The sequence below is a fragment of the Saccopteryx leptura genome, chromosome 1 (genome assembly GCF_036850995.1).
Source record: "Saccopteryx leptura isolate mSacLep1 chromosome 1, mSacLep1_pri_phased_curated, whole genome shotgun sequence".
Taxonomy (NCBI): Eukaryota; Metazoa; Chordata; class Mammalia; order Chiroptera; family Emballonuridae; genus Saccopteryx; species Saccopteryx leptura.
Window position 1 is genome coordinate 9,688,910 of NC_089503.1, and position 140,370 is coordinate 9,829,279.

The window sequence follows — 140,370 nt, forward strand, 5'->3', positions numbered from 1 at the left end:
AGCTATTTTTAAAAAAGTTTATTTATAGATTTTATAAAGAGAGGAAGGGAGAGACACAGAAAGACAGAAACATCCATCTGTTCTTATGTGTGCCCTGACTGGGGATCAAACCCACAACCTTTGCAGATTGGGACCGTGCACCAACCAACTAAACTATTTGGCCAGGGCTAACTTCACCTTTTTTAGAGCAGTTTTAGGTTCGTGAAAGTTATGGAGATTTGCCATATGCCTGCTGCTCCCAACCATGTACAGTCCCCTATTATCAACAGCTCCCCAGAGGGACCTGTTACAATTGAGGAGCCTACATTGAGGCATCATGATCACCTGAAGTCTGTACTAGGGTTTACTCTTCCAAAGGACTTTTGTACACAATTTTGGGTGCTTCTATCTCTATAGCTCTCTGTTCTCTGGTACCCAGCTCCCTAAATTCCAGATGTCTAAGAGCAGCCTTGCACTGTGATCTGCTTCCCCCTCTCAATGAGACTGTCCATCTATGTTTGACTATGTTTTCCTGCACCTTGGCTTGGGAAATATCCTCAGATAGAAGTCTGGGTGCATGTGGGACTCCACTGTGTCCCTTCAAAGTATTAGGGTCCTTGCTGCTGTCCAATGTCTACACACCCTTTTCAAAACAATTCATAGATTTCTTGGATATTGCAAAGAATATACAGAGAAATCTGTGGGCCTTCACCCAGTTTCCCCCAATAGCTGCGTCTAACAAAACTATCGTATAGTTTCAAACCCAGGAAGCTGTCATTGGTACAAGTGTATACGTGCAGTTCTTTGTATTGTTGTCGTGTGGTAGAGACATGCGACCACCACCACCATCGGGCAACAGACGATTCCATTACCTCAAAGGTCTCCCACATGCGACCCCTATGCAGTCACAGCTCCTCCTTGCCTTCCCACCAAAGCTCACCCGTGGAAAATGCTAATCTGTCCCTCATCTCCATACGTTCGTCTTTCAAGGTGTTGTATAAATGGAGTCATACGTGGGAAGTTCTGAGAATGGCTTATTAGCTCCACATGCTCCCTTGATACTCGCTGACATTGCTGCATGCATTGTTCCTCTATTCCTTTTTATCACTGAGTCATATTCTTCCAGTGGGTGGCCCACTGCTGTACCACTCACTTACTGTATGTAGGACGCTGTAGCTGTGTTTAGTTTTTGGCTATTAAAAATAAGTCTGCCCCGAAGCATTGTATACCATGCTATAAAGATTTTTGTATGAACATAAATTTAATTTGTCTGGATTAAATGCCCGGAATGGCATGGCTTAGTGGTATGGTCCTACGTCCCGGCCCCCAGGAACCAGCCCATTCCCTCAGTTCACTGGGCTGGGCTTCAGTGTGGGCGGGGCAGCGGTGGAGACAGAAATGTAAATGAGACAAAATAGCAGAGACAGAACCCCTGCCCTCAAGGATGTGACAGTTGGGGAACAGACCACAGTGGGGAGACCTGCCAGTCAGCAGTGCCGACCAGTGTGGTTAGGGCTGATGTCACAGCCAGGATGCCACCCCGTTGTGACCCCCTCTTTGGCTGCCCGGCCAAGAAAGGGAACCTTCCCAAAGCCACAGAAGTGAGTCTTATTACCCCCACTTTACACACGGAGAAACTGAGGCTCACAGCAGCACCCAAGCCGCTTGTCAATGACCCCTGATATTAGCACACAAATCTGTGTTGAGTCTCCAAGCTGGTCCTGGTCTTGCCCTGGGAGTGCCACTGTGCTGGTAAGTAGCAGGGGTGGGATTGGAAGCCCAGGTGTGTTTGACACAGCTCGTTATGCTTATGAAAAGCGCTGTCCTCTGTCCTCTGGAACCCGAGGGTCAACCCAGGGGGCCCCAGGAGATGCAGTTTTGTTCCCTTACTAAGCTTGGTTTCGGCCACGACCCCTCATTTTGAATCTTTTTCTCCTGGATAACTAACCTCTTTCTTGTTCTCTCTCACTCCCTCCTCTCTCCGTCTGCACCTTGGTATTTTGTTTGTTTGTTTCTTTGTTTGTTTTTGTTGGGAACATTGTAAAAATTATTAAGATGCTTGTTGAAAAAGAAGTGTATTGTTTGTTGGAAAATGTGAAGGCATTGTGTCATTGTCACCTGCCTAGTGGTATTGTTGTCAAGAATCTGAAGTGGTCCAGCTTTTGAATCCTTTGTATGTGATCTAGTTTTTATTTCCAGAAGCTTATAATCTTTTCTCTTTTTTTAATCTTTGGTGCTCAGAAATTTCACTATGATATTTCGGTGTGGATCTATGGTCATGTATTGTGCTGGGCACTAGATTTCTCGTTTCAGTCTGGAAACCCCATTCCTTCAGTTCTGGGAATTTTCCATTTTCTCGTCTCTCTTCTGGAGCCCCAGTTATTTGGATGTTGGACTTCTAGATTGGTCCTCTGATTTTCTTCTCGGTCCTTTTTTTCCATTTATTTTTTCAATTAAAGAACTAATGTTTTATTATATATTTGGGCATAGAAGCTTTTTATAGTAGCAGAGACAATATCAACATAAAAAAGAGAAACTTATGCAAAATGAATCTGTTTTCATTATGGATGATAGTGTACAAACATGGAGGGCCTCATTCACAAGGCTTCTACTGTGGATCCATTTCCATTCTGCTATGCAGCAATTACCCTCAGGTAAAATGTATCATGGAAACCTGGGAAGCAAAAAGATAGTCCATGAAAGTCAAGGTGCTACATTAGGAAGATTTGGTACATTCATAAAATATCTCCAAGTCATCTCATTTCTGGTTATACTTGATTGAATATTCATAAGTAAAGAACAGAGTCACAGGTTGATATGAATAAAGAATAATGTGTTAATACAAAGTTGTTACATAATTTAGTAAAATATTTGTGTCACAAGACATGAATAATATTTAGCGCAATTAAATACAATTTCAAATTTGAGAGGGTAAAATAACTAAAAAAAAATTTCTCTCATTTACTCTTTCCATAAACAATAATTCAACTCTTGCAGTGAGACAGTGCAAATGGGACACATCACAGTATTCTTCCTATGGCTTCAGCCCTATGCACTTCCCATCCACCTTGAAAGGGAAAAACAGTGACAACACAACAATAAGACAGCGGAAAGAATTCTACCGGGCCCCATCGCAGATTATGAAACCGGAACAGGTTTCAAAACAAAAAGAGGTGTCATGTACACTATTTCCAAAGTTTCCCTCTTTCACTTCATGGCTGAGGATGAGGGTTTTTCAACCTGAGCACGGCTGGCATTGTGCTCATTGGCAATGAGGGTAATCCTTCATCATCGTGACTTGCCCTGTGCTTGGCAAGACGGTTAGTGGCATCTGTAACCTCTGCTCACGAGATGCCAGTAGCACTCCCCGACTCCAGGTATAAGAACCAAAATGTCTGTAGATATTGCCAAATTTCCCCCAGAGGAAAGAACTGTCCCCACTTGAGCACTGCTGGCCTGGGTGAGTGATGATCACAACACGCGGCATGGCCAAACTAGAATGTGACTTGCATGTGGCTCCCACCTGGTTGGAGATGGTGGATTGAGCAGATGGCGGACATGTGAGCAGCGTGTCTCTCTGTGAGTGCTGTCACAGTGGGACGCCCCTCTCACTGAACTCATGAGGACATTGTGTTTGTCTTTAATACTTGGGTCAGTCATTCAGTTTCTTTGTGCTGTGCTCTTTGAAGCAGATTAGATTTTTCTTCATCAGAGTATTTACGATTCATTTAACCGACCAGTTAGAGAAGGAAACAGTGCGTTTAGACTGAAATGTCGTTTGTGCTTTACATGCTTAAGGATATTCTCAGAAAAGATTCCGTGACTTTCCACCTATCTACAAATACTCAGACTTCAAAGAGGGTATAACTACCCTCTGAATTTGAGTACAGCACATCTGTGAAATCTGCTATTTGGTCTCTGTTTTGGGTATTTTTTTCTTCCTGCTGGGGAGGGCTTACATGTGCTGGCTAGGATGTCAGGCCTTCCCGGGCCCTGTCACTTGCCAGTGGTGTGGATTTGACTAAGTTTGTTAAATTGTCCATCCTCAGGCTTCTATAGATAAGCCTTAATATGAAAGAGTAACATTTTGCTTTAGATTTCTTTATTTTTTACTGATTGATTTGAGAACTAGAGAGAGGAAGTGGTCACTGGCTCCGCTTAGTTCTGTATTCACTGGTCACTGCCCGTAAGTGCCCTGGCCAGTGACAAGTACTTTGTAAAGAAGCAACTAGGAGCTAAGCTCCTAGTGAAGTCTACCCTGGGTCAGATACAATACTAAGATAAGTAGAAATGAAGATGTGGCCAGTGATGATGCATATATTACATAAATCTGGATGAATTGCAGAGGACCATTTTTAAATTACTGTATGTCTTTTTATACAAAATTTTTGTACGAATACTCTGTACCATGTGTATTTTATAACCTCTCAGAATCAGAACTGATTGCCTTCCGAATGGCACTGTTCCTTTATGCACTTGGAACATTGCTGAATTTGAGGAAAGCACGTCTGTGAAATCTGCTATTTGGTCTCTGTTTTGGGTATTTTTTCTTCCTGCCGGGGAGGGCTTACATGTGCTGGCTAGGATGTCAGGCAGTCCTGGGCCCTGTCACTTGCCAGTGGTGTGAATTTAAGTAAGTTCGTTAAATTGTCCATCCTCAATCTTGTCCTCTGTAGAGTGGGCATATAAACCCAAGGGTTATAAATAGCGATTTGGGGTGGATTAAGACAAGTACAGTGATGGTGAAGGCCCCGCCCAATGTTGACCCCTGGAGAGCAGGCATTCTCATAGTCTTCAGGCCGCTGGGCCAACACCGCGATGTGCGCAGGGGCGGCTGCCGCCTGCTTGCTGAGGACCAGGCGCTTAGGGTCATCCTCATGTCTGCACGGCACCTTCTATGTTTCAGAGCACCTGCTTCCTTGTCCAGACCCTCCCCTACGAGCACAGAAGCGAGGTGATCTTATCCCATAAAGTGCCACTCACAGTCAGGACATTTTCTCAGCAGATTGGTCATGAGTGCCTACGCTGTGCCTGGAGGTGGGCTGATCCCACTGCGCCAATCAGCTCTGCCCGATGGGGCCAGTCACGTGGCATAAACCTGAGTACAGGGGCCCTTTCACTTGGAGGAGATTATGGGAGAGCCAGACTCCACGGTTTGCACCCCTGCTGCAGGGACACCCGGGGGGGGGGGGCAGAGCTTGTACTGACAGGTTCCTCTGAGGCTGCTGGGAGCCTGGGTCGTGTCCCAGGCGAGATTGGTTGCCCAGAGTTAGATGCTGGAGCTCACATCTCTCCTAAATTCTGAGTCCCCAATCAGACACCTCTGTTTGTGCAACTTCAGATTGGGAGAAGTGTGAAAGCGTCCCCCTGCCCAGAGGCTGCCTGGGAGCAAGGCAAGCATGGCCCCTTCTGGGACCCACATGGAGCTGACATTTCAGCCCGGGCGTCTGAGCAGGGCCCTCCTTGGTAGTAACGAGTACAAGTTACAGTCTTTGTTCTTCAACCTTCTGGGAGCCCTGAGCTTCCCGGGGTCCTGTGATGTCCCTGCCTGGGCCCTGCTGCACTGAGGGGATCCAGGGACCCACCTGCTTTCTCATCACTCTTGGGAAGTCACAGCCCCGGGGAGAGTGACGTCCCTCTCTCGTCAGAGTTGTCGTGACTGTGGGACGATCATAGAGAACAGACAGAGGAAGTGGCAATTCAGTAGGGACATTGGTGGCAGAGGCCACGTGAGGAACTGACACTTCTGACACCACACCTGTGGCGCCCTGGGAAGTAGAAGACAGATATTCGGAGATGGTTACTATTTTTAAAGATGTAATTTATTTAGAGAAGTTTAAGTTCACTGAAGAATTGCGGGAAAGTTACAGAGATTTCCCATATACTGTACACCTTGATGCCCACTCACACATAGCCTTTTCCATATCAACGTCCCACACGGAGGTATATTTTTGTCATATTTCATGGACTTACAGTGACACATCATGATAACTCATATTTGTCAGGGTCCACTTGGTGTTGTACATTCTGTGAGTTTGGACAATTCGTAATGACGTGGACCCATCATTACTATGTTATACAGAGAAGTTTCACTGCCCTAAAAGAGGAGGAGGCTAATTTTCCACATTCAACCCCTGGGCATTTGAGCCATGGCAAGTGGGCACGGAAAGATAGTATGATTCCGTCTGGTAGTCACAGAGGGTGAGGACTAGACTTTGGAGTTTAAAAAGAAAAAGGAGTCTTTCTACAGAAGAGGGCTGACTGAAGGAGGTCATTGGAAGATGCTGGGAGGTGTTTAGACTCATCAGGGGATTCGAGTGGCAGCCGATGGGACTGCCCGGGGTGACGGTGAAGTGTTTGGGGGCTTTGCAGCCTGAGAGTAAAATGAACAATGTCTGATGACAATGGTCAGTCTACACAGCACAATGTAGACAAACCACTGAGCACCGCTACGGACCAGGCAGGTGCGGGGACTTCCAGCCATCAGTGTATCTGGTCCTCACGATGTCCCCGTGAAGTGGATCACAGCCCCATCTCAGAGAAGATGAACTGAGACTCTGAGAGGCCGGAGCTTCTCCCACCAGCTCGAAATTGCTGGGTGTCCCTGACAGGCGCTGACTTTTTCCTTTCTGGTTTAGAGGTACAGAGACAGTGGACTTCCTTCCTGAAGGGACAGATACAGTTATTGCTTCCTCAGTCTTGGTCCCCTGAGTCCATCCTTCAGCCGTGGTGAGGGGAGAGTGAGAGACAGAGCTGCAGGGAGCCCGGGACGAGGTCAGGGAGGCGGAGGGGCTGTGGGAGTCGTCTCCAAGCTGCTGCTGCGGAGGGTTCTGTGGCTCCCCCAGGCTGTCACTGGGTTTGGGATCGGTTCTTCATGACCGGTATTCCTAAAACCTCCAGAGCTTTTTTTCCAATACACTCCCTGCTCCCATCATGAAATTTTCTACCTGAAAGTGAGCAGCGTGTGTCAGAGTTGACAGTAAGTCCAGGCGGGTCCTTGCTCCCTCCCGAGGGGCTAGGCATTGCAAATACTTTTGCCCCCTGCCCCAGGACCTGTCCTCTTCCTCCCTCCTGCTGCCCTCCCAGAGTCCTCCCCCACAGAGGGGCTGGCCATGTCCCCACAGCCCCTTCCCTGGGAAACACAGGTGCGACCACTTCTCAGTGGTGGGCTTGTCTGAGGCTGTCCTGACAACGGGCAGGTGGGCTGCTGGAATGCTTCGGGGAGAGCTTCCTGGGGGAGGCCATTGTCCTGACTTGGGGGGACAAGGAACAGGGTTCAAGCCTGGGTCCCTGGGGCCAGAGCTCTGGGGTTAAAACTGGGACTGGGTCTGTGGTCTGGATGGCAGTAGCCTCTACCCCCCTGCCCAGGGCGGGTGTAGAAGAAGCTGAGGGGAGACTGTGGGCAACCATGGTCACAGCTTCCCTGGGCAGAGTGCTGGTCACAGGTGCAGCCTGGAAGCTTCTGTCTCCAGCCCCAGCTCCGCCCAGAGCCCCGGACTCATACGTGCAGCTGCTCCTCAGCCTGTCCCCCTGGGTGTCTGACGGGCCACCTGGAACATCCCACCTCAGCGTCACATCCTTCACGTCCCTCCCCACACGGCTCTGCTGTCCTCCCCTCCTCTCCCTGCCCGACCACCCACGCCCTCGGCCCGAGCCCTGGAGGGTCAGTAGCACAGCAGAGAGAGTGGGCACTGGGGTTCAAATCCCGCTTCTGCCTCTTCCTAGCTGTGTGGGGACGACACACTCGGGAGCGGTGCCGGGGGAGGGTGGAAGCTGGGCCGAGGTCCTACAGGACAGTGTCCTGAGCTCTTACACAGGCCCGCAGACCCGGAGCGGGTCCTGCCTGAGTGCTCACTGGTTCTTAGCAGACCTGTCGTGGTCCCGGGTTGGCCAGTCTGTCCCTGAGCACCCACAGGGCCCTCGGGAGCTGCCTTTAGGGGTCTTCCTGGAGGCTCTAAATCCTCAAGTTACAGATCTGGAGAGTCCCAGAGGTCCTCCAATCATCCCCTCCTTCTGCACATGGGGAAACTGAGGCCCAGAGAGGGAATGATCTTCTTAAAGACCCTCAGTGGATTTGAAGGAGATCCAAGATTTGCTCTCTGACATCGTGGCTCCCAGCCAGTGGGACCCCGAGAGCCTACTTTTGTGTCATTCAGGACAGTTTCTCCCTCATGTGTGCATATATCACAGTCACCCCCACCCCAAGCACACCTCCAGGACGGAGAGGGAGCTCCCCAGAGAGGACCTTACCTGTAAGCTGTGGGGCTTGTGGTATCTCAAATCGGTGACAAAGTGCTCACAGTTCCCGGAGGTTAAACTGTACTTTATCTCCTTACCAATCATTGCCTTCGCTGAACTGATAATCCTGTTCAGGGACCGTGGTTTGTACTTGCCGTCCAAGTAGTTGTTGACCCTGTATTCGCAGCCCTCCAGCACATCTGTCAGGAGCTCCCTTTTCACCACCCCTGTGTGGCTCAGAACGGAGAAGAGGCTGGAGGAGCCGGCTCCAGGTTTCTGACCTGCAATCAGAGACAGGAGCATCAGGAACTGCAGGGCAGGGCGAGGGAGGGAGAGGAGGAGCCAGACAAGACAATTATTATAACATATTTATATTTCTCAGAAATTTGTATATAGTGCACCTACAATTATTTGTAGCATTTTAAATGCCCCCTGACTTCAAAAAGTTTGAGAACCACTGATTTAGATTGTGGGGAACCTTACACTTCGTAAACACTGATTGTCAATCATATGTGTTATCTGTTCATCTTCGTGCATTTTTGTGTGTCAGAAAGAGATCAAGGTTGTCGTAGTACCCACTGTGTTAAAGACACTCTCTGAGCAACCTCTTATATATTCCCTAAGTCATTCTCCTTTTCAGTTGCATGATATATATTATCGTCTCCACTTGTCAACCGATATTGGACCCCAAGGGAAACCATCAGAACTTCTGGCCCAGCTCGAGGCGCACACAAGAGCGCCCAGCAGATGAGGCCCACATTCCATTCTATATTGAGTCCAGGTTTTAATTTCTAAGAGGCAGTATTTATTTTCTAAAGGGCAGATAATTATGAGCACGCTAATTAAGCATGCTCATTTCGTGTTTTGAGTCTTAAGGCTGACGTTGGCACTGAGTGTGAGGAAAACCACCCGCACACTCAGACACAAAAGGCCCTCAGGCCCTCACAGTCATGCTTCCTGTTCCAACCCTCCCTGTCATCTGGATGATGAAGGTATGATCTATTGTCATTTCAGACATATTTACAACTCTGTCGAGGTAGATGACAGCTCATAGAAAACTGATAAGATACACATAGACTGTGATGATGGTTTCTGCCCAGCGACAATGCAAACGCTTGGTGACAAAGGTTATGGTGCCATTGCTCTGCAGGACAGGGACCACCGTGCATCTCGGTTAGCAGATGCGTTCCAGCACTTGTCTGTCATTGACGATGCAGACATCTGTGTCCTGCACTGTCCTTTAAGTGGTTTTGTCATCCTGCTTCTCCTGTTATCAATGAGTAAACAAGCTGTCCATAGGTCCTCACGTGCATTTGCATGAGAATTTCCTTTGTGACGTGCAAGCCTGTGAGAGCTGCTTCTGTCAAGGAGTATTAAGTACATGCTCTCAGGACACTGTGCTCTGTGCAATCATATGCGTGCACAGGACAGAGCGCTGAGAAACACTCTCGTGAGGAGACCGCGGACATCAGAGACCGAGCTGGTTAAGTGAGATGGGACTCTGCGTGCCCGACAGCTGGCACTGAGCTGGAGAGCACTGAAGGGTGAGGCAGCCAGGCTGCCCTGGGGCGCCCACATCAATCCCCCTGCCCTGTCCGGACTGCGGGACCCACTGAGGGTACTCAGAGGGGCCTGGAGGTAGGGTGAGCACAGGCACGGCCCAGGGAGAAAGAAACTCGGGTTTCTCACGGTGGCATCTGGATTTTAATTGTTCTCGTTATGTTAACAAATCTGTGACAATTACACTGTCAACAGTCCTTACCTGGAGGAGCCAGATGGACCACGTATCCATCATCCACGTAGATGGCCCAGTGCGAGTAGCCTTTGCGGAAAATCTCAATCAAGTCTCCAAGCTCAGGTTCTGCAGGATCCTGCAAGAGAAAAGCCAGGGAGGTGTAGACCGATACTTGGGTAACAGCAGAGGCCCCGGCTGGGTTGCGGCAGGTCGGCCTGGGGACCCCCTTGTTCTCTTCATCACCTGGTGACAGTGTGTGTGAGGGAAAAGCTCTGTGCCCCTGTGAGGTGCTCAGCCTGCTGTAGCTTTTATATTTTTATTAAACAGTTTTTAATCTGTAAGAGAAAATTTAGAAAGTCAGGGGGTCAAGGATACGGGTTCAGGAATTAAATTTCAGAGACAAAGGAAGGGCCGATGGAGCTGAGAGACAGAAAGGCCAAGGCACCAGCCTGGGAATGGGGGGCAGAGGGGAGGGAAGGCAGGGATGCCCCCGGGGGAGACCCCGCCCTCTGCCACTGGTGGAGGTTGCCCTCGGGGAACTGGAAGCCTGCACTCTGTTTGTTCTGAGGGCTGGAAGCCTAGAGCATGAGCTAGTGCACTGGGAGGGTGAGGTTTGTCCAGTGTGCGCCTGTCGTGCATGTGTGTCTGTGTGTGCTATGCATACGTCTGTCGCAATGTGTTGTGTGTATGGGCACACACTCTAGGATGCCAGCAGGTGTAGCATGTGCGTGTCCAGAGGTTTTTGACACAACAACTCGCATGTAAAACCTGTTCTGTGAGGCGGGGGCCCCAGGTGCGTCCCCAGCCACAAGGGTCACAGTAGTCCTAGGCCTCTCTGCCCTTCACACACTGACCCTCATGTCACAGTCAAGTCTCCCCCCCACCACCACCACCTCCTTCCACCACACCACCGTCCATGGTCACACCAGGCACCTTCTCACACTCGAGCTCATTCCTTCATCCCTGGGACATGCACCATTGGAGATGACCACCAGTGACACAGGAGCTGACAGCTTCTTAAAAGGCCCTGAGGCTTCAAGGGGGCCCATTGATGGATACATGAATCTACCAAAACTTCCAAACTGCCCTTTTGCTGTTCTGCTTGGCTATCTGACCCCACCTTTACTGGACTATTGCACCTGAAACAGAAAAGTTCTAGGAAGCTGGTCAGCCACCCGAGGAGAAGCGTTCCAGGAAGCCGATATCATAGGACTGCAGAAGGGAGCGCACCAGGACTGCTGACGCAACACACACTTGCTCAAAGCTCTCCCTTAACCCTTTAAAAAGTTGGCCTCAGAATCCGTTTGGGTGCACTTCTCCCGGAGGAGTGCCCCAGCAGGTCTTTCTCCTCTAGTAAAGCCTGCACACCTGGCGTGCGAGTGCGTCTCATTCTTACACCCATGTGTGGCTGCCCAGCTTCCGGCACTGAGTGGGTGAAGGCGGGTTGAGGGGGGCTGACACATTCACAGCAGAGGATGCTGCTGGCACTATTCACAGCCCAGGGGGAGCAGCACCATTTACTCAGGTGGGGGACTGACCTCAGAGAGGGAGAGGGACTTGCCTGCCCCTCACCACACAGCTCACTGTCACTCTGCCCCTCTGCACAACCGCTTCTCTGCCCCCAGCACCTTCCTCACACCCGCTCCCTCTCCTCCTCTTCAGACAGACATCCCCCTCTGAGGAGCTGCCCTGATCCCCAGACAGGCTCAGCTGCCACTCTCTGGTCCCCAGCCCCCAGGACCTCCCCCTCTCCCCTCACGGGTCCTGTCTCGCTGCAGTTCCCTGTGTCTGTTCCAGGCAGGGGGATCCTGTGTGCTCGGCCCTCCCTCCCTGCATCTGCACGATGGGGACAGGGGCCTGGCTTGGAGAGGAGGACAGGGACTGAGTAAGGAGGGGGCTGGAGGGTCAGCAGGACCAGGACCCACCACTTCTCTCAGTCAGCCAGGGCGGGGCAGGCCCAGAGCCAGTCCCAGTCTGGGGGAGACCAAAGGGATTTTACACTCTGAAACTGTCTAATTGAGGCAAGGTCAGGGTCACTGGCACAGTTCCCTGAGGCAGATGAAATGTGAGCTTGGGCCTTGTCTGGGTAAAATGGTTCCCTAGGCAACAGAGCCTGATTTAGATTGGCAGCAATACAGCCTTCCCCAGGAGCAGGGATGCAGATGGACCCGCTCCAGAAAGGGCGGTGCCCTTCCCAGAATTGCGCCATTTGCAGTAAGAGCCCATGTCCAGCTGCCTCCAGTCGGCTGCACACCAGGATGCCACCCCTCCGGGGACTCATGTGAGTCCGACAGCAGGGCCGAGGGGAGGGGACCCGTCCGAGTCAGAGCGCTGGAATTAGAATGCAGGTTATCAGGCAGAACAAATGTTTGGAAGAAGGGGGAGCAAGAACAGACCGGGCTGAGGACTCACGGAACCCCTGCAGCAGCTGAGGCCCACAGCCGGACTCCCTCATATCCGAAGTCCCAGTCAGGCACAGCCCCTGACACCCACATACCCTCACCTGGGGCTCCCCCCACTGTCCCAGACAGAGAGGAGGCTCACTCTCCCTGAAGACCTCCCAGCCCTGCAGCAAAAAAGACTTTTAAATAACTCACAGTTCCCCTGAGCCTTCCACAGACGAGCTCTGGAAGTAACAGGCCAGGAACACAGACTGAGGCCTTTACAGGAGGAAACTGCCTCCCCTTCCTTCCCAGAAAGACGCAGGGGACTTACCGAGGAGGCCATCGCGATGTGTGCTGTGTGGTGTTGGGATTTCACTTTCAGTTTCCTTTTAATAGTAACATCATAGGGGGAGTGAGCAGACCTGGACTCTTGTCTCCTTTGGAGATAAGGGCAACCAAGTGATAAAATGCATCAAGTAAAGGAAGACTTTCCTGGTTATGCAGGAAGCAAGCTGGAGAAAAGGGGACCTTGGAGACCGGTTCAGAGGTCACCCCGGTACAGACGGTGGCTGCCCACTGCTCCCCTGGTTGCAAGTCTCGTAGGGTCCCTTAGGAACAGAGGGCAAGGCAAAGGGACCTGGGGGAAGAAGAGGAGAAGGAAGAGGGGAAGGGAAAGGCGTGAACAAGGAGCGCCATGGACCCTCAGTGGGAGGGGCACTGAGGCTGAGGAAAGTAGGGGAGGTCCCAGGGGAGGGTTTCAACTGAATATTAATCAGCTCTCTAGGTGTGTCCTTCAGGGACCTGGTCTTCATTGATTAGCTGTCACCAGGGCAGGGGGTCATGAGCAGTGGCAGCTGGTCCTGAGCTCAGCCCTGGCTTCCCTTTGTCTGTGTTGCTGCTCCTGGTCCTGGAGCGGAAACACCACTGAGGCCTACACGTCATCTGTAGGGGTTAATGCTTAAGCGCTATTGTCTGGCTTTCCTGTTTGTCCCTCCTCTACGGGAGTCTAAACCACGTAACCTGTGATATGCCAGGGACGGAAGCTCAGGGGAATGTCCGGTTTCCATGACCAGTGATATGAATTCAGGAATCTAAACCGCATGACCAGCCTGGGGAGGAAAGGTCACCCTGGGTGAGGAGGGTGGTGAGGGGGTGTGTCCTTGTTTTCCCAGTTTTGCCCGTTGCTAGGCACCTGGGTGTTCCACCCGGTGGCCTTCTGTGTCTGGCTGTCGTCCTTGCTTGGCTCATGTCTGTCTAACTGCCTAGCACACTAAGAATGACTGAATACTAAACATGCTTTAAAGGGAGGCTTACCATTTCTCTAAGGAGATAGGCCAATGTTTCTCTACCTCAAACATGGAATCCCTGGGGAGAAAGCCACCTGGAAGCAGTCGGAGTAAGAGGGAAGCCACAGAGTGTGTCCGACCCCGGAAGGGGACACATTAGAGGCAGAGAGCTGTCAACCCCCAGGGCCCACACAGGACCTTGTCCTGTACCAGCTCCAGAGAGCCCTGGAGCCATGGGGCCGGGAGGGATCATGCTGGACTCCACGGGGAGAGCCTTCAGATGGGGGGTCATGGCTGTGAGGGCCCAGGGGCTCAGGCCCTCAGGATGCTCACGGCTGTGAGACACAGAACTTAGTGGAAAGGGTCTTCGGTAGCTGGATGTTAACTGTCCCTGGAGCAGGAGGCCGGGAAGCAGGTGACTCAGGTCAGGGCCACTGCTCACCAAGGCCACCCAGGACCCAGGCTCTTCACTCATGTTGGCCTGGTGTCTGCTATGGTTACCGCAGTCTCAAGTGGCAGTCTTCGTCAAGCAATGTTCAAAAACAGTAAGGAAAGGGCCTCTCAGTGTTTCTGTCTCTCTCTCTTCCTGACTCTCTAAAAATTAAAATAACAATAAAATAAAATTTTATATATATATATATGTATATATATATATATATATATATATATACATATATATATATATGATGTTTTTCATTGCTTGTGTCCTTTTTGTGAGGAGAAAACCTTTCCCATGGTTCCTGGCGGTCCTGCACCCATCCTTCCCTGGTCAGAGCCGGTCACATTTCCATTGCAAACCCATGGTGCACAACCGGGAAGGGGCTCCCTCCACGGGCTCGTGGTGCCCACTGAGGAGAGGGCTCTGTGAGCCTGGAGGACAGTGAGTGATGGGGCGGGTGGCTGGGTGGGGGCAGAGGGCGATGATATTGTCTAATCAGCCAACACATAAGGTGCACTCACTTCCGTCCCGTGTCACACGGCTTCACTGGAAGGCTGCAGAGAGGCCGGGACCAGGTCTCAGACACTCAGACTGGTTCCTTATAGGACCTGCAGGGGAAAGGGGGTGGAGGCCTCACTGGAGTGCAGGAAACTGGAGGATGTAGGCATAGTCTCCACCCCCATCAGAAAGCTCTTATGCGCATGGGGGACTCAGCAAGGGCACCTTCTCCCCCAACATTGCCCCCTGGCTCCAATGCCCTAGAGCAGACAGGGCTGCAGACACAGTGCTCCAATGCCCATTGGCTCCTCTGGCCCCGGGGGCAGGATGGCATTCTGAGCATGGCCCAGTCTGTTTCCAAGTGAGCATCTCTGTGAAAGGGGTAGAGGGGTCTCTCACTGCTCACCGCCCTGTGTTAGGTCAGGTTCAGGATAGACAGAGAACATAGTGAGCAGCAAGGTCTGTCTTTTTCAAGGAGTGTCACTTTGCTTCTCTCTCTCTCTCTCTCTCTTTTTCTCTTTTTCTTCCCCTTCTGCAGCCATGACTTGATTGGAGCAAGTTGGCCCTGGGAGCTGAGGATGGCTCCATGGCCCCTTCCTCAGGTGCTAAGAATAGTTTGGTTGCTGAGCAATGAAGAAATACCCCAGATGGATAGAGCATCGCCCCAAAGGGGACTTGCTGGGTGAATCCCGGTTGGGGCGTTAGTTGGAGTCTGTCTCTGCTTCCCCTCCTCTCACTTAATACAAAAGAAAAAAAAAAGAAGCAATATGGAAATATCTTAAATAACAGTTACAGGGTTTTTTTTGTCAAGTATTATCTAATATTTTTTCATTAATATTTTAAAACTCTTTCTTATAACATAATCCAGTTTTGTGTACCTTTTATTGTACTTATATAAATGTTCAATTCATGACACCATAAACTATATTTTGGTATATTGTTTTTTTATACTTAAAATGGTCATTAGAGGAGAGAACTAGTTGTTAAATTATTTGAATCTCACCACTGTTTATAACCCATATAAATATGACATTTTTTATGCTAAATACAAAAGACTATAGCATGAGTTTGTGTTCCTGAATTGCCTCTCAGAGATTTGGGGTGAAGCTGCCGTATTCCTTACTTGCAATAAATTGTGTTGTTTCATTGTTAAAGATATTGATAGTCTCAGTAACACTAACCTAACAAAGGTTAAAAAAGAAAAAAGGCATAACCTACAGCTCACTCAATAAGAAACAGAAAACTCACCTCTCTTCAAGCTGTAAAAAAAAAAAAGCACCGCTCAGGTGTGGATCCAACCCAGCAGCAGAGGCCTTGAGACAGAAATAAGTCAGGAAGGTGAGCTGAGAGCCACGCCCCCCCATGCCAAGCCACAGGGGGAGCAGCTGAGGGGAGAGGCACCGCCCTCAGCTGCAGAATGCAGGTGACAACTTTAACCTGAAGACAGGCCTCAGGAGCCACAGTTCAGTGACCCAGCAGCTCCAGGGGGCCGGCGATGCCCAGAGTGACAGGCCCTCCTGGAGCTCCGGGTCCACAGACCCACTGGCTCTCTCTATTGCAATAGGGGGATGTGTGGAGAAGCAGATGGTCACTTCTTCCATGTACCCTGGTCCAGAATCGAACCTGGAGCCCTGGCCGGTTGGCTCAGCGGTAGAGCGTCGGCCTAGCGTGCGGAGGACCCGAGTTCGATTCCCGGCCAGGGCACACAGGAGAAGCGCCCATTTGCTTCTCCACCCCTCCGCCGCACTTTCCTCTCTGTCTCTCTCTTCCCCTCCCACAGCCAAGGCTCCATTGGAGCAAAGATGGCCCGGGCGCGCTGGGGATGGCTCTGTGGCCTCTGCCCCAGGCGCTAGAGTGGCTCTGGTCGCAATATGGCGACGCCCAGGATGGGCAGAGCATCGCTCCCTGGTGGGCAGAGCGTTGCCCCATGGTGGGCGTGCCGGGTGGATCCCGGTCGGGCGCATGCGGGAGTCTGTCTGACTGTCTCTCCCCGTTTCCAGCTTCAGAAAAATGAAAAAAAAAAAAAAAAAAAAAAAAAAAAAAAAAAAGAATCGAACCTGGGACATCCACACATCGGGCTGATGCTGTACCACCGAACCAACGGGCTGAGGTCCATATTTCTTCTTGATTGGCGTCCTCACTTACAATGTTTTTCACCTATGGATGGAATGAACATCACTATGGATGCTTAGAATACACTGTTGCAAAGATGAATGTTAAAAAAGAGAAAAGGAGTAAGGAATGTAAACTTGTGATTTCCACATTGGGCGGCTGCTCAGGTGCCCACCTTAGAGAGAACCCTGATTATAAAAGTGCCATTTTAACAAATGGTTTGCTGAACTCAACAAAAAATTAGGTATCAGTTCTGCCAAACTGATACAAACTGGCAAAATCCCAGCACTGCCGTGACCCGTGACCCGCTGAGCCCCATTCTCAGAACCCCTGCCCTTGCTTCAGAAGCCTCATAGCTGACACAGTGAGAGATGCAGATTGAAAGGCTCTGGATGTGAACCAACAGGCAGCTCCACCGGGGTCCAGGGTCTTGTGGGGGTCACACAGCTGTCAGCTGTGGGGTGGACACGCCGGCATCCCATCAGTGTATACAACAACCTGAGGAGGAGGGATGACTGCCTCCTGTGCAGGTGCAGGAGCCAGCGTTCCCAGAGGGTGACGATCTGCATAAGTTGTCACGTGTGTGAAAAGTCCGAGCGGGGCCTTTTTTCTGCCTGAATCTCTCAGTAGTTGCCTCATGCTGCAAACCAGCATGGCTAGTAATTCCAGGTCCTGAGGGAGAACGGTGCAGAATGAAGAAAATAGACTCACAGAGAAAAGAGGACGGGATAAGGAAGCCTCTGCAATGCTGATGGCAAGATCCGAGAGAGCGAGCCCCCAGTCTTTGCTTTATTATATAGCATAGACAATTAAAGCCTTTAAGCCAGTATACAAATAAGGAAGTCTCTGATACAAAGCCACTCATCTGAGGCATAAATTGGATTCCTCATAAGAGTGCACCACCCTACATCATGCAACAATCAAGGGTGTGAGGAAAAGCTTAGTGTTGAAAAGATCTTAGTATTAAAAGAGTGGGAAAGGCTTAGTCTTAAACTAAGCCTTAGGCTCTAACGACCTTGCCAGCTTACAGCCTCTTTCCCACAGCCCCGTGGCCCTGCCTTCTCCTACTTCCACACACCGTTCCTTGTGCGTGTTTCACCCCAGGGCACTCTGGTGTTAGAATTAATACTTTATCTGTTCCTCTTCTTTCTACGTTCCTGATCTGAGGCATGACATCCCCCATTCCAACTCCCATTGCAGGTTTCCCAGTCCCCAAAGAGGGCCACCATAAGTCCCCCGTTTCCATCACACACCCCTGCTTTCCTCCTCACCTTCACCCCTTCCCTTCCCACCCACATCCAATCATGAAGTCCACTCCGAACTAACTTTAGAAGTTTCTTCTGAATTTACTTCCTCATCCGTCTCCCTGCCACGTGACCCCCCACGGTTTTCTGATTAACCCTCGGCCTCCGGTACCTACCACTCCCTGTGTCTCCCACTCGGATTCATTTTCAACATTACATCAACTTGACATTCCTGGGATAAACCATACTTGGTCGTGATACAATGTTGTCCTTTTGTATATATTTTAAATTGATTTTGCCATAATTTTGGTAAGAATTTTTGCATCTATCATTTTGAAGCATATTGGTCCATAGTTTTCTTAATATCATTTCTGATTCTCATATAAGAGTAATACAGGACTTAAAAAAATGAGTCGAGAGTGTTCCATCGTCTATAATTTTGCCAGAGTTTGTGTAGAATGGTTATTATTTCCCAGAATTCACCAATGAAACCATCCAGGCCTAGAGTTGTTAACTACAAATTTAACGTTTATGACAGATATCAGGCCCTTTACATAATCTAGTCCTTTTATGAGCTTTGGTAGTGCGTCTCTTCCAAGGTATCTGTCCACTTTCTCTAATTGGCCTAATTTCTTATCTTTGAGTTATTCAAAATTCCATTTTTATTATTTTAATAATGTAGAACAGGGGTCCCCAAACTACGGCCCGCGGGCCACATGCGGCCCCCTGAGGCCATTTATCCAGCCCCCGCTGCACTTCCGGAAGGGGCACCTCTTTCATTGGTGGCCAGTGAGAGGAGCACATATCACTTGTTACAGCTAGCAGTGACAAATATGGAACTGGATATTGACCATCTCATTAGCCAAAAGCAGGCCCATGGTTCCCATTGAAATACTGGTCAGCTTGTTGATTTAAATTTACTTGTTCTTTATTTTAAATATTGTATTTGTTCCTGGTTTGTTTGTTTTTTTACTTTAAAATAAGATATGTGCAGTGTGCATAGGGATTTGTTCATAGTTTTTTTTTATAGTCCGGCCCTCCAACGGTCTGAGGGACAGTGAACTGGCCCCCTGTGTAAAAAGTTTGGGGACCCCTGATGTAGAATCTGTAATGATGTCTCTGAGAGTGGAGAGAAGGTGATCTCTCATACCTGTTATTGGTGATTTGTGTTCAGTTAAAGAATTATCAATATTGGCCCTGGCCAGTTGGCTCAATGGTAGAGCATCAGCCCGGTATGTGGATGTCCCAGGTACAATTCCCAGTCAGGGAACAGAGGAGAAACACCCATCTGCCTCTCCAACCCTCCCTCTCTTGCTTCTCTCTCTCTTCTCCTCCTGCAGCCATGGCTTAATTGGAGCGAGTCGGCCCAGAGCACTGAGGATGGATCCATGGCCTCCGCTTCAGTGTTAAAGAGCTCGGTTGCTGAGCAATGGAGCAATGCCTCAGATGGGCAGAGCCTCGCCCCCTAGTGGGCTTGCCAGGTGGATCCCACTCGGACACATGTGGGAGTCTGTCTCTCTGCCTCCCCTCTTCTCACTGATTTTAAAATTTTAAAAAAAATCAGTATTATTTATCTCAAAATGCCATTCACTTTTTTCCTCCTGTTTCATATTAAATTAATTTCCATTCTGGTTTTTATTATATTCTTTCTTAATCTTACTTTGTGTATTTTTATACTTTCTTAAAGAGAAAGGTGAAGGCTTCTTTTCACAAGTTCTTTATTGCTAGTCTATGCATTTAGTACCTTACATTTCCCTGTGAGTACAGTTATAGTTTCACCCCACACATTCTGTTATGTTGTGTTTTTATTTCCATTCAGTTCAAAACACTTTCAAGTTTTCCTTTTAATTTATTTCTTAAATCAATTGGTCATTTAGTTTACAAAAGTATTTGAGAAAATTCCAGCATTTTTTCTGTAATTCTTATTTAATTTCTTCATAGTTAGAGAATTTTCTATTATTTGGTGCACTTAAAATGTATTAAAACTTGCATTCGGGGTGACCCTAGAATCTATGTAAACACAATTAATTAAATAAAAAACATTAAAAAATTTATTAAAACTTGTTTTATTGTCTAGAATATGGTCTGCCTTGGTACACGTTCCTTTTGTGTCTGAAAAAACATGTGTATTCTGCTGTTGACGAGGTATTCTGCAGCGTCACTTATGTTAAGCCAGAGGTTCATGTTGGTCAAGTCTTTAGTAATTATCCTTACAAATTTTTATTGTCATTGTTCTAGATAATACTTAGTAATTCCTTTTTTGTTGTTGTTGTTAACTTAAATGAGAGGAGGAGAGATAGAGAGGCAGACCCCTGCATGCGCCCTGACCAGGATCCACTCGGCAACCCATCTGGGACCCATGCTCTGTTCATCTGGGGCCATGTTTGCAACCCAGCTATTTTTAGCTCCTGACAAAGAAGCTCCATGGAGCCTTAGAGAAAGGGAGAGGGAGAGGAGTAGAAGCAGATGGTTGCCTCTCCTATGTGCCCTGATTGGGACTCGAACCTGAGACTTCCATAAGCCGGGTTGATGCTCTACCACTGAGCAACCAGCCAGGGCCAATACTTACTCATTTAAACCTATATTTTTTATCAGTTATTGAGAGAGCAATGTGTAGAATTCTGACTTTGATTACATATTTTTCTATTTCTTCACTCAGTTCTATCAGTTTTACCCTCATTTATTTTCAAATTTTATTATTAGATTCCCAAATATTTAGATTTGTGGGCTTAAATGAGTTGAGCCCTTTATCTCTTATAAATGACTGTTTTTTCCCTGCTAATATTCTTCCTTCTGAAGTCTAATAATTTTGTCTGTTATCAATACAACCACTCCATCTTCTTTTGATTAGTGTTGGCATCATTCATCTGCTGGCTCACCAGCTGGCTGACGACAAGCCCGGGAACAGGAAACTGCTTCCTACTCCTGGCACCCAGATCGGGATGCTTTATATAAATTGCCTTTTTATACTTTTAATTTTTTTCTCATTTGGTGATTCTCTTTTTTATTAGTTTGTAAGAATTCAATGAATATCCCAGCTCTCAAATTACTTTTCCATTGTGTCCTTTGGCAAACAAAAACCATACAACCAGAAAATGTCTGGATCTGGACAATGCAGCATAGATACATTTCTACCTACTCCTCCCACTAAATACAGCTAAAGACCTTGGCGATTACATATAAAACAACCATCAACTAGACTTTTAAAGACTATCAAGTTGGGCCCTGGCCAGTTGGCTCAGTGGTAGAGTGTCAGCCTGGCATGTGGATGTCCTGGGTTCGATTCCCCAGTCAGCACACAAAGGAGAAGTATCCATCTGCTTCTCCATACCCCCCTCGCTTCTTTCTCCTTCCTTCCCGCAGCCATGACTCAATTAGAGCAGTTGACCCTGGGTGCTGAGGATGGCTCCATGCCTTCCTCCTCAGATGCTAAGGATAGCTTAGTTGCTGAACAACAGAGCAGCACCCCAGATGGGCAGAGCATTGCCCCCTAATGGGCTTGCTGAGTGAATACCAGTCAGGGCACATGTGGGAGTCTGTCTCTCTGCCACCCCTCCTCTCATTGAATTGAAAGAAAGAAAGAAAGAAAGAAAGAAAGAAAGAAAGAAAGAAAGAAAGAAAGAAAGAAAGAAAGAAAGAAAAAGATACTATAAAGTTGGAGAGAGAACGGAACACAAGTAGGGGCCCAAAGATTTGAGGAATAACATGGTGGTCGGTTCCTTTACTATCTGTTTGCTCATAGATTCCAGACTGGGTTCTGGAGAACATGCAACTTAAAAACACAAACAGATACAAAGAGAGCCCCAAGAGTTGCCTCATCTCTCTTTGCAGAGGGTCAGGAAAGGGATAACATATAATATAGAAATCTTAGGTGATCAACTTATTTTCCTACACTAGTGAAACAACCCCAAAAGAACTGTATCGCCACATCAATCTTCGTCAACAACCCAAGCTCCACCCGAATCCAGTGGTGGGATTCAGCTGGTTCGCACCAGTTCGGCAAAACCAATACCTAATTTTTTGTTGAATTCGGCCAACCGGTTGTTAAAATGGCACTTGTAATCAGGATTCTCTCTAAGGTGGGCTAGCCACCCAGTGTGGAAATCACAAATTTACATTCCTTACTCTTTTTTAACGTTCATCTGTGCAACAGCGTATTCTAAGCGCCTGTAGTCATGTTCCTTCTGTAGGAACATAGGTGAAAAAAAGTTTTCAGGTGAGGATGCCAATCAAGAAACAATATAAAACCATCTTAAATAACAGTTTTATTGTTTTTTTTGGTCAGGTATTATTGAATATCTTTTCATTAATATTATGAAACTCTTATAACATAATCTAGTTTTGTGTACCTCTTATATAATTCTTATTTAAGTATTAAATGCATGAGATAATAAGCTACCTTTCTGTATATCTTTTTTTTTTTTTTTTTCATTTTTCTGAAGCTGGAAACAGGGAGAGACAGTCAGACAGACTCCCGCATGCGCCCGACCGGGATCCACCCGGCACGCCCACCATGGGGCGACGCTCTGCCCACCAGGGGGCGATGCTCTGCCCATCCTGGGCGTCGCCATATTGCGACCAGAGCCACTCTAGCGCCTGAGGCAGAGGCCACAGAGCCATCCCCAGCGCCCGGGCCATCTTTGCTCCAATGGAGCCTCGGCTGCGGGAGGGGAAGAGAGAGACAGAGAGGAAGGCGCGGCGGAGGGGTGGAGAAGCAAATGGGCGCTTCTCCTATGTGCCCTGGCCGGGAATCGAACCCGGGTCCTCTGCACGCTAGGCCAACGCTCTACCGCTGTCTGTATATCTTTTTTAATACATGAACTGGTTGTTAAATTATTTGAATCCTGCCACTGGACCACGGGCACCCCAGTCAGGGGGTGCTGAGCTTGAGGGTCAGTCTGCAACCAGGGAAGGGGTGCACGACTGATTTTCCAGTGTTGCCTTGGATGGGCCTGGTGCTCGGGCGTTGGAAAGATGCTGGTACATGTGGTCTTGTGAGAACAGGCCTGCAGTAACGCGTGCACACAGGCACGAGAACAGGCCTGCAGTAACGCGTGCACACAGGCACATGCTTGAATGAATGTGTACTCAGCAGACACATTCCCTGGACTCTCCCCACTTCCCATGTCTTGGGGGGGGGGGATAGAGCGTTTTTTCCTGGTCTTGTCTCCCAGGCCCACACAAAGGCGATACAGTAAGAGTGACACCGGCATCCTCATGTGACAAGTGCTCGCATCTCTGGTTTCCATGAGGTCATGAAGCTGCAGCATTGCCCATTCCCCCAAAGAAACCACTCTCTCGGGGTTGGAGGGGCTCAAGTTCACGTACATCTGGCTGTTCTAATGCAAGCAGGCCAAACACCCTACCTGGAGACCTGTATTCTTGGGTCTACATCTTCATTAAACTAATCAAATGTGCACCCTACCTGGCTCACCAGCTTGAGCGTGAGATCACAGACATGACCCCATGGTTGCTGGCTTGAGCCCAAGGATCACTGGGCTGCAATTCTTTGTTGCAGCACCTTAGCTGTTCATTGATTGCTTTCTCATATGTGGCTATGAGCCATGAGCCATCTACATGGGAGACGGAACATGGGAACATGTTCCATCTGGGCCATGCTAGCAAGAAAGGGTTTTCTATTTAAATATCAGCCTTTGAGTTTATAATCATGACTGTGTGCACACTGAATTGTAGTGTGTTCTTTCCTACAGGGGACCTTAACTTCTTTGGGAATAAAAGACGCTGGATCTTGCCTGACCAGGCAGTGGCACACTGGGTGAAGCATTGGACTGGGACGCAGAGCACCAAGGTTCGAAATCCCAAGGTCGCCAGCTTGAGCGTAGGCTCACCAGTTTGAGCGTGAGATCACAGACATGACCCCATGGTTGCTGGCTTGAGCCCAAGGATCACTGGCTTGAAGCCCAAGGTCACTGGCTTGAGCCCAAGGTCTCTGGCTTGAGTAAGGGGTCACTCACTCTGCTGTAGCCCCCCAGTCAAGGCACATATGAGAAAGCAATCAATGAACAACTAAGGTGCTGCAACAAAGAATTGATGCTTCTCATCTCTTTCCCTTCCTGTCTATCCCTCTCTCTGTCTCTGTCACAAAAAAAAAAAAAAAAAGAAAAGAAAGAAAGAAAGAAAAAGAAAGACTCTGGACCTTTATTCTCTATTGAATTGAATTTGTTGTACATCAATTGAGTTCCTTTTTTTTTTTTTTGTAAACCCACTCATGTGTCCCAAAGGGAACTTATTTGCGAAAGGTCCACACAATGTCAGCCTGGCTCCATGGAGCAGGGCCCTCAGAGTGTGAGTCCTGGTTTTGAATTTTGGCTCAACCACGTCTCAGCCAATCTTAGATGCGCTGCTTAATCTCCCTGGGGCTCAGGAGACAGTCTCATAAAGGGGGGAGGAAAGGAGATAACATGTCAATCACCAGCGTGGAGCCCGGCTCGAAGGAGCGAGCTAAGAACAGTCCCTGTCTCCTGAATGATCAAATGGGTGGGGCAGGAGACACTGAGTCATTGACTCGTACACATAGCGAGAGAGACAGAGAACGCGTGGTGGGGACCAGAGAAAGGTTTTCTGTGCAGAGACTGTTCCTCTTCCCTCCTCTTTCTGAACTGCACCCGAACCTTCTGGAGTGAGAGTCTGTCTGTCTGGGATTCCCAGGGAAGTTCTTCAGCAACCTGGTCAACGGTCCCCTGGACTGGGAAACAGACCCCGGCCTGAAGTTCTGTGATAAAGATTGTTGAATGGATGGAGCAGACCCGTGAGCAATAGTGAGCACTTTGTCACTAACCTGTGACATTTTCCCGAGTTCTGTGATGCCTTGCCTTAGAGGCGGGGATGTTAGCCACATTAGTGGGACCAACAGATTGTTTCTCTCAATATCAGTTCAAGAGCCACCTTTTATTGAGCTCCGACTCAGTACCGGGCATTTTAAGCCATCTCGACTCATAAATTCTCACAACCACCCTGCTAGTTGACGTCATGTCCCACCCCTTTCCGTGTGAGCGTACTGAATTGGCCCAAACCGGTGAAATCTCCGCCCATACAGGTGTCAGGGTTTGAACCCAGGCTGGTCTCTCTCCTCCTGGGCTGGCGCTGTGAGTTCTGGGGACTGTGCACACAGGGCCCATGGCCGGGGAACCCTGAGGCATGTGCTGACCCTGGCACAGAAGAGCAGGTTGATTCTGGCGCCCCCCAGACTAGCGCCAGGCACCTGACAAGGACTTTGATAGTCGGCCATGTCTCATCCTCCATCCCATCAACGTCACCGGGTTCTCACAGAAATGAAGTGTGCGGGGGAGTGCTGGGAAGCAAAGCCACACAGACGATGCTGGTGTCCTGGCAGTGGTGTTGTGACAAGGGACGGCCCTGACGGTCCATGGGGCACAGAGCTGCCCTCTGATCTGGCCCCTTTTCTCCAGTACCATTTGATGAGAATGACAAACACTACATTCTCTAGGCCACTGTATTTTGAGTGTCTTTGTTAGGCTACAAAACCTGCCTCCTTGTCTAGGCCCTGAGGGAAAACAAAGGCAAATTCGGGCTCCCGGTGGAGGGCGGTGGAGAGCTGGGGGAGCCTTCCCGTCCCTGTGCCTTTCCTCTGCGGCGGGGCCCAGAGCTCCTGCAGACTCAGGCCTGACACGTGCTGACGGGGCCCTTTAAGGAGGGGAGGAAGGGGGCTGGGTCGTGGGGCCCCGGGTCTGGGCCGGCCTCCTCTCCCCCGGACCCGTCCTCAGTAGTGCACACTGTACAGCTGGATGGTGCCACTGATCCGAAGCTCTCGCAGCCGCTCCAGGGCCTGCTGGTCCAGGCTGGTGGCCCCCAGGCCCTGCCCATTGAGTGCCAGCTTCAGCCCTCCCTCCTGGCACAGGAGCAGCACCTGGGAAAGGAGGGTGTGAGCCCTGCAGGCTTCCTGATGGACCCTTCGCTGCCCACCCGGCGGCCCACCCAGCGAGTGCCTCCTCCCTTCACACTGGGCCCCCCCGGCACACATGCTACAACAGAACAGGACTAGGGTCCCGCTTGTCACCGGTCCTTCCACGAGGACCTTTGCCACCCTGGGCCTCAGTTCCACCATCTGCAACAGGGGCTGGGGTGGCTTCCCTTGGAGGAGACGGTCTCAACCCTGACCACACACCAGAGTCATTAGGGGGGCTTTTTGGTCAGGCTGCCGCCAGGGTTCACCCTGATTGCTTAAGCCTGGGTTTCCAAGATCCCGGCTGCCAGGGTAAAGGGTTGGGAGCCCCAGCATGGAGTTCCCCTCCGAGACACCGCCCCCTTCGGTGTCCCAGATGGGAATGCATGGCTCTGACCCACCTCGAAGAACCGCTGGGGGTAGAATAGGAAGGGAGCCAAGATCAGCTGCTTCCGTCCCCAGGGTGAGACCCAAGCCAGCGTCCTGTCTGCGAAGGAAGCCCTGAGTGTCACAGCAACACGAGCGGCCTCGTCCAGCAGGCTCAGCGTGAAACTGCGGGAAGGGGCCGGAGAAGGCGCTCAGCTTCCAGAGCCCCCAGGCCGTGGCTCCCTGAATCCTCTGGGCTGTGGCTGCTGGGCCCTGGGCGTGGCTCCCTGAATCCTCCGGGCTGTGGCTGCTGGGCCCTGGGGGTGGCTCCCTGAGTCGTCCGGGCTGTGGCTGCTGGGCCCTGGGGGTGGCTCCCTGAATCCTCCGGGCTGTGGCTGCTGGGCCCTGGGGGTGGCTCCCTGAGTCCTCCGGGCTGTGGCTGTGGGGCCCTGGGGGTGGCTCCCTGAATCCTCTGGGCTGTGGCTGCTGGGCCCTGGGGGTGGCTCCCTGAATCCTCTGGGCTGTGGCTGCTGGGCCCTGGGGGTGGCTCCCTGAGTCGTCCGGGCTGTGGCTGCTGGGCCCTGGGGGTGGCTCCCTGAATCCTCCGGGCTGTGGCTGCTGGGCCCTGGGGGTGGCTCCCTGAGTCCTCCGGGCTGTGGCTGCCGGGGCCCTGGGCGTGGCTCCCTGAATCCTCTGGGCCGTGGCTGCTGGGCCCTGTGGGTGGCTCCCTGAATCCTCCGGGCCGTGGCTGCTGGGCCCTGGGGGTGGCTCCCTGAATCCTCCGGGCTGTGGCTGCTGGGCCCTGTGGGTGGCTCCCTGAATCCTCCGGGCTGTGGCTGCTGGGCCCTGGGGTGGCTCCCTGAATCCTCCAGGCTGTGGCTGCTGGGCCCTGGGGGGGGGGGGGTGCAGGTGGGAGAGCGGCTGGAAGGTTGGGCAGGTCCCATCTCCATCTCCAGAAACTGGTTCTCGGCCCCCTGACCGCTCCGAGCAGAATTACCTGATTGAGCCTCACACCTGAGATTGAGACCCCTCGTTGCCACTCACTGACTGACTGCAGGACGTGGGGTCTCAGACAAATGACCTTGCCTGAGCCTCCGTGTCCCCTCCTCAAAATGGGGACAACAATGAGAGCATATGTTTACCGAGTACTACGTGCCAGGTGCTGCTTTCAGCGTTTTGTAGGCAGTGTCGGGGCAGAGCGAGGCTGCCTGGGTTCAACCCTGGATCTGCTCGTTTTTACTCTTGTGACCTTGGGCAAATCAATAGCTCTGTGCCTCAATTTCCTCATCTGTAATATGGGAATAACAACAGTACTGTATCTGCCTCTGGGGTGATGAGAATTAAATGAATTAACACATTTAACTCAAAGTGCTTAGAACAGCAGCTGGTGTAGAATAAGCACTCAAATCCTATCTATTGTTTAAAAACTAATCCTAGGAAATACGGTGTACCTCTGGGGCCACGGACAGGAACAAAGGAGATAATGTATGTGAAAGTTAGCAAATACCCAGCACGCAGTAGATATCTTCTAGATGCAATGGTTTGCTTTCCTGGGCTCTCATGGAGACCTGTGCCTGAGGTTTATCAGCCCACTTCACTGAGGGGAGGTTAAAGGGCTTGCTCCGTCCCTAGCAACAGTGGGGGCGGGGGGGGGGGGCTTCAGCCGGGATATCAACCAGGATCCAGGACTCGGGTTTGGGGGCTCTTCCTGCCGCCTGGCTCCTGCCTCTCAAACCGGACAACCAGATTCTGTTTCGTGTCTGGGGAGCTTTCCAGGCTCACTTTGTTCGAAACCACAGCCCCGAAGCTGTTGCTGAGCCTTCGGCAGGAAGTAGCTGATTGGAGAGCCGACCAGATTTAGGGGATTGGGCGAAGCCCGGGAAAGGTGGGCCTTTGAGAACCCTCTTCTGATCGATTTGTTCCAGGAGGACGCTCCATATGTTCCCAGCTTTGGAAGGGAACGGCAAGGTTTCAAAACCGGGCAGAAGCTTGGCAGGAAGGGACCCTGGAGAGCGGCCTGCATGGAGCCTCCAGCCCCACTGTGCCCGTAGCTGGCAGGCCCAGCCCCACCCTGCTCCCCCAGGCCCCTCCCCAGAACGGGCTTTGTCTTCCCATTGGCCTGAGAACCCCTGGAGACCTCAGCGCCTCCCCCGCTCAGCTGGCCAGCACAGCCCCTAGTGCCCAGGGAAGCTCTGTTCAAGTTCTCTGAGGCTGCAGTGGAACCCCCACATGCTCAGTGCTTGGGGGGGGGGGGTGTCAGAGAAGGACTAAGTTTTAGTGCCAATGAACCCCGTGCCCTCAAATTCTCGCCCTGCTCGTGTCCAATTTAAGCCACAGTTGCTTTCCGAAAACCACAGTGGCGGCAGCTGCGCATTTATTGCGGTCTCCGTGCTAAGTGCCAGGCACTGTGCTGAGTCTTGCTGTTGGTGGCCCACGGCCGCATTCGCCTGTAGAAATGTTCTGGCGGGCCCACACTCTTCTCAACTTTAAAGCCACACCCAGTTCAACAATTGAGAGAGTTGGTGTAAAAGATGGCTTTCAGAAAGCTTCTCTTTAAGAATAATCAGCTCTGTCATGAGTGGATCTGGGGCAATAGTCTTTCCATCTCACCAGCTTCCCATTCTGGGGTCTCATTATATATGTGACCTGCCAGGCCTCTGAGGGCCCATGAATTCGTGGGCCTTGTGAAAGAGCAGTTAAGTGTTCGTTGTGTCACGAATAACCATGTGGCTTTGAGCTAATATATGAACCTAGTCTCATGTCCCCCAAGTTTTGGGGGGAGTGAAGGAAGGTTTTCTTTGTTACTGGAAATCATTTTGTTTTCCCTGTCGGGTTGGGATTATGTTTTTCCTTTTTTTTTTTTTTTTCCTGTGGGGAAACTAAGGAATCCTGACTCCAAGAGGTAGAGTGACTTGCCCAACACCACACCGTTTATAAGAGGGAAAGTCAGGACTCCAACCCAGTCGTCCTGGCTTTGGAGGTCCGTGCTGTCCAGGGGTGCGCCTGCATCAGAACTCAGGAGCAGGCAGGGCAAGGGTTTGGTGAGGTCAGTGACTTCAAACATAAGCACAAAACAAAAGGAGCGGAGAACAGAGGGCACTCACCCTATTCCCCTGCTCCTCCACCGAGAGAAATCTGATATCACCCCATTTGTGGAGCACTGCTGCGTGCCTGGCACGATCTGAGCATTTACACCACCCCCGGAGTCAGCACTGTTAGTACTCCCTTCTATAGACAAAGAAACTGAGGCACAGGAAGGAAAGGTAAGGCCTTGCAGTTGCACAGATGCTAAGTGTCCTCAGCAGAAGTCAAATCCAGCAGGCAACGTGGCCCAGAAAAATGGAATCCAATACAATTCCAGAAAAAGGTAAAGGAGAGGGAGGGAGGAGAGGTGGGAGGGATGGAGAGACAGAGGGACGGAGGGAGGAAGGATAAGAAACAGAAAAAGAAAAGACCCTGTCTACTTGGCTTTGAGCTTGCAGGTTTGGGAAATGGAGCAGGAGCGCCCCCTAGGGGAGAAGTTAGGCAGCATCTGCTCGGTTATTTGTAAGGAATGAATTGGTGGTTCAGGGGTAGAATTCTCGCCTGCCACGCAGGAGACCCGGGTACTTGGTTATTGTGTCCTTCCAAGTCTCCACTTCCCAGCATCAGGCCTCCTCTATGGAGCCCCGAGCATGTTTTCTAAACTATGCACCGGTCACCGTTGGAGGTGGTATCCTCTCTCTGGGTCTCAGCCCACATGCCTTCAAAGGCCTTCCTGAGGCCCCAGGGAGGACCTGCAGTAAGAGGCTGTTGGCCTGAGCAGTTTTACAGGCGTGGAAGATACGCCCAGAATTGGGCTGCTGGAGCCACGAAGGCAGGCCGAGCCCTGTTCTCAACCCCAGCACATGTTTTACAAACTGCAGTCCTGACCAGCACACTTCTCTCTGTGCTTGTCTCTTCTGTAAAATGGGGGTTCAGTGGTGGCTTAGGAGACTGAACAGGCAATGTGTATAAAGCATGTGCCTGGCACAGAGATGCTTCTGCCCCTCTTCTGCATACTCACTCCTTTGGCTCCGCCCCTTATCTGCATACTCACTCCTTTGGCTCCTGCAGGACCAGCCCCCGCAGCACGATGACCTGTCCGGGCCAGAGACCCCGGGGAAGGGGGCGTGAGCAGGGCACGTCCTGAAGAAACATGGGAGATGGCTGAGAAGGTGACTCACAGAGGGGTTCAGAGAGGGCTACTGCCCCCAGGAGCAGCTCCGGGGGACCCTGGAGGCAGGTAAGTCTCTGCCTCTAGGCCGGCAGCTGGGGGTTAGGGGCAGTTGGCTCTGCGCATTTACTAAACACCTGCTGCAGGCCTGGCCTCCTGTAGTACTCCGCTGTCCCGGGCCTTTTTTCAGGCTGAGCTCGGTGCTGCTCTGTGCTGTGAGCACCATGCATGTCCCCTATGCTGCACCTCGGAATGTCATGGCTCTTTCATTGGTCTGCCTCCCCACCAGCCTGTAAGCAACTGGAGCCCTGGGGACTGGCTTGTCCCTCTACCCTAGAGCCTGGCCCTGAGCCTGGCACAGAAGAGAATCGAATAACTGTGTGCAGAGTAAGTGAGGAAAAGGTCGCAAGGAGCTGGAGTTTCAGCCCGAAGCTGCCGGCCCATCCACAGCCTGCACCTGCTGAGGCCACTTCCCACCAGGTGGGGGAGCTCTCCCACCCCTGATGGGACAGGTGAAAGAGGAGGTCACTCACCAGCTTGGGGCTCTTCAGCAGGAAAGGCTGTCAAGGAAAGAGAGAAGGGGTGCGGGGGTCATGAGGTGTTTGCTCAATTAATGGGAATCTCTTGACAGCGTTATTAAAAATTGGGAATCTTCGGGGTCTGACTCTCTCAGAGGTGAATGATTAGAGCCCTAGTGGGATCCTCCTGAATCCAGCGGGACATCAATGGGGAAGAACTGGGTGGAGGGACAGTAGTTCCCTCACTGTGTGGCCTCGTCTCCCCTCTGCCCTGCAGGCCACGCCAGCTACCGCGGGGGTTGCTCTGGGACCTGGAAGCTCCCATCTAAAGGGATCTTCTGATATGAATACAGGGGTCCCTTGTCTATCGCGGGGGTTAGGTCCCAGAAACCTCGTGATACGCGAAAATCCGCAAAGTAGCGACCTTTATTTTATTATTTATATATATTTTAAGACTTGGTAAACCCTCCCCACACTCTTCGAAACCTTATCCACGCTATTATTAAACTTTCTCACACTCTTATAAACACTTCCTATGCTCTTAAACACTTTCTACACTCTTAAACCTACATAATTTTAACAACATATTAAATTCTACGCTATGCATTTTGTTTCGATTTACAGTCATCCCTCGTCATATTGTGGTTCACTTTTCACAGTCTCCCTGTATCGCAGATTTTTAAATTGTCATATCTAATTTTGTATCACGGATTTTTCACTATATCATGGGATTTTGCAGTATATAGGTATTTTTATATATTTATTATTTTAATTATTTTTGTGGTTAAAATAAGCATTTTGTAGCCTAAAAAATTGAAAGCAATATGAAAAATATATTAAAAATATTAATTAAAATATATTAAAAGAATATTACTGTACTGGACCCTGCCCCTGAGGGCAGTCATTCCAACCCCCAACCCCTTTTTCATCGTCCCAAGTTGGCCCTGGAGAGGCAAGGCTAGCTCTCCAGGGACCAAGCCAGAGACGGCCATATCCATGACAACCGTGCATTGGGCCTGTGCAAAGGGGAGCGGCAGCCCAGCCTGCGACAGCCAAGTCTCACAGGGGGAGAGAGAACCAGGGTCTTGGCTCACGTGCCTGAGACAAGAGCCCACCTTGTTCCTAAGAGACTCACATGTCCAACTGGATACTCGCTGCTGCCCTCTGAAAATGGCTGTTTGGAAAGGAAAAAAAGCAACAACAGGATTCAGGAGTGCTGCCAGTCCCAAGGGCCATTGATTTGGCCCTGGCCTGCCCTGCCTGTGCCCGGATGTTGGCAGAGGCCGCTTTGGCCTTGAGAGCTCTTCCTTCTCCCCACAGGCCTCATCAGTGGTGGTTCTCAAAGCTGGCATTGTGGACATGCTGGTCCCTAGGTCCCCATCAGACGTGCTGAATCAGAATCTCTGGTGGCAGGGCCCAGAAGTCTGCATTTTTTTTTTTTTGTATTTTTCTGAAGTTGGAAACAGGAAGGCAGTCAGACAGACTCCCGCGTGCGCCCGACCAGGATCCACCCGGCATGCCCACCAGGGGGCGATGCTCTGCCCATCTGGGGCGTTGCTCTGTTGCAACCAGGGCCTTTCTAGCACCTGAGGCAGAGGCCATGGAGCCATCCCCAGCGCCCGGGCCAACTCCACTCCAATGGAGCCTCGGCTGCGGGAGGGGAAGAGAGAGACAGAGAGGAAGGAGAGGAGGAGGGGTGGAGAAGCAGATGGGCGCTTATCCTGTGTGCCCTGGCCGGGAATCGAACCTGGGACTCCCGCACACCAGGCCGACGCTCTACCACTGAGCCAACCAGCCAGGGCTGAAGTCTGCATTTTTAATAAGTTTCTCAGCTGCAATCATTGGACATTTTAGCTCCAAGTCTCCAAGTGAGTTGCCTCCTGGCCATTGCTCCTCCATGTTGACCAGACGCCACACCCAGTACAGACTTCTGTCCAAAGCTCTTGGGCCCTCTGTAGTCACCTTCTCTTCGCCTCAGCACACTCATACCCGACATGTTGATGGAAATCCTCCACCTTGGGCATAACTCATGTGACAGGGCTTGCCTGGGGCGGGAGGGGGTCCTAGGCCTGTCTAGGTGTCAGAGGAAGTCAGAGGCTACTGCCACCCAGGCCTTGGCCACGAGGGAACTTACATTGACATTCAGGAATCCAACAGCCCTCACCAAGATGTCACCAAATATGCCCAGGGTGTCCACACGAGACAGTGGAAGCCGGTAGCGGTAGTGGAGGAAGTGCTGTCCGTTCACACTCACCTGGGGACACAGGGGGCTGCCTCAGCACCACTGATGGTCATCAAGCTCATGCCTGGCGTCCGCAAGTGTTCATACCTGGAGTTTTCATTTACCTTCATCCTTACTCTGTGAAGCAGGTGCATTTTGCAGACGAGGTCCCTGAGGTTTGGGGAGCCTCCGTGATCTTCCCAGGGTTGCAGAGCTAACAGGTGGCACGGCTGGCCTCGGAATCGAGGCACCTTCCCACGCCCCTCTCTGACCCTGACACGCACCGCCCCACGCGCCCCTCATCCTGCCTCTCCTCTCCGCGGACCTGCCAGCGGCAGCGCAGCCCTCCCGGGGAGAGGCAGCCCAGGCTCCAGCGGCTGTGTGGACCCCTCCCCCGCGGCCTCTCCCTGCACTGCCGGCTCCCAGTCTGAAGATCCCCGCATCTTTCTAATAAGAGTGCACGTCAGCGTGAAAGCCCTGAGGTCAGTTCTCGCTCCCTGTCCCCTGCTCCCTCCGCTGTGGGATGGGGAGAATGAGTACCTTCCTCATGGGTTTCGGGAGGAGTCCGTGGGTTGCTAAGGGGCACCTTGCAGGTGTGCTAGACACGCTGTGACATGGGCGGTGCCACCCTCCCCAGGGCCGGGCACCACAGAGCTGTCTTGCTGCCGCATGCATCAGGCCCCTCGGGCCCGGCAGCTTGGAACTGGGCTTGGCAGCCCCGCGGTCCTCGCGGTACTTGACCCCTCCCCCCGCTCCCTTTAACACAGTGCCGCGGGGCTCAGCACAAGGAGGGAGGGGCAAAGGACACAAGTTCTAGAGCCCGGATTCCCTCCCGCTCACCTTCATCTCCTCATTTCCAAAGAGGAAGAGGATGAGGAAGCGGGCTCCTCTCTGCAGGGCCAGGCGGGGCCACCGGGCCTCGGCCTGCCAGCGCCCGTTGCACAGGGTGTTGCAGATGACATGGGGCTTGGTGGTGTGGAAGCGAGGGTTGAAGTGGATGGCGATGTCCGGCCGGGGATGCAGGCTGCAGCCGCACTGGAAGTCCACCTGGAACCTGGTGGGAGGCGAGGCTTTCAGAGGGCCCTTCTGGTCAGAGACCCCCAGAGACCCCGAAGGCAAAGACCCTCGGGCTGAGCTCCAGCGCCCCGTGGAGCACCCCCTCACCTGCGTGCCTCCAGCGGGACCACTCCCTGCAGCATGACCATCTTGCCTGCGCGCAAGCCACCAAAAATTGTTGTGACATAAGGGACCACCTGAACGGGGAGAAACGCACCCTTACAGGGTAGAGGAAAGGCCAAAGGCCCCCTATGTGGGAGGGCTGGGGGGGGGGGAGAAGACAAGAAAACTCAACTCTCCTGCCCTAACAGAAGATGTCCTATGGGGAAAAGTTAGTTTTGTCTGAAATGTCTTCTACCCACTCCCTTTCCTGGACCTTCACATGTCAAAGCCATATTCCCCCCCGGGAAGCCCAATTCAGCGCCACTGCCCTTGCAGCACCAGCCCAGCCCCTCTCCCTGGTTCCGAGGACACAGCAGTGTCACCAGTGAGGATCGGTGCCCACTGGATGCCACCCTGGCCTCCAGAAGCCTGCTATCGAGGCTTCCAGAGGACTGCTCACGGGCCAGAGCCTGGAACTGGGAGGCAGAGGGTGGACTGGGTGAGCTGAGAGTGGACGCTGATGTGGATCCCTGGGAGACACCTCACGATGGCCCGGCCTAGCTCCCCATCACCTTTCAAGGCTCCTGACATAGGCTCGGACCCCTTCTCAAGCGCCATACCGTTTGGTGCCGGAATTATCCCTTCCCTGGCCGTGCTCCAGATACTTTGCTGTGTGGCTGGCTTGGCTCTTGGCCGGCTGGATTACAGGGAGACGTGTATCTGGCTGTCTACACTGGGAGGCACAACCCCGCAAAGCTGAAGCCCTGTCTCTCCCTTCTATAGGCTCAGTGCCCGGCCTGGCACAGTGTGGGCCCTGAGCAGGTGTTTGCAGAGCGAGTGTGAACATGCATCAGGTAAACATTGGGCAGTGTCACAAGACCAGCCTGCACGTGGCAGCCTTCAGAAGCCAAATCACCTAGAAAGAGCAAGACCCAACAGCCACTGCCCTCCAGGTGGGAGCCTGCAGCCTGAAAAGCACGGAAGGGTTGGAACCTGGGCTCCGGCTTCACCCCCTTCCTCAGGCACCTGGGGAGGTGCAGGACACTGAGGGGAGGTACAGGACACTGAGGGGAGGCGCAGGACACTGAGGGGAGGTGCAGGAAACTGAGGGGAGGTGCAGGACACTGAGATGGCCAGAGCACCCACCGCTCCGCGGGCTCAGCACTTCGGTCCCTCCGCTCCCCAGGCTCCGGGCTGGGCCTGTAATGAACTGAGCCGATGCAGCTCTCGGGAGAGAGGAGAGCCAAGTACAGAGAAAGCGGTAGTCAGTGCTCGTGGGAGGGGGCAGTCCCCCGGAAGTTTAGCCTTCGGTAAAGCGTGGCCAGGCCTCAGAAAATCTGATGGGCTCTGAACAGCAGGAGGAAACGGGAAAGACCCCTCCCCTCTCTCTGAGATGGAAGCTCCCACCTGACTCCCTTCCAGGCTGGAGATGAGGCTGCCCTTCCTAGGTGCTCCTTGTCCCCCCAACAATATTAAGCACTTCCCCCAGATCTTCCTAGTCACCCCCCTGTCACCCTTTGTGCAGTAGGGGCACAGCACTGTTCCTCGAGGCTCTGCTACTTTAAAAATGCAAGGGTGCCCTGAGCCTAACAGTCATTCACACCCAAGTGGTAATTAGCTAATCAGTCACTTTGCTAAACTCGGGAGGACCTTTGCAGCACCCCTGGGGCAGCTACTGGGGACCTTTGCAGCACCCCTGGGGCAGCTACTGGGGACCTTTGCAGCACCCCTGGGGCAGCTACTGGGGAAGCGGGGGGGGGGGGCCCAGAACTGAGGGCCTTTCCATCCCAGCACCCGGCGTCTGGCCCCACCTGGAAGGAAGACGCCCTGAGTCCTGGGAGGCTCCAAACCTGAGCGGCTGCTCACCGGGTGGAAGACTGGCGGCTGCAGGATGAAGGTGTCAGGGAGCGGGTCCAGTTTCTCTCCAGGTGACATGGGGGGGGGGTGGGACGCCTCCAACTCGAGCTGCTGCTACTGCTTCCAGGGGCCCTGCCACCACTGGGCTGACTCGCCTCTCCCAGCCAGGACTCTAAGTGCCTGGGGCAGCTTTTCCAGCTGTTAGTCCTAATGCCGCTTGCAGCTGCTCTGGTGCCACATCCCCAGCTCTAGCCCCGCCGGCTGGGCTGGGGTTGTTAGCAGAAATCTGTGTCCACGGGTAGGAAACTTGCACTAACTAACTGATTAACTAACTAGCCAGCCCGTCCGGGTCTGAAGCACAGGGCTGGCTGTTGTGGGGGGGGGGGGGGGCAGAGGCTGGCTCCTTGGGGCCAGGGAAGGTTTGTGGTTTCCAGGGCTGCCCTCTGAGCCCTTCTTGATCAGAGGCAGGGGTGCTGGCTCCGCCCCCAGCTTCCTGGGCACCTTGGACTGGCTTCCCATTTTCTCCGCCCCTCCTGTGCCCTCCCCACAAAAGGTTTTCACCTCCCTCACTTCCTTGCCCCTTTCCCCACTCTTACCAAGTTGGTAAATTGTATAGTTCCCTGGGGGCTCATTCCAGCCTCAGCTGGAAATGCCAGAGCCCAGCCGATGTCACAGGAAAGTGGAGTGGGGGGAGGTGAGAAAAGGGCAGGAAGAGAGAAGAGCCCCCACCCCAGAGGCTCAGAAGAGGCAGTGTGGTACAGTGGGTGGCATACAGCTGCACCCAAGGAGACCCGGGTTCTTGCTGAGCCTCTGCTCTAACGTGCTGTGTGCCCTGGGACATGTCACTTCCCCTCTGGGACTCCCTCTAGAGGACCAGGCAGTGTGTTTCCGAGGGAGGAGGTCCGTACCTGGGGGTGGACCCAGCTATCTGCATTTATCAAGCTCTCCCATGATCCTTTAGATAGAGATGGGCCAGCTTTGCTTTACATTTCAGCGGGGCTTTCCCTTTAAAAAGCAGCTCAACTTTATCCGAGTTGGGAGGTCCCCGGCTCTGACAAGTGTCAGACTTGGCAGCAGGGAATTCATGGGGCAGGACCGGGCTGGGCAAAGGCTCAAGTGCAGGGGTGCGGGGGGGGGGGGGGGGGGGGAGCAAGTGGCTGCTTTGTGGTTGAGCACATGGGCGTTGGGGGGAGGGGCAGGGCCTCTTAGCGGCTATTGTTAGTAATGCAAATGTTGGGACCCCAACCCCAGACCTACTGAAGGGGGATCTCTGGGTGCAGGCGGGTAGGTGATCTGATGCAGGTTCATGTTCGAGACGCACTGACTTAGGTCCTAACTGGCAGGGCTGGGGTTCGGAGTCAAAGGGTCGGTGGGGCTTAGCTGCTGAAGGTGCTCTGTGTGGGGAAATTCGATCAGAAGTGTGTTCAGGTAGAAAACTCTCTATGCAGAGATGGGGGTTGGGGGAGGAGAAACCAAAGGTGGAGGAACCAGCTAAGCAAGGGACCCGGAGACTCACCCTGGGAGTCAGATCTGGGACCTGTTCCCAGCCTCCCCGCCAATCCTGTGGCCTGAGGCAAATGAACCTCCTCCCTCCTTCCCATCCCAGCCTCATTTCCTGTCTGTGAATTTTTTTTAAGAGGAGGATGCGTTTGTTTACTCAGGCTGTTAAGAGATTGGGTGGCTTAAGCAACAGAAATTTAATTCCTCACAATTCTGGAGGCTGAAAGCTCAGGATCAAGGTGCCAGCAGGTACTTTTTTTCCTGAGGCTTCTCTCCTTTTATTGTACAATAGATGTTTGTCCCTTGGTCTGCGTGTTTGTGTCTAACCTTCTTCTTATACGAAGAGCAGTCCTACTGGACTAGGGCCCACCCCTATCACCTCATTAGCCATTTAAAGTTCTTATCTCCAAATACAGGTCCATTCTCGTTACCGGGGATTGGGACTTCAGCATAGGATTCTGAGGGGGTTCAATTCAGCTCGTCACACACTTAGGGAACAAGTAAGGCAATGCCAGATGCTTTGCACTTATTTTTTTCCCTAAAGAGATGAAACCATGTGGACAGAAACATTGTAAAACGGAACCAGAGCAAGCATCATCCATAACCTCAGTAGGCTAACACGACACTTTTCATTACTTTGATTTTATTCCTTTTTTTTTCTACCCTTCTAGTTTCTTCCAGTTGGTCTAGTAATTAAATCAACATGAGACAAGTTAACAAGAGAAAAGACCCAAATTTCATTACATGTGTACATATGGGAACCGCACATACATGACCCTCTCGTGGAAAAATGGGGTATATATGGCGTTCTGAGCTAAGGACGAGTTAAAGTACCCTGGGGCTTCAGAGGGGACAAAGGTCATTGCAGGACAACAGAAAGAACAGAGGGCCAGTAATGAGAAGTTTGCCCTCATCTCTAAGTAGGTCACAGAAAGGTATTTCTGGTGATAGCTCTTATTATGAGCAAGGTCCCAAACTAAAATTTTTTAAGAGAGAGGTAACAGTTTCTCACGAGTCTGTAGGGTCTTGGTTGCCTTCAGCTCAGAGCAACCCACATGCCAAGGTGGCAGAGTCGAGGGAGACCTGTCCTGAACCCCTCGCTGCTGAACTTCTTTTCTTGCCCGTGTCTCAAGGGCTATTGTGGAATCTCAGCTCAGAACCCATCTACCGTGAGTTTCTTCCAGCCACTGCTCTGGACTACTTCCGTTGACTCTCTCCCTTGCAGGGACGTCGACTTTGTCATATCTCAGACTGTGCCTTTCACTTTCCAGTCACTCTTGGTTACTGAAACTCAGCCTGGTTCAGGACTGGTCATCAACGTCTTTTGACATCATAAAAAGAAAGAAAAGCAAACATATTTACTGTCTGATGGAGGAACCCATCATCACTAATGAAATCCTCTTTTAAAAAAAAGTCAGGTGGTGCAGTGGATAAAGCATCAGACAGAAACGTGGAGGACCCAAGTTTGATGCCCCAAGGTTGCTGGCTTGAGCATGGGCTCATCTGGCTTGAGCGGGGGCTCACTAGCTTTAGTACAGGGTCGCTGGCTTGAGCGTGGGATCATAGACATGACCCCGTGGTCACTGGCTTGAGCCCAAGGTCACTGGCTTGAAGCCCAAGGTTGCTGGCTTGAGCCTAAGGTTGCTGGCTTGACCAAGGGGTCACTCATTCTGCTGTAGCCCTGCCCCTGTCAAGGCGCATATGAGAAAGCAATCAATGAAAAACTAAGGAGACTAAGGAGCTGCAATGAAGAATTGATGCTTCTCATCTCTCTCTCTCTTCCTGCCTGTCTGTCCCTCTCTGTCTCTGTCTCTGTCACACACACAAAAAAAGTCATCAACTCTGAATTTGATTGAGTTTGCAGACCCACCTACCAGTTAGTTCATAGGAATACAGGGCACACAACAGCTAAATGCGGACTGTGGGAGACTTTACAGGAGGCAATCCTTCTCCATGAAGGACCAGGTAGTAAACATGTTATAAAGTCTCAGATGCCACAATAATTAGTCAATTCTGCCCTTGTGGGAAAATTGCCCAAGGCAATATGTAAATGAAGGGCATGGTTGTGTCCAAATAAAACTATATGGACACTGAAAGTTAAATTTCATGTACTTTTCACATCACACAAATATTCTTCTATTTTTTTTAAAACCATTTACCAATATTTAAAACCAGTCTTAGCTCTCAGGCCACACGGAAGCAGATGGTGTGGGCTAGTTTGTGGGCTATAGTTTGCTGCCCCCTGCTTTAACTGAAAGAAATTAAGAGACACATCAACTGATTGTAACTTATGGACTTTATTTAGATTTTGTTTCAAACAGACAGTTAAAAATTGTATAAGCAATGGGAGAGATGTGAACATTGATTGGTTATTTGATGACATGGAACTACTAAAATGTTTAAAATTCTTTTATGTATTGGAATTTTGAGAGAGAGGAAGGGAGAGAGAGAGAGAAACATCAATTTATTGTTCCACTTATTCATGCTGTCATTGCTTGATTCTTGTATGTGCCCTGACCAGCACTCCTATAAAATTTCTTGCAGGTATTCTCCAGGACACAATTTAGGTTGTTTTCAATATAGTGGTACCTTGAGATACAAATTTAATTCGTTCTGTAACCAAGCTCGTAAGTCAGTCAACTCGTATATCAAACTGCCGATACTGGACCCGTGCGCCAACGCACCAATGAGCGGCAGCTTCCTGAATCACCACTCGTATCTCGGAATTTCTCTCGGATCTCGAACAAAAATACAGACCGAGTCGCAGCTCGTATCTTAAAAATTCGTATGTTGATCTGTTTGTATCTCAAGGTACCGCTGTAGTTTCTGATTTAAAACTAGAAAGAAAAAAAGAAGCAACTGGCTTTTTTACAAGATCAATACATGGTGGTATATCCACGTAATGAAATCTTTCCCAGCAGGGGAAGTGAATTTCAGACCTAGGCAGCAAGGTGTGTGTATTATTGAAACAACTCTGAAAGAAGCAACTTGAAGAAGATAACATATAGCATGATACCATTTTTATAAAACTTCAAATAAGCAAAATGAAACAATGTATTAGGTATGCAAAGAAGTGGTTTAAAAAAAACTTTTAAAAAGCAAGGGCATGATAGACAGAAAACTCAGGAGGTGACCTCTGGGCGGGAGGGGGGAGATAGAACAAGGTACCAACACAGGTAGGAGGCGCATCAGTATTGAGTGCGATCCGGTTCTCATATGGGATGGTCCATTCATGATGGAATTTTTTTATTATTATTAAGTCAGAGGCGGGGAGGCAGGGAGGCAGAGAGACAGACTCTCACATGAGCCCTGACTGGGATCCACCCAGCAAGCCCCCTGCAGGGGAATGCTCTGCTCATTTGGAACCGCTGCTTCGTTGCTTGGCAACCAAACTATTTCAGCGCCTGAGTCCAGGCCATGGAGCCATCCTCAGTGCCAGAGGCTGCAGAAAAGAGGTGGGAGGAAGAGTAGAGAAGCAGATGGGCACTTCTCCCGTGTGCCTTGACTGGGAATCGAACCTGGGACATCCATACGCCTGGCCTATATCCTCTACCGCTGAGCCAACCAGGCCTTTATTATCATGTTTCATGACTACATACACTTATCTAATCTTTAGTATGTATTACATGGTATATATAATGTAAATTAAAAAATAAAATAAAATATATGTAATACTCTGAATCCTTCCAGATTTTCACTTCTGAGCGAGTCTCCCCAGGCCGTCCTAATCTGGCCTTAGCTGCTCTCTCCATATGTCGCTCTTCTGTCTGCTCCATGACATTCAGCTTCTCCAGCCACATCAGACGCCACCTCCGAACCTTGACGCAAACGGATTTGCGCTACTCTGCCCCCCTCAGATAGCCTCCTATCCGTCTCTCCCTGCCTTTCCTCCCAGAGCCCCATCTGCGCCCGCTCTGCTCCGGGACCCGCCGTTGGCCCGGCCCGCGCCCCCCGCGCCCCGCGCGGCCCCGCCGTTTGTGCGCGCACGCGCCCCCACCGCAGCTCTGCGCCGCGCTGCCCCAGCGCACTGGCCTCCGTGGTTCCGGGACCCGGGACCGCGCCCACTGGGAACTGGCCTGGCGCATCGCCCCTTGCGAGACCCAGGGACCCGCCGGGCCGCAGCAGCGGGATGGGCCTGAGCCCCGCGGCTGGGAGGAAGGGCCAGCTTCGTCCCTGGAGGTTCCCCGGGTCCCGACCCAAACCAGCCTCGAGAACGGCAGGTATGGGACCCGATGACAGTCAACCCGCTCCGAGACATTTAGCTGTGCCCTAGTCGGGGAGCTGCAGGAATAAAACCCCTCCCCACCGAGCCACCGGCCTGGGCCTGAGTCCCTCCAGGTCTTCCCGGTCGTCCAGGGAAGTCACCAAGTTTGTCTTCAAGGCTCCTTAGACGTTTGTTGGCTGTGCGAAACGCCTCTTAACCGGAACGAGTGAATATTTCTAAATGATCGTTTATTACTTTAACCAGCATCCGGTGAATCGGCAGCTATCAACCCTCCCACTGTATTCGAGGTGGAAGGGGGACAGAGGTGGCAGCTCCCCAGCAGGGAGGGTGAAGAATGGTTGTAGCCCCGCAGAAGTCTGTCCTCCAGGTTTAGTCCCAAGGTTTCTGTGATCTGGAATAGAAACACCTCTGACATCTTCATCTTCTCCCAGACTCTGTCCCCTGGAATTCCATAGTCTCTCTTTCCCAGAGGACCTGAGACCTTTCCTGGATCCAGTCCTACAATCCGCTTTATTCATCCAAAATTGACGGAAGGCCAGCAACCAGCTTGCCAAACTAGGCTAGAGCTTCAAGCCCACCTTCTCCATCAAGGGGATTACTTGAACCCTTCTTTCAATGGTTTCATACCCCTCTCCCCCATGAAAAGTAAATATAGTTTAAATAGCTTTTTTTCTCCTTAAAATAGATGAATCCATGGAATCTCAAGTGTTGATCCAGCTCTGGCCCAGACAGCCAAGACAGAGTCCATTAGAACAGGGCAGAAGCCTCCAGCAGGGGTAAGGTGTTTTGCATGGAAGGACTGAGTCTTTGGGTGGTAGAGCCCTTTGAAGAATGGGTTTTGCTGGCAATTATGTACAACAAATTCTGGTGTGGTTTCTATGCAAACCAGCAGAAGGCAGGTGTGGTCCTAGCAACAGACTGTGCCAGACCTGGGACTTGCTGGCAGGAGGTGGGATTTTTAGCCACAGGGCATTTTCCAGAACCCTTTGAAGGGCCCTTACAGTATTACCCACTGATAACTAATGAATGATGCAACCAATTTTCTCAATTCACTTTCACTAAAAGTATGATTTGTGGCCCTGGCGGTTGGCTCAGTAGTAGAGCTTCAACTGGAAGTCTCAGGTTTGATTCCCATTCAGAGCACACAGAAGAGGCAATCATCTGATTCTCCACTTCCCATCCCTCTTCCTCTCCTGCAGCCATGGCTTGATTGATTCAAGCACGTCAGCCCTGGGCACCAAGATGGCTCCATGGAGCCTCCACCTCAGGTGCTAAAAATAGCTCCATTCTGAGCATGGCCCAAGATGGAGGGTTGTCCAGTGGATCCAGGTTGGGGTACATGTGGTAGTCTGCCTCTGTATCTCTCCTACTCTCATTTAAATAATTAATTAATTAATTTAAAAAATATGTTTTGTTTCTTTTTAGTATTCTGAGGGGCGGAAAGTTTCCAGAAGAACTATATTGAATATGACAGCCTCCCTCACCCCCCGCAGTTAAAGCTAGGAAAAATAAAGAAAATGCCCTTTTTGGATTGGTAATGTGCCAGATATGTATTGCAATACATATGCTTTCTCACTTAACCCTTTTGACAACTCTGTGAGACAGCTATTGCCATCTCTATTTTATACATAATCAAACTGGTTTCAAACAGATTAATTTACTATCTCAAGGTTGGACAAGTACCAGAGCCGGGTTTCAAACCCAGGTCTTTTGGGCTCCAATCTATTTCACTGTACTATCCAAAAAGGCCTATTCTTGCTCTCAGTTTCAGTCCTCTTCTACAATATTTTGTCTCGAGGGACAAAGTATACCGGTGTCTGTCACACTACTTATAGGCACAGCGTTATGACCCAACAAGATTTCTCAGAAATATGGGGCTAATTTGGAAGCAGCAGCTCGGGATTTCAAGGGGCCTGTCTCTGCCATTAGGACCCTGAGTGACAGGGAAGGAGCAGTATGTCTTGTTACCTTTCTTTGAGAGAGAGAGAGAGAGAAAGGGGGTGTAAGGAGGGGAAAAGAAAGAAAGAGAAGGATCAACTTACTGTTTTAGTTGTGCCATTGATTGCTTCTCAAACGTGCCCTGACCAGGGCTCCAGCGGTGCCCTCGGGACTGAGCCAGCAGTCCCAGGGTCAGGCCAGCAGCCCCAGAGCTCCAGGACGACGCTCTATCCACTGCGCCACCAGCCACGGCCCTACTACCATTGTTTTAGAAGCTATGTGCAAGTGTTACTCTGGTAAAGTTTTGAAAATGATTATTAGCAAAAAAAAAAAAATTCTGAAAGCTACTCATTGCTATCATTAGCATTTTAAAACAACTGTCAGCAAACAGTTCTTTTGTATGATAGTTAATGGTGTCAGAGAAGCAACTTCAGGGGAAATGTTTCCTAGAATCTCAAAACTGAAAGCTATTTTAAAATCGCAAACCTGAAGTAATACAAAATTTCCAATAATCGTGAAGTAGTGTTAGCTGTTAACTATACGATCCCAAAATTCCTTTAGGGAGAACCCCGCAGTTAACTTGGAGACCACAGCCAACCAGAAGAGAGCAGAGTCGAAGTCTGAGGGCGCAGACAGATCGGCAAAGCAAGCAGCTGAGGTGGGTGTCACAGAGTTCTCATACAGTCCTCGTCACTTCTTCTCTATGCACTGTCTTTTATCCAGACTGCGTGGCAGGTTGAACTGCATACTGATTTGGAATGTTGGCTATGCTGTTTAATTTTTTTAAAGAGCTTTATTGAGCTATTTCTTGAGCTTTATTGAGGTATACCTGACATTCCTATACTTGGCATACAATAACCTGCACATAGTTAGAGACTACACAGTTGATCGTGTTTTTGACATATGTACATACCTGTGAAGTCATCACCACAACCCAAACTTTCTGTCCCCCATTGTGAGTTCCTCCCTCCGCCCAGCCTGCCCCCTCTCCAGGCAACAGCTGATCTGCTTTCTGTCACTACAGATTAGTTTGCATTTTTAAGAATTTATATCAATGGAATCATTAGAATGGACCCTTTTTTTATCTGTCTTCTTTCACATAACTTTTTTTTATTATTCAATGAGAGGAGGAGAGGCAGAGACAGGCTGCCATGTGTGCTCTGACTGGGATCCACCCAGCAAGCCCACTAGGGGGCAATGCTCTGCCCATCTGGGATGTTGCTCCGTTGCTCAGCAACCAAGATCTTCCTAACATCTGAGGTGGAGGCCATAGAGCCATCCTCAGCGCCTGGGGCCAACTCGCTCCAATCAAGCCATGGCTGAAGGGGAAGAGAGAGATAGAGAAGCTAGAGGTGGGGGGGGGGGAGGAGAAGCAGATGGGTACTTCTTCTGTGTGCCCTGACAGGGAATTGAACCCAGGACATCCACACACTGGTCCAATGCTCTACCACTGAACCAACCAACCAGGACCCTGAATTTCACATAATTTTACATAATTATTTTGAATTATATCCCCTAGTCACATGTTATCAATAGTTCATTCCTTTTTATTACTGAGCAGTATTCCAGTGTATGGACATTTATTTATTCATTCACTGGGTTGTTTCCTGTGTTTGATTATCTTCTTTGGGGACGTATCCAAATCCTTTGCCCGTGTTTCCTCTGGGTTTGTATGTTTGAGAGTTCTTCAGAAATTCTGTATATAATACTTCATCAGACGAATGCTTTGTAGTGTTTTCTCTTAGTCTGTGGTTTGTGTTCTCATTCTCTTTAATATCTTTTTGGAAGAACAAAAGGGTTTAATGCTGATGAAGTCCAACTCATAAGTTTTTCTTTTATGAATTGTGCCTTTACTGTTGTATCTAAGAAATTGTGGCCTAACTCAAGTACAAAACTTCAATTTTGAAAATTTGAAATTTAAGATTTTAGTTTCTGATTGTTGCTAATAATTGAAAATACAATTGATTTCTGTAGATTTATCTTTTATCCATCAACCTTGCTAGACTGACTTCGTAACTTTTGGGGGGGGGGGAGATTCTATCAGACTTTTTGCATAGATGATTATGCCATCTGCAAATAATGATAGTTTTGCCTTTTCCTTTTCAATCTGAATGCCTTTATTTACTTTTGTCAAATTGCACTAGCTGGACTCTTCAGTGCAATGCTTACTGAAGTGGCAAGGGCAGACATCTTTATCTATTTTCTTAGCTAGAGGGAAAACATTCCGTCTTTACCATTCAATATGACATAGGTTCTAGACTTTTAGTAGATACCTTTTATCAGATTAAGAAACTATAACCACTTTTTTTTTACTAGTTTGTTGAAAGATTTTTTTTTAATCTGGAATAAACATTGAATTTAACAAATGTTTTTGTTTATCTATTGAAAAATTCACAATTTTATTTTGCTTTTTGGTTGAATTAAATTGATTGGTGTTCAGATGTTATACCAACCCTAAAGTCCTAAGGAAAAAAACACATGTGACCATAATGTATTATCTTTTTTATATATTGTTTGATTTGACTTACAAAATTTTGCTTAGTATTTTTACATTTATGTTTATAAAGGATATTGGTCTGTAATTTTATTTTCTCGTAATTGTCTGATGGAGTTTCTCCTTAAAGGGTATTCTCACAGGATGCTACAATTTCAAGACTGTTTCAAGACCATTTTGTTCAAATGATATTCTAAGGACTGATTAAATTAACAGAGAACAGAACAAACTGTTAACAGTTATGAATATTCATGAAACCTCCATATTGTACAATAGAACAAGGTTGATACTATAAATGTTTTCAGTGTAACACTTTATGAGGTCAGCTTCTTTAGCACGTTTTCTGGTGCAGAAAGTTACTGCTGCCTCTGTAGCCATAGGAGGAGAGTTACTGCTGCCTCTGTAGCCATAGGAGGAGAGTTACTGCTGCCTCTGTAGCCATAAGATGGCTGTCATCTTCAACACTGTAAATGAGTCCTTTAAAATAGAAATTTAGGCCCTGGCCGGTTGGCTCAGTGGTAGAGCGTCGGCCTGGCGTGCAGGAGTCCCGGGTTCGATTCCCGGCCAGGGAACACAGGAGAAGCGCCCATCTGCTTCTCCACCCTTCCCCCTCTCCTTCCTCTCTGTCTCTCTCTTCCCCTCCCGCAGCCAAGGCTCCATTGGAGCAAAGTTGGCCCAGGCGCTGAGGATGTCTCTGGCCTCTGCTTCAGGTGCTAGAGTGGCTCTGGTTACAACAAAGCGACGCCCCAGATGGGCAGAGCATCGCCCCCTGGTGGGCATGCTGGGTGGATCCCGGTCAGGTGCATGCGGGAGTCTGCCTGACTGCCTCCTCGTTTCCAACTTCAGAAAAATTAAAAAAATAAAATAAAATAAAATAAAATAAAATAGAAATTTATACAGACTAGAATTTTAAGGTTTGTCTCAGGGACCTCATTTGACAGCATCATAAGCAAAAAGCAGACCTGTAGGACTCAGTGTTACTGGTGAACAATGTAGTGAGAGATGAATAGGATATTACCCCCTAACAGAGAACCCGGGAGCAGACAGCACCACTTCTCCACAGTTTCCTTGATTCTGCGTGGATCTGGGAGGATATTCTGGCCCTCGGGGTCCTCACAGACTACTGGGGGGAAATAAGAAGAAGGTAAAAACTTACCCTCTGATGCCATAGCAGCAGCACCCCCAGCTCCCCATACGAACTTTGCACAACGTTAATACATGGTTCATTCCCTCTCCCCCATTTTAGGATTTAGGACAAAAACCTGTCGTGATGTGTCACTTCAACCTGCTCTGTTTCCCTCTTAACCCAACTGAGGCCTGCGCAGGTATCTTTGAGAGGTGTTGACTTTCACCTTCTCGACTGCTGCCTGTTCTGCCATCCCATTGTGAGGCCCGGGAGGCCCCTCTTCAGGCATTTAACTCCTCTCTCGGTGGCACATGTTAAAATTACCGCTTTGTCGGCCTAGCGTGCGGAGGACCCGGGTTCGATTCCCGGCCAGGGCACACAGGAGAAGCGCCCATTTGCTTCTCCACCCCTCCGCCACGCTTTCCTCTCTGTCTCTCTCTTCCCCTCCCGCAGCCAAGGCTCCATTGGAGCAAAGATGGCCCGGGCGCTGGGGATGGCTCTGTGGCCTCTGCCTCAGGCGCTAGAGTGGCTCTGGTCGCAACATGGCGACGCCCAGGATGGGCAGAGCATCGCCCCCTGGTGGGCAGAGCATCGCCCCTGGTGGGCGTGCCGGGTGGATCCCGGTCGGGCGCATGCGGGAGTCTGTCAGACTGTCTCTCCCTGTTTCCAGCTTCAGAAAAATGAAAAAAAAAAAAAAAAAAATTACCGCTTTATGTAACGGGGGCAAGATGGACCAGACAAGATATCTGCGTCTTGAGGTCCTAGTATGGAACCAGTGCCAGCCAGCTCTCTCCCCAGATGAGGCCTTTGAGGTTGCTGGCCATGGACATAGCCCCATGCCCCCTTTTGCCCAGGTTCCCTCCTTTTTCTTTGTATTCTCTGTGTCCATACATCACCTCCAGATTCATCATGTATCGCTCCCCTTCCCGGCTCACTCTGTACCATTCATCCCAGCCTCCTTGCTGTGCTTCTGATGAACCCAAGTCTTTCCTTCCTCAGGGCCTTTGCACCTACCAGGCTGCACTTCCTGCTTTTCCCTGGTTTTTCAAAACCAACCCACATGTGTTGTTATGGAGCCTCCAGGGCCGTGAGAAAATGAACTTCTGTCACTTAAGACACCTGGATTGTAGTATGTTGTATGACAGCCCAAGCAGACTAATACACGTCTTCTCTTGGGAAAGCGCCCCCCCATGCCCCTCTCTGAAGGTCGGCTCCTCCTCAGTGTGCTCTTGAACTTGGCCCCACCCACTTTTCCAGGACTTCTTTGCTGCCCATCACTCTTCTTTCTCTGCCACCTTCAAAATCTCCCTTTCTGCTGGAGCCTCGCTAGCAGAACTTAACACGTGCTGCCGTCTTTCCCGTCTTGAAAATGCCCTCCCTTCGCCCTTCGCTCCTCCTCGGCCCCACTGACGACTCTCCTCCCTTGCTCAGCCTGCCCTCACTGCCTCCAGTTCCTCTCTCCCCACTTCCTGTCTAACTCATGCCAGAAAGGCCTCCACCTCCACCATGATCTGCCTTTCCATATAAATTCTAGAATCATTTGTCAATTTATACAAAAAGAAAAAAACAGCCTGACCGGTGGTAGTGCAGTGGATAAAGCGTCGATCTGGAACACTGAGGTTGCCGGTTCGAATCCCTGGGCTTGCCTGGTCAAGGCACATACAGGAAGCAACTACTATGAGATGATGCTTCCTGCTTGCCCCTCCTCTTCCTCACTCTCCCTCTGTTTCTCTCTCTTCCCCCCTCTCCAAAAATCAATAAATAAAATCTAAAAACAAACAAACAAAAATGCCTACTGATATTTCAAGCATCATGTTTAATTTATAGATCTGGTGAATTGCCACCTTAATATTATAGTTTTCCAATCCATGAACATGGAATGTCTTTTCATTTATTTAAATAATCTTTAATCTCCTTTAGCCAAAATAATGTTGAAACAAAGTTGTTGAAACAAAATGTGGTGTATCCACATAAGGGGAGTACTAATGCACGCTACAGCACGGTGAACCTAAAAGCATGCTGCTGAGCGGAGAAGCCCGACACAGGAGGCCACATGCTATGATTCCATTCTCATGAAATGTCTAGAAAAGGCAAATCTGTGGATTCACAAAGTAGATTAGTGGTTGCCTGGGGCTAGGGGAGAGAGTAAGGCAAGAAAGATGAGTGACACCTGACCAGGTGGTGGTGCAGTAGATAGAGTGTTAACCTGGTGCGCTGAGGTCCAGGATTCGAAACCCCAAGGTCACCGGCTTAGCTCAGGCTCACCAGGTTGAGCCTGGGATCATAGACAGGACCCCGAGGTCGCTGGCTTGAGCCCAAAAATCACTTTCTTGAGCAAGGGGTCACTGGCTCAGCCCCTGGTCAAGGCAACTATAAGAAAGCAATCAATGAACAACTAAGATGCCGCAACTATGAGTTGATGCTTCTCATCTCTCTCCCTTTTCTATCTCTCACTTAAAAAAAAAAAAAGAAAGGAAAAGTAAAGGGAGGGGAGGGGAGGGGAGGGGAGGGGAGGGGACGGGAGGGACTGCTAATGGGAACAAGGTTGTTTGGGGCCAGGGGTAGGAAATGGGACTGACTGTAAATGGGCGTGAGGATCTTTTGGGGTAATGCAGGAGGGCTCCATCTTCCTGTAATGTCCCTCCATGCCCTCTATTGACAAAACTTTACCTGGTGCTCAGTTTCAAGCAGAAATGCTTAAAGGAGTCCCATCAATGATCACACAGCATATACAGAGGGCACAATACATAGATAGCTGGCACCGTCAGTCTCACTGCCTTTGCTAATCCCAGCGATAGTGGGACGTGGGAGGGGCCTTTGTTGCTTTGTGTGAAGAGAGCTTTCTCCAGCCTGGGTTTCTGTACAGTGATGAAGTGCAGTGTCTTCAGGCTGAGCCATAGCTGATCCCCAAACAGGAACTCCGGAATACCATGTACATTGTATTTATTATTATATTTTTCCCCATCACAGGGCAAACCAAGACCCAGACCCGGAGACCTGATTGAGATTTTCCGTATTGGCTATGAGCACTGGGCCATCTATGTGGAAGATGACCGTGTGGTCCATCTGGCTCCCCCGAGTAAGAGTGGATACTCTGCTGAAATACTGATATTTAAGTTAGCAAAGTTAAAAGGAGCACAGTTAATTATTGTGTTCCTCAGCTGCTTCCTTAACTAGTAATAAAACACCCCTGCCACGGCCAGCTCGGCAATGGGTGTGCACGAAAGGAGCGCGCTGCAGGACTTAAGAAAAATCACACAAGACACAGCATAGAGCAGGGGTCGGGAACCTTTTTGGCTGAGAGAGCCATGAATGTCACATATTTTAAAATGTAATTCCGTGAGAGCCATACAATGACCCATGTACGTTAGGCATTATCCAATAAAAATTTGGTGTTGTCCCGGAAAACAGCTGTGATTGGCTCCAGCCACCGCAACCATGAACATGAGCTGTAGGAAATGAATGGATTGTAATACATGAGAATGTTTTATATTGTTAACATTATTATTTTTTTTATTAAAGATTGTCTGCGAGCCAGATGCAGCCATCAAAAGAGCCACATCTGGCTCACGAGCCATAGGTTCCCGACCCCTGACCTAGAGAAAAGATGGGCACAGGGGACTCCCAGCCTCTAGGACTGAGAGCCCAGATCTCTGCAGCCTCATCGTATTTATTGGACTCTGCTCATCAAGCAAATTAGCAGAGCCTGGGTTCGGGTGCAGAGAAAGGTGATTAACTAATACCTTTCAGGTTTGTAGGAAAATGGCTACAGGGATCAGCTGTTTCCTTTAAGCAATCTCATCAGTGCTCGCAGGGGCAGCATTCTGGCCTGGCAGGACTGGGCATTCCAAAGTCCGCACCAAAGACTTGTCTCAGGACAGCAGTCTAATTCCCGGCCATTTTCCTACGCACCCCGAAGCATGACTAGACCTAAGTTTACTGTGTGATGGAGCCACTGCCTGTCCAGACCCCAGGGAGATGCAAGCGAGAATGTACCCAGGTTCCCTGACAGCCGAGACCACCCTTTCTTGCCAGTGGCCGGTTTAAGAAGGTCAGCCTCTGTCTGTCTGTGTTGACAACAGTTCCACACTCTTCCTCACGTGCCTGAGGATCCCTGGAGGGGCGTGGTGTGGGTGCTTACGTGCTCCCAGTGACTCTTGCTTCCTGTTGTCCCCCAATGCTGCTTCCGCTTCCTCCTCGCGTTTGGCACGTCCACTGTCGCCTGGCCTCCCCGCTCTTCCCCGCCTGACCCGAGCTGCCCCAGCCTCAGTGTGGACACTGCTCTCCTTCCGTTTCCCAAGGCAGCGTTAACACAGGGCTGAGGTTAAGTTTTCGTGGAGGGTGAGCCAGGGCTCTGCCCCCGTGTCCCTTGACCTCTCCATCTGTCGCCCGCCTGTGGCCTCCAGGCGAGGACTTCGCAGCCGGCAGCATCACCTCCATCTTCAGCAACCGGGCCGTGGTCAAGTACAGCCGCCTGCAGGACGTGCTGCACGGCTGCTCCTGGAAGATCAACAACAAGCTGGACGGGACGTACCTGCCCCTGCCCGTGGACGAGATCGTCCGGCGCACGAAACAGATGATCAACAAGATAGTGCAGTACAGCCTGATCGAAGGGAACTGCGAGCACTTCGTCAACAACCTCCGATACGGCGTGCCCAGGAGCCAGCAGGTACGGCGACGCTCCCGCTCCGCTCCGGACGCTCAGGACGCTCCCGCTCCGCTCCGCTCCGGACGCGGCTCACGTGGGGGGCGGGGTAGGGAGCGTTGCTCCTCCTCTCATCAGTGATCAGAATCGCCATTGGTGGTTGTACACTGTTTGTTGCACTGGTTTCTATAGGACTTGAGGGTTCTTTTCCTCTGCGTTCACCCGTGGAGGGGTAGAAAAGGCACCGGGCTACACAGGGAGACCATCAGCTGGCCTGGCCTCCTTGGTCAAGTCATTTTATCTCTGAGGCTGTCCCTTCCTTGACAAGATGAGGATGAATCAAGGTAGAGACTTTATTGCTCAAGTCGCAAACGACCCGCCTGTGGGCCACATCTGGCCCACAGACATGTTTACATGTTTTGCTTGAATGACTAGCATTTTTAAAATTACTTGCCAACATTTAAAAATATAAAAATTTTATGTAAAAGGACCTGAATTCCCAGCCTCTCTGAACAACCAGTGGAGCAGGCGGTTGGGCCTGTGTTCCTGCTTGCTGACACGCGTGGGGCCCAGTCGTGGCTCCCCCTTTCCATGGGTGGGGGGGGCGGTAAGCGTGCCACCTACCAGCTTCACTCACATTCCCTGCCTGGCCCTGCGGTACTTGAGTGTGTGACCCTCCCCAATAATACAGGGCGATGGTGCACTAAATGTGGTGCAGTGCTCATGAAAGAGCTCTGAAAGCCTACATATCTGTGACAGTTTGAGCTGATCTTTTTAATATTTGTCCTTATTAAAACCCTACAAGCCTGACCAGGCAGTGGCACAGTGGATAGAGCATCAACCTGGGATGTTGATGACCCAGGTTCAGAACCCTGAGGCTGCTGGCTCCTCCGGCTTGAGCGCGGGCTCACCAGCTTGAGCACAGAGTGGCTGGCTTGAGCGTGGGCTCATAGACATGACCCCATGGTCACTGGATTGAACCCAAAGGTCGCTGGCTGAAGCCCAAGGTTGCTGGCTTGAACAAGGGGTCATGGCTTGGCTGGAGTGCCCCCAGTCAAGCCACGTATGAGAAGCAATCAATGAACAACTAAGGAGCCACAACTACAAGTTGATGCTTCTCATCTCTCTCTCTTCTTGTCTGTCTGTCCCTGTCTGCCTCTCTCTCTCTTTCTCTCTCTCTCTCTCTCTCTCTCTCTCTCTGTCACAAGGAGAAAAAAAAAGCCTATAAGAAGAGCAGAGAGAGTATTTTATTGTCATGTAATAGATTTTTTAAAATCAAGATTAATTGTGGCATGCAATTTTTCTATGTTCTTTTCCACGTTTCCTACATTTTCGTAACACACTGGGCAAATCCTAGCACTGACTCTGCCACACTGTCCCGTCTCTCAGTGACCGTGAGCAGGCCTCCCACACTCTCCCTCTTGTCTCTCACTTTCTGCATTTCTTCCTTTGTACTCAGGTTCTCTCCTAGCCTGCACTCCCCTCTGGGGAGGCCCGCTCCGGCGCTAGGGCCTGGGTGGGCATTGGTATGAGTATTTGTACATGAGAAGAAGACCCCCCCGGAAAGGTCAAGGGATTATAGAGGGCCCCCCTTCCTCAGAGGCCTGAGCCCAGATCGAAGCTCGGACACTCATTCACTGTGTGACATTGTCCAAGTGAGTCCCCTCCCTGGCTCTCAGATTCCCCGTAGGTGGCTGTGCTACCCTGAGATCCTTGCCTCAGAGCCCCACACTGGAGGCTGGTCCCAGGCTGAATAGCTCCAAGGAAGGAAAGGGCCAGGAGCCCAGTGCTGCCCTCCCCACCCAGGGTGAAGGGAGCACGCCTGCCTCGGACGTCCATCCCGGGCCATCCTGGCTTCTCTAGGTCTCTGCAGCCCTAGGATCTTTGGACACATAGAGCAGAGGTTGCTTCCTGCTCTAGAAAAAGCCTCCAAGCAGGCCAGTTCCTGAAGGGGTGTGGCGAGGCGGAGGTAGGGCAGGGCACAAGCCTGGGGTCGTCCCAGCGTCCTGTGAACTGATCCGCTTTGCAGGTGGAGCACGCCCTGATGGAAGGAGCGAAGGCTGCCCAAGCCATGATTTCCGCCATCATGGAGAGCGTGAGGCCAAACCAGTCGCTGCCGGAAGGGACTGCAAAGCCCAAGCTGAGGAAGAGCTACTGACATCGGCAAAGGGCACGTTCCTCCTCTGCCCCCTTGTCTTCCTTGCTCAGTGGCCCCATGTAAGAAAATTGTGAGCTTCCAGAAGAATCCAGAATGTATTCAATTACCCCTTTAGAAATACAGCCAATATGTGTGATTAGATCCATGGACTCTCAGGGTGGGAAGACTCTAATGCTTATTATGCAGCTGTTAGCACCACGTGCTGTGCACGGCATCTGGCACGAATTTCGTTCTACTCTGTAGCAAGGGGTCTTTCTTGTTTCTTAGGCTGAACCTGGTCTGTGATGCTTGAATACCGCCTGACACACCCTGGAGACCTCTGCTGGAATGTTCCCAGGAATGAAGAACTCTTTTCAGAGGTTCTTTTGTTGAACTAACACGTCTCGAGCTTCTCTGGGTCGCCCCAGTCCTGCCCTGTTGACCCACAGTGTGGTTCCAGGGAGGAGGACTTGGGGAAAACCTACAGCTGCAGCTACACCTCAGTCTAGGAAACCTCTCCCAAGAAATGTTTTCTTTTTAAAATTATGCATCAGCTTTATTCTTCATTTAAAGCATAATCAGTAATACCATTTTACCTTCTGTTCTACCTTATAAGACCCAGAAGATTTGAGATTTCCATTTTCATTGACTTGAGATGAATATTTAGAATGGTGTAATCAGTGGACTTCTGCTGTGTGAATGAGGGAAAGAAAGGAGTGATGTGTGTGTGTGTGTGTGTGTGTGTGTATGTATGTGTATGACAGAGACAGAGAGACAGATAGGGACAAACAGACAGGAAGGGAGAGAGATGAGAAGCATCAATTCTTCATTGCAGCATCTTAGTTGTTCATTGATTGCTTTCTCATATGTGCCTTGACTAGGGGCTACAGTAGAGTGAGCGACCCCTTGCTCAAGCCAGCAACCTTGGGCTCAAGCCAGTGACCTTGGGCTCAAGCCAGCGACCTTTGGGCTCAAGCCAGATGAGCCCACGCTCAAGCCGGCCAGTGACTTCAGGGATTTGAACCTGGGTCCTCCGCGTCCCAGTTCGACGCTCTATCCACTGCGCCACCTCCTTGTCAGGCAGAAGGAGTGATTTTTGTGTTTGAAAGAATGTCGACTTGATGGAAGATTTAAATTATGGTCGGGGGCCATCAGTGCCTGCTGGGAGCGGAAGCCACCCCAGAAAGCTAGGGAAGGGCTCTCCAAGCCCCTAGGGAATGTGGGGAAGGTGGGAGAGAGAGAGCAGGGTGGAAACCATAAGATCCGTTAGAACCACCATGAGCCCTCCTCCCATTGGAGAAAACACACCTTCAGTGAAATGCTTCAATTTTTTCCTCTCCATCCTCTTTTCTTTTCTTTTCTTTTCTTTTCTTTTCTTTTCTTTTCTTTTCTTTTCTTTTCTTTTCTTTTCTTTTCTTTTCTTTTCTTTTCTTTTCTTTCTTTCTTTCTTTCTTTCTTTCTTTCTTTCTTTCTTTCTTTCTTTCTTTCTAAGGAAATTAAATTTAACGGGGTGACATTGATCAACAAAAGTACATAGATTTGGGGCAAACATCCCCACATCATTTGGCCAGTCAATTATGTTGTATACCCGTCAGCCAGAGTCAAATCATCCCTCCATTCTTTTCTTAGCAATGCACCTGGACTGGCTCCTCCCAGACGGTGGACACTGGGGTCTGGGGGGGGGGGGTGTCTCTGGTTGTCTCTCATCTGCCCTCCCCAGCACGGCGGCCCCGCCCTTTGTCCAGGTCCCGCACTGGCAGTGAGAGCGCACCCTCCTCTCTGTGAATCACGCCCAGACTGTTGCCTCTGGTTCCTGCCGGAATCAGCTGAGCGCCCCACCCCTCTCCCTCGGGTCCCTACTCATTACACAGTTTTCCTTTGAAGCAGACACACGTAACAAGAATTTATATTTTATAAAGCATATTTGTTTTAGCTTTGAACTAATGCAGTCATGTATTAGTAAACCTTTTGATCTGAACATGACTTTGAACTCACAGACCATATTAATTGTTAATCAAACAAACTGGCTGTTATTTGTTTAACAAACAACTGCCCACCTTCCCCACTGGGGAGTATTTGGTAACTTCTGAACAAAGGACTCATGCATGGCGTGCTTATGTTTAGGACAGAAAGGTACTTCTCTGGCTTCTTTCTGGTTCAGACAGAGACCTGCAGGAGCAAGCGAATCAGGGCCGACGTTCACTCATTCATCCAACAAACATTTTTGAGTGTCTACCAAGTGCCACACCCTGACCCCCCACCTTTGTCTGAACCCACAAGCAGGGGATGACAGTGAGAAGGTCTGAGTCGGCTGGGAGGTCATGAGGCACAATGGAGCCTGGACGGACAGGGGTCTCTTCCTGCCTCCAAGCTGTGCATAAAGCCACGACCTGGGGAATGCACACCGCACCCTTTGCAGATGAGGAAGGTGTGTTACTAAAAACCTGTAGCAGTTTCTGCATTCCAGGGTAAAAACTGCAATCTCTGCTTTACGTGGGCTTGCTTGGGTGAGCCTTTTTAGTCTTGTCGATGTGAGGCTGTAAGGCACATCCCCACCGCTGGGGAGGGGAGGGCAATGTTAAGGAAAAGTAATCTGAAAGCAAATGTTTCTGAGATGTTAAATACTGGTCTCTTGTCCGTGTGCTTATTTTCTAGTGTTTATTCCTTTTTGTTTGGGGACAATGGGTGAGTGCGGACAGTGGTGGCATTGGTTCACTTGGCACCTCACAGGGAAAGTCAGAACTGGAACGGGCCGTGTTCCTTAACGGTAGGGAGGCCCCATGCTGATGACGCATGAGCCAGCAGATGCTGCACACAACCCGCATGTTGTGCTTAATGACAGGGAGGCTGACTTCAGGCGACCCTGAGCAACCTCTGCAGAGATGACCAGATTTCCCCACGTATAAAACGCACCTTTTTCAGAAAAATTTGGGCTCTAAAAACCAGGAGCGTCTTATGCAGTGGTTGTAGATGTTTCTACTTACATTTCCCACTTTTTCGCGCTTGTTTTTGCGCTCATTGTTGAAGACAGCGATTCATCCTCAGACACAGATGAGGACAAGCTAATGGGTGGGAGTTTTGACAGTGATAAGGAGTTGTATGGATTTTATGATGAATAAAACTTGAGTTCAATAGCTTTATGTAGTACTTTTTTTTTTTTTCAAATTCAGGCCCCCAAATTAAGGTGTATCTTATCCATGGGAGCGCCTTATACATGGAGAAATACGGTATTGTGATGAAGAAGGAGTCTGGGTTTGCTGGCTAACAAACTGGCAGCAGAAAGTGGGGAACATGTCTGCCAGGGATGCCAACTAAATAAAGCGGACTGAACCCCATCACGGGGGCAGCAGGACAGAGGCTGAGGGAGGAGTGGGCAGAGGGAGCCCCTTGTGACACCAGAGGTAGAGATCAGCTGCTCCCCCCCCCCCCCCCCCCCCCCCCCCCCCCCGCCCTGTTCCTAGTTTTTAGTTTCTGTCTTGCGCTTATAATAACCTTGTGCTGTTCTCCAGCCGCACCCTGAGGCGGGGCAAAGGAAGGAGCCGATAGTTTGCAGCACCCAAGAGGGAAGGGCTCAGGGACCACTGGGGGATGGGAGGGCGCAGGAAGCAGGCAGACCAGAGCGGGTCCGTGCCTGGGAGGCACTTGGATTTGCTGCAGCCAAGCTGAAGGGGAGCTTGGTTCAAAGTAAGATTTTAGAGGAAAGGGTGGCTTCTGAACCTATAGGCCTTGGACTGACACAGCACGCAGTCAAGAGCAAGGTCAAGTTAGCAGGTGTTGGCTCCTCTGCATTCTGACGATCATAGACCACTGGGACCCCCACGCTGTTCCTACAGAAACTCCTTTGGTTGCTTCAGTAGGACAATAAATGCTTACACGGATTCTAAGTTTCTCTGAGTCACTTGAAGTTCTGTTCTTCCAAAGTTTCTGTTCCCGGTGCTTTTGAAACCGACCGTATAGCTGCCCAGACTCATTAAGGAGAAGCAAGTGTTTGGGAACCCCGTGGGCCTCGTGGTCCGGAGGAAGTGGTTTGGGGTTTGTTTGTTTGTTTGTGCTTGATAATGGTGGGAATCTTTTTAAAAATATATTTTGGTAATTCAGATTCAATTTGCTAGGTTAAATTTAAAAAGATTAATTTCTACAATAGCCAAGATCTGGAAACAGCCCAAGTGTCCGTCAGCGGACCAGTGGATTAAAAAGCAGTGGTACATATACACAATGGAATACAATGGGGCCAAGAAAAAGAAGGAAATCTTACCTTTTGTGACAACATGGATGGGCCTGGAGATTATTATGCTAAGTGAAATGAGCCAGACAGAGAAAGAAAAATATCATATGACCTCATTCATATGAGGAATTTAATGAACAATGTGAACTGAGGAACAGAATAGAGGCAGAGATGAGATCAAAGGGACCAGAGGGAAAGCGGTTAGAGCAGTGGTCCCCAACCCCCGGGTCGCAGACCGGCATCGGTCCGTGGGCCATTTGGTACCCGTCCGCAGAGAAAGAATAAATAACTTACATTATTTCCGTTTTATATTTGTCTGATCGATGTTTTATTTTTTAAAAATGACCAGATTCCCCCTGTTACATCCGTCTAAGACTCACTCTTGACGCTTGTCTCGGTCACGTGACACATGTATCCGTCCCTCCCTAAAGGCTGGTCCGTGAAAATATTTTCTGACATTAAACCGGTCCGTGGCCCAAAAAAGGTTGGGGATCACTGGGTTAGAGGAAAAGGAGAGGAGAGGAGAGGATCAGAGAAGGGAAAGAGATTAGTGAAATTATATATATATAACATAGCATTATAGAGAGCAGATCAGCAAATCCTGAAGGGAAGGGGGGAGGGCATTGGGGGGGAGGGGACAAGAGGGGTATCAAGGGGAACCCAGGGGTGGGGGGAGGGAGGTATATTTAGTGGGACACTTGAATCTATGTAAGCACAATAAATTAAAATCAATAAAAAATTTTTTTTTTTGTATTTTTCTGAAGCTGGAAACGGGGAGAGACAGACAGACTCCCGCATGCGCCCGATGGGGATCCACCCGGCACGCCCACCAGGGGCGATGCTCTGCCCACCAGGGGGCAATGCTCTGCCCCTCCGGGACATCGCTTTGCCGCGACCAGAGCCACTCTAGCGCCTGGGGCAGAGGCCAAGGAGCCATCCCCAGCGCCCGGGCCATCTTTGCTCCAATGGAGCCTTGGCTGCGGGAGGGGAAGAGAGAGACAGAGAGAAAGGAGGGGGGGCGTGGAGAAGCAAATGGGCGCTTCTCCTATGTGCCCTGGCCGGGAATTGAACCGGGGTCCCCCGCACGCCAGGCCGACGCTCTACCGCTGAGCCAACCAGCCAGGGCCAAAAAATTTTTTAAAAAGGATTAATTTCTAGGGCCCTGGCCGGTTGGCTCAGCAGTAGAGCATGGCCCACCATGTGGAAGTCCCAGGTTTGATTCCCAGTAAGGGCACACAGGAGAAGCGCCCATCTGCTTCTCCACCCTTCACCCTCTCTTTCCTCTCTGTCTCTCTCTTCCCCTCCCGCAGCCAAGGCTCCATTAGAGCAAAATTGGCCTGGGCGCTAAGGACAGCTCCATGGTCTCTGCCTCAGGCACTAGAATGGCTCCAGTTGCAAGAGAGCAACGCCCTAGATGGGCAGAGCATTGCCCCCTGGTGGGCATGCCAGGTGGATCCCGGTCAGGCGCATGCAGGAGTCTGTCTGTCTGCCTCCCTGCTTCTCACTTCAGAAAAATACAAAAAAAAGAGATGAATTTCTATGTTTGTTTTCAGAAAGAGTCTTAAACGTTCCACTTCAAAGGTAAAGCATATCTGAGTTTATAGCAGTGTGCAAGGGTGCTTTGCAACTAATCTGGGGAACTGCTAGTTCTGCTTCCCAAGAAGGGCTTTTTGAAAAAAACCACATGAGGCCACGGTTCCCTTGTCTTTTCACCATGAAAGATGGCTCCCTCCCCCTCTGCTCCACCCCATGGCTGTGATGGGGGGGTGGGGGGCAGCAAGAGTGATGAGTCAGGAACACAGGGCACCTGTGGCTTCCACACCTCACGTCAGCAGCAGGACCCTCTCTTCAGGCGTAATGTCATCAAACCCCAGCACACAGCAAACGGAAGACAGGAAGACAACGTTGCAGCTCTGGGGGAAGCGGCCAGAGCCACATGTTTTATGCCGGCAGCAAGGGGCATGCACTAGACAGGAAGCCCTCGGGGACTCCCTCTGCCAGCAGCTGATGGGAACCAAGCAGCAATGAGGGCCATAGTGACCCCCAGGAGGTGTTCACGCTGTTCGGGTGCTGGTTTAAATACTTCAGCCGCCCCCAGGGTTTTCCGTGTGCATTGTCTCTGCTACCCACTCTGTGGCCGTTAAACAGATGCCCCACCCCACGTGCTTCATCCAGTGGTTCAAGAGGGTAAATAAATGTCTGTAGCAGAAAAGTCTCCACTTGGCGAAATAAGGACATTGAGATCAAGAGCCGCTTCATAGTGAACCCAGCGATAAAGAGGGGCAGAGGGCACTTAAAGCACAAAGATGCATCACGATAAGGACAGTCATCTAACCCGTTTACAGGTCATTGGTGAAGCTGCCTTTTGGGGTTCACCCTTGTGACTACCACTCTGCAGGGCTTTATTAAACTTTATGTGCATAGTCACACTAGCAAAACAATAGGATAAAATGAAACAAATATTACAAAGCGCAACTATTAATCGTTTTTATTCTGCCTTACAGTTTGAACTTTGATCCTTGGTTACAGCCTTATATAATAATGCTTTACATAAATAAATGTCCAGTAAACAAGTCTTTTTTTTTTTAAACAGTGGTTTTATTTTGTTTTATTTTTTACAGAGACAGAGAGTGAGTCAGAGAGAGGGATAGACAGGGACAGACAGACAGGAACGGAGAGAGATGAGAAGCATCAATCATTAGTTTTTAATTGCACGTTGCAACACCTTAGTTGTTCATTGATTGCTTTCTCATATGTGCCTTGACCGTGGGCCTTCAGCAGACCGAGTAACCCCTTGCTGGAGCCAGCGACCTTGGGCTCAAGCTGGTGAGCTTTTGCTCAAACCAGACGAGCCTGCGCTCAAGCTGGCGACCTCGAGGTCTCGAACCTGGGTCCTCTGCATCCCAGTCCGACGCTCTATCCACTGCGCCACCGCCTGGTCAGGCAGTCTTTTTTTTTTAGTATAGAAAAACATCAGCATAAGGTACAATGTAGGCAACTACTAAATCATACCACTGAAATAACATTTTGTTTTCTTAATCTTTCTTTAGTTTTCAAAGTTAATCACTCCTTGGCCAGTTGGCTCAGTGGTAGAGAGTCAGTATGGCATATGGATGTTTTGGGTTTGATTCCTGGTCAGGGTACACAACAGAAGCAACCATCTGTTTCTCCACCCCTCCCTCTCTTGCTTCTTTCTCTCTCTCTTCCCCTCCTGCAGCCGTGGCTTAACTGGAATGAGTTGACCCGGGTGACTGAGGATGGGTCCGTGGCCTCCACCTCAGGCGCTAAGAAGAACTTGATTGCTGAGCAATGGAGCAATGCCCCAGATGGGCAGAGCATTGCCCCCTAGTGGGCTTTCAGGGTGGACCCTGGTCCAGGTATATATGGGAGTCTGTCTCTGCCTCCCCTTCTCTCACTGAATAAAAAATAAATAAATAAAAGTTAATCACTTAAAAATTTTAAATTTCAATTTAAAAATGCTATTCAAATTCAGCAAATTATTTCATATATAAAATGAAACGTTCACACACCAAATAAAAATTTACACAGTTTGCATTCTGTTTTTCTCTTTTAACTTTGGAACACTGAACTCCAAATGGTCACATAAAATGACATCATTGATGTAATTCAAGTTCCGGTCCTTTATCTTTCCAATTGCTATGCTTTCATTGTTCATTTTGAATTCAGTATTTAGAGGCAGGAATATGTCGTACCACAGATAGGCTAGTCGAGACTGAACTGGTCTGATTCTGAATCCTTGTAAACGTATCATTGTGTTCTCTGGCTCCAACTCTGTAACCAGGGGTTCACCCATCTCATGTCCCTGTGAAAAGCAGCTGAATTTCCGATTCCAACACATCATTCAGGACATCTGTCTTTGTGCTCTTGAACTTGAGATTACACTTTAAGTCAGGGGTCCCCAAACTACGGCCCGCGGGCCGCATGCAGCCCCCTGAGGCCATTTATCTGGCCCCTGCCGCACACCCAGAAGGGGCACCTCTTTCATTGGTGGTCAGTGAGAGGAGCATAGTTCCCATTGAAATACTGGTCAGTTTGTTGATTTAAATTTACTTGTTCTCTATTTTAAATATTGTATTCGTTCCCATTTTGTTTTTTTACTTTAAAATAAGATATGTGCAGTGTGCATAGGGATTTGTTTATAGTTTTTTTATAGTCCGGCCCTCCAACGGTCTGAGGGACAGTGAACTGGCCCCCTGTGTAAAAAGTTTGGGGACCCCTGCTTTAAGTTATACTAGAAACCACATTGGTTTTTTTTTTGTCTTTGGTTTCTCTCTTTGGGCTTCAGATCCTGATGCTCTAGAAAATGACTGCCCGTGCCTTGAGGTGCTCTGAAGTTCTAGTGAGGAAACGTCGCCTAGAGCAGTTACCATCCACCTGTCGCAGGAAGCTCTAATGGGGTCTAATGTTTGGTTCTGTTTGTGGCAGTCCAGTTCTCCAAGATCAGGCAATTATTTTCAGGGACAGACTTTAGTGGAGTTAAAGGGAGACATGATGGAAACCACTACCCTGTGTGCTTTAGGCCCTAGGGATGGAATAACTTCTGCTATCCACTGAGAACACTCCATTATTTCTTTTCTTTTCTTGAGAGAGAGAAAGACAGGAAGGGAGAGAGAAGAGAGAGATGAGAAGCATTAATTTGTAGTTGCATCACTTTAGTTGTTCATTGGTTGCTTCTCGTACATGTATTCACCAGGGTGCTCCAGCCCAGCCAGTTACCCCTTGCTTAAGCCAGTGACCTTGGGCTCAAGCCAGTGACCTTGGAATCATGTCAATGATCCTACGCTCAAGCCGGTGACCCCCTCATGCTGGCAAGCCCATGCTAAAACCAGTGAGCCTGAGCTCAAGCCAGCGACCTCAGGGGTTCCAACTGGGGACCTCAGCATCCCAGGTCAACACTCTATTCACTGGGCCATCACCAGTCAGGCTCTATTATTTCTGATTTACTATCTTGGGAGTGAGTTAGACAGTAGTGTTCCAGTTTCCACTTGGCCTTTTCCACTGTGATAGTTCTTACTCCACAGGCCAATGAAGCAATGTAGGGGTTCTGCAAACCTCTAGGTATATTCACTCCCATGATACATGCAAGGAGGGGGGAAATGATGGTTCTGTGAGTGTGGACCCTGTGGAGCTATGCGAGGCAGGCTTTAGTCAGTCACACTAAGGCACAGGTCAAAACAAGCAGGTATTTATAAGACTTCTACATATCAGAAGTACATTTTGAAAATGGTTTATTTTGTCATTTTCTCTTTCATTGTTAACATCTTACAGTATTTTTAAATTTTACATATTCTTTATTTAAACTTTGAGTACGGAAATTTACAGAGAAGTAAACAACAATCACTGAAGAGTTCACCACTAAGAGTTAACTGTTTTTATCGTTTTGGTGAATATTTTTCTAGTTCTCTCCAACAAATTAAGGTTTTGTCCAACAGCAGCTTTTGATGAGTATTATTCAAATCTCTGGCCTCTAAATGTCTGGCATTTGCTTTACTCTTCAGGTCATTTTTTTCATCCCCAAATTTTATAGCCAAGTTTTCTTTTTTCTACTGAACATCATGGTTTATTTTTTTCCAATTAACTTTTTATTAAAGTAGAATATTAGGGGCTTCAGGTAGGAGGTCATAGTCTAAGTCACTTATTTTTAACTATTTAGTTTTGCTATTTGTTGCATAACCCTTTATTTTGCCCAGTGGTTTATGATACAAAGTGACATATTAAATGTTACATCATCTATAGTCTGTTTCTGGATTTCCTCTGGTGTTTAAATATATCTGCTTTTACTATTTTGATACTGCAGCTATAACAAAATCTAGCATACACTGCTCTAAACACTAGCCACCCCCACCACTCTATGATCCTCTCTTTTGAATCACCTTGTTTATTATTAATATCTAGATAAATTTGTAACTCTTTGTCAAATTCTTCCAAAAGTATGTGGTTTTTTCATTGCAATTAATGACTTTGTCAATTATTCTACCAATTGGAGCAGAATTAATTTTTTTTTTTTAGAAGTCAACTTTTTTCAATTTAATTGTGTTTAAATAGATTCTAGGGTCACCCCGAATGCATCCCCCTCCCCCCTATTCCCTTCAACATCTCCCTTGCCCCTCTCCCTACAGCGCCCTCCCCCCTTCCCTTCAGCTTTATCCCATCCTATCATCCCTTTCCCTCTGTCCTCTTTTCCTCTGCTCCCTTCGATCCCTCCTCTGTTTCAATTTCGTTCCTCAGTTCACATTGTTCATTGGATTCCTCAAATGAGTGAGGTCATATGATATTTTTCTTTCTCTGCCTGGCTTATTTCACTCAACATAATAGTTTCCAGGTCCCTCCATATTGTTGCAAAAGGTAATATTTCCTTCTTTTTCATAGCCCCATAGTATTCCCTTGTATATATGTATCACTGTTTTTTAATCCACTCGTCCACTGACAGACACTTGGGCTGTTTCCAGATCTTCGCTATTGTGAACAATGCTGCCATAAACATGGGGGTGTGTTTCTTTTTTTCAGTCGGTGATATGGTGTCCTTGGGATATATTCCTATAAGTGGGATGGCTGGGTCAAAGGGCAGTTCCATTTCTAATTTTTTGAAGAATCTCCATACTGTTTTCCACAGTGGCTACACCAGTCTGCATTCCCACCAGCAGTGCAGGAGGGTTCCCCTTTCTCCACATCCTCGCCAGTACCTATCGTGTTGTTTTGTTGATGAACGCCATTCTGACTGATGTGAGATGGTATATCATTGTGGTTTTAATTTGCATTTCTCTACTGATTGAATTAATGTTTTAAATGCTACTTATTCTATCTTTCCTGAAACATCAAGATCCTAGGGACCAACATTTATATACATATTTTATTATGGTTTATTTAAAAGTATGATGACTTTCCCCAAATGTCTTATGATTAATCGTAGGTATTTTATACATAATTATTCAGTACTGCAATTGTAAAAGGGATCCATTCTTTTTTTTCTTATAGCTTTTAATTTATTCATCTCCCAAAGTTTGCCAGTATTGAGGAACGACCTCATCTTCTCCCAACTTGCTTCCAGTTTCTGGAATTCCTTAAAACCGTGTCACTTTCATGAAGGTGTCTTCCTGTTTTGCTTTTCTTGAGCCTTTTCTCCTGGAACAAATACAATGAAAACAAGAAACACAAACAAAAATTAAAGACATGGGGGGAAAAAGACATGTTTTGTATTCTTTAGAGCAAGATCATTCTTGACCCACCAGTTTTGATGAAAAACTGACCCCTACCCTGAGAATTTGAGTACATTTTATGAAGAAAGAGGTCAAGTTTCCAGGGCAGGATCTGGGAAGGCAGCTTTAATAGTTTCAACTCTTACCTTTGGACACTGTGGCATTGGCCAAAAGGATTTGGAAAAGGCAAGGAATGTACACTAAATTTTACAAAAAATCCTTTCCAATTCTTGTCGGAAATACCAATATTCACCACTGTTTTTCCTTTTCTCTCAGCACTTCCACTCCCAGTAATAGCTACATGGTCTGAATGTCAAAGGTCGCACCCCTTGCCCTGAGACATACTCTCACTTGTGGAAGGGGTGCTGGTCCTCTCCCTGACCTCCCTTCCGCGACCAGGGTATCCACAGACCTCCAGGAACCAGCAGCCCCAGAGAGCTTCCTGCACGCACTGGGCCAACAGCTGTCAGAGTCTGAGGATGAGGAGCTGGTGTTTGGATCAGGGCATGTTTGTGAGACACCTTCCAGGGGTGTAGGCTGGGCGGAGCTGGTCTGTGTGACCTAGAAGTCTTGAGAGAGTCTGAGGTCACTGTAGGGAGGGCTGGACCCAAACCAAGGGCACTGACCACATGCAAACTGTCTAGGTCTAAACCTGCCTACAGGACAGTGGTCTCCTTTGTGTTTCGTCTTCCTCATCGCAGACTATAGCACACAGTGCCCCTAAAGGACAGCCAGGGGGGTTACTCACTCCTTTTCCACATCCTGGATGGAGTCAAGCAGAGGCTGGTTCTTGGTTTCAGGCAGGAGGAAGACAGCGAGGCCAGGGAGGAAGGAGGAGATTGCGTAGATGACCCAGGGCAGGTGGGGAGAGTACACCGCTAGGATCATCAGGAGGGGCGCCAGGGCTGCCCCGACATTACCGACTATTCCAATGATCCCTGAAGCTGTTACCCTTGGAGTGCAAACAACACAAAAGTCATCTGGCAAAAACCCACACGTGTAATTTGTCATAATTATTTTGCTCTGATTATGTGAGACAGCACAGCCATGTTTAGATACATGAAGGTCAACAATATACTGTTACATTTCAAATATGCTCTGATTTGCTTGCATTGTTTTTCTGGTACACAGTGCATTCAAACACTTTAATTATTTAAAAAATACTCTCGTCCCTGGCGGTGGCTCAGCGGTAGAGCGTCGGCCTGGCGTGCGGGGGATCCGGGTTCGATTCCCAGCCAGGGCACACAGGAGAAGCGCCCATTTGCTTCTCCACCCACCCCCCCTCCTTCCTCTCTGTCTCTCTCTTCCCCTCCCGCACCCAAGGCTCCATTGGAGCAAAGATGGCCCGGGCGCTGGGGATGGCTCCTTGGCCTCTGCCCCAGGCGCTCGAGTGGCTCTGGTCGCAGCAGAGCAGCGCCAGCATCCCCCCTGGGGGGTAGAGCCTCGCCCCTGGTGGGCGTGCCGGGTGGATCCCGGTCGGGCGCATGCGGGAGTCTGTCTGACTGTCTCTCCCCGTTTCCGGCTTCAGAAAAATACAGAAGAAAAAAAAAATACTCTCACTCATAGCTTCTACCCTTTCATGTTTCAGAAGAACACATGAGATGAGACATTAAAGGACTCAACCCATGGCTGGCGAAAGTCAGCTTTAAATAAATTTGGCCGTACACTGTCATTGTTATCATTGCTTGTTTAGATAACTAAACAGTCTCCGCTGACTTATGGCTGTGAAGGGTAATTACCAGGGAAAGGTCTGTGTCGAGCCTGGCGGAGCTCACGCGAGATCGCGTACCTGAGGATGGTGGGGATCAGTTCGTTTGCGTGGGCGAGAGAGCACATGAGAGCCGCGGAGGTCAGTCCTACTCCCAGCGTTGACAAGGCCACTCGCAGGGTCTGCATTTCTGGAGAGGAAGACAGCGGAGACAGGAAATCTGAGCTGGTGGAATCACTATCCCCCAAATCATTAGTGAGAAAAGATGCCGTGGAAGATGTTTGCACGCATTGGATGTGTCGTAGAAGAAGCATGGAGGCGGCAGACACTGGAGGCGGAGCCTGTGCTGTGACTAAAGCCTGAGAAATATGACTCATCGATGCTAACCGCTTCAGTGGAGACTAAACAACTGAGCTACTGTGTCTCCTCTCCCTACGTATCAGAAATTTGCCCAAGATGAACAGGACAACAGGAGACCAGCAAGAGTTTGCTTTAATTTATTCTGTCCAGAGTCTCCTCAGCCTTCCGTGTGTCATGTACGACTGTCATTTGTCGTATTACTGAGGGATGCAAATCATCAATGTCCCTGAAGAGTTTAAAACCGATATTGGCCACCCCGGATGGGCAGAGCATCGCCCCCTGGTGGGCAGAGCGTCGCCCGTTGGTGGGCGTGCCAGGTGGATCCCGGTCGGGCCCATGCGGGAGTCTGTCTGACTGTCTCTCCCCGTTTCCAGCTTCAGAAAAATACAAAAATAAATAAATAAATAAAACCGATATTGGCGTGGAACGCCAGTAGTACTGGGATAGAGATTAATCAAAGAATGGGACTCATGTTGATGGATAAGCTGGAGAGTAGATTGATCTAGAATAATATTTGAAAATGCAAGAATAAGGAACTGTATTAGGGAAAAGAAATGTTAGACTTTTCTACCCAATTAAAAAAAATAATCATGTGAAAGCATCACAACACTAGAGTGGGCTCTGTTGTAAGGCAGCAAACTTGCGTCATTGTTGACATTCAACACGAGAGCCTGCCAATCTCGGACCCTGTAAAATATAAATTCATCGCTACAGAGGAGTTAGCGAGGCATGGTGGCCAGATGGGTCCCTCTCTCCATTACATCTGGTTATTCGATTTAGTAAAATTGAGTCTCAGAGAGACTTGAACTACTTAACACCTTGTTCCTGTTGTACACTTCTCTGCTGGAAGAAAAGAGACCTTTCTGTCCTAGAAGTCAAGAAGACCTCCAGGATTGCAGTTGTGGTGACAAGACACACAAGTAAGTACACAGAGATCAGGGAGTGAATTGGAATGGAAGCTGCAGTAATGAGAAGGAGCACAGTCAGAGGAAGGGAGAGAACTGTGCCATCACGTGAGACACAACTATATATAAAGGACACAATACTGTCATTTACAATTGCAAGTGTGACTGGCTAAAGGGCAAGTGATCATTTGCTCTCTTAGAGAAATGGCCAGGAATAAATTACACCACAGGGGTCGGGAACCTTTTTGGCTGAGAGAGCCATGAACGCCACATATTTTAAAATGTAATTCCGTGAGAGCCATACAATATGTTTAACACTAAATACAAGAAAATGTGTGCATTTTATGTAAGACCAACACTTTTAAAGTAAATAAGTCTCTGAATTCTTTTTAATAACGCTGTTATGCTGTTGCTAACCAATGATGAATAAAGTACTTCTTACCATTAATGTGACTTCTGGTGCTGCATGGTTTTGCTGATGGTTTTGTAATCTGGTTGATACATGGTGAGGTTAAGCTTCAAGCAGGCATTGAGACTTCCATCCGTTAAACATGATTGTAGGTTGGTCTTAACATTCTTTAGATGTGAGAAAGACTGCTCACATGCATACGTAGAGCCAAACATTGTCAGTACAGCAATACTCACATGCTGCAGTGTGTGGTATGTGACAGGAAGCATGTTCCAAGTTTTGACAATCAGCTGGTCTGCGGGTTGAAGTTTTTTCATTTCTCCCTACTTGTGTTTGCTCACCAATTCTGCTTGCTGTCGTGTAAGTCTTTCCAAATCTTTATTCAGTGACTTGAACTTATTCACCCAAATGTCTGAGGCCTTCAGGTCAGCAGCTTGTAGCTCAAAATCTCTGACGGAGACACCGGGGATGTAACTCAGGTCAGCGCCATCCACTGCACACTCATGTGGATGGGTGATGAACTTAAAAAGACGAGTGTGCTCACGAAATTCTCCAAAGCACGCTTTGAATGACTGCAGGAGATTAGATGTGAAGCCCGCTAGCTGCTGGAGATCAAGATGTTGAGCAGGGTCACTTGCTGTGCATGCATCTTTAAACCCTCCCAGTTTTTCAAAGTGTAGTAAATGACCTGTTTCAATGTTGGCGATGAAGAGTTCCAGCTTGTTTTCAAATGCAAACACTGCTTGTTGGAGGGATAAGACTGTATTTCCAACGCCTTGCATTTTCACATTGAGCTGGTTCAGATGTTCAGTCATGTCCACGAGATAGTAGAACTTCAGGAGCCACTCAGTGTTAGCTAACTCAGGATGCTTGATGTTTTTCATTTCAGGAAAAGTCCAGATTTCACTCAGACAAGCCGCAAAGTGGCTGAGCTCCTTCCCTCTTGACAACCGAAGCACATTGCTGTGCAGAAGCAGACCAGGATAATTATTCCCAACTTCATTCAGCAGTGTTTTAAACTGGTGATCATTTAAAGCTCAGGCAACAATAAAGTTGACCACCCAAATGACCAGCAACATCACCTCACCAAGCTGCTCATCACACATCTGAGCACAAAGCACCTCCTGATGTAGGATGCAGTGAAAACTTAGGATGGGTCTCTTTTCATGTTCATGAAGAAGCGCTACAAATTCTCTGTTTTTCCCCACCATGCACAGAGCACCATCAGTACACACTGAAATAAGTTTATCCATTGGTAGATTTTTTTCTTTAGCAAACTCAGTGAAAGACTTGAATAAACCCTCCCCTCTTATTGTCTCTTTCATAGACAAAACAGCAAGACTTTCCTCACATAGTGTGTCACCAACAGCATACCTTGCAATCATGCTGAACTGGGATAAATGGCTTACGTCTGTTGACTCATCAAGGCGAGAGAAAAGAATGGTGCTGCATTTACGTCCTTCACTTGTGTTGCCTCAATTTGACTTGCCATCGTGATAATATGATCATGAAGAGTTCTTGCCGACAGAGGCATGTCTTTTATTCATTTGATTATCTTGTCTTTATCCGAAAAGTCGTCAAAAAATTCATTGGCAACATCAAGCATGAATGTTTTGGCATACTCCCCATCTTTGAATGGCTTTCCGTTTCTCACAATTGCTAAAGCACCAGCAAAGCTAGCCAAATTCCAGTCCTTGTTGGGTCCAAACACGGAGTTGCTGCTGACTAGCTCGCACTCTGCACAGTAGCTCTTGACATGCTTTCTTCCTGCTGTCCCCCGCTGGATATTTCGATGTAAATGTAGTATGGCGTGTGTCGAAGTGCCGCTTTATATTTGACCGTTTCATCAATGCAATTTTATCATTGCATATTAGACACACTGCAGAACCTGCTCTCTCCACAAAGGCAAATTCCTGTCCATTCCTGCTGAAAAGTACGATACTCCTCATCTTTTTTTCTTTTAGCCATCTTCTTCTTCAAAAAGGTTTCTGCAATTACCTAGCTGGCTACTTGATTAAAAGGAGAGAAGTTTACTTCCTGACCTCACAACGACCTGTTTACCTTACGCATTATCCAATAAAAGTTTGGTGTTCTCCCGGAGGACAGCTGTGATTGGCTCCAGCCACCCACAACCATGAACGTGAGCAGCAGGAAATGAATGGATTGTAATACATGAGAATATTTTATAGCTTTAACATTTTTTTTATTAAAGATTTATCTGCGAGCCAGATGCGGCCATCAAAAGAGCCACATCTGGCTCATGAGCCATAGGTTCCCGACCCCTGACTTAGCAGGTACTTTGAGATATGGTAAACACAACCTTCTATGTGAACTGATTTTTACTGACCTGTGACTCTTCCCTCACCGCTAAATGGCAGTCTGTCCTAAATCCTCAGCTTGGTTTTAGGAAATCATTAGAACCATATTCTCCCTTTCCATCTGACCTTGGGTAGGTGTGAGTACATTCCCTAAGGAAAAGGGGAAGACATTTCCCGTGTGTGTGTGTGTGTGTGTGTGTGTGTGTGTGTGTGTGTGACAGAAACAGAAAGAGAGACGGAGAGAGGGACAGATAGGAAGCGAGAGAAATGAGAAGCATCAGTTCTTCGTTGTGGCATCTTAGTTGTTCATTGATTGCTTTCTCATGTCCCTTGACCAGGGGCTACAGTAGAGTGAGTGACCCCTTGCTCAAGCCAGCAACCTCAGGCTCAAGTCAGTGACCATGGGGTCATGTCTATGATCCCAAGCTCAAGCCAGTAACTTCACACTCAAGCCAGCGACCTCAGGGTTTTGAACCTGGGTCCTCTGCATCCCAATTCGATGCTCTTTCCACTGTGCACCGCCTGCTCAGGCTTTCTTTCCTTTTCTAAAAGAATTTATTGATTGACTTTAGAGAGGCAGAGAAAGGAAGGGAGAGAGAGAGAGAGAGAGAGAGAGAAGCATTCATTTGTTGTTCCAGTTAGCTGTGCGTTCATTAGTCGCTTCCCGTGTGTGCCATGACTGGGGATTGAACCCACAACCTTGGTGTTTTGGGGCTAAGCTAACTGACCAGGGCTTGATATGGCCTTTCTTCAACCAGTTCTCCATTCTCACCTTGAGGCACCATTGTGATGGCCAGAATGGAGCTCCCCAGCAGGAACAGGAAAAGCACCTGGCTTGCTCGCCGGCCCAGGTGATTCAGAGCCAACAGTGCAACATAATTGGCTGGGAGGGCGACTGCACCGAAGAGAACCTGGAACAGGAAAACATTGGTCCCCAAGTGCTGCAGGTGGAGGGTCATGCCATAAAAGGGGATGAAGTTTGCAAATCTGTGGTGAACAAAAGAAGAATGATAAAGGCGTAAGGTTTAGAGCCGATGTCACGCCAAAGATGGTAATAAATATTGTCAGCCAAGCAGCCAGTGGGTGGGGTAGCAAATAAAGGGATGGTCAGTTTTGTAGAATACGTCTCTGCATGGTAATGATTTTAAAACTGTCATAAAATATTATATGATGATGGAAGTCATAATTGTTAATAAGTTTTTCTGGAGGTGGAGAATGTTGCTCTTGAGGACACACAATGGGGCCTTCTAGGGTTTTAGAGCTTTTTCTATAACCCAATCTGGGTGATGGTTCCATATTTACTTGTGTAAATATTCATAGAGCTATACTGTTTGTGCACTTTACTGTTTTTAGTTTTACCTCAAGTGAAATAGAAACAAATGAGAAGAAACATAAAGTCGAAATCGGTACCATGATTGGGGCTCTCAGCCTCAGTTTCCACGAGGAGCCTGGTCAGGCGACATGATAACACTCGTCATCATGCAGTGAGTTCCATGTCAGTCTTTGCACGACCCTTCGACTATCTCTAAACATAGCAATTATCTTTACGGCTTCCTCATGTTTCATCTCCACTCTGTGCCTAGAGCACGTTATATCCTTTGCAGTAAACAGAATCACATCTCCACCATTTCACCCTTCCTCCTGCATGCTGTGAAGCCTACCTCACAAAGGACAGGAGAAAGATCCTTTTTCGCATGTTGGGCGTGCGGAACAGGTCAGACACAGGAGGTTTGGTCTGTGCTGCCTCCAGCTCCTCCTGCATGGCAGATCTCAAAACCTTCAACAACAACAACAACAAACTTCAGTTGTCACAACATGGTATGCATCGTAAGGTCCCCAACAGAGGAGGACAAGATAGGTCACTTCCCTGTCTGTCTACTGGACAATACAGCCATGGAAGGTGCGTTGACAGATGTAAAAGTGGCAAGAAAGGTGAATTAGGGAGTCAAAGAAGCGTCAAGGAAATTCTGTAGCAACAAACACATATTAAGCATGAAATTCTTTTTAGACAATTAATTTTAACAGGGTGACATTGATCAATTAGAGTACATAGATTCAGAGAGAACATCTCCAGATCATTTTGACATTTGATTATGTTGTATACCCATCACCCAAAGTCAAACTGCCCTCCGTCATTAAGCATGGAATTTGAGAAGGCTGCCCAACATCAGAAAGGGTGTGTATGTTATATGTTCAGATCAGGAAGATCAAATGCAGTTACTTGGATTGCCGTCCAAAGCTCCATTTAGGTCAGATGGGCAGGAAAGACCTGGGAACCAAGCTTGGATCTCCTACCTGCACCAGGTCCACTGCCCACAGACCCAGGAAGCAGGCCCACTGATGAACCCTAGCAACTGGCCTTCCTGGAATTTCCAGCTTGGGTGACTGGTGGAGGGCTTTCCCTGCCAGAGCCAGACTGTAAGGACCAGAAGAGGTGACTACTTCTTCAAATGCAGACACCAGTACAAGCCTACAGGATCACAAAGAATCAAAGAACATGATAAACCACCAAGAGAACAAAATAAAGCACTAATAACCAGTCTTTAAGAAAAAGTGGGAACCTAAAACCTGCCTACAAATATTTCAGAACAATCTCAAAGAAGCTCACTGAGCTACAAAAGAACACAGAAAGACAACCAGATTAAGTTAGGAAAACAGTAAAAAATATAAGGAGTTCATCAAACAAATGGAAACCATGAAAGAGGAAAACAGAAATTCTGGAGCGGAAGCATACAATGAATGAACTGAAAAACTTTAATAAAGAATTTCATTGAAAAAAAAAAAAGAGTTTCATTGGAAGACTTGATCAAGCAAAAGAAAAGGACATAGGAATTCAAAGACAGGTCATTTGAAATTGCACAGTCAGGAACAAATGGGAAAAAGAATGAAAAAGAGTGAAGAAATCTTAAGGAAATTAGGAACCATAAAAAATTATTATACACATTATCGGAGCCCCATAAGGAAAAAAGAGAAAAAAGGCCAGAAAGCTCATTTAAGTAAAAAATGGGTAAAAGCTCTCCAAATCTTGGAAAGTAATGGACATTCAGATTCATGAAATTAAAAAGATTCCAAACGGGCTGACCCTAATGAGGTCTACAATAAGATATAATATAATTAAATTATCCAAAGTCAAAGGTAAAAAGATAATTTTGAAAGCAGCAAAGAAAAGTGACTCATCAAATTCAAGGAAACTCCCATAAGACCAGTGGATTTCTCAGCAGAAGTCTCGCAGGAAAGAAGAGAGTGGAATGATATATTCAGAGTACTGAAAGAAAACCTGCCAATCAAAAGAAATATATTCATCAAAAACACCCTTTAAAAATTAAGAAGATAAAGACTTTCCCAGACAAAACATGGGCTTTGCCACTACACCTGCCTTTCAGGAAGCGATGAAGGCAATCACAAAGGAAGACAGCAATAGAAGAGAAAAAAATACAAAATAGAAAACAATAATTTGTCAATAGTAAGTACTTATCTTTCAATAATTAACTGTAAATGGATTAAACTCATCCATCAAAAGTCATAGAGTGGTTGAATGAATAAAAAGAACAAGATCCAACTATATGCTACCTACAAGAGATTCACTTTAGATTTAAGGACACAGTAGACTTTAAGTGAAGGAATGGAAAAAGACATTCCATGCAAATGCTAACATACCTTAAATTCTATATGTGAAAAGCCCACAGCTAACATCATCCTTAATGGAAAGGTGACCAATCGTCCTCCTTTAGGGAGGACAGTCCTTCTTTTGTAAGTTCCGTCCTCCCTCAAAAAGTGTCCTCCTACATGTCCTCGTTTTTGATATTAGAAGACTAATCTGTAAATGCCCATATTCAATGGATGCAGAGTCAATCCATTGCGTTTGATGTGATGTATTTGTATCTAAATGAGTACTTTTTTCTTGCAATTATTATTAAAAATTAATAGGCATGTAAGCTTAATTAAAATATAAAATATTACAAATGTTTTATTATGCACTTATCATATTATAGTGTATTATTGTTGCAATGAATAAACTGTTTCTTTTATTTACGATATTGTTTTCTTCAACTTATTTTTGTCCTCATTTTCATTGTAAAAAAGTTAGCATCTTATTAATGGTGAAAAACTAAAAGCTGGAACTAGATAAGGATGCCACTTCAGTTCAACATAAGGCTGGAAGTCCTAGCTAGAGCAATTAGGTAAGAAAAAGAAATAAAGGCATCCAAATCAGGAAGAAGTAAAATTATGACTGTTGGCGGACAATATGATCTTCTATGTAGAAAACTTTAAAGATACCTCCAAAAATTGTTGTAACTACTAAATGAATCTAACAAAGTTGCAGGATACAAAATCAACATATAAAAATCTGGTGTTGGCCCTGGCTAGTTGGCTCAGTGGTAGAGTGTCAGCCCAGAGTGTGGATGTCCTAGGTCAGTAGTCGGCAAACCACAGCTCGCAAGCCACATGCAACCTAATAGCATGCGACGTTTTTAGCAAAGGTCAGTTTAGGAGTACCCTAATTAAGTTAATAACAATGTACCTACCTATATAGTTTAAGTTTAAAAAATTTGGCTCCCAAAAGAAATTTCAATTGTTGTACTGTTGATATTTGGCTCTGTTGACTAATGAGTTTGCCAATCTCTGTCCTAGGTTCAATTCCCAGTCAGGGCATATAGAGGTGTTCATCTGCTGCTCCATCCCCCCCCCTCTTCCTCTCTATCTCCCGCAGCCATGGCTCGGCCAGTTCAAGCACATTGGGCCCAGCTGCTGAAAATGGCTCTGTGGAGCCTCTGCCTCAAGCACTAAAATAGCATGGCCCCAAATGGGCAGAGCATCGGCCCCAGACAAGTGTTGTTGGGTGGATCCCAGTTAAAGCGCATGCAGGAGTCTGTCTCTCTATCTCCCTTCCTCCCACTTGGAAAAATGGGGGGGGGATCTGTTTCATTTTTATATAAGGTCTACCGGAAAGTTCTGTCCGTTTTTGGAATAAAACAAAATACAAACTTTTCTTACCATCAATAAATTTTATTAAATAATATAATTGCCATTATTATTAATGATTTCTTGCCAGCATGAGGGTATTTGTATATCCCAGTTTTGATGCGAAAAATTGAACCAGTGCTTGTTTGACATCTTCATTTTTGAATTTTTTGCCCTTCAAAAAATTTTGTAAGGACAAAAACAAGTGATAGTCAGAGGGTGCTAAGTCCGGGGAATATGGTGGATGCGACAGACATGCTTCTGTAGCATTTCTTCCTTGTTGAAATTCATAAAAATTACAGTGGCGTAAATGAACTTTATCAGTAGCCATGGGTACACTATGGCTTCACACATAAGACTAACGTGAATCAACTTTGTTTTAGTTAATTTGCTATGTCAGTATATATACATTAAGTGATAAAAATAGAGAGGCAGACATGCGCCAAATAAACGTGCTTACGTGTTGAAACTTGTGATAGAAACAGACAGAACTTTCTGGTAGACCTTATATATTGCAACAAAGTATCTGAAAATGAAGTTAATAAAATAATATCATTTATAATAACATCAAAAATAATAATTTACCCAAAAATAAATTTAACCAAGAAGGTGAAAAACTTGTATACTATAAACTATGAACACTGAAGAAATTAAAGCAAACACAAAAAAAATGGGAAGACATCCCATGTTCATGAATTCAAGGCCAATATTATTAAAGTGTTCATACATTCCAAAACAATCTACAGATTCAATACAATCCTTATTAAAATCCCAGTGGCATTCTATACAGATATAGAAGAAGAAGAAGAAACAATCCTAAAGTTCATATGGAAACACAGAAGACCTCTAACAGTCAAAACATTTTTTGAGCATAAAAATGTTGGAGGTATCATATGTTCTGATTTCAAATATATTACAAAGCTACAGTACAGTACTGGCATAAAAACAAACATATAGTGCCCAGCAATAAACCCATGTATATCCAGTCAATTTATCTATGACGTTGGTGCCAAGAATTTACAAGGAGACAGAACAGTGTCATCAATAAATGGTGTTGGGAAAACAGGGTATTCACAGGCAAAGAAATGAAATTGGGAACTTAACTTACCCTGTACACAAAAATCAATTCAAAATGGGTTAAAGACTAAAATGTAGGACCTGAGACTTTAAAATTCCTAAGGAAAACTTCGTGATATTGGTCTTGGCAATAATTTCTTGGATGACACCAAAAGCACAGGCAACAAGGAAAAATAGACAAGCGAGAAATGTCAAACTTCTGCACAATCAGGAAACAACAAAATGAAGAAGTAGCTACAAAATGGGATAAATCAAAACCACAATGAGTTATCAAGTCACACCTGTTAAGATGGCTGTTATTTTTTTAAAAAAGGTAAATGTTGCTGAGAATGTGAAGGAAAGGCTACTCTGTATACTGTTGGTGGGAATGTGAAATGGTATAGCCACTATGGAGACAGTATGGAGGTTCCTCAAAAAATCAAAATTAGAACTATCATATGGTTGCATAATTTCTCTTCTGGGTATATTCTGTATTATAAACAGGATCTTGAAGGAATATTTGTACACACTCATTAATTTTAGAACTATTCACAAAAGCCAAACCATGGAAACAACCTAAATGGCCATCAATGGGTATAGAAATGTGGTATATTGTGCAATAGGATATTATTCATTCACAAAAAAAGGAAATCCTGCCATTTGCTACAACATAGATAAATGTTGAAGACATTTTGCTAAGTGAAATCTATAGTTTTTTTTTAATGAGAGGCAGGGAGGCAGACAGACAGACTCCTGCATGTGTCCAAACTAGGATCCACCTGGCAAGCCCCCTCCGGGGGGATGCTCTGCCCATCTGGGACCACTGTTCTGTTACTCAGGCAACCAAGCTATTTTAGTGCCTGAGGCAAGGCCATGGTGCCATCCTCAGCACCTGGGGCCAACTTGCTCGAACCATTAGAGCCATGGCTGTGGGAGGAGAAGACAGAGAAAGAGAGAGAGAGAAGGGGGAGTGGGGTGGAGAAACAAATGGTCGTTTTTCCTGTGTGCCCTGACTGGGAATGGAACCCAGAACTTCCCCACACTGAGCCAATGCTCTACAACTGAGCAGACTGGCCAGGGTGAAATCTGTACAGTCTTTACGATTATAAATACTAAGTGATATCTGCCTCTGTTGAGTAAAAGATCTGTGTCCAAGTCTTTCAGCAACAGCATGGTCTCTCTCAATGTTAAGTCAAACAATGTTGAGAACCAGGTAAGTTAGGTAAGATGACCAGTATTCCCACCCTTCATTCATTTTACGGACACCATCTGGTGTATATGTCAGGTCACTTCTTCCCCGAATCCCGTAACCAACTCCCTTTCCTGTTCACCTCCATGGTTAGGGCGTCTCCAACATTCTTCCTTCCATTCATGTGTGCAGCTTTCCTAAGTTCCTTTAAGCCCTCCTCGGGTTTGTTGGCGATAATCAGCCACCGAGCAGACTCTGCCAGCCACCTGAGCGAAGAAGAAGACAGAGGTGCCACCAAGTCTCATTTGCCCATTTTTCACATATCCTTTGTCCTGAAATGCCTTGCCCCTCCCCTCTAATCCCTACCTCCTGTTTTGTCATTCCAGGAAATAGGCACTTATGTTCCCCTGCACCACAACTAGGAAACTGAGAGGCTGACCTCTCCATGAAAGCACCTCACAGCTGGGAATGTAGAGTAGGGGTCCTATTGACCCCCCTTGTATTCAAGGGGATATTACCAGATCTAGCAAATAAAAAGTGTGCCAAGGTAAATTTAAATTCAGTTCAACTGTAAATATGAGTAATTCTTGAGTGTAACTATGTCCCATGCAATATTTTGGACATACACTAAAAAGTGTTTGTTATTTATTTAAAATTTTACTTTAGGCCCTGGCCGGTTGGCTCAGCGGCAGAGCGTCGGCCTGGCGTGCGGGGAGCCCGGGTTCAATTCCTGGCCAGGGCACATAGGAGAGGCGCCCATTTGCTTCTCCACCCCCCCCCTCCTTCCTCTCTGTGTCTCTCTTCCCCTCCCGCAGCCAAGGCTCCATTGGAGCAAAGATGGCCCGGGCGCTGGGGATGGCTCCTTGGCCTCTGACCTAGGCCCTGGAGTGGCTCTGGTCGGGGCAGAGCATCGCCCCCTGGTGGGCAGAACGGCGCTCCTGGTGGGCGTGCCGAGTGGATCCCAGTCGGGCGCATGCGGGAGTCTGTCTGACTGTCTCTCCCCGTTTCCAGCTTCAGAAAAATGCAAAAAAATAAAAAATAAAAATAAAATAAAATAAAATTTTACTTTAATTAGACACCCTGCATTTTATTGGGGTAGTGAATAGAAATATGGACCTCTCAGATAAATAGAAATTTTACATAAACAATGAGTAATTTTTAGGTTAAATATTTGGGATGTTATACCAAAAAAAAAAAATGTTGTTTATCTGAAATTCAAAGTTAACCGAGTGTCCTTGCTATTAGCTGGCAACTCTGCCTGTTCTGCTTCTTGAATTGTACATAAGGCACAGATTAGTGAAGCACGTGCTCAAGTGTTGACTAAGGACCTAACAGAATTCTGTGTCCTTATTCCGTGGGCCTGCATCCCAGGATTCTTAAGACAAAGGAAGAAAGACAGCTTATACCTTGAGGAAAGAAACAAGACAAATAATGGTATAGAATACACCAGCTGGAGGACCTGCCAGTCTCGGATGGCAAAAGCCACTCCTCCCAGAATCATCTGTCCCACACAAGCACCGCAGATCGTCACGGTCATCCCCATGGCTTGGAATCGGGGCACTGTCCATTCTATAACTGAAAGAAAACACAAACAGGATTTTGACTTCAAACAAAGTTGGAATTTCAAAGTCAAAATTAGGGCTTGGAAGATGTCAAAGAGCCAACGTTTCTACTTACTAAGCACGGAACTGTTCGTCAGGATGGCCATGGTGGATAAGCCGGCCAGGAAGCGCAGCGAGCAGTAAACCGGAAGGGAGGGAGCGAAGGCTGCACAGGTCTCAGCCACCGCGAGCAGGAGCAAACACCACCTGAGAATCAACCTTCTCCCAAACCTGGGAAGCGGAAGCAGGTTAGATACGGGGATGATAACCACTTATTGTAAAAATGATCAAAAAGAAGGCATAGTTTGAAATTTAGGCAATGCTTTTCTTTTTAATTAAAAAAAAATTTTTTTAATTTATTGATTTGAGAGAGAGAGACAGACAGGAAGGGACAAGGAGGAGTGAGAAGCATCAGTTCATCGTTTGCTTCACTTTAGTTGTTCACTGACTGCTTCTCATAGGTGTCTTCACCTGGGGGCTCAAGCTGAGCTAGTGACCCCTTGCTCAAGGCAGTGACCTTGGGTTTCAGTACCTACAGTCAGCCACAGTTCAAAAATATTAGGTGCATAGCCACAGCAATCTTGAGGAAGCACAAAGTTGGAGGGATCAAAATACCTGACACCTAACTATACTACAAGGCTGTAGTAATCAAAACAGCTGGGAAACTGGACAGTTATGTGCAAAAAAATGAAACTAGACTACCAACTTACAGCATACACAAGAATAAACTCAAAATGGATAAAAGACTTAAATGTAAGTCATAAATCCATAAAAATCCTAGAGGAAAACATAGGCAGTAAAATCTCAGACATCTCATGTAACAATATTTTGCCAATATACCCCCTCAGGCAAGGGAAATAAAGGAAAAAATAAATGGGACTATATAAAACTAAAATGCTTTTGTACAGCAAAAGACACCATCAACAAAATGGAAAGGAAACCCACTGAATGGAAGAACATATTTGCCAATAATACATCTGATAAGAGGTTAATTTTCAAAATATATATAAAAAAAAACTTATACTACTCAACACCAGAAAGACAAACAATCCAATTAAAAACTGGGCAAAGGACCTGAATAGACACTTCTCCAAAGGGGCAGACAGATAGCCAGTAGACATATAAAAAAAGATGCTCAATGTCACTAATCATCAGAGAGATGCAAATTATATGTTTTACATTTTTGTTTTTGAAAAGCCATCTACCCAAAGTCAAACCATCTTCTGTCTCCATACTTTTGGCCCCCTATGGCCAAGGTTCATAAGCTTAGTACCTGTTTTCTTCTATGTAATTTATTGTTTCAGATCTTATATTTAGGTCTTTGATCCATTTGCATTAATTTTTGTGCATAGGAACACACTGTAGTCGAGTTTCATTTTTTGCAGGTGGCTTTCCAACTTTCCCTGCACCATTTATTGAAGAGGCTTTTTTTCTCCATTGTGTGTTTTTGGATCCTTTGTCAAAAATTACACTTGGGAACAAATTTTTTTTTTCATTTTCTGTTGCATGAGGTTTTAGAACTGTTTCTATATATTTCTGCATCGCTGATTCCAAATATGAAATCCGTTTTGTACAAACATCACTTTTACATAATTGTAGTTGTTTTTAAATGTAAAAAATTATTATCTGATAAAAACACCCTCTTATTTTGTTTTAAGATTAAATTATGGCTTCTTCGAGTAGGCGTAAATGTAAGAATAGTCCTGACACCTTCTGTTATATATGTGGCTGTTACACACTTCAACGTCAAAGGCGCAATATTTCATCATTTGTGACATGTGCATATATTGCCTATTTTCAAGTTTCCCTTGGCGATCAAGACAAGAATTGGGCTCCTCATATTGTGTGTCATAATTGTGCAGAAATGCTTTGTGACTGGACAAAAGGAAAGCACAAAGGAATGCCTTTTGGTATTCCTGTGGTTTGGCGTGAACCTAAGGACCACAGCAATGACTGTTATTTCTGCCTGATTCATACAAAGAGCATCGGCAAGAAAAAACGGCATATGATCACATATCCTAATATTCCTTCAGCAATACAACCTATCCCACACTCTGAGACACTCCCGATTCCAATTTTCAATGGTTTTATTTCTTCTAAGGATGAAGAAAGTGAACATGGTGATCAAGTATATTTTGATAAGATGCATGAGGAAATGATTGTAGAATCTGAAGGGTCTTCTTTTTATGCCAAGCAGTCATTAACCCCTCAGCAGTTTAGCCAACCCGAATTGAATGACTTAGTAAGAGATTTGGGCCTATCAAAGAAAGCAGCTGAGTTATTAGCCTCCAGTCTTCAAGAAAAGAATGTACTTCACCAGTCAGCTAAAGTATCCCACTTCAGGAAGCGTGAACAAAGTTTTGTGGACTTTTTTCCCTGAAGACAAACACTTTATTTACTGGCATGATATCAGTAGTCTTCTCAGCCAGCTAGGTGTTACCACTTACAGTCCAACAGAATGGCGGCTATTTCTTGACAGCTCTAAATGGAGTCTGAAATGTGTTCTCCTACAAAATGGTAATGTTTATGCAGCGATTCCAATTGGTTATTCAACTCATCTGCGAGAATATTATAATGACATAAAAATTGTCCTCAACTTTCTGAAGTATGAGGAGCATAACTGGATCATTTGTGTGGATCTTAAAATGGTAAATTTCCTGCTAGGACAACAGAGAGGTTTCACAAAGTATCCTTGCTTTTTGTGTTTGTGGGACAGCCAAGCTCGGGAGAAACACTGGACACAGAAGAAGTGGCTGAAACGTGAAGCTCTGAAAGTAGGAATGCAAATTGTGAATGAACCTGTAGTTAATTGAGATAGGATCATTTTTTCCCCACTTCACATCAAACTTGGCTTAATGCGCAGGTTTTTCAGTTTTTTGAATAGAGAAAGTGAAAGCTTTCAACATATTATTTCTGCTCTTCCTGCCTTGTCTTTCGAGAAGATAAAAGCAGGTGTATTCGATGGACCTCAAATTCGAACCGTCATACGTGATGAAGAATTTGCCAGGAAGATGAATAAGGAGGAGAAAGCAGCATGGCAGTCTTTTGTGGCAGTTACAAAGAACTCCCTTGGCAACAAAAAAGCAGAAAACTATGAACTTCTGGTTCAAAGGATGCTGTTGGCTTTCCGCGACATTGGATGTAACATGAGCATTAAGATTCACTTCCTGAACAGTCACCTTGATTAGTTTCCCGAAAATCTTGGAGCTGTTAGTGATGAGCAGACTACTGCTGTAGCATCAAACAAGATTGTCCTCAACAAGTACACAAATGCAAGAGCTACAAATGCAAATTTTTGCCTGAATAGAATTTAAATAAGTTTTGTGCAGATTTTATGATTAAAATAAGTGTTTTAATATGTTCTATTTTGAAATTGTAGACAAATTCTGATGCAATCATCTTTTAGTGTATTAGTGTATTTACTGCATTATATAAATTATTATATTTTCACAAAGATGATGCCCAAGAAGACATTCTACTTCGTGATGTTAAACTAAATGTTGAAAATTTTACAATAAGATGAAAACCTAAAATCTTGAATTGCAAAAAAACTGTAGCTTACAGAGAAAAACTAATGTCAGATTTGAGATCAGCACACTCAAATTAGGTAAGAGCAGTGTTTTTGTGGATGCAACAAAAATTTTGTTCCCCCGTGAATTATTTGCCCCCATATACATGTGGTTTTATTTCTGGGCTCTCTATTCTGTTCCATTGCTCTGTGTGTCTGTTTTTCTTCCAATGCCATGCTGTTTTGATTATCGTGGCTCTGTAGTATAATTTGAAGTCAGGTAGTGTGATACCTCTGGCTTTGTACTTTTTTTTTTATCAGGATTGCTTTGGCTATTCAGGGTCTTTTGTGGTGCATACAAATCTGATAATTTTTTGTTCTACTTCTTTAAAAAATGACATTGGGATTTTGATGGGGATTGCATTAAATTTATATATTTCTTTGAGTAATTTCCATTTCATTGTCTTTTTCAATCTCCTTTAATAATCTTTTGTAGTGTTCAGCATATAGGTTTTTCACATGCTTTGTTTATTTCTGAGTATAGGTCTTTTACTCCCTTGGTTAAATTTATTCCTAGATATCATTTTTTGCAATTGTAAATGGAATTGTTCTCTTAGTTTCTCTTATTGTTAGTTCATTATTGGAATATAAACATGCCACTGATTTCTCGGGCACTGAGGATGGCTCCATGGCCTCCACCTCAGGAACTAAAAAAAAAATGACTTGGTTGCTGAACAAAGGAGCAACAGTCCCAGATGGGCAGAGCATTGCCCCCTAGTGGACTTGCCAGGTGGATCCCCGTTGGGGCACATGTGGAAGTCTGTCTCTGCCTCCCCTACCTCACTAAAAAAAAAAAAAAGCCACTGATTTTTTTTTTTTTTTTTTTTTTTTTTTTGACGGAGAGAGGGATAGATAGGGACAGACAGAGAGGAACGAAGAGAGATGAGAAGCATTAATCATCAGGGTTTTTTTTGTGACACCTTAGTTGTTCATAGATTGCTTTCTCATATGTGCCTTGACCGCGGGCCTTCAGCAGATCGAGTAACCCCTTGCTCGAGCCAGCGACCTTGGGTTCAAGCTGGTGAGCTTTGCTCAAACCAGATGAGCCCGCGCTCAAGCTGGCAACCTCGAGGTCAGGAAACTGGGTCCTCCGCATCCCAGTCCTATGCTCTATCCACTGCACCACCGCCTGGTCAGGCACCACTGATTTCTTAATATTAATTTTGTATCCTGTTACATTACTGCATTCATTTATCAGTTTTGGTTGTTTTCTGGTGGAGTCTATAGAGTATCATGTCACCTGCAAATAACGACAGTTTTACTTCTTCTTTTCCAATTTGGATGCCTTTTATTTCTTCTTCTTGTCTGATTGTTGTGACTAGGACTCCCAGTAATATGTTGAATAAGAGTGGTGAAACAGACATCTCTATCTTGTTCTTGATCTTAAGGGAAATGCTTTTAGTTTTTGCCCATTGAGTATGATGTTGACTGTGTTTGTCACATATGGCCCTTATTATGTTGATTTATGTTCCCTCTAATTCTACTTTGCTAGAGAATTTTTATCATAAATAGGGGCTAGATTTTATCAAATGCTTTCTCTGCATGTGTTGATATGATCATATGATTTTTATCTTCCATCCTTTATTTTGTTTACATGGTGTATCATGTCTTTGCAGATACTGTACCAACCTTGCATCCACAGAACAAATCTCGATTATGGTCTTTAATCTTTTAATGTGCTGCTGGATTTGGTTTGCTAGTATTTTGTTGAGAATTTTTGCATCTATGTTCATCTGGAATAATAGCCTATAATTTTCTTTCTTAGTGTCATTATCTGGTTTTGGAATTAGGATAATGCTGGCATCTTATAATAAGCTTAGGAGTCTTCCCTCCTCTTGAAAATTTTGGGCTAGTTTGAGAAGGATAGGTGTTTTTCCTTCTTTGAATGTTTGGTAAAATTCATTGACGAAGGCTCTGGTCTGGGACTTTTGTTTGCTGGGAATTTTTTGATTACTGCTTCAATTCCATTAGTTGTAATCGGTCTGATCAGATTATCTGATCCTTCCTAATTCAGTTTTAGAAAACTATATGTTTCTAGGAATTTGTCCATTTAGTCCAGATTGTCCAATTTGTTGGCATAAAGTTGTTCATAATATTTTCCTGCCTGACCAGGCGGTGGCGCAGTGGATAGAGTGTCGGACTGGGATGCAGAAGGACCCAGGTTCGAGACCCCGAGGTCACCAGCTTGAGCGCGGGCTCATCTGGTTTGAGAAAAAAAAAAAGCTCACCGGCTTGGACCCAAGATTGCTGGCTCCAGCAAGGGGTTGCTCGGTCTGCTGAAGGCCCACGGTCAAGGCACATATGAGGAAGCAATCAATGAACAACTAAGAAGTCGCAACGCGCAATGAAAAACTAATGATTGATGCTTCTCATCTCTCTCCATTCCTGTCTGTCTGTCCCTGTCTATCTCTCTGCCTCTGTAAATAAATAAATAAATAAATAAATAAAATATTTTCCTACGATCCTTTGTATTTCTGTGGTGTTGGTTGTTACTTCTCTTTCATTTCTGATTTTATTTATTTGGGTCCTCCTCTTTTTTTCTGGTTAAAGGTTTGTCAATCTTGTTTATCTTTTCAAAGAACCAGATCATGGTTTCATTGATCTTTTGTATTGTTTTTTAGTCTCTATTTCACTTATTTCCTTTCTTCTATTTATTTTGGGCTTTGTTTGTTGTTCTTTTTTCAAAGATTTTATATATTAACCTTTAGAGAGATGAGAGGAAGAAAGAGAAAAGAGGGAGAAGTGGGAAGCATCGACTCATAGTAGTTGCTGTTCCTTCACGTAGGTGCCTTGAACCAGGCAAGCCCAGGGTTTCGAACTGGTGACCTCAGCATTGCAGGTCGACGCTCCATCCACTGCACTACCACAAGTCAGGTGCCATGTTATTTTTTTATAGCTATGTTCATCTCTCTCTTTTTTTCTTTCTTCTTCTTAAAGGAGACCCTTTAACATTTCTTACAATACTGGTTTGGTGGTCATAACTCTTTTAGGCATTTGTTTGTTTGTTAAGCTCTTTATTTCTCCTTCAATTTTAAATAATAGCCTTGCTGGATAGAGTAGTCTTGGTTGTAGGTCCTTGCTTTTCATCGCTTTGAACATTTTGTGCCAATCCCTTCTGGCCTGAAGTGTTTCCGTTGAGAAACCGGCTGAGAGGACAGCCTTAGAGGAGCTCTGCAGGGGACTGTCTTTCCACTGCTGCTCTTAAGAGTCTCTCTTTATCCTTAACCTTCGCCATTTTAATTACACTGTGTGTTGGTGTGGGCCCCTTTGGTGACTCTGAACACTTCCGCTACATTTACTGCCATACATTCAGAGTTCATAGTTTTTGTTTGTTTGTTTGTTTGTTTTGTTTTGTTTTTATTTCTCTGAAGCTGGAAACGGGGAGGCAGACAGAATCCCGCATGTGCCGGACCGGGATCCACCCGGCATGCCCACCAGGGGGCGATGCTCTGCCCATCTTGGGGTGTTGCTCTGCCGCAGTCAGAGCCATTCTAGCGCCTGAGGCAGAGGCCACAGAGCCATCCTCAGCGCCCGGGCAAACTTTGCTCCAGTGGAGCCTTGGCTGCGGGAGGGGAAGAGAGAGACAGAGAGGAAGGAGAGGGGGAGGGGTGGAGAAGCAGATGGGCGCTTCTCCTGTGTGCCCTGGCCGGGAGTCGAACCTGGGACTCCTGCACACCAGGCCAACGTTCTACCACTGAGCCAACCGGCCAGGGCCAGAGTTCATAGTTTTTAGCTGAAACAGATGACATTTTGTTGTTATATGGTTAAGGGCCCCTTGGTTCTCCATCCCCTTCCAAGGAGACCTGCTTGGGTGGTGGCAGTGGGCTGGCTCTCTAACTCAGAAGTACTACTGTTAGGCACAGGGCACTGCAACTTCTAATGCCCCAATGGTGACAGCAGTTGTCATTAGATTAATTACCATACATGAATTGAAAAATTTATCTTTAAAAGCTGTTTTGTGGAGTTTTGGGTTTTTTTTATTTTTTCAAAAAAAAGAAGGAAATCAAAGTTACTAGAATACATCTTCTTTATCTGCCACCAAGACAAATTGCTATGTACACCAAAAATTTACTAGGACTGTCTACTCATCACACTTGGGGAACAAGGATATCACATCTGTGCTCTGGAAATGTATAAGCACTCAGCTCCCAGGGTCCAGGAGGGTCTGCATGTGGTCTGCAGCGCGTGTCACATATCTGTGTCCTCTACCTGGCCGACTCTGCTGCTGTGCTCCGTCTTTCTCCGTCCCCACAGCCAGCTCTCTCTCGCCTTCCAAACCCCTGTTGTGGCCTCTCCTCTCTACACCCCGTCCTGCACTACAACCGCGTCTCTCAGAGGCGTTGTTTCAGTGCCCTGTGCACAGTGCTCACCGCAGACACAGCGGCACTCATTGTGTCGGCTGGAATTCTCCATTTGTGCGCCTAGATCCCTGAGGGGTCCAAAAGCCCCAGGACAGTGCCGTTTGCAGTAAATGTGTACATGTTAACATATAGTAGATGTTCAGGGAAGAATGATTCATGAGTTCATGAAAACACCCCAGAGTAAAGAGACCTGTGATCCAGAGTCACTCACCTATCTGATAAATGGCCATAGATGATGCCTCCCACCAGCATTCCAGCCATGAATGAGAACTTTGCCATTGATTTCAGTGACTGAGATTCACATACCAGGTCCCACTGGAAGGGAAGGAAAGCATCACAGCAGCTTATAACCCTTCCGTGGAAATCTGATTGCAGCAGCTTAAATGACACTCTTTATAGATAGATGATAGATAGATGATTGATAAATAGATAGATAGGTGTAGATAGATAGAGATGATACAGATATAGATGATATAGATATAGATATCAGGACCCTTCTTCCTCTCCAGCTTCTATTTTTTGCATTAGCGGACCTTTATTCTTCGGGTCTCAGCTTAAACAAAACTTCCTCTAGGAAGCCTCCTCTGCACCTGCTGGCTATATTAATGCCTTGGATTATTTCAGACTTAGTGCTTCTCAGTCTTGCCTACAGAACGCAGTCATCTGAGCAGCTTTAAGATGTACTGATGCCCGAATTTGGCTGCGATTTTCTCATACGGCTGCTCTGGGGCACTGTCTGTGTTTGGAGGGTCTCACCAACTTCCAGGATGTTTTTCCTTTCCAAGCATGGTTGAGCGTGACTGACCTTGCAAAACGTTTAAAACATAGTACATAAATTAATTGCTTCATCTTTAGTCTTCCTAAAAATAAAAGCTACATAGTAGCAAGGTCATGGCTATTTTTGAGTTCATTAGACTCATGAAATCTGTAGGTGCCTGGCATTGAATAGAAGGAATGAATATTTGCTGAGGAAACAAAGAATGAGCGCCTACATGGTTGATGAAGGTTTATTACTCGTGTTATCCCTGAACTCCCAGCCCGCCTACTCATGAGAAGTAAATGGGGTCCCTTACCTTAGTCACGATGGTGGAAGAGAAGGCGCTTCGGTCATATACCCAGCCATCCTCACAGGGCTCCGTGTCTGGCTCGCTTGTGTTAGACAGGGTCCCACTCCAGGGAAGGAGCTGCCACTGGGGATGGAGGAAGCGGCGACACTTCTCTGGCCTCAGGTCTGAGTCCAGGGGGATGGAGATTCTCAGGAGGGCGTCTTGTCTGCGGATCCCAGTGCTGTTAGCAGAGACGGTGTCATTGTCAAGGATGTGGACCCAGCAGCGGTGACCAGGGACGGCGGCGGTGAAGTTCTCCAGTAGAATATGGGGGTACACCACAAGGCAGGAGACGCAGAGGAGAGCCAGCTGAAGGATCTGGAATCTGCCCAAGCTTCCCACTTCATCCAGGAGTTTATAAAAGGCCATTGAGGACGAACAGGTGAGCCCCAAGGGGAGCCAAAGTGACTGTAGAGGAGTTCAGAGAAAAAAGGTTTCCTTCCGCGAGGTCACAGGAAGTATGTGTTGATCCTGACCACACTGTCTCCTTAATGGGCCCGTCTCACCTCCGCAGCGGGGCCATGGGAACTGTTTCTCCAGGGTCGTTTGAGGATCAGGTCGGTAGCCGTTTTCTTGAAAGTTAAAGAGAAATATTTAGCTGAGATATGACCAGCAGTTGGCAATAAAAACTGTTTAAAGGTCTACTTGATGAAAATGGATTTCATCAGCAGTGTCCCAAAGCAGCACTGGACTCTGACCCCCACATCTGTAAATCAATAAAACAAACCGATACATGATTTGTAGGCCTTTCTACTGGCCATTGATGAGTCTCAAAAGAGAGATGTTTTTAATTTTTCTGTGAAAAATATTGAAAGTAAGTGCTTTGCTTGAATTTTGATTGAAAGTTAATGAAAAAAAATCCTGAGTTAAGTTCAAGCTTAGGTTAATGATTTCACATCTCTTTTTTTTTCTCAAATGTATGCATTAAATGCTGTAAATTTCCCTCAAACACTGATAACAGCATTTAATAAATTTTCATAAGTTGGTTTGATCCCAGAGTGGCCACTCAAATACTGAAGGCGCTGTTCAATCCTGGGGTCACCAGCTCAATCCCAAGGGCACTGGCTTGATCACAAGGGCACCAGCTCAACCCTCAGGTCACCGGTTCAAGCCCCGGTCAGGGCTCATATGGTGCACAATTAAGTGGAACAACAAATTGATGCTTCTCTCTCTCTCTCTCCCTTTCTTCCCCTCTCCACTTCTCTCTCTTCTTTCTTCTATCTCAAAAAAATAAATAAAAATATATATTTTTAAATTGTTAAGTGTATTTTATGGCTCAGAATATCTTGATGAATGTTCCATATGAACTTGAGAAGAATGTATAGTCTGCTATGGTTGAATGAAGTAGTTTATAAATGTCAATTATATAGTCTTTTGATAGTGCTGCTGAGTACAGCTATGTCCTTACTGATTCTGTGCCTGCTGCATCTATTTCTGATGGAAGGCCGTTGAAGTCTGCAACTGTAGTAATGGATTCACCTATTTCTCCTTGTAGTTGTATCCATTTCACCTCACGTATTTTGATGCTGTATTGTTTGGAGCATGCATATTAAGGGTTAGTATGCTTTCTTGGAGAATTCGCTATTGTTTTTTCTTTCTTCCTGTTTTTTATTCTCTATTGCTCTATCTTCACATTCACTGCCTCTTTTTTCCTGCCATTTCAGACATAGTGTTGAGACAGTGGATTTATCATTTCAGCAATTATGATATTCAAGTCACAAATTTTCAAGTGGTTCCTTTTATAATATCTCTTTATTGACATATTCTATTTGACAAGTCATGGTTATCATCCCTTTCTTTATTTCTTTCTTTCTTTTTACAGAGACAGAGAGAGAGTCAGAGAGAGGGATAGATAGGGACAGACAGACAGGAATGGAGAGAGATGAGAAGCATCAATCATCAGTTTTTTGTTGCAACAATTTAGTTGTTCATTGATTGCTTTCTCATATGTGCCTTGACCTCGGGCCTTCAGCAGATTGAGTAACCCCTTGCTCGAGCCAGCAACCTTGGGCTCAAGCTGGTGAGCTTTGCTCAAACCAGATGAGCCTGCGCTCAAGCTGGTGACCTCAGGGTCTCAAACCTGGGTCCTCCGCATCCCAGTCTGACTCTCTATCCACTGCGCCACCGCCTGGTCAGGCTATCATGCCTTTCTTTAGTTCTTAAAGATGCTTTTGCAACATATTTAATAACTGCTTTGGAGTCTTTGTCTGCTAAGGCTAATACCTGGGGCAACTTTGAAACTGTGATATTATCTAATTTTAGACCGTTTTCATCACCCCAGAAAGAAACACCATTGCTATTAATATTCAATCCCAACTACCTTCACCCAAACTCTGGCAACCAGTGATACAATTTCTGACTGTATGCATTTGTTTCTTCTTAACAGAATAAGTCTCTTTAAGACCTTTCCACTGATTTTGATTTGGTGCATGTCCTTAATTGTGGAAAAAGCTGAGCCGTCATTACTTTAAATATGATATTTCCACTACTCCTTTCTCTCCTTCTTTCCCTTCCGGTAGTCCCATTACTTGCATTCCACACCCTTTGCAGTTGTCCCACAGTTATTGAGTACTCTGCTACATTGTTTTAAATCCTATTTTCTCTTTGCATTTCAGTTTGGAAAGTTTCTATTGAGCAGTGGTCAAGCTTACTGATTCTTTACTTAGCCATGCCTAGTCTTTGAGCCCATCAAGGGCATTCATTTCTAGTACAGAGTTTTTTTATTTCTATCATTTCCATTTGGTTCCTTCTTAGAGTTCCCAACTCTCTGCTCACATTAGTTTCTGTTCTAGCATATTGTCCACTTTTCCCATTAGGGCCCTTTGCATATTAATCACAGTTACTTTAAAACTCCTGCTCTGTAATTCCAAATTCCATGACATAGCAGAGTCTGTCTGTGCTGTTTGCTTTGTCTCTGGTGCATTGGGTAATCAGACTGAGATGGCTAGGCCTTTAGAGTGAGGTTTAATGTTTACCTGGCTGGAAGACAGGCTGAGTGGAATGTTTTCTGTATGTGTCCGAAGCTCCAATTCCCTTTAGTGTACTTCGCGTTTGTCCACTGTTGTCTTTGGACCTTCTCACATGGAATCTCCAGAAACTCATGTGGAATCTGTGCCTTGCAGCTCTCTCCCTCGTAATTTAAAATGTGACGATATTGTCCCAAAGCCCTGTTGGTGCGGTGGTTGAGTCCTCAGGAGGAAATACACTTTATCATATTCTGAGTAATTTTTATATTTTCTTCTTTGTGGTGGGAAAGAGTCCCTCCTGCACAGTGACCTTCGAATGACGTTCATTCTCTCTCCTTTTATGTGAGACAGAAAAGCTAGAGGGAGTTGCAGTTGACTCATTGCCTTTCTCCATGTCAGATAAGACTGTGATCATGCAGTTTCTCTTGAGGTCTAGGCTTCCTTACAGAGAATAAAGTCAAGAACAGATATCTGGCTCTGGGTATATTTCAAAACATTGACTTGCTTCTCTTTCTGTTGAAAAAAGAAGGCATTTTTTCTGTGTCTTTATAGTGAGAAATTCCACAAATGTGTAGGAGCCTCACACTCCCAGAGCTTTCAAACCTCAAACCAGCCTGCACTGAGACTCTGATCACCCTTCCATTACACGGCGAGCGTTCGGCCACACCGCCGCCAGCAGCGAGCTTCCGCCCTGATAAGCTGTGATTCTCTGCAGCCTCTGTCTCCCGGTTGTGGGGGCACTGAGTGCTCTTGACCTCAATTCTTTAAGGCTTTTGGAATAGTTGTTTTTCAGTCTATGTAGTTTTTCTTCTTTGTGTGAGGACACAAGTGACATCTTCCGTATTCTTCACAAATCTGAACAGGATCCTCAAGTCTTTTCCTCTGATTCTGCTAGACTGAGTTCCAGAAGCATGGCGAAGAACCAGCCCACAGGAAATTCAGAGTTGACAACTGTAAAGCATTTTATTCAATAAAACAAATAATATATTTGGTCATTTTTCAATGCATTTAGAGAAAATGCAATTGATCGTTCAGAAGCATTGAAATAAAACTGACTTAGACAAAATGTTTCTACAAAACAGTAATAATAATAACATTTATAAACATGCTTTTTACAGATTAACATCTATACTATATGTATTTGACAAATCAAATACATAGTTCGTGAATTCGCAATGTTAGATTATTCATTATTACCACTAAAAATATCCCCTACAATATAAACTGTCAAATGGTGGTAATGGCATTTATATGGAAGTGGTCTTATATACAAAAACAATCCAGTTTCTCTGTGTGCAAGCACATAAAGACACTTACTAGATGGCAGAGAAAACAATTTCAGAACATTAGAAATTGATATATAACATCAGTTTTTAGGATTTAAAGTGCTTGTTTTTAAGAACTCGTCCAGAATACATAACATTCTGTGCAAAGAAAACTAGAAAAATTCTAGGTGTTTATAATAGATCATGCCACATAACTTAGAAAGAAATTATGTTATTTATTCAAAGTTATCTTTTTTTTTCATTCCTTAGCAACATTAATTTGTGAACCAAAGATTATGTTCTGTTCAGCTGTATTTATGGGATGAGATGTCATTTTCAACAGTGGCCCCAATTTTTCTTAGCAGTAACTTGACTGGTAGCAACCGTGTCGTTACTGAGTCCTGCCAGGCCCACCAGGTCATTTAGTCAGACGAGCCCAGCAACGTCCATCCTCAGACGGAAGTCATAGGTCAGGGATAAAGATCACCGGGGAGAAGGGCACAGAGAAGCTGCACAGTCAGGTGGCTCAGAGACCCTATCACTCACCAACATTGTCCCTCACCTCAGCGCACCACACCCCCACAGCTGTCTGGGTGTCTGTTATGACCAGCTGACAGAGAGAGGAAATACATCTTCCAGGGTCATGTGTGCAATGACTTGGTATGTGGGAAAAGTAAAGCAGTGACTGCTAAGGAGTACTGCCTCATCTGGGGACCATGATGCCTCTCCGCAGGCTCAACTTCAAGGAGTACCCCGATTATCCGCTCTGCATCTAAACAGGATCAGCCTGAGCTAAGACACACATGGACGACAGGGGGCTGCAAATGGCTCGGTTTGGTGGCTGCACCCGGAAACAGAAAGACTAGCAGGTATAAGGAAGAGGTGTGTGACTACACTGATGGGGTGGTCACGGGGTGTGAAGGTCTGTGTATCACATGTAACACCCAGGAGAGACCACACACCATCGCAGAAGGGAAGACGCACTAAACAAATACCCAGAATGCCTTAGAGGTGCTGTCCACAAGCAGTCTTCTAATTAGAAGCTATTGCTGCTGACTGTCTCTCTGTAAGCAGCAGAGACCAGTGCTGAGTCACCAATATAACACCTCCGGGAGACCAGCCAACGTCTTGATGTCCAATTGATTAGACCCCTTTCACCCTCAAGGGGGCGGTGGTACACAGTAGCTACAACACTTATTCTGGGTAAGGATTTCTCTGTCCTGCTGTCATGGCCCCAGGCAGTACAACTATCCAAGGGCACAGTGTATGAGCCACCAAAACAAGATCCATCTCTCCTGACCAGGTGGTGGCACAGTGGATAGAGCATCAGACTGGGACACAGAAGACCCAGGTTCAAACCCCCAAGGTCTCTGGCTTAAATGTAAGCTCACGAGCTTGGGCACAGGGTCACTGGCTTGAGTGTGGGATCATAGACATTACCCCATGGTCACTGGCTTGAACCTAAAGGTCACTGGCTTGAAGCCCAGGGTCGCTGGCTTGAGCCCAAGGTTGCTGGCTTGAGCAAGGGGTTACTCAGTCTGCTGTAGCCTCCCCCCCCCCCCGTCAAGTCACATATGAGAAAGCAATCAATGAACAACTAAGAAGCTGCTTCTCATCTCTTTCCTTATGTCTGTCTGTTCCTATCTGTCTCTCTTGCTAAGAAAAAACAAAAAATCCTTCTCATCACATCATTGAACCAAAGAAGCCAAAAAACAGCAAAAGGGGTGCAGCGGTGGGCTCCTGACCACAAGACCCACGGGCCCCGTTGCACACCCTACCGCCCAGGCGCTGCCCACCTCACAGGATGATGGCACAGCCTTGTACGAGTGTGCCTGAGCAGCCAGTGTGGAGGGAACACCCCGCAGAGCTGGAAAACTATTTTCCGGGATGCAACCGTCACTCCAAATCATGACCACTATCCACTGCGTTGTCCTCTTAGGTACAATAAACTGGGAACAAAATGGTAGAAGCCCGCTTGACCTGTGGTGGCGCAGTGGATAAAGCATCGACCTGGAAATGCTGAGGTTGCCGGTTCGAAACCCTGGGCTTGCCTGGTCAAGGCATATATGAGAGTTGATGCTTCCAGTTCCTCCCCCCCCCCCCCCCCGTTCTCTCTGTCTCTCTCTCCTCTCTTAAAAAAAAAAAAAAAAAAAAAAAAAAAAAATGGTAGAATCCAAAATGGCTTCATTCGCCAGACTCTGAAGCCCTACTTGGAGAATTTGTCCTTCCTGTTCCTGTAAATCAAAGCTCTGTGAGTTCTGATGTCTCTGCATCCAGAATGGGAACATTTGCACCAGGAGACACAGAGAAAGCATCAAATATTAAACCATGTGAAGCAGCCAACAGTCAAGGAAAGGCGTGACTAACTGGCTGGACTAGTAGCCCCTGGTCGCCAGCAGGAGGCAGGGCGGAGCTCCCCACTGGGCCCGCATATACCTAAAAAGCAAGCTGCTGTATGATTTTTCTGGGGAAGGAACAGAAAGCAAGCACTTTTGCTTGTTTAATACCATCTTTTGATTACCTGTAATACGTAAAACACTCATGAGTTACCTTAAAGGCAACTGGAGTGTGGTGTCATCACTTCCTCTTGGAACCCAATGTTCTGTTGCAGTTCAAACAACGCCAAGGCCCCGCGCTGAGTTGTCACTGCTGCCGACGGGAACACTGCCAGAGGAGAGCAGGAAGGCAGCACCAGCCTCTGCGAGCTTCTCTTTTCCCGTTTCTTTTCACTCATGTAACATACCCGAGGACCCTTTCTGTGTTTGTCGGGTTGTCCGGAGAAACAGACCCAAGGACCTTGATTGTAAGGAATTGGCTCCCTCGGGTACGGCTGCCGAGACGGTCCACGAGCTGCTGCTGCCTGCAGGTGGGCACCAGGCGCGCCGGTGCTGGAGCTCCCGTCTGAGTCCCCAGGCCTGAGCCCCCGGAGCCCAGTGCTAGTCCCAGCCCAGGGACAGAAGACCAATGTCCCAGCTTAACAGGTAGGCAGAGAGAGGAAACTTTCTCTTCCTCTGCCTTTTTGTTCTATGTATTAGTTTCAGATGTACAGCATAATGGTTAGATAGTCGTATACTTTACAGTATGTTTCCCCCAAGTATTTCCAGCACCCACCTGGCACGGTACGTAGATATTACAGTATTATTGACTATATTCCCTATGATGTGCTTTACAGCCCGTAGTCATGGGGATGTACCTGCTCGTCTGAATTTCTCAATCCCTTCACCTTGTTCACCCAGACCCTCAACACCCCTCCCTCCTGGCAACCCTCAGTCTGTTCTCTATGAACCTGCTTCTCTTTTATTTGTTCATTTATATTGTTCTTTAGATTCCACATATAAGTGAAATCATACGGTATTTTTCTTTCTCTGGCTTATGTCACTTAGCATAATATCCTCTAGATCAATCCATGCTGTGGCAAAAGGTTAGGTTTTTGTTCTTTTTTATGGCTGAGTAGTATTCCATTGGAGATATGTACCACTGCTTGTTTATCCACTCATAAACTGATGGTCACTTGGGTTGTTTTTATATCTTGGCTATTGTAAATAATCCTGCAATGAACATAAAAGTGTATATATCCTTTCAAATTAGTGTTTTGGATTTCTTTGGATAAAACCCAAAAGTAGAATTTCTAAGTCATAAGGCAGTTCCATTTTTAATATTTTGAGCAACTGTTTTCCACAGTGGCTGCACCAGTCTGCATTCCCACCAACAATGCGCAAGGGTTTCCTCTTCTCCACATCCTCACCAACACTTATTGGTTGTTGATTTATTGATGATAGCCATTCAACGGGTGTGAGGTGATATCTCACTGTGGTGTTAATTTGCATTTCTGTGATTAGTAACACTGAGCATCATTTCATATGTCTATAGGCCCTTTGTGTGACCTCTTCGGAGAAGTGTCTATCTAGGTCCTTCGCCCATTTTCCAATTGGATTGGGTTTTGGAGATTTTGGGGGGAAGGGCTTTGTTTTGGGGGGTTTTTTTGGTGTTGAATTGTAAGAGTTCTTTATAGATTTTGGATATTAACCCCTTCTCAGATGTCCCATTGGCAAATATCTTCTCCCACTGAGTAGGTTGTCTTCTCATTTTGATGGTTTCCTTTGCTATGTGAAAACATTTATGTTTGATGTAGTCCCGTTTGTTTATTTTTTCTGTTGTTTCCCTCACTCAAGGAGATATATCAGGGAAAATATCGCCAAGAGAAATGTTCAAGAGTTCACTGCCTATATTTTCTTCTAGGAGTTTTAGGATTTCAAGCCTTACATTTAAGTATTTAATCCTTTCTGAGTTTATTCTTGCATATGCTGTAAGAAGATGGTCTTGTTTCATTTTTGGCATGTATCTGTGCAATTTTCCCAAGAACCATTTATTGAATTTAGTTCATTGTAATTGACCATATAGGCATGCGTTCATTTCTGGACTCTTGTATTTTAGTTCATGACTATTTTTTTCTGCTTGGCCAAGTCTGTTATTGAATCCCTCTTGTGCATTTTTTTAATTGAGTCATTGTTTCTTCCAGCTCCAGAAAGTCTGTTCGGTTCTTTCTGGTCATTTCTTTCTTGGTTGATATTCTCATTTTGTTCATGTCTTATTTTCCTGATTGGCTTTAGTTGTCTGGCTCTTTTCTCTTGTAACTCACTGAGCTTCATTAAGACAAATATTGTGAATTGTTCTTCGGGTATTTCATAGACCTTTTTCCTTTGGGGTCAGTTACTGGAGATTTATTTTGTCCCTTTGGTTAGGCCACGTCCTCCTGGTTCTTCTAGTCTTGTATTGGTATGGGCACATTTGAAGAGTCAGCCATACTCTCCAAGTGTTTAGGGCTGCCTTTGACAGGGATAGACTCCTCAATCAACCCAGCTGTGAGCCTCTCACACCTTTCCTTTTCCTTTGGGTCTGCCTTCCCCAGACTTGTGCAGATAGGTCTCTAACTTAGGGATTTAGAAGTTCCTTTTCTTTTTCCCAGGAGCCCCTAGTTCTCTTGGCCCCTCTGGTTCTGACTGCTGTAACTTGGACCCAACTTCGGAGGTGTGTTTCATGCCTCTCCCTCCCTTCCTGGGAGGGAGCCTCACGTTGTACACTTCCCCTAATCACACAGTCCTGGAGGCCACAGCAAGCCGCCATCCCTATTCCTTGTTCTTACTTGCCCCTGGGCATCCCAACTGCGCTTCACGTGCCCCCCCCCCCCCCCCCCCGTGAGGAAAGACAACCCACTCAGGGAGGGCAGGGACAGGCTGATGTCGGAAGCGCGCTCTACGCCACGCCACCCTCCGCGGAAGAAGTCTCTGAGTGAGCTTTCTCCCAGTCTGCCGGCATTCTCTCTGTTCTTAGCGCCTCAAGCAGTATGCTTGTTTTGTGAGCACCTCTAGTGAGAGAGGCAGAAACCGGTCCTTTGGGCGGGGCACTGAAAGGCCAGGGGTGCCGGCCGCATGCTCCGCTCGGTGTCACTTTCCCCTTGGAACATGCCGTGGGCCAAGGAAAGGCCGCACAGGTCCGGTGGAATTGCTTTCTTACTTATTTCAGTGAGACTGTTCTGGCTTGTGTACTAGTCTGGGGTACCACCGCTCCTTCACCGGGTTCTGTGCTTGTCATCAAAGTGTTTGGCCTGCCTATCATTCTTAGATCAGTGTTTCTATGGAGAACAAAGGCTGGGACTTCCGGTTCTGCCTTCTCACTTGGATCACTGAGATGTGTCACTTGGAAAGGGAGTAGTCCAGGAGGGCTCTCGCTGAATTAAATTGTTAGATATCGATCTTGTTGTTGCCGCAGTTTTTTGCTTTGTATTTTCAGTGGGGGGAGCTTAAATGCAGTAGTTTGCAATATTCAGACGCTTCCTGATGCTTGGAGAGAGCTTCCCTTCTGCACTGTTTCTCACACCTGCTTCCCAGGACCACTGTGTCCCCAGAGCTGGAGCAGGGCCGTGTGCACTGTTTTCCCAGGAAGGGGCATATTTCAGAGAGCGGCGCTGCAAGTTCTCCATAGCTTTGGCGGGAGGGTAGGCTTGGAGTCTCAGTTTTCCCGTGCAGTCTTACCTCAAAGAAAGCAACTCACTGAAGTTCACCGCATCATCTCCTTTTTTCCACTGAACAAAGCTTCATCTCTTGTCATGTGGGAAGGTTTCAGGAAAGCACTGAAATTATCAATCAGTCTAGTCAAAAGCTCTATTGTGGATGACTCAAGCAAGCCATGAAATGAAACAATAATTCTAGAATAAAATGCAGAGCAGATTAATGTACCAGAATCAGAGACACCACTCTAAGAACCAGAGTGAGCAGGAGCCATAGAGCTCAATAAGAAGCATAAAGCACTCAGCTCAATGCTCGGGAAATACTCGGTCTCTTGATTGACAACACTGAGCATTTTTTTCTGTGCATTCGTGTCTTCTCTACTTCCTAGAGATATCTTAGAGGTTAGTGCATGGAGAATTCAGGAGAATTCATTTTTCTTCTTTAGGGTATCTGCTTCTGTTATTCTTTTACTTATTAATTACTCTTCTTTACCCTTTCATATTTCTGTACGACACTGTGGGAGCAGAACACTGGATTTCAGCGTGGTTTCTGTCTTCCACTGAGTAACCGGAAAATCAGAATGTGCTCTATCTGTTATCTCAAGGGTAGAACATTTCTAAGAATAAAATTAATGAAGATAATTATTAAAATTCTATCTTTGGAGAGAGACTACATTGGTTTTTCTTCCGGCTCAACCACTCACACTTGGTAAAGACGTCATAAAGCTCCTCAGCCTCACTGTGTTTCAGATTTCTTGACTGTAACATGGCAATATCATAAGTCTATGGGAACTAAAAGTGGTGTTTTTTTAGTTTAAAAATGCAAAGTGCTATAACACAAAAAATGCTTAAGGAATTTTAGTTATAATTATTAATGTCCTTTTTTTGTACTTATTTATTGTGGTAAAATACACATAACATAAAATTTGCCATCTTAACAGTTTTTAAGTATACAATTCAGCGATAGTAAATACACTCACATTGTTCTGTAACCATCACCACCAGGTTCGTCCAAGAGGGGGATGAACAGTGATGGAAGGAAACTTGACTTGAGGTGGTGAACACGCAATGGAATTGTACACCTGGAACCTAGTAATTTTATTAAACAATCTCACCCCAGTAAATTCAATAACAGTAAATAAATAAATAGATTCATCCATGTTATAGTCTATGTTAGGATTTCCTTCCTTTAACAATGAATAATGTTATATTGTGTGTACAGACCATATTTTGCTATCTATTCATCAGTCAATGGACACTTGGGTTGCATCCACATTCTGGCCATTGTGAATAATGCTGCTATGGACATGAGTGGACAGATATCTCTTCAAGACCCTGCTATCTTTAGGGTGTACACCAGAAGTGGAATTGTGGGTTGTATGATAGTTCAATTTAAAAATATTTTGAGGATCCACCATATTGTTTTCCGCAGTGGCTGTAACATTTTACATTTCCACTGACAACGCAAAAGGGCTCCAACTTCTCTCTGTTCTCACCAACACTTTGTTATCTTCTGTTTTTTTAATAATAGTCATCTTTATGGGTATGAGGTGGTATCTCACTGTAGCTGTGATTTGCATTCCCCTAATGATCAGTGATATGAACATCTTTTCATGTGTTTATCGGCCATTCATAGATCGTCTTTGGAGAAATATCTATTCAAGTTCCTTGCCCATTTTTTAATTGGGTTGTCTTTTTGTTGTTTAGTTTTTAAAGTTCTCTATATAGTCTAGATATTAATCTCTTATCAGATATATGATTTGAAAATATTTTCTCCCACTCTCTGGGTGGCCTTTTTACTCTGCAAATAGCATCTTTTGATGCACATTGTTTAAAAAATATATGATATCTACTTCATTTTTTCTTTAGTTACCTATGCCTTTGATGTCATACCCAAGAAATGATCACCAAAGCAATGTTGAGAAGCTTTTGTTGTATGTTTTCTTCTCAGAGTTTTATCATTTTGGGTCTTTACAGCAACCTTTTTTTAATTTAACTGTTTGTTGCACATGGCTAAGCTTCAGGTCATAGTGCTACTTACTTGCAATATAAATATAAAATGAGGAGAAAGGGCATAACCACAGACATGGCAGGCACGAGCCTTACTTCATAGAGATACGTTGTCACATTTTTATTTTCTACAGGTTAAAGTAATTTTAACTTAGCTCTTAGGTACCCATTCCTTCCTAGTTAGCAGGAAATTGCAAGTCAGTAGATCTGGGCAGGGGTGGGGTGGGGTATGTCCATAAACCCTTCATACCCACACTGTCTAGGTCCCACGGCATGTGCCGTGCCGGAGGGGAGGCGGGGAAAACAGAAGGGCTGCGCGGGTCATCAGTTCTCTGTTCGAAGAAATTATCCCATTTCCAGGCCTGTGCACATGCTGCCTCCTAATGAGATATTTATTGCCCCATCAAGAGGAAGAACAGACAGCATCTCCTTTTGCCTGTCACCCAGAAGGCTGGTGGCCAATCCACAGAAGTGGGTGTGTCACGGGGGGGGGGGGTGTCCCTCTGGGCTTTTCCTGCTCCGTACAGATCAGCAGCTGTGCCATGCTTCGCGGGGCAGAGAATGAAAAAGGCTGGGCTGGCACTTCATGCCACTGAGACGGCTGTAAGGAAACAGGAGACAGAAATTATTGGTAATGATGTGCAGAAAGCGTAACCCTCACAGTGCTGGTGGGGACATAAAATGGTGCAGCTACTTTGGAAAATATTTTGACAGTTACTCAAAGTATTAAACATAGAATTCCTGCACCTCCCAGCAATTCCACTCCTAGTTACAGACCCAAAATAAATGAAAACAGGGACTCAGACAGAATATTGAACACAAAAGTTCATGGGAACATTATTCACAATAACCAAAAAGTGGAAACAACCCAAGTAAGTCATCAACAGGTAAGTGGATGAACAAAATGTGTATATACACGCAACGTGACATTATTCATCCGTAAAAAGGAATGACATTCTGATGCATACAGCACTGATAAACCTTGAAAACATGATGCAAAGTGGGGGAAAACAGACACAAAAGGACGAAGGCTGTATTATTCCACTTGTTGAAAGACTTAGACTAAGCAAACTCCTGGGAAGAGAAAGTGGATCAGTACTGTAGTTCCCTGTGAGTGGGAGACCCGGGGGGGGGGGGGGGGGCGTTGAAGAGTTATTGCTTAACCGGTCCAGAGTTTCTGTTTGCGGTGATGAAACGATTGTGGAAATCAATAATGTTAATGATTGTATAACACTGTGAATGCAACTGATGCCCCTGAATTGTACACTGAAAATAGAGTTGCAAATTCGTTATATATATATTTTACAAAAGAAGGGAAAGCAAGGAATTTTGGTGCAGAAGTGTAGTGACTTCACCAAGTACTCACTGCACCCTGTGCAATACTGGAGGGTATTAGAACAAGGAATGCACTGAACAGGTCAAAGCAAATGTCCGGCAACAGCACGGATGGACCGGGAGCCTCGCGCCGGTTGGGGAAAGACAAGCGCCGCATGATTTCACTTGGGTGTGGGGTCCAGTGAACAAAATGAACTGACAGACAATCTGTAGATACAGAGGACAGACTGACAGCTGTCAGAGGGGTGGGGGGTGGCAGGGCTGGGTGAAAAGGGGAAGGAATTAGGGAAAGAAAAAAGAACTCATAGCCACAGACAACAGTGTTGTGATTACCGGAGGGAGAGGGGGTGGGGAGGTAGAACAGGGTACGGGGGGTAAATGGTGAGGGAAGGACACTTGACTTGCGGTGGTGGACACACAGTACAATATACAGATGATGCATTATAGAATTATACACTTGAAATTATCTAATTTTATTAACCAATAGCACACCAATACATTCAATAAATAAATTTTTTAAAGCCTGAAAAAGGCCCCTGGCAAGTGGCCCAATGGATAGAGTGTCATCCCAGCACATGGAGGTTGTGGGTTCGATCCTTGGTCAGGGCACGTAAGAGAAGCGAGTGCCCAACTAGGTGGAGCAACTAGGTGGAACAGTGAGTTCATGCCTCTCTCTCTCTCTCTCTCTCTCTCTCTCTCTCTCTTTCTCTCTCTCTCATAAGTCAACAGGAAATTTTAAATAAAAAGAAAACCACCAAACTGAAATATCAGACAGAAACACAAGAGACAAGAAACGAAGGAGAGACAGAGCAATCAGAAAGCAAAGGGTAAAACAGCTGTAGTCAGTCCTCATCTATCAATAAATGTAAATGGACTGAAGTGACCAGTCAAAAGGAACAGAGTAGCTGGACGGATTAAGAAACAAGACCCAACTATATGTTGCCTTCAGGTGACCCAACTCAGCTCCAAAGACCAATTCAGGCACGACGTGAAGGGGTGGCAGGCGGCAGTCCAAGCGAACAGCCTCAGGAAAGAGTGGGTGTGGCCACACTTACATCAGACAAAATAGATTCCAAGACAAGAAAGGCAACAAAAGACAAAGATGGACATTTTATGACAAAGAGGACAATCCATCCAGAACATATAACATTTATAAATACAATCAACCTAGGAGCACCAAAATATATAAAGCAGGTTTTTTTTAAGATTTTATTTATTGATTTTAGAGGGAGAAGAGAGATAGAGAGAAGGGGGCAGAGCAACGAGCAGGAAGCATCACCTGTAGTAGTTGTTTCTTGTATGTGCCTTGACCCGGCAAGCCCGGGGTTTTGAACCGGCAACCTCAGTGTTCCAGGTCGGCGCCCCGCCCACTACGCCACCACAGATCAGGCATATAAAGCAATTATTAATGGTCCAAACATGAGACTAGACATTAGCAACACAATAATAGTGGGAGACTTTAACACCCTGTTGACAGCAACAGAGCCTTCATCAGAAGGACAGGCAAGGCAAGAACAGTGTGGGCGAGTGTGGAGAAAAGGTTACCCCTTTGCACTGCTGGTAGAAATTTAGCTTGGTGAAACCACTGCGGAAAAGGGTATGGGGTTTCTCAAACACTTAAAAATTGAGCTACCATACGAACCAGTAACCCCACTTCTGGGTATCTATCCAAAGGAATTGAAATCAGGCTCTCAAAGAGATATCAGCACCCCCGTGTTCACCGCAGCGCGACCGCCAAGAGCCAAGACACGGAAGCAGCCTGGGTGCCCATCACATACTCTGGCCTCTTCGTGAGCACATCAGGAAAGACAGACACCTGTGAGCTCCCCGTCTGAGAAAGGGAACAGCTGTCCTGGCTTTGTCACCAGAGGGAGCCCGACAGCAGCAGCGCTGCTGCCCCCCACAAACGCTCGTGGGTACTCCCTAACCCCAGGCTTGAACCAGGAACACTGTCCCCCACTGAAAGGAATCAGGGCTTACTGGAGAAAGTTTAAGTCTGGAAACAGGAAAAATCCAGGATAAGCCTGTTGTTGCCAGAAAATAATGATACTGTCAGAAATCCCAGGGCAACATGAAAGAGCCAAGAAGCACCTGATCAGGCAGTGGCACAGTGGACTGGGACACGGAGCATTGGACTGGGACACGGAGAACCCAGGTTTGAAACACCAAGGTCGCCAGCTTGAGGGCGGGCTCATCCGGCTTGAGCACCTGCTCACCAGCTTGGTCAAAAGGGTCGCTGGCTTGAGTGTGGGGTCAGAGACATGAATCCATGGTCGCTGGCTTGAACCCAAAGGTTGCTGGCTTGAAGCCCAAGGTCGCTGGCTTGAGCAAAGGGTCGCTGGTTCTGCTGTAGCCCCCGGGTCAAGGTGCATATGAGAAAGCAATCACTGAACAACTAATAAGCTGCAACAAAGAATTGATGCTTCTCATCTCTCTCCCATCCTGTCTGTATCTCCCTATCTGTCCCTCTTTCTGACTCTCTGTCTCTGTAAAAAAATAAAAAAAAGAAAGACAAGAAGCCAGTTCACAGGGGCTCCCTATGGTAAGGTTGAAATAATTTAGTGTCAAGAAGATGCATAAGGAGCAAGAGGAGGAGAAGGGAGGAGATGGGGAGAAAGGGAGGTAAAGAGGATTAACTGAAAAAAAGTTGAATGTGAAATTCCAAAAATTTATAATAACATTCACAAGGGAAAAGTTAACACAATATGTGCCCCCAAAACTGGAGGAATTAAAATACAAAAAAAAGTGAATGATTAACATCTGTTGATTGCTAACAAGTAGAAATTTTTATGTATTTGAGCTTTTGCTTCTAGAAAATATATGCGTTTCTGTAAGTAACTTTTCTTTTTTTAATTTTTATTGAACTTATTGGGATACATTGGTTAATGAAATTATATGGGTTTCCATCTGTAATACATCTTCTGTGTATAGTACTGTGTGTTCACCGCCCAAAGTCAAGTCTCCTTCCATCACCATGTATTCCCACTCCCCTCTTCTGCCTCCCCACCCTCTTTCCCTCTGGTAATCAGTGTCTGTGTCTCTGAAGGGGTTTTTTTCTTTCCTTTATCCCATCACCTTTTTCTCTCAGCCCCTCAACCCCTCCCCCCCCCCCAGAGCTATCAGTCTGATCTCTTTATCTATGAGTCTTTCTATTTTGTTTGTTGTTAGCTCATTTTGTTCATTAGATTCCACATATAAGTGGAATCACATGGTATTTATCTTTCTCTGACTGGCTTATTTCACTTAACATAATGCTCCCAGGTCCATGCCTGCTGTCACAGGAGGTAAGATTTCCTTCCTTTGTACAGCTGAGTAGTATTCCATTGTGTAAATAAATGTACCACAGCTTTTTTATCCACTCACCCACTGATGGGCACTTGGGCTGCTTCCAAATCTTGGCTATCTATATAAATAAAAATGTAGATGTTTGTTTGTTCAAAATCTTAAATCTCCAAAAATTATTCACCTATTGCTTTGAATTTTGACACAACGTTGCATTCAAATACGCACTCTTTTTTATATACCTACTATTATATAGATATAGATGTCACACCTGTGACAGGTAAAAACATGCTTTTTTGAAAAACAGCGCCATCTGTTGGACATAAAAGCAACACACGCTATACTAAATATTTTACGATTCCATTTCAATGTTTCCGATTTACAATCCATTTACGTGCAGCCAGACTTGAGGATGCACGGTTGCTAGCTAGGCGATCACATTCTACAGCTTCAGATCTGCTTCATTCTCAACAGATTGAACGCGACAGGCTGAGAGTGGCTGAACAGCATCAACGAGAAACAGCAGATCAGCGTCAAACACAACTCTGTGCTCAGCAATCACGCGATTACAGTTGCCTTGCATTCCGGTACAACCAGCTGATGATTATAGTTTAAGCCGGCATGTTCTCATTGGCACTATGACTGAAGTGTGTCCTTATTGCAAAGCTCTGAAATTTAATGAAGAAAGGAATGTGTCGCACCACCGGAAAAATTAAACTGCCTCAACTTGGAGAACCGCCAGAGCCATTAAAAACTTTGCTTGCCGGATATACTGCCGAATCAAAGCATTTCCTATCTAACATCAGGAAATAGAACTCATGCTTCCAAATGATGTGGTTCGGCGCAGAAATCATAACAGCTCAATTCATGCCAACTTTCAAAGTGAAAAGAAAATTTATCATAAAGCTGGCTCCCTGCTTCCATTCCCAGCTGGTCAACATAAACTCCTACAAATGTATTTCATTGGTGATGGCCATGACGAATTGAATGCATGCTGCGGCATTTCTACCGGCATAAGGTCCATCGTTTCCCAACTGCAAGAACTTCTTCACAGAAAAAACAATTTAGTGCGTTTGTTCAAAACAGCAATTGACATGATGCCATCTGATACACACAAGAGTGTTATTCATGCTGACAAAACAGCTGCTGGAGAACATGTGCGAAGATTCAATCCTCCAACTATAGACGAAGTGGCAATTCTTATAGTCGGATATCAATTCCAACCTAGAGATACTGTTCTCCATCGGAGAAACAATCAATTGACAAAACTTGCAGAAATTCATTGATGCTACGATGCCCTGCAATATCCAATCATTTTTGGAATGGTGCCGATAGATATCACTTCAACGTTAAGATGATAAATCCAGTCAGTGGCAAAGAAACAAATTTGAAATGCAGCGCAATGAACTATTATTCATACTTATTAATGATTCGAGAGAATAAAGACAATCACATTTTGAAATGCCGTCAATTGTTTCACCAGAACATCGTAGATATGTATGCAAAAATCAAAACAGAACGTTTAATATTCATTCGTTTGAATCAGACCAAGCTTCGCTCTGAAGAATACGTTCATTTGCGAGATGCAGTTGTAAATGACAGTAATACAACTAACATTGGAAGACTAACGATTTTTTCCATCTTCATATACAGGCAGTCCATGTCGTATGCATGAGTATACTCAAGATGCAATTGCATATGTTCATCACCACAGGCGTCCAGATCTATTCATTACATTCACATGCAATCCAGCTTGGGACAATATACAACAGCTCTTACTTCCTGGCCAATCGCCGGTGGATAGGCATGACGTCACAGCACGTGTTTTCAGACAGAAGCTGAAATCGCTGATGGATTTCATGGTAAAACATGAAGTGTTTGGGTCTGTGCACTGTAAAAAATTAATGAGCAACGTCATAGAAGCAACAATCTTGACAGGACCTTTCAGAGGTGAAGATGTCCTCATTCCTCACAGTCCTGTGATTCCAACGGATATGCCATTTCAATTTAAGAGATTGCAATTCCCAATTCGATTGGCGTTTGCAATCACCATCAACAAAGCTCAGGGCCAGTCTTTAGAATTGTGCGCTTTACATCTACACACGGATTGCTTCTCACATGGACAATTATATGTTGCGTGTTCTAGACTTGGCAAACCAGACAATCTCTATATCTGCATAGACAATGGAACAACAAAAAATATTGTATACCCACAAGTATTGTGAAATTAAACATATTATGCTTTCTCTTTTCTTTCTTTTCCATTTAACCAGACTGAGCCACAGCAATGCATGGCCAGGTACAGCTAGTTGTAAATAATGTTGCGGTAAACATAGGGGTACAAGTATTCTTTAGAATTAGTGTTTCAGGTTGTAAGTAATTAAAACGCACTTTGCCCACCAGAGAAGGGAGTACACCAAGTAACCTTGAAAGGGTAGGAAGTGTAGGAAGAAGAATGGGTAAGTTAGGTAAGTGAGCATTCCAACAGTGAGCCAGCACTGGCAGTCCTGTGAAATGGCCAGTTGCAAGGTGTGGAGGTCAATGATGTGACCCAAAGTGATGCATTCACCAGGAGTAAAAAGGAGAGGCTGAGGCCCTGGCCAGTTGGCTCAGTGGTAGAGCGTCGGCCTGGCGTGCAAAAGTCCTGGGTTCGATTCCCAGCCAGGGCACATAGGAGAAGCGCCCATCTGCTTCTCCACTCCTCCCCCTCTCCTTCCTCTCTGTCTCTCTCTTCCCCTCCCGCAGCCAAGGCTCCATTGGAGCAAAGTTTACCCAGGCGCTGGGGATGGCTCCTTGGCCTCTGCCCCAGGCGCTAGAGTGGCTCTGGTTGCGACAGAGCGACGCCCCGGATGGGCAGAGCATCGCCCCCTGGTGGGCGTGCCGGGTGGATCCCGGTCGGGCGCATGCGGGAGTCTGTCTGACTGCCTCCCCGTTTCCAGTTTCAGAAAAATACAAAAAAAAAGGAGAGGCTGACTCCTCAGACTTCATCACTTCACTTCCTAGGAGATGAAACTCCTATGGGGCCCTATTAAACATAATAAGATGCTTATGAGCAAACAAAAATTTTTAATGATGCCAACAGATCAGTTCAGCATTAAACACAATGACTGGACACCAGCCAAAGAGGATTCTTAAAAAAAACACCGCTGGGCCCTGGCTGGCTAGCTCAGCAGTAGAGCGTCAGCCCAGTGTGTGGAAGTCCGGGATTCGATTCCCAGCCAGACCACACAGGAGAAGTGCCCATTTGCTTCTCCACCCTTCCCCCTCTACTTTCTCTCTCTCTCTTTCCCTCCTGCAGTTAAGGCTCCACTGGAGCAAAGTTGGCCTGGGTGCTGAGGATGGCTCCATGGCCCCCACCTCAGGCCTAGAATGGCTCTGGTTGCAAAGAACCAACACCCCAGATAGGCAGAGCATCACCCCCTGGTGGTCATACTGGATCCTGGTCGGGCGCATGGGGGAGCCTGTCTCTCTGCCTCCCTGCTTCTCACTTTGGAAAAATACAAAAAAAAACAAAACAAAACAAAAAAAAAAAAACACAAAAAATAAACCACCGCTGGGGCTGAGCTCCAGGTTGTAAAATCCAAAAACCTACTTGATACAACAAATTAAGTTCAACTACCAACAAAGAAGGAAGCTAAGCCTGATGACCAGTGGCTTGGGTCTGAATCAGTTTGGGAGTCCCCTGCCCTAACTAAAAATCAGCCCATTCATAACCCACATTATTTAACCCCAGCTGGTTGGAGGCTCCGTGATCTAAACCACCTGTTAGCCTCCAATATCCGGTTTTCCCTTCTTCCGTAGCAACAGGATTTGGCCACGTAGGAGAAAGACCATGTTTCACAGCTTCTCTTCAGAAAAGTGTGGCCAAATAAATCCTCAGCAAGCAGGTTTTTTTCTGGAAGATGAAATGTGAGCAGAAGTAATGTGCACAACTTGTGGTTTTAAAGGAAAGAGATGCGCCCTTTCCTCTGAACTTTGTCAGTCTACCTAAAAAATATATATAAAAATTAAAAAGCCGCTTGCTCCAGCTTGCCCAAGGTGTTGCCTTCATCCTAACGATCCAAAACGATCCAGTTCCTCTCAGCATTCTCTGCTCACCTGGAAGGGAAGAGGTGCAAACAGAGGCGCTGCCTTCAGATCCCAAAGCCTTAACACCGTGCTCTCCTGCCCTCTAGTGGCGCTATCTGGTACTTGACATCATTGCTGAGGAACTGCGCTGGCAAGGCTGAGGGCAGTGGGTGACCAGGACCACCAGGGCGCCGAGGGTCAGTGTGGAGCACGAACAATATCCGAATATGCAAAAAGGTATCAGCAGAATCTATTGTAGAAGGAGAGAAATCCTGATCATTTTCTCCACCACCTCACCTCTTTGTTAGTGAAAAGCACTGAAATCTACATCAGAAGTGGGTACTTACCTGACCGGGTGGTGGCGCAGTGGGTAGATCGTAGACCTAGGAAGCTGAAGACCCGGTGTGAAACCCGAGGTCACTGGCTTGAGCCCAAGGTTGCTGGCTTGAGCAAGGGGCCACTGGCTTGGCTGGAGCCTCCATGTCAAAGCACCAATCAACAACTAAAGTGACTCAACTACATTGACACTTCTCTCCTCTCTCTCTCTCTCTCCCTCTCTTACTCTCTCTAAAAAATAATAATAATAACTGGCTACTGAACAGCCCTAAATTTCTGTATATAAATTTCTGTATATGTTGGAGTCCCTGAAATGTTAGATGATAGCTCCTATTTTTGTCCAGTCGGTTCATCAAGTCCTCAGCGGCCTTATCTTTCTTTCCCCCCAGATCTGTCGGGTCAGGCAGGGAGAGAAGCAGCAGTCCCGCCGTTGTCCCTCTCACGGCCACACGGCGTCGCTGTCGAGCCATCCCGGTGCGGTTCGGCGTGCCCCCGGGCTGCGGGACGCAGAGCCACACTGCGGGTCCGCAGCCGTCACCGTGAACCTTCAAAGCGAGCCCTCTTTCCCTGGGTGGAGAGCCATGGCAGACGGAGCCACCTCTCTGAAAGGATGCTCAGGCATGCCCCCCAGCATCTCCCGAGGGCATCCAGACTCCTTCACGCTAAAACAAATTAAAAGACAAAATCTGCCAACCCAGAATGCCCCTCCGCAAAAGTAGAAGGGAAAGAAAACAGTTTTATTACCGAACTAGCGTTCAGCCAGGGCGTGTCGCACGTGACAGGCAATCCACATCCTGACTGCAAAGGAGGCAAGAACACTGACCCTGTTCTTAGCCAGGCAGATAGATAGCCACCGATTAAACACATGTTCTCAAAGATAAACGGTAATTAATCCTTCAGCGAGAGGCCAGACTTAGTTCGTGCTCAATTTACCTGATAATTACGTGGCCACCTGTGTTTTCCGCGATGCAGGGGGGAGATTCCTCGCTCTATCTTGCCGACAGGAGGTGGGTTTGCCCCCTGGAGCCAGGCACCCGCCGAGGCGAGGCCTCTTCTCTGCCACGGAGCCGGGAGATGGCGTGCTGTCTCCCCACGATGCCCCTTCCGTCGCTGGATGGCTTCCAGGCTCCTGAGCAAACATTCCTGGGATGGAGAGTTGGCCAGAGGCTTACTGAGCTTTTGAAAAGATAGATGTAGGTACACTTCAGAGAGGAGAACTGACCATCGCAAGGTCTCTAACTGAAGGCTCCAAGGAAGGGGGGGGGGGCTCGGGAGGGGGGGGGAAGGCTGTTCCTTTTTTCTCAACGTGAGACTTAAACTTGTTTTTCTTCTTTTTCATTTGTATTTGCCTTTACATACCCGAGGCAAACACTCATTACCCCTCAACTCCGTCACTCTGCCGGCCCCAGCACACGCCCTGCAAGCTAGCCACCACACACAGGTAAGGGCAACACAGGCACATGCGTGCACAAACGCCATGTGCACGCTCACTCACACACAAGCATGCATGCTCACGGCTCTCATCTCCCTGAAGAGCCTCTGCTTTCTGGACCATTCATTCTGCTTTCCAAGTTGAGCTCATTCAACACAGGCAAAGTCAGGCCTGTGTCTGGCTGGTTCTGCAGGAGTGGGGGAAGCCAGGGGGGGGGGGGTCTGGGGCGGGATCGGGGGTCTGGCCCACCTGACTCGCTTCTGTGATCTCCCGGTTCATGTGTCCACCCCCTGCCCTCCCCGAGCCCTGGACACTGGCTTCACCTTCAACCGATAAACCCTAACAGTAGCGGCTCCCGGGTCCGCGCTGGTTTCCCTCAAGTCTCGAGTCTCGAACACGCAAAACGGCGGGGTGGGGAGCTTCCCCGCTCAGAGATCTCTTCTGGGGCCCCAGAGCCAGAGGCACAGTGGCCTCTGCCGGACTTCCTGGGAGGCAGCAAAACCGAGCCTTCCCCCCTCAGCCATCACCACCCTGTCTACGGAAAAGAGGCTGCGGAACTGCAGACTGTTCACCGTGAGTCCCTTCCCGGGGAGCACTGTTCCCCGTGAGTCCCTTCCCGGGGAGCACTGTTCCCCGTGAGTCCCTTCCCGGGGAGCACTGTTCCCCGTGAGCCCCTTCCCGGGGAGCACTGTTCCCCGTGAGCCCCTTCCCGGGGAGCACTGTTCCCCGTGAGTCCCTTCCGGGGAGCACTGTTCCCCGTGAGTCCCTTCCCGGGGAGCACTGTTCCCCGTGAGTCCCTTCCCAGGGAGCGGTCAGCCCAGGAGGAGGGAGTAGTGCTCGCACCCTCAGAAAATCACTCCTGCAGCCAAGTGGGGGCTCAGCAGCACCCCTTGGGGGCGGGGCATTGCCAGAGGCACCTTGGCACCTCGTCCCACCTGCCCACCGTGCCCTGCCCGTTTGCTCCCCACACCGGAGTGTGTGGGGAGGGGTGTGGGCAGTCACCCCCAGCCCCCCACCCATGCAGGAACACGCAGAGTCCGGGAGCCTTCCCATTCCCTTCATCCATCCCTCCTCCCTCCCCCCTCCAAAGGAGCCAGGACCACACATCTGCGCCCCCACCCCCCCCCCACCCCCGCCACCTCCAGGCAAGAAACCAGGCCAGCTTCACTAGGAAGAGCTGATATTGGATGGGAGATAAATGATAAATATTTTTATTTAGATAGGCCCAGACTTATTTTTCAGCTTGGCAAAAACAGTTTCTCTCTTTGCCCAACTTTTTGTAAGAATTTTCAAACACACAGACAAGTTGAAAGAATAGTGCAATAAACACCCATATACTCACCACGCAGATTCAGAATTTGTTGACATTGTGTTACGGGGTGTGTGTGTGTGTGTGTGTGTGTGCAGGGTTGGGCTGAACCATTTGAAAGCAAGCTTCAGACATCACAACACTTCACTCCTAAACCCCTCAGCGTACTCTCCTAAAAGAATCAGACTTTTTAATGCCTGAAGTTGAAATTGATTTAACACCTGAAAGAAATCGCTGAAGCGATCCTTAACTGACAGGTCCTCAAGAAAGGGAAGAGAGAAGCAACAGAGCTGGTGCCAGGACGATGGAGGGAGGAAGATAAAACTGTACAGCCGCATCCAGCCGGCTGACCAGACTAGTCACAGAAAGATGAAGCCATTGCAGGTAGAGAAAGCTGCTACGGAGAAAGAAAATGAAACGGGCTGGAGGTGATAAAAGTAGACCAGGAGGCGAGGCGACGTGGGAGTGGGGGGTGAGGGGTGAAGGGGGTAAGGAGCGGAGTCCTCTGGAAGGAAAAGTGACCCTTGAGCTGAGACCCGGACGAAAAGGAGAAGTCAGCAATGCAAGACAACCAAGAATACCATGTCCGAGGAGTAGTACGCAGCAAGGTCAGAGGAGCACGGAGCGACAGCTCGGGGAGAAGAAACAGAAAGCCCCAAGAGAGGACGAGCAGTGGTGGGTCAGGTCTCATCGGCCGTGGGAGGCATTTGGAGAGAATGTGAAGCAGGAGTTACTAGTTTTAGATACTCTGGCAACTTAGTTGAGACAGGCTTGGGCAGGAGGGGTGGGAGGGAGGCCCCGGAACCGTGAGAAGGCTGAGCGCAGTCCTCGGGGCGAAGGAGGGTGGGGGCTCGACCAAGGTAGCGGCAATGAGGGAGGAAGAATGACTGTCCCCCCCACTTTATAGATGAGGTAACTGAGGTTCAGAGAAGGTAAATGACCACACCACGGTCACGCAGCCTTTAAGTTGCCTGTCCAGAATTTTATATTTGTAGGGGAGGGGAGTACATTTTTTATTGTGGTAAAATGCACATAACATAAAATTTGCCATTGTAACCATTTTAAGCGTACGGTTTGGTGGTACAGTTAGGTGCATACGCAATGTTATGTGACCATCCCTACTATTCCCAGAAGTTTTCCATCACCTCAAACAGGACCTCATTGCCCATTAAATAGTATTCCCTCCACCTTCCCCAAGCCCCTCGTAGCCTCTACTCTACTTTCTACATGCGTGAATTTTTCTATTCTAGATATCGCATGTAAATGTAATCATACAATATTTGTTGTTTTGTGTCTGGCCTTTTTCATATAAAATAATGTTTTCAAGGTTCATCGATGTTGTAGCATGTATCAGAATTCCATTTCTTTTCAAGGCTGAGTGATATTCTAGTGTGTGTGTATCACATTGCATTTATCCAGTCATTATTGAGGGAAGTCCAGCATTTTTACCAAACTGTCTGATTTCAACCTCATTCTGGTGGGCTCTGCTCCAAAACCTTCCCCAGAACCCAGTGCAGTGCCCCCTGGTGGCCACCGGAGGGCACATAGGGTATCCCAGGCGGACGGGCTGCAGGCACAGGATGGCTTGTGGGAGGAAGAGGAACCTGGAGCCCAGCTTTTTGCACACACAATGGAACACCCAAAACACACAGATGACAAGGCAGGCTGGCTGCGAGGAAAGAACAGGTCAGCCTCCAATAGAAGAAGTGGGAGAGGCCAGTGTGGGAGAGGACCCCCTGTAATCCTGGTGCAGCCCCCACAGACACCTGCCACCCACAGCTTCCCCTCCAGCTGCCCTCCACTCCGAACAACCCTGGTGCTAGGGAGCTCGGTGTGGCAGGCAGGGGGACTGAGTCCAGCGAGGCTCGGGCTCCCATCCCTGCCCTTCTCCATCAGCAAATGACCTCCAGGTGGTGGCTTGCCCTACTATCAATGAGGAAACTGAGGCTTGAAACCGTTTACTGATCATCCAGAGCACGTGGAAGAGGCGAGAACGGAATGCCACCCAGCAGCCCTTGTGAACTTCTCTCTTCTCCAAGCTCAGCGCTCTCTCCAGCCGTCCCCCCCCCGGGGGGGGGGGGGCTTTGCTTCATTCCCCACTTCCTCTTGCTGGCTGCCTCTCCACGGGGGTAATGCAGAACGGTGTGTGGCTCTTGAGGCTGGTCCGACCACCGTGGCCTCCCTCATTCTGAGCACCGGGCCTTCCACAATGCAACCCGACTTTGTCCTAGCTGGTTTGGGCAGCCACCTTATGTCGATCAAAATTTCCATCAGCTTAAATAACTCGCCTCTTCTCGCAAGTGCTGTTTGCCGCTGAGCCATTTCTCCCCCCGCCGCATTCATGTGCAGCTGGGTCTTTGGATCCAGGTCCAGGAACTGACATTTATCCCTGTCAGATTTCATCTTGTTCATTCATCTGGCAAACATTTGTTTGGTGCCCACGCAGTACCAGGCACTGGGATACAGCCCTGAAAGACAAGTCCCCTGTCCTTAAGCAGCTTGTGCTGTCATCAGTCACAGCAGCGGCCACCAGATAATGAGGGCCTGCTGTGTGCCGGGCATTGTGCTGGGGGCTGCCTGTGGGTCATCTCACTAACCCTCATAGCATTGCGGAGTGGATGGCATTGCCCCCATTTTGCAGATTGGGAAGAAAGGTTTAAAGAGTCGATGGAACTTGTCTGAAGTGGCATACCTAGAGAGTGGCAGGCTCGGCATTCGAGCCCCGATCTCTCTGGACTGCGATGCTGTCCCACACAGATGCCCTGTATCCTACCTCTGGGTTCTCCGCAAGCCTGGCCAACTTCCATCAACGGCAGCGATGAAACAGACAAGGTCAGAGCCCTGCCCCCAGTGGACAGCCGGCTGGGATTCGTGCCTGTGCGCTCGGCAGACACAAATGCACCTGTGACCCCCGCCCCCAACCGTTCTCTCAGCCCCAGGCTCACTCTCTGTCCAAGCAGCTATTTATCTGGTGACTGACACCTTTGTCATCAGAGTGGTCCCCCTAGCCCATTTCTCTACACGCAGGAGCCCTTGCCTGCGTCAGGGTAAACCTTCATCTGCCGATGTCCCTTCCCGCGAGGGAGCCTTGGAACCCAGGGGCCAGGAGAGGGCGGTTGAATTGGACTGTCTCAGGCTCTGCGCACCCCCGCCCCCCGGCTTCGTCTCTCCTGCACCGTCTGTTCCCAGAGGCTGCGCCCATCTTTCTCACTCAGGTCTTCTGCCAAGCGGAGGGAGACAGCAGCAGAGCGGGCCTGTGCGAGGGCCGTGGGCGCCAAGCAAGGCGAGCAGAGCGGCTGCGCGTGGCTCCGGCGGGCGGGACTGTGAGCCGGTCCGGCCCGGGCTCCCAGCCAGGACCCGGGGGCACCACTCACGGGACCACCGGCCCCTACCCTCCTCACAATTTATAAGGTTGGGACTATTATCATGGCGCCCACTTTGCCAGGGAGGACACCAAAGGCCAGCAAGTGGGGCCAGGGCTGAGCCCGGCCTCTGCTGAGACTGCTCCCGGACACGGGCTCATGCTGAACACGGGCTCATGCTGAACACGAACTCAAGGAGCTTCGCGGGAAGCCAGCACCACGACCAGGACGGGGCAGGCCCGCCCGCCCAGCCTCGCCGCCAGGGCCGGGCAGCGACAAATGCTACAAAGAGCACAGCGCCCGGCGCAGAAGGCACTCACAGAGCTGAGGGCGATGGGGCTATGCTAACTTGTGTGCTCCCAGCAGGCCTCTGAGGAGTTGACATTTGAAGACAGGAGGAGCTGGGCCTTGGGAGCAGCGAGTGTAAAGATGCTAAAAGAGGACGAAGGCAGCGTGGTCCAAATCCATCCACCCCACCATGGGTGGTACAGAGAGGAACCACGTGGCCGGTATGACTCAGTGGGGAAGCACGTGGGCCCGTGTCCTCAGAGCGCCTGGCACCGGAACCGGCTCCGTGGGCGCCTGCCCCTTCCACTGCCTGTGAGGTCTGCGGACCCCCAAAGCGATGCTCTCTGGTCATTTCCTTGGGTCGTCAGCCCCTTTCGGCTCCAGGCCCAGCCCCGAGCAGGGGCTGGAGAAAGGCTTGCCGGTGGACAAACCCCTGAAGGCCTGCTCACCAGACCCTGAGGTCCAGCAGCGAGGCGCGCAGGACAAACCCAAGGGAGCCCTACCTTCTTCTAGAATGAACCACTTGATGGGAGTTTGTGGCTCCTAGAGGTGGTAGAAGCAGAAAAGACAAAGGGATTCCAGAAGGCGGGAGGAGGGGTCGCCTACACAATTGGAAATTTTCACACAGAGTCCAGATTTCAAGCTATTTTTAAAATATCTGAAGATCTGGCAACCCGGAGCCTGCATATCCCCATGGCAACACCAGCTGGTGCTGAGCGGCCGCTGCCCCCTGCAGACTGGACATGCGCCCCGCGCTTCTCCGCGGACCCGGCCACTCACTGTTGCCCGCACCTCGCCTGTCCAACTCTTGCACATCACCTGGCCCCGTGAACATTTGAGTCTAAGACAAATGATGGGCAGAAAGCCCTGCCGGGGACATGGGGACAGTGGCATCTGTCCCGTCAGCCTGAAGCTAGGAGAGTCAGACTGAGATTCCTATGGCAGTTGGCCAGTGTGCGGGTCTTCCCCCATCCACTAAATCCGTTAGCGGGGCCGAGCTCAGCCGGCCGCTTGATCCAGGCCAGAGATACAGATCCCGATGTTCACCAGCAGGGGGCGACTCTCCCCGCCAGTCCTTCAGAGCTGCGTGGGAGCTCCATTCCCGGGCTGCAGGGCTCCAGTTGCTAGAGCGCAAGTCGCTCAGTCGTCCTGGGTCCCGGAACGGGCGGTCTTTGTGTCCCTTTTCCACTAGGGGTGACACCTGAGGCCCAGCTTGCAAAATGATGGGTTCGGCAGTGATCGGCTGGGGCTGGACTATTCCAGGTGCCCAAGGACAGCCTTAAGAACCCACACACCCACCTTCTAGCTTGTGACCCCCGGGGGCCAAACGGTACCCCTCCTGGCCTCCCTCTCCCAGCAACTTTCTCTTCCTTTTCTTCTTCTGGGACTGCTCAGTCTCCCTGATGTGTCAGTTCCCTCGGGGCTGACCCTCAAATTAAGTACTGTGTGCTTCTTGCTGTGTCCAGCGCTTTAGGTGCTTTATTTAAAACCCCAACAATCCTATAAGGTAGGTAGGTGCTAATCCCCATTGTACAAGTGGGGAAACTGAGGCTTAAACAGATGACCTCAGTTGTCCAAGGCCACACACTAGCAAGTGGTGGCGTCAATATTCAAATCCGGGCCTGTGGAACTCCTCTTCCCTGGACTGCCTGGTCCCGGCGCAAGGAGCCACAGAACCAGCCCCGAGGGGGTCGGGGTCGGGTAGGGTCTCAGAACAGAGGACCATCTCTTGCTCCAGCCCAGCCTGAAACCGCCCCACACAGGTCACCTATCCTGTTGGAGCTGCCCAAGATCAGGAGGTGGATCTGGGGTCCCCAAGCCCATGATAAAAGCTTAGGGAGTCGGCATGGCCACCAGGGAGGAGAGGCCCCTGGCTGCTGGGAGTTTAGTGACTGCCTCACTGTCCCGACCTGGCACCAGAGCCTGAGCAGCAGGACAGGCCCCCACACAGGCTACAGCTTCTGCCTTGAACGGGGGTGGGTGGGGGGTGAGCAGGCAGGCACCTAGAGACTCTAACGGCCCACTCAGCTGGATGGGACACTTGTAAGGGTCGAGAGACCCAGACTCTGCTCAAAGTGAGTGTAGGCGCCACTGAGCATGACTCAGTGGTCAAGCTACAAGCCTCAAGAGCTTACCCACTCCCTCCGACAAGGGAACGGAGAAGCCTCGAGCTACAAGCCTCAAGAGCTTACCCGGTCTCTGCTCTCTCCGACAAGGGAACGGGAACGGAGAAGCCGGGAGGAAGCAGCAGCCCCTCTGAGACTATCACCTGAGGCCCCAGCCCCTCACGCCTAGACCACCACTGTGGTGGGAAGAGAGGTCCCCCCCATGCTACCTCATCCAATACCTCCCATTTTCCCAACATGCCCTACACTCACAGCCCGGGGTCTGCAGGTCCTTCCTCCCATTCCACCTATTGATCACCCTCCAATCATCAATGCCCAGTGTAAATGCCACCTCCTCTGGGCAGCTGACCCTGATATTTGATCCTTCAAAGGTGGTTATTCTCTTCCTCTCCTGAGACCGCTGGAACTGTGTGGATCTCTTCTGCAGCCTTGAGGTCAATCTCCTTTGTATTGAAATTCTCTCTGCGCTGCTGTCTTCTCTGACAAGCAGACCAAAAGTAGAGCAGGCACCACAGCTCTGAGCATGGGTCCTCATATGTATGTACAAGGCATGAGAATGGATGGATGGATGGATGGATGGATGGATGGATGGATGGATGGAAAGAGAAACAGATAAACACGTGAGTGGGTAGGGGAGTGGATGACCCAGAGAAAATTTGTTCAGAGTGGTACCTGTAATTGGCCAGAACATCCAGACGCCCCTCCTGCTCCTAAGGATAAGATTTCCCTGTTCCACTTGTCCTAGCCCCTCAGTGAACTTAAGATTTAGAAAGTCCACCCCGTGTGCAGGTACAAGGGAAGCCGGGAGTCAGATGTGTGTTCCTCCCCGCACCAGCCCCCTCTGCCGGGGTGTAGATGCAGGTGTTGGACTGAACGAGTCCTTGGGCCCTTCTCTCTCAGAGCACAAGCCTGTGCTGGGACCCAGCCAAGAACAGGGACACTGACTGAACCCAGTTCAGCTTACAGGAAACCCTGGAAGGGTAGAGACAGAAGGTGAAGGGAAGCAAGAGAAAAGAAAGGAGAGGAATGGAAGGAAAGGAGGGAAGGAGGGAGGAAGAAAATCAACCGCCATGTCCCAAATTAAAATGCATTTAGAACATCAGATTTCCCAAATGTACCATTTCTTAAAAATAAAAAGTTAACTTCAACACATTGAGTCAAGGACCACAGCAGGGAGGAAGTGACGGACCCTCTAAGGTAACGGAGGTGCCCCAGGCAGGGATGGCAGGGTGAGCTGGAGGTGGGGGGGTAGATGGGGGGCCCTTTCCACCCCTCCCCCACTTCAGCCAGACCACCTCCTCTAGTATCTGTTTTATATATTAGTCTTATGAACCCCAATATATTATTTGAATAGAAGATTTCCGGTGGGTTTTTTTTTAAGCCACTTGCCTAATAAAGAGTCACAAGTGGCCCAGATGACATGATTGGCCCAAGGTCATATGGCAAGTGCAGGGCAGGTCCCCACGGGCCCAGTTAACAGGAGGCCTCAATTCAGACATCATGAGTCCCAGCGTCTCCACTGGGGGTGGAGGGGTCGCTGCCCCTAACTGGGCCGCTTGGACATCTACCCTCAGCTCGGCTCTCACCAGCAGCCTCAGTGGGAAGTCACCAGGCTCTTTCAAACAACATTCCATTAGGACAGGAACAGACCAATAACCCAGGTCCAATTAGAAAACCTCCCCGGGGTGCATGCCCAAGTCAGGGGGGCTCGGGGCAGCGGCCCAGCTTCCAGCAAGCCTCACAGTCGAAAACCTTCCTAAAACAACCCCTTGGCTGCCTCGGAGCATAATTTAATCTTTCTTTGATGACTCCGGATCTCGCCCTGCCTGGGGCCACTCAGAGAACATCGATCACTGCTGGGCCCAGGTCGGGAGCCCAGCGGAGGGGCTGGGCCTGGGTTACCAGCTGACCCCGGGCGGGTGGGGGTGGGAGGAGAGTGGGAGGAGGCTTCGGGAGGGGCGGGGCCCAGCTGGAGCCCGGGGAACTGGATGCGCCTTGGCGGAGAGAGAGCCAGGTGGGGCGACTCTGCTAAGGGAGAAGCAGCGCACGGCCCACAGACTTTGTAGAAAATGTTGGCTACAAGGGACAGAAGTGAGCTTAGGGCTACTGCCACTTCCTGGCCGGGGGACTGTGGGCGGGTTACTTTAACCTCTCTGTGCCGCATTTCCCAGGTTATAATGCTAGAATGAATGGTCACAGGGCGGCTGTGGGGGTCCAATGAGCCTCTGTTGGTTGCTAGGAAGTGGGGGCTTAGACCACAGCCTCTGATGGCGAACGGGTGGGAGGAAGTGCATGGCCAAAGTCCCGGAGCAGCTCTCGGCGAGACGGATGTTTGGTTTGGTTTGGCTTGTTTGTACACTGCTCACAAAAATTAGGGGGTATGTTATCACTTCCTCTTCATTTTGAAAGGTCCCCTAATTTTTGTGAGCAGTATATTTCTTATATTATTATAAAATTAAAGTAATATTCAGAGAGAGAGAGAAAAAAACAAAACAATAGAAACTGTGATTTGACCTACCCCAACAGGAAACAGAGGGTCAGAAGAGGAGCCTGCCCACTGAGAGCGGGCTGGGGAGGGGGGCGTTGGTCTGAGACGCAGACAAGGGAGCTCTGGCTGCCCCAGGGGCCCAGGGGGTGACAGCCCTGAGCCCTTGGGGACAGGTGCAGGTGACTGTTTCTTCCTGGGCGTGCCCTATCATCTCCTGGGAGGCAGGTCCCCAGGCCCCCTCCAAGAGGTCCCAGGCAGAGGATGCTGTGTCCTGGAGGACGTTGTCTGCCCATGGAGAGTAGCGCCTCTCTCTGGCTACGATCAGCTCTGAGTCCTCAGAGCATCAGCTCAGAGAGGACCCTGGGTCCTCCGGACCCAGTCAGACCGCTTCCCAAACTCCTCCTTCCTTAAGCAAGCCTGCCCAGTGCCCCGAACCACCCGATCCTCCGTCCGGCCAGCACTCCACCAGCCTCAGCCCCACCATCTGCCCAGCTTTGCTGAGGCAGCCCTTTGAGGCTTGATGGGTCCACACGGGCGGGCCCTTAATCCTCAAAAGAAAGTCAAACATTAGCCCGGGAAGCAGCTTATGGCTTATATAAGCCCCCCTGGGGAAGGCACAAACACAGCTTGTTGGAGCTGAGCTGCCCGACTATAGCAGCTGCTGGACCCTGGGACAGAGCAAGGCTTTCAGTCGCATCGACCACCAGTCCCGCCGGAGCAAGCCAGGCCCAGCTAACAGGTGAGGAGGGATGGAGACCCCTCCAGGCCCCGGCCCCCAGGCATCCCTGAGAAACGCCCACGGCTCAGCCCTGCTTCCTCACTGCGGCTGGCCAAGTCCTTCATGGGACCTGCCTGGGTCCTTCCTGCTACCCCAGGAGAGTGGGTCTAACTAACCCCAGGGGACAGTCAGAAGCCAGGAGGCTCTGGACTTGGGAGCCCTTTCTTAGCAGGCAAGCTGAGCTAACCCTGGGTCTGCTCAGAGCAGCTAGGGACCTCCCCCACCCATGCCACCATCCATCCTGCATGGCCAATGTCCAAGATCGGGCCCTTTGGTCCCCACTGTGTGACCTGCACTGCCCCATGCACGCAGCACGTGTGACCAGCCTGACTGAGCACACACGTATTCATGCCCCCGAGTCCACATACGTGCACGCGCACACCCAACTCACACAGCTGTGCCCATAAGCTTCCTTCTAGACGCATCCTGTAGACCCCTGTGGACACACACTTGTGACCTCACATCTATATACACAACTGGGCACATCTTCACGTCCCACTCATAAACCTGCGGGCACACACAGCTCAGCCCCCACATCCTTACCCGTTGATGCACACATACAATGTGCCATACACTCGCGCTCACACACACAGCTGGGCACACCCTCCCACCTGTGCTCGCACCCCCATCCGCAGGCCCACACGTCACGCACGCGCACACATGCCTCTCCCTGGCCCCCGTGCCTCGCCCACAGCTCTGGCTCGTCTTGCTCAGCGCCATGACCTTCACCAAGCTCGTGGACAGCGTGAACAGCAAGGGCCCCTTCCAGTTCCTCCTGATGGTCCTCATGGGCTTCCCAATCCTCGGCCTGGCAAACCACAACCTGCTCCAGATCTTCACGGCCGCCACCCCCGCCCACCACTGCCGCCCACCCCCCAACGCCTCCGCAGGGCCCTGGGTGCTCCCCACGGGCCTGAACGGGAAGCCGGAGCCCTGCCTCCGTTTCGTATCCCCGCCCAACGCCAGCCTGCCCAACGACACCCGGCGGGCCACCGAGCCGTGTCTGGACGGCTGGGCCTACAGCATCGGCATCAGCGACTCCATTGTGACTGAGGTACGCCCAGAGGCAGCCACCCTGCGGCAGGAGTGGACAGGAGGGCAGGCGCTGGGTAGGCAGGGAGGAAGGACCTGGGTGCAGATGTGTACCAACTGAAAGGCTGGCTTCTTCCCACTCAGGGTGCCAGCATCGCTTGAGCAAGCCGCCCACTCTGTGAAGGGCGCGGTGCTAGGCTCTGGGGATACAAAAATGCCCTGTCCTTGCTCCCGTGGGATCCACCGCCGAGTGGGGGGGGGGGGTCCCACCAACTACTGAAAGTACCCCACAAAGAACTGTGCGATTGTTACTTCAAAGGCCTTTGGGCAGTGACCTTAGACTCTGGCCTACCCCTGAGCTGGGTGTGGGGGCAGGAGGGGGTAGTGGCACTCAGGGAAGATTCACTGAAAAAGTGACCCTGGACCTGAGATAAGAGTGTTGGCAAGAGTTAGCCGGCAGGAAGGAAAACGGGAAAGTTCCATCCTGTTTGTACAGAGGAGGCCCCAGGGTGGGAGGCGAGGGGAGGAGGGAGTGGACAGAGTGTAGTCGGACCCAAAGAACCTCTCATTCGCTCCCCCTGGCAGCCCTGGGGTGATCCTCCCCCCAGCTCGTTCCTGCCTTGACTAGTCACCGACCCCTCCACCTGCCATCTCGGGCAGCTAGAGTTCAGTCAGACTCTCGGAGGAACTGGTGGGCCAGTCGGAGACCAGGGCAGGAACTGGTGTTTACTGAGCATCTACAAACCGCCAGGCACATGTTGGTGCTTTGCAGACATTGTCTCCCAATTTTATTCCCACGGTGATAGTCTATTGAAGGTGATTTTACCTCCTTTTACAGATAAAAAAAGAAACCTAGGATTGGAGAAGGGAAGGGAAGCGGTCAGTTTCAGGAATTGGGGTTTACAGTTAAAGCCCACTAGAGGTATGGGTGTCCCTGGCAGTTCAAAGAAGGAGAAGCCATGGACTGTTGGGGGCTTCCTGAAGGAGAGCAGAAGCCAATGTTTCCCTTCTCCCTAGGGAGCCATGAGCTCTTCAAGGGCAGGATCTTGCTTTTGCCTCGTTAGAAGAACTGTGTTTCAAAGTCTTTACCTAGTATCCGTCCTGTGCTGGGCACACTCTGTGTGTGGGCTCCAGGAATCTCAAGAAAAGGCAGCTCAGGAGGGGGAGTATCATTAGTGTCTCCGGATCAAAACTCGGAAAACTCGGGGGTGGTCTGGTTCCGCAGCGTTCCCGGGTTACACGCGGTTTGGACCTGGCAGGGGTAAGAGCTGGGTGTCCAGGACTCCCCATATTCAGGGGTATAGCTATACATCCTTTGTCTGATGTATAGTTAGTGATATATAAAGCATTTATGATATGCCAGGCACTGTTCTAAGTGTTTTCTAAACATGAACACTTTCAACCTTCCTGACAACACTATCAGCTAGTTAGGGTTATAAGCCCGTTTTTCAGATGGGGAAACTCAAGCACGGAGAGGTTCAAGGTCACACCACTAGTGGTAAGTGGCAGATTCAGGGTCTGAACACAGGCACCCCCTGACCCCGGAGCCAGTGCACCTAACCATAATGTTCGCTGACTCTCGAAGCCCCCAGATGATAGTTCCTCCCTGTCATATGCACTTTTGCTTCCCAACACCAAACTGAGTTTGGATACTGAGATGCACTCAGTATCCAAAAAACATTCCTGGCGGGCTACATGCGTGATGTTGAGGATGCAGAGTCTAAGAACGCCGGTGCCCTTCCGGCCGCCCAGGAGCCCCCCTCTAACGAGGGGACGGACCCAGCCCTCGAGGATTACCGCCAGCGGAGCGGGACCCACAAGCTTCCCTTCCCGGGGCAGGGACTTCTCCGCTGTGTCCCCAGCAGCTGCAGCAGTGCCTGGCACGTTGTGGTGTGAATGGGTATGAGCTTTATAAAGTCAGTGTGTTCTGGGAGCCCAGAGGAGGGAGATCTAACCAGCCCGGCGGGGGCTGGCGGCCAGGAGGGCCTGCTGGAGTCAGCAGCGCCTGGCCGGGTGTGAAGGAGGTGTGAGAGCCGGCAGGCTGAGGCAATGAAAGGGACACGACATGGAGTCAACGCATCAGTCACAGAAGCAGGAAGCCAACACAGCAGTCAGGACCGCAAGAGACGGAGGAAGGTTGGAGGGGCAGGCCACGGGGCATGCAGGCCCCCAGACAGGGGACAGGAGAGGGTAGCAGGAGGGCCTGGTTTGAGAAGGAGAAGTTGTGGTCTCTGTCCCAAGGTGACAGGGACCACTGAATGGTGTTGAGAGGGAGAGTGGCGCTGTCAGGTCACCTCCGAAGGGTGGCACTGACTGCAAGGTGGAGAGTTATAGTCCAGTGGCGGGAGACCAGCTTGCAGGACGTCACGGCTCCAGGACAAAGATGACAGCTGGAAATGCAGCTGGGATAGCTACCAGAGAGGCTAAGGAAGTGGAATCGATGGGACTTTGAAACTGAATGGATTTGGGGAATGAAAAACAGGGTGGGAGTCCACGACCCCCTGCTACCTGTAAATCAGTTTCCAGCCTGACCAGACGGTGGCACAGTAAATAGAACGTTGACCTGGCACGCTGAGGTCCCAGGTTCAAAACTCCGAGGTCGCTGGCTTGAGCACAGGCTCATCTGGCTTGAGCGCAGGGTCACTGGCTTAAGCATGGGATCACTGACATGAACCCCATGTCATTAGCTTAAGTCCAAAGGTCACTGGCTTGAGCCTAAGGTTACTGGCATGAGCAAGAAGTCACTGGCTCTGCTGGAGCTCCATGGTTAAGGCGCGTATGAGAAGCAGTCAATGAACAACTAAAGCGCCACAGCTACAAGTTGATGCTTCTCATCTCTCTCCCTTCCTGTCTTTGTCTCTCTCTGTCTCTGTCTTTCTAAAAATGATAATAATAATAATAAGTTTCCAAATGTTTGGGCGACTAGCTATACATCAGTTACCTGGAAAGGCAGGAATAAAAGCCGCCATCCATGTCCTCCAAAAGCACAGAACATAACTAAAGGAACAAAAACTTAAGCAATTGTTTAATGGCTTAAAAAATGACAATTAGGCTCTGGCCAGTGACTCAGTGGATAAAATGTCAGCCCAGCATATGGATGTTCTGGGTTCGATTCCTGGTCAGGGCACACAAGAGAAGCGACCATTTGCTTCTCTTCCTCTCCCTTTCCCCCTTCTCTCCCTCTTCCCCTCCCACAGCCAGTGTTGGTTCAAGCATGACCCTGGTCACTGAGAATAGCTCGGTTAATCTGAGAGACAGCCTCAGGTGTTAAAAGTAGCTCAGTTCTCAAGAATTGGCCCCAGATGGTATTGCCCAGTGGATCCAGGTCTTGGGCGCATGTGGGAGTCTGCCTCACTAGCTCTCTTCCTTTCATCTACAAATAAAAAATAACAAAATAACAAATAATAATCATTGCCACCACTTCCTGTGTGCTTACCCCATTCCAGATAACCCTAAGAATTTTGCACATATTAACTCATTGAATCCTCACAACAACCCTTTGAGGTTAACACCAGAGGTTAGATCCTAGTTTTACAGATGAGGACACGGAGGGACAGGTCACTGACCCGGGGCACCACATTTCACAGGTTGTGGAGAAGGGAGTGGAAGCCGGGCAGTCAGGTTGTACAGCCGTCCCTCCCACAACCCCGTTCCTTAAGACTGCACGACCCAGAGCCTAGATCCGCGACACTGACTGCGCACCTGCAGCCCCAAGGAGGCAGTTGTTCTTGCATCTGCTTCCCCCGCTAGTGGGGGCTCCTGCAGGGCAGAGAAGGTCTCCCACCATCTTCACCATCACTGGGCTAGGTGCATAGTAAGTGCTCAGTTAACGCTGACTGAAGGCCATGCCCCCTGAGAGCTCAGCAGGAGAGATGCTGGGAAGTGGCTTCCCCTCCCGGGCACACCTTGGGTTCCAGAGATCCTGGCCAAGAGCACAGGTGGCAGGTCCTGTACGTGGTCAAGGGTCAATTCACATGCCTGCCCTCCGAGTTCTATCAATTGGGGCTGAGTGAATCTGCCTCCCAGGAAATGCAGGGGTTCACCAGATCTCAGGGTCCTGCACCAAGCTCAGGGCGGGTCTGTGTCTGGCTGGCTGCCTGAGGACTCTCAGCTGTGAGAGCCCGTAGGAGGGGTCCCTGCCCAGCCAGGGAAGTGGCAGCGGCAGGACCTAGTCAAGCACTGATGCCAGCACAGGAAGGGAGAACCCCTCTGATGTTTCCATGTGTGGTTCCGTCTGTGGCATATCCATGCTCCGTCTGCTTGGGCTGGAACGGAGCGGGGTTCCGGTCCCCCATGTGGCAGAGGCGGAGCAGTGGCCGGGCTTTACCTGGGGGTCGGTCTCTAGGGAGGACTCGGGGTACTGAATCTGCCCGCCCAGCTAAGGAAGGGCAGGGATGACGAAAGGACTGACTAACGAGGTCAGCCCTGGTGACCTAGTTAGTAGTGGCAACGGGCTGTCCCCCAGATGGAGTGTGGAGTTGTGAGCCAGGCCAAGTGGCAAAGTTCACACCCTGACTCCACAATTCTCCAGAGCCGTCGCGAACCCAGGAGTGTCAGTTTCCTCACCTGTGAGACGCAGTAGGGAGCAGTGTACGCACTAAAGGAGACCATACAAAGCCGGCAGGGACCCCTGAGCGTGCCAGGGATGCTCAAGTTCGCTACCACTGTTGTTACTGTTATTGTTATTGCCGTCGTTAATAGAGATGGCCTGAGAACTGGGGGAGTTATTCCACACCAGAAGGGTAGGGGACCCCCAAGAGAAGAGAACTCGGCCGTCACAGCTGTCCCCAGGCCCAGGGTTGGGCCCCACTTTGCTGCTCCCGTCTAGCCCTCCTGTCCTGGAAATAGCACAGGCTTGAGTGCAGGTCTGAGCTCCGACCCCATTGCCTGTGGGGAGTGAGTCACCTCTCCACTCAAACCCTCTCATCTGTAGAATAAGGTAAGGGCAAGGGGGAGGGGGGGCTGGGCTGCTGGTGGTTTGAGTGAGCTCAGCACCCGGAGTCCCTTCCCCTCTGGTCCCCTAAGCACTTCTGGCAGAGGTGCCCATGAATTTTTTTTCTCTGGGTTCAGCAGAGACAAGGCTGGAATTTTTCAGAAAGAGCTTTGCTAAGACATTAAGTCTGGAGAGCGTGGGGAACAGGGATTGTGAATGAGGGCCATGTCCCCTCAGAGCCCGGCAGGAAACACGTGGCCCTTGCTGACTGTTCAGAAGCAGCTTACCCTCCAGGGCGCAGGGAGCCCGGCCAAGAGCAGGGGCTGCGGGACTTGTGCCCTATCATGTGTCAGTTCACATCCCTGCCAGCCAGCGTCCCAGCCTCGGCTGGGTTCCCTGTGGGCTCTCGACTCCCTGGAGGGGAACCACGGCCCACACTTCCCACCCACTGAACCTCAGCCCTGTGGGTGCCCAGCTGGACCTGGGCCTGACTCTGCATGAGCCAGCTCGTTCCTCTAAATTCCCTGCAATTTTTCTCTGGGCCTTGAGCCCTCCTGTCCCGTCTCTAGGGACACAAGATTCCTGTCCCCCTACACACGTCCCTGGAGGCTCCAGGTCAGCTACTAGAGAAGCAGAGAGCCTACCCAGTGGATTTTCCGGGGAAGCTGACCTCCACCCTGGGAGGTTCTCCCGGCCAGTGTCCAGCCTTCCTCCACTGCTGCCCCCAAACCCCCGGGACTGCCAACTCCCAGACCCCGTCCAGCTCTGTCTGCAGCCCTACTCCAGCTCCAGGGCCCCCCTGCCCACCTCCGCCCTGCCCTGAGTACTCCTCCACCCATCTCCCCTCCTGGTCTCCGATCCGGCTCCCAGGTAAGGACCCAGGCGCCCCACCTCAGCCACGGTTCTGGCCCAGCCTGGCCCCCAGCGATAGCCAGCCTTCACCTAGAAAGCTCTAATCATGTGTGCAGGAGGGGCCTGGGGCTGTCCTCTGGGCCCTCCCAGGTCAGGAACTTACGCAGTAAGCACCTAACAGTGTGCAGGGCTGTGGTCTGGTGCTTTGCATTTCTTTTATGAGCCTGCAAACCGCCCACTGAGAACATTATCCCCATTTTACACTGGGCTCGATCCCAGAAGGTGACCCCCTCAGCCACGATGGTGAAGTCAAACTTTTATGGGAGAGGCACAAGGCCCTGACTCCAAATCTATGCTGTTTCTCCTATATCACAGGTCCCTGTGAGCACAGGCCTAGCAATGCCTGCGCCAATCATAATAAAAGAGCTAGCCTGGAGTGAGCGCCAACTGGTTGTCAGACAGAGTGTCGGGCACTTCTGGTTCCTTACGTTATTTACAACCCTAAGAGACAGGCACAAGTATTACCCCAGAGTTCAGACAAGGCGACTGAGTCACAGAGAGGTTAAGTAACTAACCCAAGAACACATAGCTACTGAGTGGAAGAGCCGGAATTTATGCCCTTTTGACTCTGCCTTGGGGACCCAGTTTCTCTGCTCTGGCCCTTGGGACCCAGCACAGCCTTTGTCAGGGGTCTGAGAACAGGGGCGACAGCAATTCTCTGCAAGGTCTGACCTGGTCCTAGAAAAGGTTGTTTCCCTTGTCCTTGATCTGGGCGGTAGGAACCGTGCTGTGGGGTTTCCGACAGTCAAACCCTCCACATACAAACACACACACACAGCGGGGGCCCATCCTGCTGACCAGCCTGGTCTTGATCCGAACGGCTCGCCCTGACCTTTGATAGCGCGCCTTCTGCTTTGGCTCTGAGCAGCTGCCTGGCCTCTGATCCTGCTGCTGCTCCGGCGCCTAAGCCTGCCCCTCACCCTCTGGCCCTGGCTGCCTCCTCAGCCACGACTCCAGCCCCCCTGGGCTGCCTGTCTTAGAGCAGCACCCAGCGGCTCTCCCATAGCGAGCCCTCCCTCCTGCAGCCCAGAGCTCAGAGCTGAGCACAGGGAGGCACAGGGAAGCCGTGGGCCAGAGCAAATCAGCAGATCTGAGTCTGAGTCTCTGCCTTGAAGTGAACCAAGCTATGCTTGGGCGAGTTATTTACTCTCCGCACCTGTGTTTTTATCTGTACAGTGGAGATAACAAGAATAGCTACATCTTAAGGTTATTATACCGTTGGCCAAGCTTGCTCCTGAGCAGGGCACACTCTCTCCTTCTCCCCTCCCACCTTCCTGATGGGTCAGTGCACTCAGAAAGGCACAGCACTGGGCTTCCCTGCCCTCCCTTCTAGCACCGGCTTCCTGGGGGCTCAGTAAACACCCCAAGAAAAGAAAAAAGAAGGCCAAGGACATTGCACTAGGAAAGGATACGGGGAAGCAAGAACTCTATGTGGAGTTGCCAAAAGTTAATGGGAAAGAGGTCAGCCCCGGCCACACCAGGGGCGCAGCGGAAGCACGGGGAAGCTCCCTCCAACCAGCAAGTGACTTTTCCCTCCAAGGGCCTCATCGGTAAAATATGAATAGCAACCCTGGCCCTGTTCACTCGTTAATTATTCATTGAACAGACATTAATGCTGACCGTGTGTCAACGATTCTGCTAGCTGCCAGGGAGAAAGAGTCAAGGAGACATCTCTGCCCACAGTGAGGTTACAGAATACCAGAGAGACTGACAAGTAAACAAGCAGCCAGAGTGCTATGTAAGCTGTGTCCTCCCGGAGGGGAGAAGAGGGTGCTGACGAGGGAAGAAGAAATGAGGGGTGACGGTGAGCGTCTGACACGCTTCTCAGCGCTTGTCCATTTCACAGATACTTCCTGACCACCTGCTGGGGCCGGGCATCCAGAAAGGATGTTCCATCCTGACAGGAGTTTGCAAGGACTGGCAACATTGCTAGAGTAAGGAAGCAATGGCAAGTGCAACAGCAAAGAGAAACATAATAGTGCAGCGCGTTCATAGAATCACTAGTTCAGACTGTTTTATGGATTTGCAAATTTCCATCTGCAAATTCCCATCGTGTGGGATGCATCGTTGCCAGGATAGGCTAAGTTGCCAAAACAAAACAATAATTCAACGGCTTAAGGCAGGGGTCGGGAACCTATGGCTCGCGAGCCAGATGTAGCTCTTTTGTTGGCTGTATCTGGCTCGCGGACAAATCTTTAATAAAAAAAATAATAACGTTAAAAATATAAAACATTCTTATGTATTACAATCCATTCATTTCCTACCGCTCATGTTCATGGTTGCGGGTGTCTGGAGCCAATCACAGCTGTCCTCCGGGACAACACCAGATTTTTATTGGATAATGCATAAGGTACACGGGTTGTTGTATGGCTCTCACGGAATTACATTTTAAAATATGTGGCGTTCATGGCTCTCTCAGCCAAAAAGATTCCCGACCCCTGGCTTAAGGAATATAGAAGTGTTTCTCTTTCTCTTCTCATGCAATAGTTCTAAGACAAGCATTTCAGGCTAATGGGTGACTCTTCTCCATAAGGTCATTTAGGGACCCAGGATGATAGCTGCTCTGCCATCTTCAACACGTAGTTTCCAGAGTTGCTCTAGTTGTCACCATTCCCACCAACAGGAAGCCACAAAGTATTAGAAGTCTCTCTAGACCAGTGATTTTTCAACCTTTGTTTCTCACACACTCATAAACTAATTACTAAAGAAAAAGGGGCCCTGACCTCTTCTCCCTTAGTAACTAATTTATTTGTGCCATGAGATGAAAATGGTTGTATTTAGTCAGGGGCACTGACCTTAGTAATTAGTGTGTGTTTGTGCCATGGAAAAAAAAAGGTTGAAAATCACTGCTCTAGACACCCACCCCTCACTTCCTCCTTTACCCTTCTCTTTCCCCGACCCCACACACAGCTCACAGAGGGTCCCTTTCCAGCCAGAGAAGCCCAGGGGGTTCCCTGGCCATGCTGGGCCACTCTGAGACAGCTGAAGGACTCAGTCTTATCCACGTGGGCTGGTCTTTCCTTACCTCCAGCAGAGGAAAGTGTGGTCCTTCCCTTAAACTGTTTTACTTTCCAAACATTCTCGTGAGGCCCTTCTAGTGAACAAAATTCTCCACCTCATTACACAAGCAACTCAGGGTAATTTGACAAAGCATGCATGTTGAGGATTAGCAGGAGATTAGGCCAGACAGGTAGGCAGGGGCCAGGGCATGAGGGTTTTATAAATGTGTGTTAATAGAGCTTTCTCTTGACTCAAAGGGACAAGAGGAAGCCAGTGACTGCTTGAGGCAAGACAGAAACCTATTGGAGAGGTGTTTTAGAAAGTCATTGCAATGATCAGGGAAAGAATGGATAGGAGAGACTGAGATCAAAGCCTGGGAGGCCTGTCAGGAGATGGCTGCAGTAATCCTCTCTGGGTCTCAGTTTTCTTACCTGCAAATTTGGGGTGACAATGCCACATCATGAGGGTGTTGTGAGGATGGAAGAAACGAAGGCCTGGAAGTGCATGGTGTGTGGTAAACCCTCTACAACCAGCTATCATTCTTAATCCAAGGGCGAGATGGTGAGGTCTACCTTCAGAGAGAAGTTGTAGAAACAGAAGAATCCAGATTCAAGATACATTAGAAAGTTAGAAACTGGAGGGTTGAGTGATCGTGAAATGGGAGGAAGGAATTAAAAGAAGGATACCAGTCACTGAGATTGAGACCTCCAGGTGGGGGAGGGGGGGGAACAAGTTGACTACATCATACAGGTGGAGATTTCAAGTTGACAGCTGAACTTCCTGGTCTGGTTGGGCTGAAGATATGAATTTGAAGTCCATTATAAAATAGTATTGTAGGCCCTGGCCGGTTGGCTCAGTGGTAGAGCATCAGCCCGGAGTATGGATGTCCTGGGTTCAATTTCCTGTCAGGGCACACAGGAGAAGTGACCATCTTCTTCTCTACCCCTCATCCTTTTCCCTTCTCTCTCTCTCTCTCCCTCTCTCTATCTCTATCTCTATCTCTCTGTCTTCCTCTCCCACAGCTATATCTCAATTGGTTCGAGCACATCAGCTCCAGGAGCTGAGGATGGCTCCATGGAGCCACAGCCTCAGGCACTAAAAATAGCTTGGTTGTAAGCATGGCCCCAGACAGGTGTTGCCAAGTAGATCCCGGTTGGGATGCATGTGGGAGTCTGTCTATCTCTCGTCCTCTCTACTGGAAAAGAAGAAGAAAATAATAGACCTGAGGCCATAGGAGCCAACGGCATTTCCTCGGGAAAGCCGGTAAGAAAAGAGGAAGATCCAAAAAGAACCTGGGGAAGCGCAAGGGATTGAGCAGACCACAGAGAAGAAAGCAGGAAACCAGGGTCGGGGAGAGGTCGCAGGGTCAAGGGCTGCCAAAGGCTAAGTCAGGTCAGGACCCAGACAGTCCCACTGACTTGGTGGGAAAGACATTGTCGGTGGCTTTGGGAGCAGTTTCCGTGGAGTGGGGAAGGCAGAACTGAGGAGGAAGTGGGAGGTGAAGAGGGGACAGCAAGTGTAGCGCCTTGTTCAAGGGGTTTGGCCTCAAAGGGAAGGGAGGAGGGGAGTGGACACGGAGGGGAAGGAGGCTGTATAGAAGATGGAGAGACTTGAGCACATGCACATGCCGATGAGGAGGGGTCAGGAGACAGGATGAGGATGTGGGGCAGGACGAGGTGGCGGCCCTGGAGGAGAAAGGGTAGGGAGGGCCCAGGGCACAGCAAAAGGACTGGCCTTGGACGTGTGCATGACAAGCGGGGAGCCACGGGGACACAGGCAAGCTTGGAGGGGCTGAGGATAGACCCGGGTGTGACCGTTGAGCAGACTTTGTATGTCGTATGACAGGCCACACACTCTAGAGGGATGTTGTGAATGCAAAGCCACGGGTCCGGGACCCAGAGATCCACAAACAGACCCAAGGAGCCCGGAGCCGGGCGGAGAGGGAAGTGGAGTGTAGGAAGCAGGGGCCAGGCTCGGCTCATTCCAGCAGGGTGCTGGGGAATCATGTGTGGGGGGCACAGGCTGAGCGCAGCCCAGAGGTCGGGCGGCACTGAGCACGCTGGTGCTCCCTCTCTCCTGTGCAGTGGAACCTGGTGTGCAAGTCTAACAAACTGAAGGAGATGTCCCAGTCGATGTTCATGGCGGGCACCCTGATCGGGGGCATCGTGCTGGGAGGCCTGTCTGACAGGTGAGACACTGGGATCTGTCTGCCCAAGGGGTGCATAACCCATGGTGACAGCCTCGACCTCCTCTGATCCCCCCCCAAAGATCTGGGGGCGGCAGGAGGAATGGTCCTTGCCCTGCAGCCTTGGGCAAGTCCCAATCCCTCTCTGGGCCACAGCCTTCTCTCTGGCCCAGAGCCCTTGCAATATGAGTCTTCCGGCCTCCCCGGACCCCGTGCGGAAAGCCTCCAGTGGCTGTGTGAATGGAGGGGGGGGGGGGGGACGGACTGCTTAGAGATGGATTGACCCTTTGACCCCTGCTCCGGCAGCTAAGCTGGAGGTGGAAGAGATCACTCATTAACTAAAACCACTAATTGCAAACTTGCCCCTAAATGCAATTACAAACAAGGCTCTGTCTGGGGACAAAATTACATGCCCTGCCGGGCATCCTGGGAGGTGGGAGACCCCGCCGGCCTGCAGAATCGCCGGCCTTAGCTCGTCCACAGCGCTAACCCAGCCCTCCTCTGCTCCGAGCCGCAGGTTTGGCCGGAAGCCCATCCTGTCCTGCAGCTACCTGCTGCTGGCGGCCAGCGGCTCCAGTGCAGCCTTCAGCCCCTCCTTTCCAGTCTACACGGCCTTGCGCTTCCTGAGTGGCTTCAGCATCGCAGGAATTACTCTGAGCACGGTGATCTTGAGTGAGCCACAAGGGAAAGCGGGCAGGGGACCACCAGCCTGAAGCCGAGAGGGAGTAGGGTCTGGGCCTGGCTCAACCACGGGCCCCCCGTGGCCTTGATAAAGCAAGGTGTTGCCCTCCTCAGGAGGACCTCCGAAGCCCCCTCTGGACATAACAGCAACCTGTATGGTGGCAGCCGCTACCAATCCTGAGCTCTTACCCGGGGCCTGCTCATGATCTCATTCAGTCTACACTTAAGTGAGGGATACTATTATCCCCATTACGCAGATGAGGACATGGAGGCAAAACCAGAGGAGTCACTTGCCACTGGAGAGGCAGTCAAGAATACGGGCTTGGCAGTCAGACAGACCTAAGTTTGAGTCCTACCTTCTTGAGTTTCAGCCACAGCATCTGTAAAATGGGGTCAATGAACCCTTAGGATCGGAGACCGATCGAGTAGCCAGCGGGGGACAGGAGGTGGTCCTCAGGACCCAGAAGGACTCTAATCTGGACCTTGGGCTCTTCCTACAGATGTCGAGTGGATGCCCACACGGCTGCGGGCCATTACGACGGTCGGGCTCGGCTACTTCTACACCCTTGGCCAGTTCATTCTGCCTGGCCTGGCCTACGTCATCCGCCAGTGGCGCTGGCTACAGTTAACCGTGTCCGTTCCCCTCTTCGCCTCCTTCCTGTCTTCTTGGTATGTGGCCCTCTTCCCCTCACCTCCTTCCCTGGGCCTACCAGAACCAAACAGGGAAAGCCCAGGCCTGACCAGGCTGGCCACCTCTGCCTGCGCGGACCTCCCGGTCCCAGAGTCAGGAAGGGTCCTGCAGGGGGGAGGAGTTACCCCCAGAGGCGTGGCGCAGGAGAAGCAGGGGTCCCGGGCGCACTACGGGGCTGCCACCGCCTCCGCGGAAGGGGTGCGTTGAGATGGGCGGGATGAGGCCAGGCCGCAGCCAGGAGGCCTCAGCTTCCGGTGCGGGGCCTAAGACCACCTTGAACGGGTCAGTGGTGCTGAGAGGCCTGAGCAAGGTTCTGCTTGTGAAATAACAACCCAGAAAGACAGACCCAAGTGGGTAAGGACAAGAGACATAAAGAGGTAACTGTAAGGGCAGGAGGGTCCAGGGCACAAGTTTGAGAGGCGTTTTGAAGGAAAAACCACAGTTTGGGGAACTTCTGGATTTGGGGTATGAAGGAGAGAACCTGGGAGAAGTGAGGTGCCTCGGTCAGAGACCCCAAGTAAGTCCAGAGCTCATTATTAGCAGGGTGAGCTGGAGGGCACATTGACGACAGGAAACGCATCTCCGGAAGGTAGTTGGAGCCAGTGAACAGGAAATAACAGATGAACTCAGGAAAAGAACCAGTCTTGGAGTGGCTCTTGACTGCACACTCACCACATGCAAGACCCTGTCTGGGCACGGACCTGTTTTGTCTTCTGTCCTCACAGCGTCTCTGTGTGGAGGGCACTGTTGTTCCCATCTCACAGATGAGGAAACCGAGCCTCAGAGAAGTGAAGCAATCCCATGACCTTACACAGAAAGATACAGAACTGGGAGGGGACCTCCCTTTGGAAGTGAGAAATAGAAGTTTCTAGAGGGGATGGGCAATCTCGGGGTGAGAGAGGTTGCCAGCAGGTTCAGGGTGGAGCCAGGAAATGTCCACAGCCTAGGGTGGGGGGGAGAAGGAGTGAAGAGTTGGAATAATGACAGGATCAACAGGGAACAGCCAAGTGCCTGGGCCCCTTTGGTGAGAGCAGGTTGAGCGAACTGTCAGGGCAGAACCGGGGACCAAAAGAGGGGGGAGCAGTGGTCCTGGAAGCCACCGCTGTCATCTGAGCACAGTGGTCTGAAACCAGGTGACCAATGTCCAGTCCCCCAAGAGTCCTGCTGGAGCCACGTCCCAGACGCCTGCAAGGGCCACAGCTGAGGTTGATTTCAACTCAAACCAGACTTTTCCAAACAGCAAGCCTTTCTCCCCACACTAGTGACCCCCAGGGACTGCTCAGGGCAAAACAACCCTGAAACTACATCCCAGGGGGGAGGGAGAGTGAAGTTGGCTAGCTACTCACCCACCTTAAGACTCTATGTTGTGCTCGAACTCCCCCCACCCCCACCCCAGCAGAGTTGGGCCTTTGCAGGGAGAATCCAAGAGCCCTCAAACCCATTCCCGAGACCACAACCCTAACCTCAGCCCCTGTCCACGCTGCCCCTTCACCAGGGCCTGGAGTGCGGTCCAAGGAAGGCTGCGGAGGGGGCCCCGTGGACCCTCCCTCTGTCCAGCCTCAGCTGTGCCGGCCCCTCCCCAGGCCCCACCTGCCTTGGCCTAGGGCCCAAGGCTGCTAGCTAAGGAAGACTCCCAGTGGTAACAAGCAGCCCAGGTGGGGGCAGAGGAAAGGCTCTTCTGCAAGGGAAAGAAGAGAACACTGGAATTTGCACTGGCTGCAGGCAGCCCACGTGCAAAACTTGGTCAAGTTTAAATCCCATGAGCTCTGCGGTAAGGCAGCTCGGGTTTCTGGGCCTCCGACCCCTCGACCCTGGCCCTACATTTTTTTTATTTTTATTTTTTTGACAGAGACAGAGACAGAGAGAGGGACAGATAGGGACAGACAGACAGGAAGGGAGAGAGATGAGAAGCATCAATTCTTCATTGCAGCTCCTTAGTTGTTCAGTGACTGCTTTCTCATATGTGCCTTGACTGGGGAGCTCCAGCAGAGCGAGTGACCCCTTGCTCAAGCCAGCCACCTTGGGCTTCAAGCCAGCGACCTTTGGGCTCAAACCAGCGACCATGGGGTCGTGTCTGTGATTCCACGCTCACGCCAGCGATCCTGCGCTCAAGCCAGCAACCTCGCTCAGGGTTTCGAACCTGGGTCCTCCGTGTCCCAGTCCAATGCTCTGTCCACTGTGCCACCACCCGGTCAGGCCCTCGCTCTACATCTTCTTCCAGCCTCTCAAAAGGGCTTCTGGTATGGGGTGAGCCATGTGACTTGATTCTGGCCCCCAGGTGGATACCAGAGTCCATACGCTGGATGGTCCTGTCTGGAAAGTCCTTGAAGGCCCTGAAGATCCTCCGGTGGGTGGCTGCCTTCAATGGCAAGAAGGAGGAGGGAGAGAAACTCAGCCTGGAGGTAGGGGCCAAGAGGAAGTGTAATCCGGGGCAGACAGCGGGCTCTGCTCTCGGGCTGTGCCCTCCTCTTGCCTCTGTTTCCCCCGCTCACAAGCTGACCCCCACCCACCATCTGACACTCTGAGCAAACTCCTCTCCAAGCAGCGGGCCTGCCCCTCCCTCCTGCCTGCCAGCTGCTCACTAACGCACCCTCCCCTTCCTCTGCCCCAAGGAGCTCAAGCTCACCCTGCAGAAGGAGATCTCCTTGGCCAAGGCCAAGTACAGCGTAGCTGACCTGTTCCGGACACCCGTCCTGCGCCGTGTGACCTTCTGTCTTTCCCTGGCCTGGTAACCCACGCCCCACCCCACCCCACACCCCAGCACCTCTGCCAAGGCAGAGGTGAGGCACAGGGACACCAGCAGGCTCACCTTTCAGGTGAGCAAAGCCAAGGGCAATTGCGAGAGGAGCCAAGAGACCCCCTGCCCTGGCTGCCCCAGCTCTGCCCCAAGCCCAGACATCTGCTGCGTCCCTGCCCCACACCCAGGAACAGCCGTCACAGTCTGCTTTCTTCTGAGGAACACCCCCCGCCACCCATAGGCCAAAGGTTCCAAACCCCTCCACGAACCTCCACGGCAGTTTCCCCGTGCTGCGCCCCCCTCACAGCCCTGCATGGTTCGGCTCTGCCCTCTGCGACCCCATAAAGCAAGGCCGGCCCTTGGAGCTTCAGACTTGAGGACGGAAGCTCTGGTTCTCCTGAGCCTCCCTTTCTGCCTGACACTCCACGGTGCCTTCAGAGCCCTTTCTGTGGCCTGGTTCCAAGGCCCTCCTCCATCCTGGTCATCCCTAAATAAGCTTCGGTGTGTCCGGGAACTCTTCCAAAGCACCCCCACTCTTCCAGAAGGGCATGCTCCTGGCCCGTGTGCACGGCTTGGCTGTCACCTCCCCCGTTCTGGATCTTGAACGATTATCCAACCAAGAGAGCTCACTCACCGCCTCCTTTGGTCTCCGAGAGTTCCTCCAGTCCTGATATTCTCTGGGTTCAGTTGTGTGGTACTTGGCCACCACCTCCTAGACCATGAGCGTGTTAGACATACCCAGTCAACCCCAGCACTTTCTCACTGAACCCAGACACAAGCTCAGAGACCTCAAAATGGCACTCGAGCCTCACCTAGCGATCAGCTGCAGCTGGGACAGAAATGAAACTATTCATCACCCTGGTGACCCCATGGCCAGGACAGGGAAAGGCCCCAGCCTGGAAGCAGGTGCTCATTGACCCCTCCCCGCCCTCAGGTTTGCCACCGGTTTCGCCTACTACAGTTTGGCTATGGGTGTGGAAGAATTTGGAGTCAACCTCTACATCCTCCAGCTCATCTTTGGTGGGGTTGACATCCCAGCCAAGTTCATCACTGTCGTCTCCATGAGCTATCTGGGCCGGCACACCACCGAGGTCATGACGCTAGTTCTGGCAGGAGGGTCCATCCTGTCTCTCATCTTTGTGCCCGCAGGTGAGAAGCTGGAGCTACCTCAGCCTCTGAAAGAGGCCCCGGGCTGCCCCGGGCTGGAAAGCGGGGTGCCCGGGACTCCAGTGCTGCTGATCCTGCCCCTTGTTCACTGTGTGGCCTTCAGTAGGTCCCTGTGCTCTCTGATGCGCAGGTCTCTCCTCTAGATAATAACTCGGTTGGGCTAGATGATCGCGAAGATCCTTTTCAGATCTGACTCTGGAAAGTACGGTGCTGTCTGAGCACAGAGCCCAGTGCTCATGGAAGACCCCACAACCTACTCCACCACGACCTTGGAAAAGTCACTTTCATTTCGTATGAATGTTTGCATGTTGATGCATCTGTATCCTTCCAAAGGAACTTGAGATATTTTAGGACAAGAGTACATAAAACAAAATATAAATGAGAATAGGGAATTAGAGCCAGGGAAAACACAAATACAGCAGAACACAAACCTGCAAAGCCTTAGGAATAGCGGCATGGTTATTAACCAGCTTTAAGTTTGGATCCGAGCTTCCCAGCATCCAAAGCAGAAAGGGAGATAGCATCCGCTGAGGAAGGAGAACTCAGGTGCTCTGCAGCCCCAGGGCTCACTACGTGTCCTTCCTTCCGCAGACCTGCAGATCCTGAGGACAGTGCTGGCTGTGTTTGGGAAGGGATGCCTGTCCAGCTCCTTCAGCTGCCTCTTCCTCTACACCAGCGAGCTGTACCCCACGGTCATCCGGTAGGTGCTGGGCCTGGGGTCGGCCCCATCGAAGGATCCAGGGTCAGTGGGATGGTGGCACCCTCCTGCCCACTGC

At 48.8% G+C, this 140,370-nt stretch overlaps 5 protein-coding genes across 13 annotated transcripts in view; 2 read left to right on the plus strand and 3 right to left on the minus strand.

The window, feature by feature from the left end:
- Window positions 1-6,617: 6,617 nt before the first annotated feature.
- On the minus strand, window positions 6,618-13,321 carry LOC136388105 (phospholipase A and acyltransferase 4-like). 2 transcript variants are annotated; one of them, XM_066360118.1, is made up of 4 exons: window positions 12,668-13,321; window positions 9,980-10,088; window positions 8,316-8,498; window positions 6,618-6,926 (listed from the first exon to the last, which is right to left on the minus strand). In XM_066360118.1, the coding sequence occupies exons 1-4, from the start codon at window positions 12,677-12,679 to the stop codon at window positions 6,829-6,831; spliced, it is 402 nt and encodes a 133-aa protein (XP_066216215.1). In that variant the 5' UTR covers window positions 12,680-13,321; the 3' UTR covers window positions 6,618-6,828. The 2 variants fall into 2 exon arrangements, with proteins under 2 accessions (XP_066216215.1, XP_066216211.1); XM_066360114.1 differs by having other exon boundaries at window positions 8,230-8,498.
- A 10,652-nt stretch (window positions 13,322-23,973) lies between these two features.
- LGALS12 (galectin 12) lies at window positions 23,974-36,602 on the minus strand. 3 transcript variants are annotated; one of them, XM_066360128.1, is made up of 9 exons: window positions 36,164-36,602; window positions 34,304-34,349; window positions 33,980-34,193; window positions 33,053-33,172; window positions 32,054-32,092; window positions 30,934-30,960; window positions 30,284-30,372; window positions 26,241-26,391; window positions 23,974-25,803 (listed from the first exon to the last, which is right to left on the minus strand). In XM_066360128.1, exons 2-9 carry the CDS (start codon window positions 34,342-34,344, stop codon window positions 25,657-25,659), a joined length of 828 nt encoding a protein of 275 aa, XP_066216225.1. In that variant the 5' UTR covers window positions 34,345-34,349; window positions 36,164-36,602; the 3' UTR covers window positions 23,974-25,656. The 3 variants fall into 3 exon arrangements, with proteins under 3 accessions (XP_066216225.1, XP_066216219.1, XP_066216220.1); XM_066360122.1 differs by having other exon boundaries at window positions 34,304-34,392; XM_066360123.1 differs by lacking the exon at window positions 36,164-36,602 and adding an exon at window positions 36,109-36,162 and having other exon boundaries at window positions 34,304-34,392.
- Window positions 36,111-55,572, plus strand: PLAAT5 (phospholipase A and acyltransferase 5). 2 transcript variants are annotated; one of them, XM_066360136.1, is made up of 6 exons: window positions 36,111-36,225; window positions 42,565-42,655; window positions 44,379-44,475; window positions 50,408-50,516; window positions 51,844-52,106; window positions 54,112-55,572. In XM_066360136.1, the coding sequence occupies exons 1-6, from the start codon at window positions 36,189-36,191 to the stop codon at window positions 54,238-54,240; spliced, it is 726 nt and encodes a 241-aa protein (XP_066216233.1). In that variant the 5' UTR covers window positions 36,111-36,188; the 3' UTR covers window positions 54,241-55,572. The 2 variants fall into 2 exon arrangements, with proteins under 2 accessions (XP_066216233.1, XP_066216237.1); XM_066360140.1 differs by lacking the exons at window positions 36,111-36,225; window positions 42,565-42,655 and adding an exon at window positions 43,346-43,413.
- Window positions 55,573-64,631: 9,059 nt separating this feature from the next.
- Window positions 64,632-89,844, minus strand: LOC136388173 (organic anion transporter 7-like). 4 transcript variants are annotated; one of them, XM_066360152.1, is made up of 10 exons: window positions 89,172-89,844; window positions 88,310-88,413; window positions 80,246-80,400; window positions 79,975-80,137; window positions 78,711-78,834; window positions 73,023-73,138; window positions 72,134-72,348; window positions 67,451-67,559; window positions 66,410-66,613; window positions 64,632-65,587 (listed from the first exon to the last, which is right to left on the minus strand). In XM_066360152.1, the coding sequence occupies exons 1-10, from the start codon at window positions 89,571-89,573 to the stop codon at window positions 65,527-65,529; spliced, it is 1,653 nt and encodes a 550-aa protein (XP_066216249.1). In that variant the 5' UTR covers window positions 89,574-89,844; the 3' UTR covers window positions 64,632-65,526. The 4 variants fall into 4 exon arrangements, with proteins under 4 accessions (XP_066216249.1, XP_066216253.1, XP_066216245.1 ...); XM_066360156.1 differs by having other exon boundaries at window positions 72,134-72,272; window positions 73,028-73,138; window positions 79,975-80,143; XM_066360148.1 differs by having other exon boundaries at window positions 79,975-80,143.
- Window positions 89,845-121,936: 32,092 nt separating this feature from the next.
- SLC22A8 (solute carrier family 22 member 8) overlaps window positions 121,937-140,370 on the plus strand; it is a 20,356-nt gene continuing 1,922 nt past the window's right edge. The window contains exons 1-9 of one of the 2 annotated variants that reach the window (XM_066360172.1): window positions 121,937-122,217; window positions 122,971-123,310; window positions 134,218-134,321; window positions 134,836-134,990; window positions 135,500-135,668; window positions 137,969-138,092; window positions 138,303-138,418; window positions 139,362-139,576; window positions 140,186-140,294. In XM_066360172.1, the coding sequence (XP_066216269.1) occupies window positions 122,975-123,310; window positions 134,218-134,321; window positions 134,836-134,990; window positions 135,500-135,668; window positions 137,969-138,092; window positions 138,303-138,418; window positions 139,362-139,576; window positions 140,186-140,294 (1,328 nt within the window). In that variant the 5' untranslated portion in view covers window positions 121,937-122,217; window positions 122,971-122,974. Of the gene's footprint in view, window positions 122,218-122,950; window positions 123,311-134,217; window positions 134,322-134,835; window positions 134,991-135,499; window positions 135,669-137,968; window positions 138,093-138,302; window positions 138,419-139,361; window positions 139,577-140,185; window positions 140,295-140,370 lie in introns of both variants that reach the window. The other variant, XM_066360168.1, reaches the window with a different exon arrangement.

Bases quoted from the DNA above. Each gene is read 5' to 3' on its own strand.
- LOC136388105 (XM_066360114.1), bottom strand. The intron at 8,499-9,979 runs GTAAGGACTGTT...CTCTGATTGCAG, and splicing joins GGTCCATCTGGCTCCTCCAG to GTCAGAAACCTGGAGCCGGC. The intron at 6,927-8,229 runs GTAAGGTCCTCT...GCTCACTTTCAG, and splicing joins ACAAGCCCCACAGCTTACAG to GTAGAAAATTTCATGATGGG.
- PLAAT5 (XM_066360136.1), top strand. From the start codon at position 36,189: ATGAAGGTGTCAGGGAGCGGGTCCAGTTTCTCTCCAG. The intron at 36,226-42,564 runs GTGACATGGGGG...TCCTTAAAATAG, and splicing joins CGGGTCCAGTTTCTCTCCAG to ATGAATCCATGGAATCTCAA. The intron at 50,517-51,843 runs GTAAGAGTGGAT...TGTGGCCTCCAG, and splicing joins GGTCCATCTGGCTCCCCCGA to GCGAGGACTTCGCAGCCGGC.
- LGALS12 (XM_066360122.1), bottom strand. From the start codon at position 36,232: ATGTCACCTGGAGAGAAACTGGACCCGCTCCCTGACACCTTCATCCTG. The intron at 34,194-34,303 runs GTGAGGGGGTGC...GCCTCCCACCAG, and splicing joins GTCCCGCTGGAGGCACGCAG to GTTCCAGGTGGACTTCCAGT. The intron at 33,173-33,979 runs GTGAGCGGGAGG...CTGTGTCCCCAG, and splicing joins TTGGAAATGAGGAGATGAAG to GTGAGTGTGAACGGACAGCA.
- LOC136388173 (XM_066360148.1), bottom strand. From the start codon at position 89,573: ATGGCCTTTTATAAACTCCTGGATGAAGTGGGAAGCTTGGGCAGATTC. The intron at 73,139-78,710 runs GTGAACAGGAAA...TTGTTGTTGAAG, and splicing joins GAGACGCCCTAACCATGGAG to GTTTTGAGATCTGCCATGCA. The intron at 72,349-73,022 runs GTAGGCTTCACA...TGTTCACCACAG, and splicing joins TTTCTCCTGTCCTTTGTGAG to ATTTGCAAACTTCATCCCCT.